The sequence below is a fragment of the Maylandia zebra genome, linkage group LG12 (genome assembly GCF_041146795.1).
Source record: "Maylandia zebra isolate NMK-2024a linkage group LG12, Mzebra_GT3a, whole genome shotgun sequence".
Lineage (NCBI taxonomy): Eukaryota > Metazoa > Chordata > Actinopteri > Cichliformes > Cichlidae > Maylandia > Maylandia zebra.
In genome coordinates, this window is record NC_135178.1 from 38,738,609 (window position 1) to 38,882,787 (window position 144,179).

A 144,179-nucleotide genomic window follows, 5' to 3' on the forward strand; every position below is an offset into this window, starting at 1 on the left:
ACTAAATTATCTTAAATTATGGTACCTGCAGCCTCGGCCCTCCTGGGCTCTCTAAGCATAGTGTCTTACAGCTCAGTCGTCTGCAGCTCGTCCAAAACGTAGTCTCAGGCTGCGTTCACTCTGCAGGTCTTAATGCTCAAAACCGATTTTTTGATCAAATCCGATTGTTTTGTCTGCTCGTTCACACTACAAATAAAATGCTACAGCAAACGGTCAAAGTGGCTGCATGCGCAAAAGAAGACGTCACACACAGCGCGCTGTTTAGACCCAGAACAAACAGTGTTTGACTGATGGCCTTAATATAAAGACTTCGGACTTCACGTTTCCCAGTTTTTGCTTTAAGTTATTTTGTTATTTACATAATAATGTAAATAACCTAATAATGATCCTTGTTGCTGTTTTAGAGGAGCGGTGCTTCTAGCTGCAGATTTCTGTCAGAATCTGCAGATTATACAGAACAAATAAAATGTTCACGTTTCTCCAACACTGTCTTCCCAGCAGTTGTACTGGACGGACAGGAAGCGTTCGCGATGTCTTCTCCGGCGCTGATAATCGGCGTCTGTCTTGTGTCAGGGACGTAAAAGACGGATTTAATGCGACGTGACCGTCAAACAGCAGTCGCTTTCTAAAACATCAGATATGTGTCGGATTCAGGACCACATACGGAAGTGACCCAGGTCGGATTTGTGCCGTTCACACTGTCACACCGTGATCGGATATGAGTCGCAGAGGGTTGAAAAAGTCGGATTTCATGCGCTTTTGCCTGCAGTGTGAACGCAGCCCCAGAGTCTTTGCTGCAGTCTAGAGCAGACGTCTGCGTCTGTCTGTGTTTATTCTGTGGTTGAAACGGGCCCGAGCTCTGAGACGCTTCTATTGTTGTTTTATTCTACTCTGATTAGTTTAGCTGCCTGACGCGTTGAACAGGATCTGCTGTCGTCCTTTTTTTAAAGGGCTTAAAAAGACGAAAAACAGGAGAGACAAAAAAAGCACACGCAGTCAGCGTTCTAAACTCAGCCCCTCCTCCTTCGTTTCTGCTCGTTGCGGGTTCAGCGAGCTCTCGCAGCGCTTTGTTTTCAGTACGACCTTCAGTCAGGACTTCCTCTGTTGCACCTTCAACCAAACCTCACTTCCTCCTCTCGTTTTCCCTCTGCAGCTAAAATTAGCAGCTGCAACCAAAATGACACATTCAGCTGCTACAACACACACACACAGACACACAGACACACACACAGACACACAGACGCACACACAGACACACACACACACACACACACAGACAGACACACACACACACACACACACAGACAGACACACACACACACACAGACACACACAGACGCACACACACAGACACACACACACACACAGACACACACAGACGCACACACACAGACAGACACACACACACAGACACACACACAGACACACACAGACACACACAGACGCACACACACAGACACACACACTCAGCTGAGCTGCGTCCTTCCCACAGCCTCGTTCTCTCTGAATAATGGGAAACCTCGTCTCTGACGGGGACACGAGCGCCGGCTCTGCGTCTGAGTTTTTCGCGTAACTTCAGAGAGTGAAGCTCTTCGTGGTCAAACGGGACCTTCACTGAAACACTGAGCAGTAAAATCCATGTTGTGTTCGGCAGCCGTGATCCTGACAGGACCTCGGTGCTTGTTTCAGGACTCGATATCGTTTTGGTCACAGATTATGAAACTGCATCAGAGGAAGCATCAGTTCCTGATTAGAAACACTTGAGCAGTAGTTTGAGTGTGCTCTGTCACAGGGGATGGTTTCCACCCTCACAAGCTTCTCGGGGGTCCTTACCCACTCCCACTCTGTAGCCATCCTGTGTGTTTGCATTAGGATCTTCCAGCGGTTGCCCTCCCGAGTCCCGGGGCTCCCTGAGAGCAGTAAAACTGAGTTTCTGTCTTTTGGTGGTTCAGACTCAGGTCTTTAGACCTTAATATTAAGTAAAAATCCAGATGTTGCTTTAGGCGATGCTTCGTCCTGACGTGACAGATCAGCTGACCTGATGCTTCAAAGCACAGCTTCATATCAGGTCGCCAGTTTGACCAGTCAGCTGAAGGTTTTTCAGACCCCAGCCTGGTAAGAAAAGTGTGAGCCAGGATATTTGGTGGTGGTGTTTGTGGGGCAGCAGACGCACAGAGACAGACCTGAGTTCAGTCTTCAGGGTTTAATTTTAAAAGTGTTTGTTTGTCTTCTCGGGTTTGGCCTGCAGGAAGTCGCGTGATCAACGGTTTGCGCGGCGCCCTGACAGTTTCCACTGTCGCTCTGCAGCTCATTGTTAACACGCCGTGTGTAGTGGAAACTTGTGTGCGCGGGTTCCTGTTGCGGTGAGGCGTGTCGCAGGGTGTTGCATCGCTGCAGTGACCAGCGGCTGCAGGACGACCTCAGCTTTTATCTTCACAGGGCAAACTTCCTGTTTCTGTTCTTTCCAAACAGGAAGTAGCTGCCGTTTGGGCAGCGGCGAGCCTCGCACGTCTCAGCTCAGGACCCTGAAACAGCTCTTTATTTAGTGTTTTTAACTTTGCTTGTGGGTTTCTATTTGTCTTTGCAATCAGCCCCGTCTTCCCTTTTTCTTTTCGGGACACGTTGACGTGTATCCGTCCACAAACAGGAAGCTGATGTCAGACACAGTCTGTGGCCCGCAGGTCAGAGAAACCTGCAGCTGAACACAAATATGTTCGTGCTGCATCGTAACGACTCAACCTCAGAGTCTTTACTTTGTCTGATTGTGCTGCACGACTGCGAGTTAGCCGGCGTCTGGTGAAAGGGTTCAGTTCATGACCTGCTATTATGACTGTTGCTTCGTCAGAGGCGAGGACGTCGGTAAATATAAAGAGTGTTTCTCCATAAGCAGTGTGTACGGGAGCTGAGAGGGCGGAGCTCCGTTACTCTGTCCTGAACCACACAGCTGTGGACGAGCTGGTCCCAGCTGCTGTCCATGCTGGACAGTCACGCTTTGTCTGTCCACAGGACTCTGTTTCAGAAGGCTTTCTCACGCAGCCTGTCCAAACCACCGCACGTGCTCAGTCTGTACCTACATGAACTTTAACCTTTAACCTGTGAACCGAGGTCGTAGAGTCTCGGTTCACAGGTTAGTCCAGGATAAACAGGTGACTCACAGTAAAGACCAGTGTGTGACTGGTGCACAGTGGCTGTGGGTTCATGGTCACAGTTAGCTCAGAGATTCACTGAGTGAGCTCCACCTTCCTAGTGTCTGATATAAAGACAGCATCAGCAGTGTCAGTGTGGAGGATGGACTCAGCTAGGACAGCTCAGGAAACATCTGCTCACATCCGGATGGATCCAGGTGTGTACGTCCAGAGAGAGCAGCAGGTCAGCTGATCCTCAGAACGTCTCCTGGAGCTCTGATTGTTCTCCCCACACGGAGCCCCTGTAACCCCCGACCCCACACGCTGACCTGTTCAGGCTCAAAGGCCCCCTCACATTTTTATTGTCCTGCTTTTTCTGCTCAGCTTCCACAGAAATGATTCAACCTGAGAAATTTTTTATCAGAATTAATTTTTAGACTGAAGTTTGTGTTCCCATCTCCCAATATTATTGATTATCACATTCATATATCACAGGCTTCAGCTGGTAGAAGCTACTTTACTCTGAGTACTTTTCGGAGCTGGTACTTTATTACTTTGGCTGGAGTGAAGACGCTGTGCACTTCACTTTAGATGAAGCACAGTCATGAAGACGCGTGAGGAAGTGTTTCAGCTGCGTCTCTGTGAGAATCAGACAGGTTCATGTTTGTCTCTCAGACGACGCTGAAGGCCTGATGTTTCTGTGCTGATGGTTCATAAGGTCACGTTTCTCACAAAGACATCGTTAACACGAGGCCTGACCTCGCCGCTTCAGCGGTGGCTTGTTGCTCCGCCCATGAGCAGAAATAGAAATGCAATCAGAGGACAGCGCCGTCACTGGTTTTACACCTGCTGTTTCTATTTTTTCTCAGCTGGTTTCCACCTGAGCTGTCGATGAGGTTAACGGTTTCTTTTTAGCTGGTGGTGAATGAAGTGCTGAGGTAAACCAGCGGCCTGAACTGTGCCGACGTTTACACGCGGTAAAACCTCCACGCGCTGAAAGGGCTCCTTACTGTCCCGTCGTCCTCCGAGGCACAAAGAGACGTTGTTAACGTTCGACTCGTGATGGAGCGCCGAGCTGGAAGCTGCTCTGAGCAGCGTCTGTCAGCTGGTCTTTATCTGCGCTGCGCATGCTGGTGTGACTGTTGTGGCGTGTGTGTGCGGCCATGTGACCCGACCATGTGACCCGAGCGCTTTCTGAGATTCGAAACTACCAAAACTCTTTTCCTCATCCCAGCTAACGTCTCTCACTGCTAGCATGCCCGCTAAAGAGACCTGAATGAAGCTCTTGCTGTCTGTACGCCCCCTAGTGTCCAAACGTGCAGCTACAGAAGGAATAAATGGCTTCCACGTGTTAGTGCAGCTGCCCCTGACCGCGCTGCTGTTTCTCTTGGAAGCTTTTTAATCTCCACAGTCAGATTATCGCCGCAGAAAAGTCTAAATAATGTGTTTGGGTTCAGCGTGGGCACGGCTGACATAAGGACAATGAGGCAATTAAAGCACTTTTGCACAGTTTGGACATTTCCAACATTTGCTAGCTCATCCATCCACCCCAAGCTCCTCCTCACACCTCCACCGGCCCGGCTTCGTGTCCAGTCCAGTTGAATTCTTCCAGCTTTTCCTCACATTTCCAGTTGGAATAACTGACTAATCTGAGTGAACGACGGTCATTACAATGTCTCACTGTCTCACTGAGTCACAGTCCTTAAGCTGTCTCTGGGTTTCCAGCGTCTGTCCTGAGCGAGTCGCTCGTGTTCATGTGTTTCGTGTCTCTGCAGACGAGGTGATCTCAGGGTGAGTCGGTCAGAGACGCCGAGGTATCTGAGCCACATCTGGATCTATGAGCTCGAAATGCAGAGCACGAGGGCAGCTGCAAGTGTCGTTTCCCCCTGTCGAGCATATTTTTAGCTTCATAGCCGAGTGTGACACTTCCTGTTAGTCTCATCAGTAACACCGCTCTGCATCAGGGCGCCTTGCTTCAGTACAGCCTACTGTAAATAAAAGTTATGTTACGATCTTCAAACGCGCGGCAGTTTGGATCAACAACAGAAACAGGAAGTAACATTTTATAAGCCGGGAGTATAAATAGCACTTCACAGCTGCGGCAGTTTTACCACATTTGGAGCATTTTGTGTAACTCTGAGGTCGTAATGAACACCTCCTGTAGTTGCTACTGTTGTCCCACATCCTCCAACACCTGCAGCACATACACGAACACACATGAACACCCACACGTGTGTACGTGTGTCCTTGTGGGGACGTGCGTAGGTTTTCGACCATGTGAGGACCCACCGTTGGATCTTCGCCCTGTTTTACGGGTCAGGCGGGGTTTTCCGGTTTGATTGGATCAGGTGTTTGTTCTGGAGCAGTTTAACGAGCGCTGCTGCTGAAGTAGACCTGCGAGCGTGTGTGGTTTCCTCTGGGAGCATCAGCTGCAGGTCAACAGCTGAATGTAAAAGTTCTGCCGCCAGAGGCAGCGTCGTCGCTCAGATAAAAAGATCACATCTGCTTTTTAGTTCATGTTGTGAAAGATTCTTTCTTCATTTTCAATAATCTGCAGCTCAGCCACAAGAAACAAAAACAATCCGCTCATCATCGTTAAAAACACGCGTGTGTTTCATGCAGCCAAAGACGATTTATTATTTACTCACAACATCATTTCTATCGAGACGTGAAACCACGAGAAGCCGCAGCACGTTCGCAGAGTTGGGCCTCAGTGATAACAACATCCTCTCTGATCAGAGCCGCCCTCATCAATTAGTCCAGGATCAAAATAATCCTTCTTTGTCTGATACCTCATCCTCATTTCACTCTAATCTATAAGTAATCAATACTCAATGATCTCTGTGTTTCTGCAGACTAACTGAATAATAACTGTGTGTGTGCGTCAGTGCGTGACTTCAGGGTGTCCATTCGGAGGACGGAGGCGTCTGATCGCTGCAGGCTGAAGGGGGACGGCGTCCTGCGAGCTGGCATGGACGCTCTGCACCTGCTGGACAAGGGAGGGGACATCGTGTACACCTGGCCGTACAGATACCTGCGGCGCTTTGGGCGCGACAAGGTGTGACACACTTTCAGAATAAAACCAAGATTCTCAGCAGACTTCACAGCAGGATGTTTCTGGGCTGAAGTAAAGAGATTACGTGTGCTGGTTTGTTGTGACCGGACTCCTTTCCGGTTCTTTGCTGACACGGTCGCAGCTTCTCGGCTGCAGGAAACCGTCTGACACGTCCTGCTGTAAGATGTCATGACGCCGTGTTGGCTCGTCAGCCTGTGTGAGCGTCTCTGGCTTTCTGCTTTCTTTAGGCCACTTTCTCCTTCGAGGCGGGTCGGCGCTGCGACTCCGGCGAAGGGAACTTTGAGTTCGACACCAAACAGGGGAACGTCCTTTTCCAGGCCGTGGAAGCCGCCATCAACCTGCAGAAGGTCGCCCCTCCCCACAGACAGACCTCCGGGGGGGGCCAGGCGAGTCCAGACACCACCCAGAGCTTCAGCTTGCCCCCCCCACCGCACAGCCTGCCGCTGGCCCAGAGCAGGACGATGCCTCAGTCCCGCAGCCAGATGCCCCCGGCCGCTCAGGTGAGCCCACACCTCAGCTCCTGAACGTTCAGAGCTCGGGTACGACTGAGCCCGCTTAAAACGTCCCGCCTTCTCTCTGCAGGCAGCGGACGACGTGTACAGCATGGTGAGCGAGCCGCCGAACCTCCAGATGATTCATCACATCGACAAAGAGAGCTGCAACGCCTCACAGCAACAGCAGCAGCGCCCCCAGATGGTAAGAAATGGAACAGAGGCCAAACCAGTAAAATCAGAAAGAAGAGCGTCTGTAAGGAATCCGAGGGGCGAGTGTTTCATGGTTAAAGAACAAAGCAGCTGAAGCGAAACTGTGATTTCTTTGCTGACGATCGGATAAAGTCAAACGTCTTCACATCCTTTATTTAAGCAGCTGTAAACGAGAAAAGCTGAAATAATTAGGATGTGGCTCAACAACAACGCTTACCTGTGCTTACACCAGCTTATTAAAACATATCATGATAAGCTGGTGTGAGCACAGGTAAGCGTACCTGCCGGGAGCTTGCAGGGCCGTGAGCGACCCTTCACCGACCGTCCCCCTAACGCTCGTCACAGCCTCCCTCATACTCCATCTTTCCCCCACGCCTTGTCCTTCCTTTGAAGGCGGAGCCAGAAGCTCCCTTGCCCTGGGTCTTTTTAAGGGTTTCATCAGCCGCAGCCCGATGTCGTCCTCCCACAGGAAGGTCCGGCCTTCCGGCGTAGGGTTACCTGATGATCTCAGTGGGAGATCAGAGACAAGAGGGAGCGCATTGCACCGGTACTGCGCTGTGCTCCACCCCCCACCCCATCCCCGCCTCTGGGGCAATGGGAACCAGTTTACCTCTGCTCACACCAGAGCTGGTCCTGAATATGTTTTTAGTTCCTGAGGAAATGATGAGGTCGCAGTCGCTCCGAGGCAGTGGGAACAGGAACTGACTCCATTTATTAAATAATACAACAAACCGCTCTACTGATAAACATCCCAGGATATGACACAAAGAAATAGGAGGGGCCTCTTTTCAAACCGGCGAGCAGGCGGAGGGCCGTCGGTGTTTCACACAAGCCAATAATCTTTGGCGCTCGTGTGTTTTCTCAGTATTTGGTTGGACTGATGTATTTTTATTGTCCTTGGCGCCAAACCTCAGCTTTTGCCTTTGACTCGCTTACGATGACTCTCGACTCCTCAGTAAAGTCGAGGTTCAGAGTATCAGAGTTCATATGATTCAAATAGTTTCCACAGTCACACGTGTCGTCATTTTGTTCTACAAGCGGCTTGAAATATGTTCAGAGAAGAAGAACGAGGGCGGCTGCCAGCAGCTGCTCCATCAGCTGGAAGGTGGAGGCGCAGTGGTGTTTCTGCCAGGTGAGTGCCACAGCTGTGAGGAGTGCTCACGTGATGCTTCGATGTTCACATCGTGCTCCGTCCTGATTGTCTGTCAGAACTTGTTTGCTCGAGCTTCTTATTTGACACCCTTAGCTGATGACCAATGACATCATTCAATCGCGACGCCGTTCAGTCACTGTTTGATTCAATGATGATGAAAGCGAACACGTGATACTGACCCACTTCCTGTCCTGTTCTCAGTGTCGTCTCGAGCCTCCGGTGGATAAAACTCTGACCGGAGTGAAGAGTTTGAACCTGGACTCTCGCCTCCCCGCCCCTCGAAAGAATCAGGTCAAGATGATCTCCAGCTGCCCCCTGCCCAACGCCAGCCCCGACTCCAGCCCTAATCTGAACACTGGCCCCGCCCCCGGCTCGGTCCCCAACCCCCGCCTCAGCCCCAAGCCGAGCGCCAAGCCGGAGCAGACGTACTCGCAGATCACCATGTCGACCGAGAGAGGCACCAAGAGGGAGAAGAGGAGCGCCAACGTGGCAGCGCCCTGCACCGGCAGCGAGGCAGACTACTCGCTGCCCTTCGACACCATCGCCAAGAACGTCATGACCGACATCCTGAACTCTCACCGTACAGACAGCGGCCATGCGGGCGCCGACCCGCTGTACGACAGCATTGACGAGATGAAGATCAGGAACGTCTTCACGAGCGACGGTGACACCGTCAAGACGTTGGACCACATCTATGACGAGCCCGAAGGCTTCGCTGCCGCCGCCGCCAAAGGACAGAAATCCACCCTCTCCACCTCGGTGTACGACGACCCCGAGGAGATGAGAGGAGATGCCTGGAGGATTATGGGTACAGCTGCTGACCCCAAAGGTCACGAGTACCCGTATAACCCCCGAGTCGATGACTACGCCGTGCCCAAACAAGCCCAGAGGGCATTTCCCAAATCACAAAGCAGCAACGAAGAAGCAGAAGAAGAAGCAGAAGAAGAAGCAGAAGAAGAAGCGGACGAGGAGAGTGAGGAGCCTGGATTAAGGGAGGAGCTTAGAGAGCAGCGCCAGGATTCGCCGTACAACAACGTGATGGTGAAAATGGCGTAGAAGAGAACCGAGCACCGAAGTTAGTTTTAAAGAATTATTTATAAGTTGTAACTTTGAGTTTGGTTGATCGATGTCTCCTTAAGGCACTTTGTAAAGTTTAACTGAGCTCAGTGGCAGCGAGAGCTAACGGGCGCTGTCGGCGCCACCTGCTGGTTCTTACTCGCTTTCTTCAGTTTTATTGCTTTTACCTTGAATGTGGGCGCAGCTGTGATGATGTTACTGGAAACGTGTCGCATGTTCATGTGTTGCAACACGTGCAGCTGTGTTACTGTGAGGACAATAAAGTCAAACTGTAGGGTCCGTGTCATGACTCAGACTTTCATCCTGACTTCACACATTTACACGCAACGCACAACTAAGTAAAATGATACAAAACTGTGGCATTTGGTAAATATAATAATGAACGTAAATTCACTGTGTCATTGAGTAACTTTTTTAGCAGCGTCCTCCTGAAATGTGCCAACAACATTGAGAGTAACGTCCTCCTCTCTGTCCCTTAATGCCCTTTGGTTGCTATGGTAACGCCTAAACATTTCTTTCAAAATAAAGGGATGTCCAAATTCATGTGCTGCATCCTCTTTTTTTTTTTTTTATTTGAACAATTGAACAACAAGTACACATAAAAAGCCAGTTGTAGAAAGGCTATAAGAAATGTCACAGCTATCTTCTCCAAGTCAGGTGTACAAATACGAGCAGGAAAGCAAAAAATATACTTTAGGAGAAAACACACGATTAAAAGAAGGAAGAGGTGCTCGAGATATAAAACAACATATAAATCAAGTGAAACTGCACGCTCGACACAGCTCGTGTTTTACATGCTTTGGAGTCATTGCTGTTATTTAGATTCTCTAGATAATTGGAGAACAAGGCTTTAAAAACAAAGATGTTTGGACGCTGCTGTGAAAATTTATTACAATGAATGTCAAATTTGGCAGAAATAATCAGAAGATTGATAATATATCTTTTTTGGATTTATTTTGTCGGTATGTGAGAGGCCAAAGAGAATATGTTGAAACTTCAGGTTACACGAGGGATCAATTTTGGTGTTTATAAAATTATTTAGATCAATCCAGAGTACACGTGTATGCGTGCATTCCCAAAATACCTGACATACTGTTTCCTCTGCAAACCGTACAAAGAGTATCAATATTTTTCTTACATTTAACCAGATCTGTCTTTACCAGACAACCTCTCTGGATACTGGATAACGTCTCTGACCTTAGTAGTGATGATAAATGTCCTTGATAGAATCCAAGTGTTTTTCAGTCTATGTCATTGTAAATATTGTCCCAGTAAAATACAGCTGCAGGTCTGGAAACAACATCTCTTTGAATGATTTGTCTAATACATTGATTTGTGGCTTTATCACTCAATAAAGGACAGATGTTACCGATGTACATGCTAGCAGGAGTTAGTTAATACAGTTTCTGCCTTTAGGAGCAGAAACCAACAACCTTCCCACCTCACCCGGTATCGCATCAAAAACGACAGCATGTTCTCTTGGAGCGACAGGAAAATCATAAACAGACAAAAAGTCCTTATAAGAAAATAATTGACCATTAGCGTTCAGTAACTGACTCACAACTAAAATATTTCTATCAACCATCTCTGAATATATAATGATTTGTTCTTAAATGTCATATCCTGATTGTTCCAAATGAGATATTTATGGGAGAAAAGTTGTGAGAGCGTATGATTAACCAAGATGAGCAGAGCTGACTGTGAGAGTTTAAATTAGAGATATTGTAATTGCATCGTAGCAGAAAGTGCATTCACTCCTCCAAGTGAGTTAAAGATGTGTTTGGTAATAAAATTCCAAATTGAACTGGGATTTTTAAAAAGTTTGATCCATTTGATTTTAAAAGACGCATTTAGGGAAGTGAAATCTAAAGAATTTAGGCACCAGAACACAAACTGTTTATCATTACATTTGTTTCTCTTTTTCCAAATGAAGTTTAATAATATTTTATCAGTTTTTCTGCATAATTCTCTGGAAACATGAAGCGCCACAGCTGCATAAGTAAGTCTGGAGAGGCTTCAGCTTTGGCTGCCAAGGATCTCCCAGTGATGTGTCACAGTGTGCCGAGGCAAACTGCGTGGAGTGTGAGTGGACCCGGGTGCAGACACTAAAACTCAAACTTAACTGATGAGAGGAAGAGTAAAACTAAACACGATGAACACAGGAACACCAGACCTCTTCAAAATAAAACAGGAAACGTAAGACACAGACATGAAACACATGAAGGGCAAAGGAGACTTAACATGGGTGGAAGACACAAGGGGAATCTAATGACAAAGAACTATAACAACCTAGGCATGATAAAAATGAACTTAGAAAACCTGAAGGGCTTAAACATAAAGTAAAACTCAAAAGACCCAGGATCGGGACACTTTGAAGTCAAAGATTAAACCTTTGTTGTATTGCAGTTATGAGAGGGTCGAAATTTTCAGATAATCTGTCTTTTTGAATGATAATACCAAGATATTTAACCTTATCTTTAACAGGAGCACCTGATATAATAGGATCTGTGCAGAATGTGACAGGGAGACGTTCACATTTTGGAATGTTGAGCTTAAGAGAAGCTACTGAGGAATTATTGACGACTTTGAGAGCTTCATCAAAGTGTTGTGTCATCTCTCAGCTGAGTAATAGATAATGCTCTGCCAGCAACAGAGACCCAGTACACTGCTGTTTTTAACATGAATAGAGAGTAACTGCATAGGAAGAAGGAAAAGATCTGCAGCAATCGGGCAACCTCGACGGTTGATATCAGATCTTTTCCTTGTACCATACGAGAGTTTGAGCTGTTTGCATCTGCTTACAAAGTTTGAATGGATTTTTTAAACATATTTCCAAAACCAAAAATATCAAGTGCTCTGAACATGGAGTCGAAAGCTTTATAAAAATCCAAAAAAAAACCTATTATCTGTGATCTGAACGATCCAAAATATCAATTACCACACAGCAAAATCTCCAGTGTTAAATTAACACTTTGACAGTGTTATATGTTTAAAAGTAACCTAGTCAGTTTTGAAGATTAACAAAGACTAACACTGAGCAGTGCTGATTTTCTAACACTGGAAAATAACTCAAAATGTTAGAAATATTCCAGTGTTAGAAAATCAGCACTGCTCAGTGTTAGTCTTTGTTAATCTTTAAAACTGACTAGGTTACTTTTAAACATATAACACTGTCAAAAGTGTAAATTTAACACTCAGAGGTGTGGACCCATATAGACACTCTCCAGTGTTAATTTAACACTGTTAATTTAACACTGGAGATTTTGCTGTGCAGGCTCATGCTGTTAGTTATGTTTCTGCCAGTCATTAAACCAGCCTGTGCTTCATCAATGGTATCATTAAGTGCACATTTTAATTTTGTAGCCAAACACATTATTTTATAATCGTTATTCAGCAGTGAAATAGGTCCAATCTTCTATCAAAAGGGCGTCTTTTTGAGGTTTAGGAATCAAAGTAATTAGTCCCTGAGGAAGGAACTTTTCATTATCAATGCTTTCAGTATATTCTTTATGTAAAAGCGTGAGAAAATAATTTGTAACATTCAGAAGTCCACCCGTCCCTCCCTGGACTCTTATTAAGTTTCATTTTATTAATGGCACCTTCAATGTCTAGAGTTGTGATGGGAGCATCACACATGGTTTTATTATTGTCACTAATTGTTTTAACCTCAGGAATGATGGAGTTTTTCCATGGCTTCTGTAGACAATTAGATTTATATAAAGTTTTATAAAAAGTTCACAAGTCTTGGAAATCTCTTGAGGGTCTTGTGACCCATCTGAACACAGTTTAGTCAAGCTGCCGAGAGTTTTGTTCTGCGTCTTCAAGCCGCTTCCTTCTCGCCCGCACAAAGCCACCTTTTGCCTTGTAAATATTTATATTATCTCATTTTAATTGTAGAATTTGATGTCTGTTCCTGTTATCTTCAGATAAATTATCAGGTAATCTCGACAAAGTGATATTTTTAACTATTTCAGCTGAATTCAAATTTCATGACCTCCCAATTTTTACAAAAAGCATTTTCAACACATGCCTTGTCCCAATACTCATTGTTTTAATTTCTTTTACCAAAGAGTCCTTTGGTAGAAGAGAATTATTTAATTTCCAATATGAATTCACTCTTACACGGTTTACTGGCATACAAACATATCTCCAAAAAAATAGTTTTATGATCTGTCAAGGGCAACATTTTTGATGTAGAAACATATTCGGATAAAGGATCAGAAATTAACCAACAATCAGCACGAGACTGTAATGAACCTGATCTATTTTTCCATGAAAATTCCTTAATCGTTGGATTTTTGAATCTCCAGATATCAGTTAGGTCTCTTTCATTTATAAAATTTAACATATAATTACTACTATCCTGACTTTTACTTGGCCGTCTATCTATCATGTTATCAAGTGAATGATTCCAGTCTCCTAATATAATCTTTAGATGAGCAAATTTACTTATTAAAGACTCAATTATTTCATTTACTACAAGAGTGAAGGTTCTCAGTCATCCAGGTCATCGTAGTCTAAGGAGCTTGGAAAGAAAAGTGTCTGGACTTCTGTAAGTTACTTGAAGACGTTTCACCTCTCATCTGAGAAGCTTCTTCAGTTCTAAGGTCAAATGGTGGCGAGTCCCAGATATAAACCTAGTGGGAGTTTCCCCCCACAGAGGGACAAAAGGACCCCTGATGATCCTCTAATCACATGAGCCAAGGTGTGAAACTGGGTGTGGGTCCCAATCAGCCAGAGTTTCGGGTGAGCTCATTGGGAAACCTGGCCCCACCCTGTCATGTGATGTCCTGAGGTCAGATGGCCCAGGATGTAGCCGGTGTATCAGAGAAACTCAAGAGAGTTTTCTCCAAGCACGACATCCCAGCGTACTTCAGACCCAGCAACACGCTCAGACACAAACTGGTTCACCCCAAAGACAAAACTCCCTGAGATAAAGTTAATAGTAACCTTCAGGTCACTAGCACTCTTCTCGATGTTAGCTCCTTGCTCTTCGATAGCCATCTTAATGCTTTCTGCCGTGTCGGTTTCCATCACTCTTTTCTTACCAGAAGGTTTTGACGGGGAGGAAACAGGATAAGAGCTCTCTCATTTGAGCCCAGGTTTTTTGCCATCACGTACAGCTAGAAGTGTGCACCTTAGAGTCCGCTTTGCTGTTTTTAAAGGAGTTTTAAGACAGAGCGAGTTCTGTAGCAGACCGTTCACAAGGCCGCCATCTTGGCCCTCCTGGGCTGCATCCTCCTGAGGCCGCATTTGTAGACTGATTACGTCACAGCAACGCAACGAAGGCTGTCCCAATAGACTCCTCCGAATATGGCCGACAAATGCGTCCTCCTTTTCCCCGAATTTGAAGGATGGGTCGGGTGTGTCCTTCGTGGCCCACCATATCCCAGAATTCATAGCGCGGCCCAGCCAAACTCCAGTTTCCAACAATGGCGGCAGCTAGTTAGTTTTAAAATTACTCTTATTAATCTTTCTTAAACTTAAACTTAAGATATTTTCAGGCGTGAAAGTAGCTGCGTAAACTTCAAATATCTGCTCAGTTTATCAAAACACCGCATATTTGTAAGAGTGCACCAACGTTTTCTGAGACGTCTGTTACCCACCAGCTCGATAGCTGACCGGGGCGAGAACGGCACAACTCCCGGCACATCATGTTCAAACACCGTTTTTCAGTGTTTTGTTTGTTCCTGAGTAAATCGGTTTGGCTGAGATTAAAGTTATTAGATTAGATAAAACTTTATTAATCGGGTGGGTTCCTCCTTGGTTTTCACACGGCTGATTAAGCAGAAGTGTGAGATGGTCGAGAGTTTCCTCCAGTGTCCTGTTATATTTTAGACAGCAAGGAGCAGACGGCGAGTTTATTAAACTCCACGAGACAGCGGTGACGCTAATCTGAAGGCTGGACCGTCCCATTTCACAGCCGTTTACTTCCAGCCTGCCCGACCCTCTGAGGACCCGGCCCACGTAGACCGCGAAGGCCGGATCCTCAGGAGGATGCAGCCCATGAATTTGGACACAGCTTGAGACGCACAACTACAACACGGGAAAGACCCAAGGAAACTGAGTTTCCTAGCTGTCATAGAGCGAGGGGCGGGGCACACCCTGGACAGGTTGCCAGTGTGTCGCAGGGCCAACAGACAGACAACCATTCACACCTATGGGCAATTTGGATTGATCAGTGAACGTGTCCCCACTAACTGCATGTCTTTGGACGGTGGGAGGAAGCCAGAGTACCCAGAGACAACCCACGCAAACACGGGGAGAACATGCAAACTTCACACAGAAAGAGCCGGCCTGATGGAGGAACTGGACTCAGGACCTTCTTGCTGTGAGGCAACAGTGCTAACCACCGTGCCACCGTGCTGCCAAGACTAAAACCAGCAGAGTGAAATCAGACAGTCGTACTTTTACACAGTGAAAAATAATATTTACACTCTAGATGTAAGAAGCAGCTGCAAGAATGTACAACACAGAAATATAGAATTTATCCAGCAGGGGGCAGCACAACACCTGTTTTATTATCCTTTATGTAGGCTTCAATGAGTGTGTGAATAGAATAGAATAGAATAGAATAGAATAGGCCTTTATTGTCACTGTACATGCACAGTACATGTATAGGTGTTCCACACTGACTGTGACAGAGTAAAGAACAAAGTGCTTGGAAGGACTGAGCGATGAGGGCGGGGCTCCGATCGGTGGGCGGGGTCCGAGGGGTCACCTGTGATGGTTTACCTGAGACAGGAGGATCTGACGATGTCGTCCAGGGGTGGCAGAGGGCAGCTGGGCGGTGTTCATGACCCTCTGTGCAGCTGATTGTTTATGAAATCAAAGTTATCAAATAAAATATTCAAATTATTATATTTTAAAAAAGATAAAAATTTAGATGAAATGAAAAGTGTCATAATATGGATTATAAGATACAAATGATAAAAATAAGGTGTCGAAATTATTAATCACACGCTGTCAGATTTATAGGATGATCAGATTCAACATTTTACACACTGATTTACAACAGAGATGCAAAGATTTAATCCAGACTCACCAAATGACATCAGTGTTTCCACATCTGGAGAACAGGCTCGTGTTGATGACATCATCTGTGAGAAAGCATCACAGCATCGTGTTTCTGATCTGTGGATTCGTCTCACAATCATAGTGGACGAGACGTCAGAGAAGTGACTCCGGCCTCAGTCCATGAAACCTCCAAACTTCTCCTTCATCATAAAAGATTCACTCTGTGGGGACGACCTCGAGTCCCCACAGAGTGTTTGAACAGATTTATGTCCCCACAATGTCAGTAATACAGACACACACACACACACAGACACACACCCCCGGGCCATAGACCATAGCAGGCCATAGAGGAGTCCCAGCATGCATCTCTCTGTTCGCCTTGCAATTCAGCTGGAGTGTGTGTGTGTGTGTGTGTGTGTGTGTGTGTGTGTGTGTGTGTGTGTGTGTGTGTGCTCGGTGGCCTGGAAGCTGAGGGGATGCCTCCTCACGAACACCAGAGAGCAAAATGAAACATGGAGGTCGCTCGTGTCTGACTTCATGTTTGCAGCTGAGATCAGACTCCAAGGACCTGCCAGTGACATCACACAAAGAGGCGGAGCTGAAAGAAAGCGGCCTCTGCACACAGAGGCGACCATGTTGTTATGTGGGGACCTCCCTGCTCAGATGGCGGTGCGGGGGCCGTCCACGTGTTTCACGGTGAAATCGTAGTTTTAGTGCCTGAGCAGCAGAGTTCAAGCGGGGGAGGGGTTTATATCACCCTTCCTCAGAGGAAGGGTGATATAAACCCCTGCTGAGTAGGTAATAAACGGCACGTGGCGGTAGGGTCCCCCGCCTGATGGAAACCTTAAAACCAAGGGGCGTGCAAAAGAGGCCGCCCATGGCTCCTCGCTCCAGCGCTCACAGCCGTGACCCTCGCAGTGGGAAGGAAACTGAGTGGGTGCTGATTCTGAGGAGGTCAGGTTGGACTTACCTGAGTGAGCTACCTTTAGCTTCCCCTGCAGTTACTGCCCAACAATACAGCTCTCTGATTGGATGATCTGTCAAATTAATTTTGGCTGCTGCAGCAGGTGGACTGAGATCATGTGGTGAACACACCTGATGACATCACGGCGTGTTAATTACAGTGTTATGCAGTGGGTAGGTGGGGGACTGGAGCGGGGAGGGGGTAATGAGAGGTTCAAAATGCATGTTTCTGTGGCAACCACATGAAGGATGTGTAGCTGCATCTGTGTTGCCGTGGTAACTATCACGGCAGCGATGCAAAGCCGATTTAAAAAGAGAAAGAACCAGAGAAGAAGAGCAGAGCGCTGGGTTCTTCTTCTGCTGCTGCTCTGCGAGCGCTCACACAGCCCTCAGCGTGCGGTCAGCACACTTCACTGCACATTCACAGTTTAGGAAGACGTTCTATAAACCGAACCTCTGAGTTCATCTAATGTCCACATGAGGGCAGCCTCCGGCGGGCGGAAGTTCCTGCTGGACTAACTACGCTCCTATCACCTGCTGGAGTCATTGCTTGGAAACGAGCACCATCCTAAACCTTCAACGGTCCAATCAGCACGCAATAAAATCATGTGAAGGTTGTCAGAGTCGTTTTTAGTTATTGTTTTAGGACAGTGGTTCCCAAACTCTTTTTGCTAGGCCACCCTTTGTTTTACAAGAAAATCTACGCAGCTGTTTCTAAGTGTTTGGACACGTAAACGATGTTTCAAATCACTGAAAACTGAGGTTTTTAAACTCCTTTTTTGCGTTTACGTGGACGAGGAATACAGAGTTGGTCACGCAGCGTCAAAGCTATGTGGCTTTTTTCACGTCACGCTGTGGCCACGTTATTGCTTACATGGGATGAACTGCAGAATGATAGAGACGAAATGCTGTTAATCTGACTGTCTGCAGGTTTTACACACAGTTACTGTCCCTCCATTTACAAAGGCAGAGGCGTCACGGTGTCATTATTTTACATGTATTTGTTTTTTCCTGTGTAATAATTTTCAACATTGCATCAATACATTATTCAAAAAATGCCTCTCTGTGCAAAATGTGTCCAAAAACATAAACAGCTGTGAGATCCTGTTAGTCTGTGACAGAGGGAACAAACCGTGGCAGGATCAGCCTGATGTTATTTGCATCCTGCTGTAACTTTACTGTATAAAGAGCAAACATCTCCAACATGTCAGGAGCAGTTAGTCATTACAACAAGTGGTTGTGAACTAAAAATCAAGAATGTGGGATCCTGTTTGTCCGTGATTTAAACAGCCCAGCGCTGCTCCCGATGCAGGGAAACCCAATCCTGCAGGGAGACCTACCTCCGCACCTGTGCAGGTGAAGCCAAAGGGCAGATTTGCTTCACCAGGTTTTCTAGTCTTTGGTTTAGAATGAAGTTGGTTTGGAAACATATTCAGCGATGCTTCATCTCCTGCTTTGCGTTTGTGTGGGAGCCCCGTCAGAAACTTGTCCATGTACCAGTGTCCAAGCGCTCTTTTTTCTTTCTTTTTTTAAAAATTCATCCCGCCCCCCGCCCCACACTTTGGGAACCTCTGTTTTACAAGCAGGTGGAAGTCAGGAGGCTGAGCACACAGCGCCCCCTGTTGTTGTCCTGACTGTGTCCATCCTTTATATCCAGTCTGTGTAAATATGAAGCCTCCTGCTCACAGATGGTCATTGACTATGTTGATGACAGCCGTGATTTTGGATCCTCCATCATCACATCGTGTCCTCCTCACGCTCAGCATGGAGCAGCTCCATCTGTTGATGAAGGTCATGTGATGCAGATCCTCCCAGCAGCCAATAAACAGGTGACACGTCACGCTGGTCGTTAGATTTAGTGTCGGTGTCATGCTGAACATTTTCAATAAATCACTGAAAAACGGACAGACGGACGTGAACGCGACGGGATTTCCGACGCTCGTGCCCGTGCTCCTGTGGCTGTCGTTCCCTCTCCTCCGCTTGTGAACGCGCGGGAAGCTGGGAGCGAGCGTCAGTGATCCAAGGACAGAGCAGAGGGGCTCGTGAGCATCAGGTCACCTGGAATTCCGCGAGCGTACCGAAACGGAGGAGACCCGGACCCGGAGCAACAGCACCGAGCCCGGGAGAACCGGGCTGCCCGTGACGGTCCGACCCGGACCCCAGCGATCTCGGTGTCACGGGGCTCCAGCGGCTCTCTGTCATAAACAGCAGCAGACTCAGACCCACGGACACACCGAACCGGGCCCACGGAAACACGGGAGGACAAAACAGAAATCAACAGGAGGCCGAGTAACGGATCCAGAACCGCAGGACCGGATCAGTGAGTGTTTATTGTGCTGTAAATGTGCTGTATGAATGACCGCGGGCAGAACCACGTGACTGTTTTTACACTTTATTGATTCGTTTGGGTTTTTACAAAAAATAAAAATAAAAAACAAGATCAGAGGGAGTAACTGCAGAGTAACTGAGTATTTTTGTTTGAGTACGGCTCTGAGCAAAGCAAGTGTCCTGCAACGTGACACAAACTGGACCTGGACTCAGAGCTGGTCTCAGAGCTGGTCTCAGAGCTGGACTCAGAGCTGGTCTCAGACTGGACTCAGACTGGACTCAGAGCTGGTCTCAGACTGGACTCAGAGCTGGACTCAGAGCTGGTCTCAGAGCTGGTCTCAGAGCTGGACTCAGAGCTGGACTCAGACTGGACTCAGAGCTGGACTCAGAGCTGGTCTCAGACTGGACTCAGAGCTGGACTCAGAGCTGGACTCAGACTGGACAGACTGGACTCAGAGCTGGTCTCAGAGCTGGTCTCAGACTGGTCTCAGAGCTGGTTGCAGACTGGACGCAGAGCTGGACTCAGAGCTGGTCTCAGACTGGACTCAGAGCTGGTCTCAGACTAGATCAGTCTGGTCTCAGACTGGACTCAGACCAGACTCAGAGCTGGTCGCAGACTGGACGCAGAGCTGGACGCAGAGCTGGTCTCACACTGGACTCAGACTGGACTCAGAGCTGGACTCAGACTAGATCAGTCTGGTCTCAGACTGGACTCAGACTGGACTCAGACTAGATCAGTCTGGTCTCAGACTGGACTCAGACCAGACTCAGAGCTGGTCGCAGACTGGACGCAGAGCTGGACGCAGAGCTGGTCTCACACTGGACTCAGACTGGACTCAGACTGGACTCAGACTAGATCAGTCTGGTCTCAGACTGGACTCAGACCAGACTCAGAGCTGGTCGCAGACTGGACGCAGAGCTGGACGCAGAGCTGGTCTCACACTGGACTCAGACTGGACTCAGAGCTGGACTCAGACTAGATCAGTCTGGTCTCAGACTGGACTCAGACTGGACTCAGACTAGATCAGTCTGGTCTCAGACTGGACTCAGACCAGACTCAGAGCTGGTCGCAGACTGGACGCAGAGCTGGACGCAGAGCTGGTCTCACACTGGACTCAGACTGGACTCAGACTAGATCAGTCTGGTCTCAGACTGGACTCAGACCAGACTCAGAGCTGGTCGCAGACTGGACGCAGAGCTGGACGCAGAGCTGGTCTCAGACTGGACTCAGACAACACTAAGACTGGAATCAGACTAGATCAGTCTGGTCTCAGACTGGACTCAGAGCTGGTCTAAGACTGGACTCAGAGCTGATCTAAGACCGGACTCAGACTGGACTCAGAGCTGGTCTAAGACTGGACTCAGACTGGACTCAGACTGGACTCAGACTAGATCAGTCTGGACTCAGACTGGACTCAGACCAGACTCAGAGCTGGTCTCAGACTGGACTCAGAGCTGGTCTCAGACTGGACTCAGAGCTGGACGCAGAGCTGGTCTCACACTGGACTCAGACTGGACTCAGAGCTGGACTCAGACTAGATCAGTCTGGTCTCAGACTGGACTCAGACTAGATCAGTCTGGTCTCAGACTGGACTCAGACCAGACTCAGAGCTGGTCGCAGACTGGACGCAGAGCTGGACGCAGAGCTGGTCTCACACTGGACTCAGACTGGACTCAGACTGGACTCAGACTAGATCAGTCTGGTCTCAGACTGGACTCAGACCAGACTCAGAGCTGGTCGCAGACTGGACGCAGAGCTGGACGCAGAGCTGGTCTCACACTGGACTCAGACTGGACTCAGAGCTGGACTCAGACTAGATCAGTCTGGTCTCAGACTGGACTCAGACTGGACTCAGACTAGATCAGTCTGGTCTCAGACTGGACTCAGACCAGACTCAGAGCTGGTCGCAGACTGGACGCAGAGCTGGACGCAGAGCTGGTCTCACACTGGACTCAGACTGGACTCAGACTAGATCAGTCTGGTCTCAGACTGGACTCAGAGCTGGTCTAAGACCGGACTCAGACTGGACTCAGAGCTGGTCTAAGACTGGACTCAGAGCAGGTCGGGTAGATTTTGGGGGTTTTCTGGGTGTTTTGTTTGTCTGTGCTCTGAGGCATGTTCCTGTATTTCTTGTGTGTCTTTGTGTTTCACTTCCTGCTGTCAGATTTGTCCCCCCTGAGCTTTGTTCTTCAGTTTTGCGTCTCTGACACGTTTGTGTCTTCTTGTCTCATGTTGTGTTTTTGTGCTCGTTTGGTGTGTGCACTTTGTCTCCCTGCAGCTGTTGTGGTTCTGGATGCCTTCATCTTGTGTCTCTTGAGGTTTTTTTGTTACATTTTTGGTCTTGTTCGGAGGTTTTGCAGCTTTGCAGTCGTCATTTTGTGTTTGGCTCTCAGTCGTTGTGGTTCGCGGTCTGTCCGTCTCCAGGTTTAGTCGTCTCTGCATGTCTCATTTTCTTCATGGAGCCATTTTGTGTCTCTGCAGGTGTGTTTGGCACTTCTGTTTGTTTCAGCTTCATTTCTCTGTGTTTGTGTGAGTCTGCTGTGAGATTTTTCCCGTTTTTACAGCCGTCTGCTCCGCCTGTCACTATTCCCGAGTGTCTCCACAGAAATGTGACTGAACACGAGCACTTCACGCAGACTCCTGGTCTGGAACACCAATGATAAACTTCCACCTGCATCGCTTTTTGAATCCTCCCCACAGAAGCTCAAAGTGCGCACACCTCCGTCTCAGCTGACCTCCACCACACGTTCCTACTTTTCTTCACTTTAGCTTCTTTATCGAAGGATTCAGACTCTTTGATTCGTCCACGGTCGCCTCAGACTTGTCCTCCAGTGTCAGACTTCCTGATTATAAAACATAAATTCAAATGAAAAGATCAAATTCTTATTGTCTGTTTAAACTGTAAACAAATTACAAAAAAAACACGAGATAAAAATCTGGAAATGTAAAAGCAGTCTCCAGATCATGGAGTAAAAACTGTAAATTCTGACATTAAAATCCAAAATATATAACAAAACAAATCTTTATTATCATACTGCACTGATGGAAGTCACGCACTGACGGCGGCCTTCACCACGCCCACGTTTGTTTTAATGACCCCTTATAAACCGTTGAATGATGACATCAGCGCCGGGATAAGAAGGGTTCAGGTGACATCATCAGGTCACGAGACAAATCTTCTGTATCTTCCTTCATGTTGTTTCACATGCTTTTGATTTTGAATGTTCACATCGAGCGTCTGACCTGACGCAGAGCTGCTAACATCAAATCAATTTCATTTTGTTTGAAAATTAAAATTAAAAAATCTTTTTGCGATTACCAAGAAAAAAAAGACGATGGAAGCCTTAAAAAAAAATCCAGATTATGAGATTAAGTCGGGGTTACGACATCATTTAAACGCCAGTCTGGACGTCTGCGTCCCCTCAGGCGTATCTGAGGACCCCACGGTGGGACTAAATCGTCCCTTTAGTAATGCACTTCCTCTCCCCTCCCCTCAGTGGAGCTGCGCGGCGTGCTGCTCCTGGCCGTGCTGCAGTGCTGCTCGGTGGCGCTGTGCGGCTGCGAGCCGCGGCTGGTGAATGTGGGCGCCGTGCTGAGTCAGAAGCGATACGAGCAGGTGTTCAAGGAGGCGGTGAGTCAGGCCAACGCTCTGTACGGGAAGGACAAGTTCAAGATGAACGCCATCTCCGTCACGCACAAGGCCAACGCCATCCAGATGGCACTCTCTGTCTGCGAGGACCTCATCTCCAACCAGGTGAGCACCTGCTGTCACATGACCCCTCAAACCTGACTCAGAAATGTCTTATCCCCGCCCCGCCCTGAGCCTGGTTCTGTCGGAGTTGGTCACATGATCGCTGAGGTCGTAAACGGCCTAAACTGCTGCAACTTTCATGGTGAAACGAAACTCTTCCTGTTTACCTTTCACAGTAAAAGCCCCGACAGAACTATGGGAGGTTTGAATGTGAAAATCTGTCTCCTCTGTTAACCTAACCTCAGTGATCAAACATGATCTCAGATGACATGATTTATTCTGATTTCACTGCAGGATGACTTTTATTTTGACAGGTTTACTGGTGGGGTGGTTGGGGGTCATGACCCTGTCCTGCAACAACAGCAGCAGCTTCACAGAAGTCATCTCGTAACGAAGCGAAATGCTGATTTTGGTCTAAATGAAATGAAAATGAATGTAATTAGTTGTCAGATAAAATAATCATTACCCATGAAATGTATTTAGATCATTGAATTCTCGTGTTATTAGCTCACATCATTACATTGTTCTCATATTTTTATGTCATTTATAAAAAGAGAGTCCAAAACAACACGAGCGCCGACACGTCTGAATGAGTTAATTACAGGAACATTAAAAATCAAAACGTCAGAGCGTCCTCAGCTGGATTAGAACAGGATAAAACTCGTTTCATGGCTGCAGAGGTGACGTACAGGACGCTGTATGCTGGTCAAATTCTGATTGGTTGATAAGCGAGCTGAACAGGTAAGGGAGTTCACCTGGACTGAGAGAAGCAAGAAAAACAGACGAACAACAGAACAAGCAGAGCTGCTCACACTGCCCCCATCTGGCAGCAGACGCTCACTGCAGGTTCACTGGGTGCACCTGGACACGCGGCCACGCAGAACGAACTACACCTGGATTCAAACTCAGGACCTTCTTCCTGTGCGGCCACAGAGCGCACCACAGTGTAAACACTACATGTTGCTAGGCAACCGTTTCAGATGAATGTCTACGGGGCCAAAATGGCGTCCTGGGTAAAATCGCTGCACGATGTATATGTTGTGAAATTTGAGGCGATGGAGTTAAAATCCCACAAGATCAAAACAGCGCGCTCGGTTTTCTGATCGTGTATCAATAAAGTTGTCACATTTGTAGCAGCTGTTTCCATCTAGTTTCAGGATGATCTCAGTCGTGTTTGGTTAAACTCTGTTCGTCAGGCCATCTTCAGACTTCAGCCGTGGCAGATTTATTTATGTCACGCTGATTCTTTCAGTATGTGCAGAGACATGTGGGGGTGGGTGTGCTCGTGTTTCATAATTATAATCAGAGTGAGAGTAAAACTGAGAGCAACAGCAGAATAACAATCACTGCACTCATGTTAAGCTGACTGGGCTCGTACGTTTTTAATATTTGGGAACATAATGTCATCTGTTGCCACCAGGAGGACATCTGTACAGGGGCAGAGAAAACAAAGCTGTTAATAAGAAAACTGCTCAGTTAATCCATCGGTGAAATGATTCAACATGGCAGTCGTAATGTGAACGTTTCCCTATTTTAGGAAAGAAAATCTTCGCTTTGTACATGGACACAAATCAGCTGAAACGAGAGAAGTCTGTTTCCCAAATTACTGTAAAACGTGTCGTATTTTCTCATTTTTACACAAACATGATTCAGTCTTCTGTCCTGTTTGTGGACCTGAAGACTGACTCAGTCTGATTTAGTGACTTTTTTAGGAGAAGTAATCTCAGACCTCTATGCAGACGTAAGATTTATGTAAACCATCTGAAGGCCTCACTGCCCGACTGCACAAGATTAAAACTTGAATAGCTTTGAGCTGTATGCCAAGAGTGAACGAGACATCGATTCACTGATCCACACCACCAGGATATACAGCAATGACATTGGAATGTCGTTCGGGCTGGAGAAGTGTAGTCGGATGATAACAAAGAGAGGGAAGGTAGTCAGAACTGAGGGGATTGAACTACCAGAAGGCAACATTGCAGACATAGAGGACAGTTACAAGTACCTGGGGATCCCACAGGCGAATGGGAACCATGAAGAGGCCGCTAGAAAAGCTGCAACCACCAAGTACCTGCAGAGGGTCAGGCAGGTCCCAAGTCCAGCACCCTGAGGCTGTACGCTAAGCGGAAGGAAGGGGGCCGGGGACTGGTGAGTGTCAGCACCACAGTCCAGGATGAGACAACGAACATCCAAGAATACATTGGGAAGATGGCCCCAACTGACCGAGTGCTCAGTGAATACCTCAGGCAGCAGAAACCCAAGAAAGAGGAGGGAGACGAGGAACCATCATGGAAGGACAGGCCCCTGCACGGTATGTACCACCGGCAGATAGAGGAGGTGGCTGATATCCAGAAATCCTACCAGTGGCTGGACAAAGCTGGACTGAAAGACAGCACAGAGGCACTAATCATGGCAGCACAAGAACAAGCTCTGAGTACAAGATCCATAGAGGCTGGGGTCTATCACACCAGGCAAGACCCCAGGTGCAGGCTGTGTAAAGATGCCCCAGAGACAATCCAGCACATAACAGCAGGGTGCAAGATGCTAGCAGGCAAGGCATACATGGAACTCCATAACCAAGTGGCCGGCATAGTGTACAGGAACATCTGTGCCGAGTATAACCTGGAAGTCCCGAGGTCAAAATGGGAGATGCCCCCAAGGGTGGTGGAGAATGACCGAGCTAAGATCCTGTGGGACTTCCAGGACCCGAGCTTGGAGGATTGACCGCCTGCAGGGGCGAGCGGGGATTTATACTTACAGTGCTGTTGAAGCGATTTTCCCCTTTCCAATTACTTTTTTAAAGGTTTGTCACACTTTAATGTTTCACATCATTAATTGGAGATTATGTATGGGAATTTCAGGAGCGGGACCACGCCTCCAAACATGCTCCTTCCGGTCCTCATCTGTACAGGTTCCCCCAGTCCTGCAAGCTGTCATTCTCGTTTACGTGCTCCTCCCCTTTTCAATTCTGTAACTTCTTCACTTCTGTTCAGTACGTGGGGATCTGCTGGGCCCGGGAGCCATCGCCAGGCCCCCTCAAAGCCTTCCCCAAACCGCAGCTCAGCTCATGCCCAAGCATCACCTTTACCTACTAAAACGCTGTCAAACATAAAATGAGGACGTGGGTCCAGCGAGTGAAACAAATGTAAATATTGGACAAAGCGACCCACAGTGAGAGCCTTTAACCACACACTGTCACAGAACAGTGGAGAACCTTCCCACGAGTGGCCGGCCGACCAAAATTACCCCAAGAGTGCAGCGACGACCAAGAGGTCACATGTAGGTTTGGATTTTTTGTGTTTACTTGTGCTAATCTTTGTCTAATATTTAAATTTGTTTAATGATCTGAAACGTTGAAATGTGTCAAACATGGAAAAACACAGGAAGAGGGCAAACACCTCCTCGCTGTACGATGGAAGCAGTGCGTAACAGAGTAGCCATCCATCTCAGAACGAAAGCATAGAAACAAGCAGTGTTTTTGTGCCTTTAAAAAGATATTACAATGATTTCAAACAGATGCAATCAAATCAAATCCTGTCAGATTGTCAGCAAACAGCTGCTCTTTGAGTGCATCAGAAATATTTATGTGTTTTTATGTGCAACCATCAGAGAAAAGACTATTCATCCAACACGGGCTCTGTAACCTGTTTCCTTTGTGGAGAAATGAGGCCAACATGGCGTCGATGTGTCAGAGGGAGCGATGGACGTCAGATTACCGTCCTCTCTCTCTCTGTCTGCAGGAACGCAGATGTAATCCGTCCAGAGAGATGCAGGGATTACAGCGCAGGCCTGTAACTGTGTTTGCTGCAAGCTGCTTGGTTCGGCTGAGCAGCTGCTGGTGGTTTCATGTGGTCACAGGTCCTGTTTGTGCTGCTGACAGGGAAAAGAAAACGTGCTTTCACTGCGGTTAGTTTATTAAAAACATGATACGATGATGCATCCATCATATCAGGATGAACAGAAGCTGTTAACAGGTAGAGTCTGCCTGTGGAAATGATATCCAGCTCAGTCTGAGGTCACGAGGCGAACGTCGGCTTCATACTTGTAAAAGCCGCAGCTTCCTCCGAGCTCAGAGGAGACGGGAGTCCACGTCTCACACTCCTTCTGTCTGTGCCTGATGTCCAGACCAGAAAACATTTGTTCCTTCCTGTTGCCCTTCACACTAAGAGCCTCAGATGGTCTTGCACTCTTGCAGTGGAAGAAGCAACTGAATAAAACAGGACACTATTGAAGTAACGTGCACCAACACAAACTCTTTGATCTGCTGACAGTAGCGGCGGTCTGAGTACAGCGGACTCATCTTCCTGTTCAGGAAACAGTTTGAGATAATCTGACCTTTTGCCACGGAGCGTGCTGGAAGCAGGCATCAGGGCTGTGGTCATGACAGGATGGACGTGGTCAGCAGCAACACTCGGGAGTTCAGATGATGCTCAGCTGGTCCTGAAAATCTGCCTCACGACGTCACACCAGCCTGAACACCAGTGAAGGGTAAAGGCGGGATGCCGTCGGAGAATCGTCAGACCAGGAAATGTTTTTTCGTCTTCTGTCGTCCGGTTTTTGTGAATGCGCCCGTCTGCTGTTCAGAGATGCTCGTATGCAACCTTTGGTTATGAGTTGAAAGCAGTCTGTCTCTGACCTCTGACCTCTGATGTCAGCAGGGCATTTTCTCCCAGAGAACTGCTGCCGACTGCGTGTGTTTGTTCTTTTTATTTTATTTGTTTGTCTGTAAACTCTGGAGATGTTTTCGTTTCTGACACACTGAGACGACCGACTGTGCAGTCGCATCGCGTACTTACTGATGCTTAGTTTGAACCTCTGCAGGTCGTCTTGAATGCGCTGAGTTGCTGCCATGTGATTGGCTGGTTAGATGTTTAGGTTAGCAGGCAGTTGAACAAAGGGGCCAATGAGTGTACAGTATGAATGACTCGTCTTACATGAATGAATTATTAAGAAGATGAATTAGATACACAGAATTATTAATGACACTATCAGAATGAACATAATGTTTTATTCATTTAGTTGGTTTTATTTATTGTAGCAATCACACTAAACATCGTTACTGGCATCTGTGTTTTAAAAGATCTTTTGATTATTAACATAAATGACAACGTTCAGGATAACGCTGCTTTCACTGTGAACACTGTACAAAGACACTACATGCGTTTAATTGTAATACAACACCTGTAGGGGAAAAAAGAGCTTTAAACTGCAAAAGTGACAAGAAGTCTGAGCACTTTCACACATGCAGAGCACAATAATGCCCGGACTGGGCAGCCGCAGGTGCCACCAGCAATCAGTCTGGGCAAGCAAGGCAGGCAGTGCTGGTCCAGTGAAGTCCAAAAGTAGACCTCGCTCTCCTTAACGTTCAAACGACATTCAGCCCTCCAGCGTTGTTTGTATCCAGTCTGTTGATGGTTACATAAGTGGTCACAGCGGGCTGCTGTCTCTGGAAGCACGAATAACTCTGGAAGCTGTGGTTCCTGTCATTTTGATGTGTCCGTGTCAAGCTGAGACCAGAAGCATTTTCTGGTTGTTAAATCTGTTTGATGAGAGACTGATGGGAGACCAGCATCACTGACAAGCTGCTGCTGCTTTCACTGATCTGAGATCATTTACCTGTGCACTGTGTGGACACACAGCTAGCATTAGCAAGGATTAAGCATTTTAACGGGGAAGACCTTCCTGACCGACCACCTCGGCTTTTTCCTTGATGGGGGGCGGGTTCTGCTGAACAGAATTTAAATGTTTAGTCTAAAGTTTGATAACATGACCCTTTCAAGTACTACACAAGTCACACAAGTGTACTAACAGAAGTATCTGAACCGAGACACATCCAGTGTTTACTTCATTTTCTTCAGGTCCGATTTTAAATACAATCGAGCTGCTCGGTGATTCACCACAAAGTTATTCTGCTAGAGCGTCGGCAGGCGTAGTGACGTAAGAGTTTCAGCTCACGCTCTCTGATTTCTGTCTAAAGCTGCAAACACTCGGCAGGACATAAAAGTTTCTCTGCAGATCGCTGAGGTTTCTCTGAAGCTGGTGAAATGGAACCATTTCTCAAACTGGGATCCAGGAAGGATGATTTTACTCGTCATAAACACCGACCAGTCTGAACCTTCACAACACGGGCGGAGTTGGTTTATACCAGTGAAACCAGCATTTTATATTATTTGACTGATTTCAAACTGCAGACAAAACTTTTATCATTTTTTTAAATGTTACTCAGCAGCCTGGGATGACTTTGATCTCACTGATCCAAACACATGTGCAGGTTTTACTACAGGACGCAGTGCAAACACGAGTGTAACGGCCTACAGTCATCCTGCTGTTGGACACAAACCTGTCAGCAAAGCTGCTGTGAGCAGATTCCTCGTTCTCTACATCTAACTGCAAAGATTGAACTGAAGGAAAAATTGCCTTCATCATTTACACAAATATGAAGAATAAACTCATCAAATGTAATTTTAAGAATCTTTTCATCTGTATCATTAACATCTTATGTGTGAGGCAGAAATGTGTGCACTGAACTGTAACCTGAGTTAGTATCAAAGGTCTTACGGCCGATTTGAACGTTTTACGCTTTGTTACATGTGAACGTCCTGGATCGTTTGGCTCGTAGGATTCACTCTGCTTGTTCCCAGCAGTTACTCTGCAGCGTTTGCTGTTTGCATCGTGGAAAAATCCTGCGTCTGCATCACAGGGCCAGTCATTAGACACAAAGGACTGATTAACATGAAACATTTCTCTGTCTCACTGAAAACAAGGGAAAACCCACCGAATAACTGAGAAATCATAAAAAGTTCCAGCTAATGTGACAGATGTGCTACAGATGTGCTACGTGTCTCCAGAAACCACAGCTCACTGCTGCTTTTCTGCAGACCTCTAACATCAAATAGTAATTCTAGAAAAATCCATCAAACCCGCCGGCGCTACTTTCTACTCGACCTTTCTGTGTGGTACACGGACATCTGAACTGAGATGTGTTTGTCTTACTCTGTAGGTGTACGCCATTCTGGTCAGCCATCCTCCACAGTCCAACGACCACCTGACTCCAACGCCCGTCTCCTACACCGCCGGTTTCTACCGAATCCCCGTGGTCGGCCTGACGACACGCATGTCCATCTACTCTGATAAGGTTAGCTCGGTCGGTCTGTTACAGCAGAGCGCTGACGGTCTGAGCTGCAACGCTCACATGAGGATCTGATCCTGGTTCTTTACACAGCTGTTTGCATCCATCACTGTTTTATTCGTCAGAGCCTTTCATCTTGGTTCTGAATTTTCTCCACTGGAGTGAAAATCAGGAAAGTTCACTTTTATGCAGATGACATCCAGGTGTCCCAATCAGAAAACACACAGAACGAGTGAAAAATCACAAAAGGTGTCACGTCTGCAGAGGTGAACGGCGTGGAATCAGGTGAATGTGGACCCAGAATACAGACAAGGATGGAGGTGGATGATAACAAAAAGCGAGCCTTTATTTGGCTGAATAAGAGTTCAAACAAAAGCAAAGGAAGACAGGATAAAGACATGCTGTGGGAGAGAGACAGAGGTTAATAACAGATATGATTCAGTGCAGAGAGGTCTGTTAATACATAGTGAGTGAGGTAGAAACACCCAGTGCATCATGGGAATCCCCAGCAGCCTACATCTATTGCAGCATAACTAAGGGAGGATTCAGGGTCACCTGGTCCAGCCCTAACTATATGCTTTAGCAAAAAGGAAAGTTTGAAGCCTAATCTTGAAAGTAGAGATAGTGTCTGTCTCCTGAATCCAAACTGGAAGCTGGTTCCACAGAAGAGGGGCCTGAAAACTGAAGGCTCTGCCTCCCATTCTACTTTTAAATACTCTAGGAACAACAAGTAGGCCTGCAGAGCGAGAGCGAAGTGCTCTAATAGGGTGATATGGTACTACAAGGTCATTAAGATAAGATGGGGCCTGATTATTTAAAACCTTGTATGTGTCATAGCTGTGTGCAGGAAGGAAGGACCCAAAATGCAGGACTCACTGAGGCAAAGGTGAACTCAAAGGTCTTAATGCTCAATTCCAATTTCTTGATGAAATCCGATTGTTTTGTCTGCTTGTTCACACTACAAATAAAATGCGACAGCAAACGCACGTATTTTACATATTTGTTTAATATGTGCGTTGAAGGACATGTCCTGGTAAAAAATGACTCCAAGGTTCCTCACAGTGTTACTGGAGGCCAAGGTAATGCCATCCAGAGTAAGAATCTGCTTAGATACCATATTTCTAGGCTTTTCAGCGCCGAGTACAATAACCTCAGTTTGATCTGAATTAAGAAGCAGAAAGTTAGCGGCCATCCAGGTCTTTATGTCTTTAAGACCTTCCTGCAGTTTAACTAATTGGTGTGTGTTATCTGGCTTCATGGACAGATAGAGCTGGGTGTCATCTGCATAGCAGTGTAAATGTATGCTATGTCTTCTAATGATGCTGCCTAAGGGAAGCATGTATAATGTAAAGAGAATTGGTCCTAGCACTGAACCCTGTGGAACTCCATAATTAACCTCAGTGTGTGAAGAGGACTCTCCATTTACATGCACAAACTGGAGTCTATTAGATAGATATGATACAAACCACTGCAGTGCAGTACCTGTAATACCTACAGCATGTTCTAATCGCTCTAATAGGATATTATGGTCGACAGTATCGAACGCTGCACTGAGGTCTAGCAGGACAAGCACAGAGATGAGTCCACTGTCAGAGGCCATAAGAAGATCATTTGTAACCTTCACTAAAGCTGTTTCTGTGCTGTGATGAGCTCTGAAACCTGACTGAAACTCTTCAAATAAACCTCTGCAGATGATCTGTTAGCTGTTTGACAACTACTCTTTCAAGGATGTTTGATATAAAGGAAGGTTGGAGATTGGCCTATAATTAGCTAAGACTGCTGGGTCTAGAGATGCTTGTAGAGTAAAGGTTTAACTACAGCCAGCTTGAAGGCCTGTGGTACATAGCCGATCATTAGAGATAGGTTGATCATATTTAAGATCGAAGCATTAATTAATGGCAGGACTTCCTACCATAGGATATCCCAGTGCTCCCAGTGAACAGCGCTCTGGTTCCTCACCAGGTTTTATACACATGAAATATTCACACATTTTTCAGGTGGAGGCAGCTGCAGTAAGCCAGACTACATCTGTTTTGTTCTTTGTGTCCTTTCACTCAGCAGTACAGTGTTTGATAAACGTGTTAAGGAAGTATTGGCTAATCTTTTTATAGCAGCTGTTATGTTTCTGCAGACGATCATATTATCGCTTTTCTGGCTTTTGGTTCTGTAGAGCTTCTTCCTGATCTCTGGTTCGTTATGATGTCAACTCATCATACATGTGAAGGATGGATGTTTCTGGATAAAATCAAAGTAGAGTAAGAACCTGTTGGGTTAACCTCCTCCACCTCCTCTCGTGCAGAGCATCCACCTGTCGTTCCTGAGGACGGTGCCTCCATACTCCCACCAGGCACAGGTGTGGTTCGACCTGATGAGGGAGTTCAGGTGGAATCACATCATCCTGATCGTGAGCGACGACCACGAGGGCCGAGCCGCCCAGAAGAGACTGGAGACCCTGCTGGAGGAGCGTGAGACCAAGGTCAGCAAGGACACGCCCACATATGAGCTCATAGACACGGACATGCAGTCTCAATGTGCTGCACATCACGTGTGTGTGTGTGTGTGTGTGGGCGCACGTTATTCAGATGCAGGTTTGTGTAGTTTAGCTGCATGATAAATAATGAGCTGCTGTGTGAGAGGCCTTCATCCCTCCATCATCGCTCTGTAATTTCTCCAGGATTGCTACTTCATCGCTCCCTCATCCTTCCTTCATCCTTCCTTCGTCCCTCCTTCATCTCTCCTTCATCCTTCCTTCATCTGTCCTTCATTGTCCTTCATTAGCTTTAATATTCTTTCTGCCAGATGCTTCACAGCAGCTTCTCTTTCATCCTTTTTCTTTATTTTCTATTGTGTTCTTTTTCTTTTCTTATCTCCACCAAGAGGTTTTACAGGTTTTCTGTTTACATGGATCATAAAGAACCAGATGAGGCAGAATGATCGATCTCTGCTTTTATTTTCAGTAGCTGACCTGTGTGTAGCTGAAGCTGCTCACTGCCCCGGGTTTTTATGTTCTCAATAAACACCTGATGCCACACGTGATCCAAACCAGGATAAGAATCACAAACATGATCAAACATGACCTCCATGTGTGAAATGCAGATCCAGGAGGTTTTACTGACTAGACTGGACTGTGCTGGACTGGACTGGACTGTGCTGGACTGGACTGTGCTGGACTGGACTGGACTTTGCTGGACTGGACTGTGCTGGACTGGGCTGCAATAATAGCAATAATATAGATATGTGAGTATATTACAGAAATGGGTCTATTATGGTATGTTATAATGTACACGGTATGAAGTATGTTGTGAATATTCTATAACTATAAGTATGTACAGGCTGTAGTGAGTACAAGCTATGTACAGGATATAAATATGAAAAACTATACAGAATATGAAATAAATAACTTTACAGGAATCTGAGTGTTACGTCCCCACATAAAAGTCTAGGCGATGAGGGTGGGGGACAGTAACAGTTAGATCCAGGTGGAATGAAAAGAACGCCAGGCAGAGGTATTTAATATAAAATAGATCTTTATTGTAGGCAAACACCTCAATAATCATATAAATGGCAACAACAAAAGGAGACAGCACCGCTGCTTTAATGAGAAATCAGGGAGATCAACCCAAAGTGGTAATGACCACTTCAACAAAGAAAGCAACAATAAGAGAGACTGAGGAGGAGCTTCTTCCCGCAGGCGATACGGTCTCTCAATCACACCACCACACAGTACTGACCCACACATACAGTTCTTACACACACACTGGACTTTCTGGACTTTGTTTTTGCACAACACTGGTCACTATATTCTTCATTTCCGGTTAATACTTGTACAGCTGCTGTTATTGTGTATATATTTATTTATATTTCTTCATACATTCTTATATAGTTCTATATTGTGTATTTTGTTGTACAGTTATTTTATTTTCAACTTTAATTTATATATTTTATCTTATTCTTCCCAGTTAAATTTACCCTTCATTCTAATTTGTGTTGTACAGTTATTTCATTTTTAACCTTAATTTATATTTTATTCCTTCCTAGTTAAATTTACCCTTTTTAATTTTTCATATTTATTTCCTTTCTTATTCATAGCCTTTTCCTTTTTTGTTCTCTTTAGGTCACGAGCAGTTGTCCAAGCATTTCACTACATATCGTACTGTGTATGACTGTGTACGTGACAAATAAAATTTGAATTTGAATTTGAATTTGAATTTAAGGCTTCAACAGAAAGAGACAGCAACGCTGCTAGCAAACAATATCCAGGCAGGCCACACAAACTAATGAAGGCCGCCGTCACTCATGGGCAATCACTGCTCAGTTAAGCACTACTCACAAAGAGCCACACGCAGCAGGCTGTTCCACACCTAAGCCAGTAGCACACTCTGACCAGCACAGAGGAAATCCACCAGAAACCTCTCCCTCCTCTTCCACACTGCTCTTCTCCAGCTTATATCACCCCTAAGGGTAATTGGTTGTAACGAGAGCAGATGAGCAGCAGGTGTGACCTAAGGAGAAGGCAGGGGCAGAGAGAGACAAGGGGAGGGGCCAGAACGAAGGAGGAGGAGAGGGAGAAGACAACACCACGCCCACACATTCCCACAGCCTCCCAGGATGTAACACTGAGATATACAGCTATACAGAAATGGGAACTATGCAAGTTGTAAACAGTTGTAGGGTTAAAGATTATCAAATGTACAGAATGATTATTTACACAGAGCTATACAGTAGTGCAGTTAAGATAAGTGAGGGTGTAGATAGTTTCTACAGAGGCTATATAAAGTGCTAGTGGTTGTGAGTGGTGGTTCAGTCCATGTTATTATTGTGTGTTTGAGGGTACAGTTGTCCATTGTGGGTGTGTGTATGTTCAGTCCATGAGTTTAACGTGGGTCAGATGTCAGGAGGCAGAGTTCAGGAGTCTGACAGCTGTGGGGAAGAAGCTGTTCTGGTACCTGGTGGTCTTAGTCCGGAGGCTCCTGTGGCGCCTCCCAGAGGGCAGGAGGGTGAAGAGTCCATGTGATGGGTGACTGGGGTCTCTGATGATTTTCCCAGCCCTTTTCAGACACCGCTTCCTGTAGATGTCTTTTATGGCAGGAAGTGGTGCTCCGGCGATGCGCTGGGCAATTTTCACGACCCTCTGCAACGCCTTCCGGTCCGAGGCAGAGCAGTTCCCGTACCAGACTGTTATACAGTTGGTCAGGATGCTCTCGATGGTGCAGCGATAGAAGTTCACCAGGATGTCTGAGGACAGGTGGTTCTTCCTCAGAGTCCTCAAGAAGAAGAGGCGCTGGTGAGCCTTCTTGACCAGCTTGGAGCAGTTGGTCGTCCAGGTGAGATCCTCGGAGATGTGGACTCCCAGGAACTTGAAGCTGCTCACACGCTCCACAGCCGTCCCCTTAATGTGGATGGGTGGATGCGGGTCAGCATTCCTCCTGTAGTCCACGATGAGCTCCTTGGTCTTCTCGGTGTTGAGCAGCAGGTTGTTTGTGTCGCACCACTCAGCCAGACGATCCACCTCCTCCCTGTAGGCGGCCTCATCGTTGTCACTGATGAGGCCAATCACCGTGGTGTCATCTGCAAACTTAATGATGGTGTTGGAACCATCAGCAGGTCTGCAGTCGTGGGTGAAGAGGGAGTAGAGGAAAGGGCTCATCACACAGCCTTGTGGTACACCGGTGTTCATTGTGATGGTAGATGAGCAGCGGTTATCCAGCCGGACATGTTGGGGGCGGTTGGTCAGGAAGTCCAGTAACCATTTGCAGATGAGGGAACTGATGCCCAGGTCTGTCAGTTTCCTGATGAGTTGTGAGGGGTGGATTGTATTGAATGCTGAACTGAAGTCTATAAACAGCATTCTGGCGTAGGTGTTGTTGTCGTCCAGGTGTGAGAGGACAGAGTGCAGCGTGATGGAGACTGCATCCTCTGTGCTCCTGTTCCGGCGGTATGCGAATTGGTGGGGGTCCAGGGTGGGGGGGAGACAGGATTTGAAGTGTGCTAGGACCAGCTGCTCTAAGCACTTAGTGATGATGGGGGTGAGGGCTACTGGGCGGTAGTCATTGAGGCTAGATGGGTTGGAGTTTTTGGGTATCGGGACGATGGAGGTGGATTTGAAGCAGGCCGGTACCACAGCGTGGGCCAAGGACAGGTTGAATATGTCTGTGAGCACTCCTGCAAGCTCCCCAGAGCATGCTCTGAGAACACGCCCGGGGATGCCATCAGGGCCTGCAGCCTTGTGGACATTGATCCTGCTCAGCACCGCTCCTACATCGGTGGGGGAGAGAGTCAGAGGTTGGTGGTCTGGCGTCATGTCTGCTTTGGTTGTGGTTGTGGGGTTCCCTCGCTCAAAACGAGCATAAAAGTTGTTGAGCTCGTTGAGGAAGGAGACATCAGAGGATGCGGGGGAGGGTTTGGTGGTCCTGTAGTCTGTGATGGTCTGGAGTCCTTGCCACATGCGTCGGGGGTTGGAGTTGGAGAAGTGTTCTTCTACCTTCTTTTTGTAATGGTGTTTGGCTTTTTTGATGCCCTTCTTTAGATTAGCCCTGGCTGTGCTGCAGGCGTGTGCATCTCCTGACCTAAAGGCGGTGTTGCGGGCCTTCAGGAGGAGACGAACATCCCGGTTCATCCAAGGCTTCTGGTTGGGGTACATGGTGATCCGTTTCTGTGGTTTTGGAGATGTAATCCAGTACAGATGAGGCGTACTGGTCCAGGTCTGTGTGGGTGAACGTATTCCAGTCTGTGTTTTTAAATCTGTCCTGGAGCACTGCGTCTGTCCCCTCTGGCCACACTTTAATTGTCCTCACAGCAGGTTTCACACGTTTGCTGGACTGGACTGGACTGTGCTGAACTGGACTGTGCTGGACTGGACTGTACTGGACTGTGCTGGACTGGACTGGACTGGACTGTGCTGGACTGTGCTAGACCTGTTGGTCTGGACTGAACTCTAGACTGGTCATAATTTTAGACCTGCTGATCTTGACTCTTGGTCTCGACTTGCTGACCACAGTTCTGGACCTGCCCGTCTCGACCTTCGATTTTCTGTCTTGACCCCGGATGTGCTGGTCCTGACTCTGAACTTATTGCTCTTGAGTCAGGACTTGTTGGTCTTGACTGTGGACCCAGCAATCATGATTCTGGACCTGCTAGTCTGGATTTAGGACTGAATGGTCTTGACTCTGGACCTCCTGGCCATAATTCAAGCCCTGCTGGTCTTGACTGAGGACCAGCAGGTCTGATGTGCTGCAGCTCCTGAATGTCTCATGGTTTTCCATCACTGTGTATTGTTAGAAGATGAATGTTTTATTGTTGGAATACTTTTCTGTCTTGGTGGAGGTTTTTGGTGCTTTTTGTTTTACTTTCTACTTTTTCGTTTCTTCTATTTTTCAATCTTGAGTTGACTTTGAGTTCATTTTTTCCTCTCCTCCTCTTCCTGTCGCTCTCTCTCTTCCTGTCTGTCCGTTCACATCATCCTTTCAGTTGCTCCTCCGTCTGGTTTCTCATCGCCTCGGCTCTGACGGAGTCGGAGTCATGCAAACACATCTCAGCTGCTTCTGTGGCAGCTGTCGACCTGACTGACTGTCAAAGCGACTCTCTCTGTGCGACTGACATGCAGCAGAGCTTCGACACGAGGGAAACCGCAAGAGTTCAGGCCAACCAGCACGTAAACTGGTTTCCCTGTTTGATGAGCTTCTGCTGTAAACATCACGACACCACAGTTAAAGGATTCAGTAAACACGCATCGCCAAATTTAAAATACATGTGCAGGATTTAATAAGTACAGAAACTTCAATTCAAGTCAATTTTATTTACACAGCAGTCGCCTCAAGGCGCTTTATGTTGTAAGGCAGACCCTACGATAATAAAACGATGCTTGTAACCTCCTTAGCTTCCCTGTGGTGTGGACACCAGCGCTGAGAGGTGGTCCAGCTGCTCGTTCATGAGAAGGCCTCAGAATTAGGAGCATGGAGGTCAACGCGGGGTCACGGGAACATGGAGTCAGCTGCCACAGAGGAGCATAAGAAACTGTTCTCCACCCAGTTAACGACGGCTAACCAGTTTGTTCAAGTCAGAGGAAAGAATCGGCAAAACGGACATCAGTAGGTTTTTTATTGTGAGGCTTCAACCTTAATCCAGCTCAGAAGTTATTAAGCTGTTTCAACATTTTTATATGCTTATGATGTAAAACGCCTGATTAGTGATGTCGAGCGAGGTCGACGCTGTTTTTAATGAGTCCTCAGGTGAGTGAGAGCGCGAGTCTGCGTTTTGTTCACTGACAAAACCACTTTGTCTAATACAGTGGGGCAAAAAAGTATTTAGTCAGCCACCGATTGTGCAAGTTCCCCCACTTAAAATGATGACAGAGGTCAGTAATTTGCACCAGAGGTGCACTTCAACTGTGAGAGACAGAATGTGAAAAAAAAATCCATGAATCCACATGGTAGGATTTGTAAAGAATTTATTCGTAAATCAGGGTGGAAAATAAGTATTTGGTCACCTCAAACAAGGAAAATCTCTGGCTCTCACAGACCTGTAACGTCTTCTGTAAGAAGCTTTTCTGTCCCCCACTCGTTACCTGTATGAATGGCACCTGTTTGAACTCATCATCTGTATAAAAGACACCTGTCCACAGCCTCAAACAGTCAGACTCCAAACTCCGCCATGGCCAAGACCAAAGAGCTTTCGAAGGACACCAGGAAAAGTATTGTAGACCTGCACCAGACTGGGAAGAGTGAATCTACAATAGGCAAGCAGCTTGGTGTGAAAAAATCAACTGTGGGAGCAATCATCAGAAAATGGAAGACATACAAGACCACTGATAATCTCCCTCGATCTGGGGCTCCACGCAAGATCTCATCCCGTGGGGTCAAAATGATCATGAGAACGGTGAGCAAAGATCCCAGAACCACACGGGGGGACCTGGTGAATGACCTGCAGAGAGTTGGGACCAAAGTAACAAAGGTCACCATCAGTAACACACTACAACGGCAGGGAATCAAATCCCGCAGTGCCAGACGTGTTCCGCTGCTGAAGCCAGTGCATGTCCAGGCCCGTCTGAAGTTTGCCAGAGAGCACATGGATGATACAGCAGAGGATTGGGAGAATGTCATGTGGTCAGATGAAACCAAAGTAGAACTTTTTGGTATAAACTCAACTCGTCGTGTTTGGAGGAAGAAGAATACTGAGTTGCATCCCAAGAACACCATACCTACTGTGAAGCATGGGGGTGGAAACATCATGCTATGGGGCTGTTTTTCTGCCAAGGGGACAGGACGACTGATCCGTGTTAAGGACAGAATGAATGGGGCCATGTATCGTGAGATTTTGAGCCAAAACCTCCTTCCATCAGTGAGAACTTTGAAGATGAAACGAGGCTGGGTCTTCCAACATGACAATGATCCAAAACACACCGCCCGGGCAACAAAGGAGTGGCTCCGTAAGAAGCATTTGAAAGTCCTGGAGTGGCCTAGCCAGTCTCCAGACCTCAACCCCATAGAAAATCTGTGGCGGGAGTTGAAAGTCCGTGTTGCTCGGCGACAGCCCCAAAACATCACTGCTCTCGAGAAGATCTGCATGGAGGAATGGGCCAAAATACCAGCTACTGTGTGTGCAAACCTGGTAAAGACCTATAGTAAACGTTTGACCTCTGTTATTGCCAACAAAGGTTATGTTACAAAGTATTGAGTTGTATTTTTGTTATTGACCAAATACTTATTTTCCACCCTGATTTACCAATAAATTCTTTACAAATCCTACCATGTGGATTCATGGATTTTTTTTTCACATTCTGTCTCTCACAGTTGAAGTGTACCTCTGGTGCAAATTACTGACCTCTGTCATCATTTTAGGTGGGGGAACTTGCACAATCGGTGGCTGACTAAATACTTTTTTGCCCCACTGTATTAGACAAAGTGGTTTTGCGGGCGGGTAGAGAGAGTCAGTAAACCATCCTTCTGCTGGTTGCGATGAATCGTCCCGCTGTGGTGCTGTGATGTTTACAGCAACTCGAAAGCAGCAAATGAAGATGGAGGCAGGAAGTAAGAAGCAGTAAAAGAAAAGGAGGATTTGTTTGTTAATGACAAAGCAGCAACGGCTCTGGGTCGGCATGTTTATATTTCTCAAAGCGTGAACACTTCATATTTTTCTACGGTTCAAAATAAGAAATGCAGAAAGAGACAGAAGAAATCCTCCAGAGTGCAGATGAGACTTTAGAAAAGTTTCAATGTGACTTTGTGTCTCTCAGTTTGAGTCAAACACCTTCATGAATATTGGAGGAGAGACTTTTTTAAGTGGGAGATGCATGAATATTACAGCACATTAGCTAAAGTCGGTGAACCGAGCGGCGGCGGCTGTCATGTGTTGTTCCTGCTTTAAATATCCGGCTTTAACAAAGCATGTAATACCCACCAGCACCAACAACCTGCTGTACGCCACACACATTTCAAAATAAAAGCCTGTAGCCAAGCACTTTAATTTGAAGTATATACATTCTTCCTACGTTGCACCAGATTACTTCTAATTAGGCGATTTGGTAAACATTAAGCTGCAGCCAAACTTACACATGTTTCCATGTGAGATACTGACAGACGACATAATACGATAAAAAAGAAAATAATCAACGAGCTCACATTAAACCCAGCACTGTTGTCGGAGGGAAGAGACGATGGATCGTATTTGGTTCAGGACGTCAAGTTTTCTCTTCTTATCATTGTTGATGAAAGTAGGTGAACATGAAGAATCCAAGAAAAAACTGTTTAAACAGCCTGTTTGACCTGATTGGTTAATGACACGCAGGCTTTCAATGGAAACCAGGAAGAATCGCTTCCCTAACCTACAGATCCCGGACATGTGACCAAGAGGGAGTGACACACACGCGCACACACACACCATCCAACAAATCAGTGCGTTGTCATTGATCATGTTGTGTCTGATAGTGTTTGATGGTGAAGCCAGTGAACAGCAGTGATCTCCGACACGTCCTCGGTCAGAGGGAACTCGAACTGACAGGTGGACACCAGCTGTGGCTCACAGCACGCTGACAGCCCACACTCACTATCCTGTTGTTAAAAGTGATGACGTGTGAACAAACTACTCTGCGTTTATTAAGGCTGTAGTGTTTTTAACATATCTTGTTCTATTTAATCTCAACAAGCCCCTAAAAACAGTCAGTGATCACTGTGTCGCTAGCAATCACGTAGCACATCATTATATAGCAGCTAGCCCAACTTCATTAACTCTACAAACGTCACTGATGTTTAGTTTCCTGTCTTCATTTATGTTGAAGTGACAGCAGAGCTGTACGTTTGAATTCTCTGAAATCTCTCAGAACATGCTATATCATGTTTCGGTGGAAGCTAGCGAGCTAACTTCCTGCTAACTTCTAACTGAATTGAATAAATCCTGTTTTCATGGATGCCTGTATGTTAAACTTAATTGTTACACCTGGTAAAGCAGCAACGCTGATCGTTTTATTAAAGATGAAGGAATTTAGACAGTTTTTAACTCAGTGATGCTGCAGTGTTCGTTTGACTTTGGGACCTGAAGCAGAGTTTGGACCTGGAAACAGCTGATGGCATCAGACTAAAAGACCGGATAGGCTTAAAGTGAAAATGTGATTCACACATATCTGTTTATAGCTGAGTGCTGATATTATTCAAATATGTTAGTTTGTGCAGAAATATTTATTACATTTCATTTCTTTATTAATTTCACACATGGTTCAACAGTGTTTCGTTTCCTACATACAGAACCTCCTTCCCATTAATATGACACAGCACCCGTGGGTGAAAAGGAGCAGCAAGAAGAATAAACTCTTGTTAGCGCCTGCCCCCTATCTGCAATCCAATTATTCTTACAAGAAGGCGCCAACAACCCCTAAAAAACCCTCTAACATGTATTTTTATGTAACAATGCAAAACTAAACAACAAATCAGTATAATCACAATATGCAGCATTAAATGGCAATGAAATGTTTTCCTTCCACATTTAGCCCAAATTACTTTCATGTTCTTCATATTGATTTATCCTGTTAAGTATGTAACACTTTTAAAACGGTGCATCTTGAGATTATCTTCAAGAGATTCTTAGACCTTTAACTGTCGGACACATTTGCCTTTGTGTGGTTTTAGCAAACTGATGCTTAAAGTCAAACTTCCTTCTACTGTCCCCACTTCCTGAACACAATACAAACAAACTTTGTAACTTAAGAGGTAATGTGTTATTTCTTGCCTTGCACATGAATAATAATGTCTGTAATTTCACTAAGTCTTCAAATTTCAACAATTTCGATTTTATAAACAGATTATTTGTTTGTTCTCTATATTTAACATTATGAACCATTCGTACCACTTTCTTCTGTAACAAGTATAGAGCATTTATTTTAGTCGCATATGAATTCCCCCACACCTCAGCACAATAACTGAGATAGGGGGAAATTAGTGCGAAATATAAAATACGCATTGCCTTATCTAGTATATCTCTGACATTACCCAGAAATATTTTTAACCATCTTTTTTCTAACATGTTCAATATGAGATTTCCATTTTAATTTATCGTCCAATACTACCCCCAAAAACACAAACAGTAGCAGAAACACGCTGGCCGTTATGGGGAGGAGTCTAAATGTCGTGTTTCTGATATCTTTTGGCTGCCTACAACATGTTTGTCCCAGAGCAGCCACCGTAGCTAGGATTATGCACTGGATTAGAAGGATTAGAAACAGAACTCAGCTGACTGCTACTGACGTCTAGTGGTGAGGTTTTCCACACTGTACTTTTAATCTTGGAAAAGATTTTCCGTACGTGGGATCTGATCCTCTGTCTTATCTTTGGAGCGCCTTTACTCTGTGACATTGAAACTTTCGTTGCTTTGTATTTTGGAGGTTGGGTTGTATTTTGCAGTTGTGGGTCTGAAGCTGTGATTCTCCGTGCAGCGGACTGGGCTCAGGTGTAAAACAGTAACAAACCTGGACGTGTCATTAGGTGTGTGCAGGTCGGTTGAAGCGCTCTCAGAGCGAGGCTGTGCTGTTCGGGGACTTTGCGCACGGATGTAAATTTAATGAGATTAACATTTGGAGCGGATCGAGTCGAGGACTAATGGGACGCGCCGCCGCCACAGCGGATTAACATCACAGGAAGTTTGCAGAGAGGGAAGTCTGAGTGTGGATAAAATGAGACCGAGCTGGGTTTGTGGTGAGGTTCAGGCTTAGCTCTTCATCCTGAGGAGCCGAAGCGACGAGTGCTTGATCACGGCTGAGCTGTGAAGTTCGACAGGCTTCTGAGTCAAAGCGTCTCTTTGTTCTCTAAAAATAAAGCGTCTGCGTTCACGCCTGCAGGCAGGCTTCAGGAGCGATTTTACACGTCAGACTAAATATAGCGAGCCGGTCACGGCTCCGCAACAGCCGTTATAATTAGCACCTGTTCTTTAATCACAGCTCAAAATCACAGCCTTCATGCATGAGCCTCCGCTGTCTATGTTCTACTGAAAGCACTAACGATGATGTCATTACTGATATCAGGGAGGAAGCGTCTACGGGTCATTCTAGGACTGCAGGACAGTTTAACGTACAGGAACAGATGCTTTATTACATCCCGATCTTTGTTCAGAAAAAACAACATGAAACATGATGAAACGGAGAAAGTCATCGCTTAATTAAAAGTACACAGCAGCGGGGTTCAGGAAATGAGAATTGGACTCATTTTCAAACCTCTGTATGTCTGAAACCATGCAGTGCAGGCATTCTGCTCCTCAGCAGGCTTCCAGAAACTGGCCAATCAGGAACAAATGTGCTTTTTAGGAGCAGGGGGTTTGAAGAGGTTAAGGGGAAACAGCTGATTAATACGTGTTTATACCTTTAGATAAAACCAGAAGGTTATAGTTTATCTCAGGGTGAGTGGTTTCCTCTTCATTCAGGGAGTTTTGGGCGATAATGGCCATCCTACGGTTGATATCCTGACATCACTGCTTAGAAAACAAATCACTCCATTTCATTTTGTTAAAACTTACACCTTCAGCACAGCAGTGCTTAGAAACCTCATCCAGATGTTACTGGTTAACACGTGCCGCTGTTGTCCACACACCAGGGGGCGCTGCACGCTGAGGTTATTATTAAAAAGAAGAAAAGTCCGAACTGGACGCAGGTCGACAGACCGCTGGGCAGACTGCGATGTGTTTGCGTCCGACTCCTGCAGAAGAAATCAATCATTTATTGGATGCTTTGCTACCCCCCCCCCCCCCCCCCCTCCCATTTTTCTGACTGTCTATAATCTTCTTCTGTGTCTGCATATTTTCTCTGTGCACATTACCCATCAGACTAAAAACAGGAACTATGAAAACCTCGACCAACAGAACTTTGACTTCAGGAGAACACCCAAGGTATAAACTTGCATGGTCAAATGATGCACGCCGCCCAACCAATCTCTGAGCTCGCCCAGTAGTAGCCAAACACCAGTCAGCCCCGCCCGCCCAGAATCCAACCCGGCTCCAGAGATAGACTCTTATCCTGGTGGCACGTCTTTTCTCCACCATCTCTTTTCTTTCTTTTGATTTTTCATGATTCCTGCACATCGGGAATGGGTTTACACTCGCAGGAGAGACGCCCTTCCTCTTCCTCCCCCCTCCTCATCCCCCTCCCCGAGTTTTTCCTTGTGAAGGGTTGCATGTGGCCAGGCTGACGCGTGGCTCTGTCTGCAGATTATCGAGGAACACCGCACACCAGGATCCTCTCACTCCTCTTTTCTTTTTCTTTTTGGAAATGAATCACTTCTCCTCCCCGCCTCCCCTCCTCTTCCTCCCCTCCTCCCCCCCCTCCACTTGAATCTTTTTTTTTTTTTTTTTTAGTTTGCAGTTGCATCAGTGCGCTCTAACATGCACGTTCCCGATTGGTTGGTTGGTTGGAGTCTTGAAAGCGCCTCAGCTTGCATGTGCCACCACACCACGCACAACTTTTTGCCCCTCCTTCTTTGTATTCCAGCTTCGACTTTGAGTTTTCTTTAGTTCAGCAGATCTTGAACACTTTTTGTCTCCATTTTTTGCTCCCGTCCCTCCTCCCCTCCTCCTCCTCCGGTGGTAGCGTGGGTGAGAGGAAGCATGGTCAAGGTTGGGGTTGTGGGTGGTTGGGGAGGGGTTGTGGATGTGGAGCTAACGATGGCTGTCCTGCGATGTGTTCTGTGGTGTTTTGTTCTGCCGTGTTTCTCACTGTCCCTCGGTGTTACCGTCCGTCCACTGTGTCCATCTGGTGGTCCTCCAGGCTGAGAAGGTGCTGCTGTTCAGCCAGGACACCAACATTACCGCCCTGCTGCTGGAGGCGAAAGACCTGGAGGCCCGAGTCATCATCCTCTCTGCCAGGTTTGTGTGGTTTCCATGATGGTTTCTGATTGGATGATGTTGTGGTTTCCACAGTTAGGCTGTATCAGGGTTAGGACACTGGTCACAGTTTAAGTTGTTCTTGCCATGACTTTGCAGGAACTTTGTGACTAAGCCATCAGCAAGTGTTGGACTGAATCTGTGTATCCCCAACAGGTAAAAGTAGCACCTGCAAATGTTGTGTAAAAAGATCCATGTAAACGCGAGTAGGACGTACAAGGTCTAAAGATTAGCCCTTAGTCTGATACAACGACAATCAGCCTCTATCGTCTGATGAAAGTCAGACTCTTCTGCACAAAACACCAGCAGCGATTCCAAAACTGAACAAGGCCAAAGTCTGAAGGCCACGGCCCAAGCTTCAGCTCATCGTGAGGTGCTAAGATAAGATAAGATAAGATAAGATAACTCTTTATTGTCATTGCACAGTCATACATAGTACAGTAGTACAATGAAATTGGAAAACTGTCCTACGTCGGCACTACATATAACACAACACGACACGATACGACACATCACAACGCAACACAAACAACACAACACAGTATATTAACTTAGTAATAAAAAAAGAAGAAGAAGTGTCAGGTCAGCTGTTAGCATTGATCAGGGCTGTTGTCCTGTTGTAAAAACTGTCCTTGAGTCTGGTTGTTCGGGACCTCAGCAGCCTGAACCTCCTGCCAGACGGCAGCAGCTTAAACACCCGGTGTCCTGGGTAGTTGTTGGTTATGGACCTGACGTTGGAGAGGAAAATACTCAGAGGCGGTAGCTTAAATGGCTGTTTCTTTAGCCGTGCTAGTGGGCCCGCCCTGCAGCCACGCTTTTGCCTCCTTTGTTTAATAATAATAATAATAATAATAATACATTTTATTTAAAAATAGCGCCTTTCAAAGCACCCAAGGACACTGTACAACAGATAAAAACACAAAAACTGGAAAACGTTTACGTTTCCTCTTTGTCTTGCCGCTGGGAAGAACCAACCACGGAGACCCTGGAGCTCTTATTATGTCCTCGGGAATGCTGTGAAAGTGGTGGTCAGTCGATGTACTGAGCTGCAGTGTTTCTGGTGCTGTGGTGCAGAAAAACTGACTGCACTGAGGTGAAATCAGCCAAACCTTCATCAGGTCTTTAAAGAGACGTTTGGAGCTCGAACAGAAGAAGTCAGACTGTGCGTCCACAGGCGTGTTTGATATGTTGCTTTCCAGAGTGTTGCCAGGTGATTGATGACTGGTTCTTTGACCTGTTTGTGTCAGCCACAGGTGAGTGCTTACCTGCTGTGTGTTTGTGTGTTTGCAGTGAAGACGAAGCTGCGCTCGTGTACAAAGCCGCCCGGCAGCTCAACATGACCGGCTCCGGTTACGTCTGGCTGGTTGGAGAGCGGGAGATGACCGGCAAAGCTCTGAGTGAAGCTCCAGACGGTACGTCCGTCTCTCACCTGCTCTTCCTCCTTTCTTCCTCTCTGTCTGTCTGCAGCTCTTCTTCCATCCAACTGACAGCAAAGCTCGAACAGAAGGAAAATTCACAAGAAAGCAGTCACCTGTCACCTGCAGAGAGGAAATAGATCAAACTGCTCTTTCTTTGTTCCTGTCATCATCAGTCGGACATATTTAACCAAATACCAAATGCTGCTTCAGTTCACGAAAAATCAGACCTCTGACAGTTAAACACGGTCCAACTTCTCAATAAAAGTTCACTACACCCACTACACCATCATATAGGATCAGGATCAGATCACATCATCAGTTAACAACTAGATCCTTCCATCCATTTTCTTCTGCTTGTCTGGGATCACGGGGCAAGGTGTTCTTGGGCCAGCCCAGAGATGGAGTCTCTCCAGTGGGCCTCCTCCCCGTGGGTAATGCCCATGTGAACGGAGGCATCCTTGTTAGATACCCGAACCACCTCAGCTGCCTCCTTTCAATGTGGAGGAACATTGGCTCTACTCTGAGCCCCCCTCGAACGATGGCACTCCTCACCCTGTCTGTAAGGGGGAGGCCTGCCATTCGAGCTCATTCGACAATCGACAGTTTTGCTTTTACAGCCAACTCATGAACAAGACCCGAGGTGCTTGGGGCAGTAACTCGCCTCTTACTCCACCCTTTTCCAGCTGAGGACAATGGCCTCAGACTTGGAGGCAATGATTCTCATTCCCACAGTTTGACACTCGGCTGTGAATCCACCACCTGATGACCCAACAGAACCACATCATCTGTAAAAAGCAGAGACGAGATTCTGAGACCTCCAAAGTAAAATCTTTCAGCCACTTGGTTACGCAATTCAATTTTAAATTCAAGTAAATTTTATTCATACAGCGATAGACCCTACAATAATACATACCGAGAAACAACACCTCGAAATTCGAAAGACCTCTAAAAACCAAACACCCCATACTCCTGAAGCGCTGTTCCCACAGGACACTCTAAGGGACGTGTCCTTCTCCAGGTCCAAGTGTCTAATCGATTGACGCTTCCATAATCAACATATCATCATCAACATCAGCAGCATCCCGGTCCTCTTCATCGTCCATAAAGGCTGTCCCGAGGTCCTGCAGTGGGGACGCTCACATCGTCGACGGCTGCTCTGATGTTGGGCAGCGGTTGCGAGGGTGTTGGGCTGCTGAAAGATGAAACCAAACAGAGAGGTTCTACGTAGCTTTAAGAGCTCGGCCGGGTTTGAGTTCAGAGACAGGAAACATCTCCTCAGAAAGCAGCCAGAACGACAGGCACTGCCTGAGACTCGGTTGGAGATGTTCGGAGACAGAAGAGGCTCGGGGAACTTTGACAGCGTTCCGTTAGAGGAGCGTTAGAGCGCTTTGAGGCTTGTGTCCTCTAACGTCACGTCCTCTAGTGTAAAAGTGTCGGTCCACAGAGCGGTGCAGGCAGGTCGGGAGTCAGCGAGCTCTCAGCGTCATCATTCGATCCGATGTTAAAACGGTTGGATGGAAGCACAGCTCTCTCTCTCTGTGTCTGGCACTGTTTCTAGTAGGTCTCAGATGAAGGAAGCTACTCTTCATCAGTCTGTTAGCTTCTCAGTGTCCTGGTGTGTTTTCTCTCTCTCTGGTTTCTTCGGAGTGCCGGTTGAATGTTTAAACATGGCGAGCGTGGAGGCGTGTTTAAAGGTTCTTAACCGCTCCCTCCTCTCCGGGCTCATTGTAACTGTGTGGCTTTAAATGTGTCTAACATCTTTTTGTTTGTTTCATTTCTATAGTGTGTGTCGTCCGCCCGCCCGCCCGTCTGCCCATTCTCACAGTAACAATAACATGCTGCTAAACAGGGGTGGGAGGGGCGGGCTTAATGATTCAGGTGTGGGGGGGGGGGGGGGGGTAATAAACTGCTAATGTTGCTGCGGTAACCGTGACGTGTGTCCAATCAAACACTGGTAAGATGCCGCCCTTGCTTCCTGTTACCTGCTTGATGCTTTGCCCTTTGCAAGTGGCCAATAGAGGCCACGCCCATGGCAACGTGGAGCCAGGGGCGGGGTTTATTCAGCTAATTACTCAGTCAGCCAGTTCACACGTTTATCTTCGTACTTCAAAAGTATGCGGACGCCCTTTTAACGCACAGAATGGATGTAAAAGAGCAGGAACTCATCGGGAAGAGGTCAGGCGATTGCAGGTTTTATTGCACACAATAGAAAAGATGAAGCTATTCACTGTCATAGCACAGAGGTCAACAGGTCAACTTGACATGAATTTAACATTTCAATGATTATATTAATGAAAATCTGATAAATGAATAAATCAGAGTTGCTGAATGTTGGAAAGAAAAAGCCGAGGATACGTTCTCCTGTCTCTGCTGCTCGTTTCGTTCATTTATTTGAATTAGCATTTGTCATTATTAGTCGGCTAAGTTAAAGTAAATAAAATGAAGCTGTTAGATCCATTGTGTGGTATTATCAGTATAATCAGGGAATGAAAATCTGACAGCTCGAACTAGACGATGAAGTGAAAGGAACAAGCAGATGAAGGCCAGCAGACAGGTGCTCGTGTTCTAATATTGCTCTGAGTTCACCTAATGAACATTAAATAAGTGCACATGTTGGAGTTTTGTCCCTGACATGATGCTGTAGTTAACGTGGCGTCCTGGTCCTGGTCGTGGCGTTCCCCTCTGGCTGCTGGGTAATCGGCTCCCCGCTCTGTTGCCATGGCTTTTTGTTTCTACAGACATCCTCACCGGCCGGCCCCTGCACTCTTAAGAGACGATGCGTGGCTTTTCTGGACATCGCGTCCTCCGAGTCGCTGATGTGTCAGAAAAACGATCCATCCTTGCCTTGAAAGTGCAGCGAAACCGCACTCTGAAACGATCCACAGTGGGTTTGTCTCTGCTGCACGAGGGTGGGGGTTTCTTTTCTGGGTGGACCGTTTCAGCTCAGCAGAGATGCTAGATCGTTTCTGCTTTCCACCAGAAACAGTCAGAGGTCATATCTCTGAAACAAACAGCTTGAAGCTTTTTAGCCTTAATGAGAAAACTAAATGTTGCAGCAGCCTGACTTCCTCTTAGTAGAAAATCTCAGATCTGCAATATTTTCCTTTCACGTTATTACTTGAGGAGGAGATTTTCCTGAAACAATATCGTATAATTTGTGTGACAGAAGCATGAGTGGAAATGCTCGAGCTGTAAAACAGTGTTAGTGGTTTTAGCCCCAAACAGCAGCCGTGTCCATGTTAGCGTACAGGCTCAGTCACGGATCAAACTTGGCCGCTGCAGCGAGCCTGGGCTAGATAAAACACAAATCAGCTGCATGTAACAGCGAGGTAGATTATAACCTTCATCCTAAACTCTTCTGTGGGTGGGGCCTACACAGGATTGGGCAGAATAATGTGATCAGCTGTAACTCAAATCTCAGCGCATCCGTAATACCAGCGAGAGCATCTGCAGGCCTGCTTTATATCAGATGGTACAGGTGTTTGCATTATTGTGTCCACCCTCCTGAAACGATCCCCTGAAAAGAAACGTGTGGAGCAGCACTGCGACGTTCTGGATTTTGTTGGTGTTTTTCTTCACGGGCTCCTGTTGCACTATGAGGGAAATGTTTGTGCAGCTGCATCGGTCTGCAGGCAGCGGCGGCACAGGCACACTTCCCCTTTAGCTTTGTTTATGGAAGAGAGGCGGACGTGTCGGGCTTCCTAATTGTGTTGCTGCCGTCAGTGCTCGTTATCATTAGAAACAGCTTCATCGGCTCAGCTCCAGCTCTGCTTTTATGTTGCACTAGAGCAGCCGCTGGCCCTCAGGTCATCATCTATCTGCAATAAGTTGTCTGTTTAAGGCTCGTGTGCTAAAAAACGTTCTCTTTTTTTGATTGGCCAGCTTCAGGAAGTCTACCAAGGTCCCTCAAGTATGCATCGTACTTAGAGGACGTGTTTATAATAAGTGAGAATATATACAGACCTGAAGCAGAGTAGTCTCAGGAATAACACAGATTATGTTCTCACACATTTGGCTCATTATTTGAAACTTGTTTCACATGAAAAGTTGAAATTATGATGTATTAGCTTTCCTGCCAAATGTTTTGAAATTTCAGCTAATTGTTAGCATAGCATTTCAAAAAAATAACAGTTTGTTAATGTTAGCGTAATGTAAGTTCCCAACAATATTAGTTAGCAATTCCATTTTAGCCAAAGGTTTTTAGTAAGGCATTATAAAAAAAGTTTAGTAACTAACTTGATGGTTAGCTATAGTTCATTTGCGAGATGCTAACACTGTCCGTTAGCGTTTACTTATGGTTCATTTGTGAGATGCTAACACTGTTCGTTAGCTATTACCAGTAGATTTTGGGGGATGCTAGCACTGTTAGCCACCCGTTTTGGCCCAGCTTGGAGACAGATGCAGACACTTTACGCAGCATGACGAGTTTGCGCTGAAGGAAAACACCACACACTCTTCATGACGTCTCAGTGAGGCTTTTCTGCTGAGACAAACGCTGTGATTGTCAGAGTGAACTCCCAGCATGCAGTTTGGTCGTGATGAACACTGACCTGACGCCTGAAGCCCCGAGTGTGTGTTTGAATTACACTGATGCACTGTGTAATTACATCAGCTGAATGAAAGTGTGTGCGAGTGTTTAATTAACATGTGTGTGTGAATGAGGGCAGCTTTGAGTCTGCAGCCTGTTTAACTTCCTGCTGTGTGTGCGTGTGTGTGGGCACAGGCCTGCTGGGCCTCCAGCTGATTAACGGTAAGAACGAGTCGGCGCACATCGCGGACGCCGTGGCCGTGGTGGCGCAGTCTCTGCAGGAGCTGTTTGAGAAGGAGAACATCACTGAACCTCCACGGGGCTGCGTGGGAAACACCAACATCTGGAGGACCGGGCCACTCTTTAAACGGTTAGTACCACCCACGGCTGCAGGTCAAAGATTCTGTGGTTGGTCATTAGGAGGCATGGTGCACTACACTTAGGAGATGTGCTTGTTTTTCTCGTGGGTCTCTCGCTGCCGTTCCTCCACCTTGTTTGATGCAAATGCTACGTGACGCTGTGCGTGTCCCACTTTAGCCCGTTTAGGTTGGATTATCTCAGAGCGGACTGCTGAACACAAAAGTGAGAATAAGAGGGAGGCGCTGATCTGATCTGGATTCATCTTCAAGTCTGACATAACTGGGATAATAAGTGTCTCCTCCTCTCTGTGTGACCCAATCAGTCGCTCTGAATCAGGATTGTTTATGTTGCAGCTGATGTGACCTGGTGTCGCCTCAACTTAACATACAGAGGTGGGTCGAGTATCCAAAAATTGTACTCAAGTAAGAGTAGCATTACTTTAAAATATTATTACTCAAGTAAAAGTGAAAAGTAGTCGTCAAAAAAGTTACTCGAGTAAGAGTAAAAAAGTACTTGGTGAAAAGACTACTCAAGTAGCGAGTAACTGTTTGAAATGTCAGATTTATTTTATAAATAAATGCTATCAGAAAAACAAAAATAAATAAATATACAAATCTTAGTATTTTCAACAGGAATATATGTAAAAACATCAAAATAAGGCACAATGATTCTAATTTCCAGGTTTCAGTTTTTCACAACATAAAGCTTTTTTCACCAATACCTGCAGTAAATAATATAAATATATAAACAGTGCAAACAATTTCCACTGACTAGATATGCTGTGAACTTTATATTCATTGTTGCTCCAAATGGCACAGCAGCCTCAGAGACAACAGAACGAGGCAGCTTCAACATATGTTCATACAAGGCAGCTCAGTTTACCATAAGTTGTATGGGTGTGCATCTGTTTCTGCATATTCAGCAAAAATGTGCCCTTTCTTCACTCAGTGAGGTGATGGTTCAGCTTCAGCAGCAGTTTGCTCTCAAGGTTCTTTCTGTGAAGCTGTGACTGTTCAGCAGTGAACAGGAGTCCTGCGTGACTGAGAAGTCCTTCACAAGCTCCAGATGCAGGAAGAGCTGTATTGACTTTGATCGACAGCTTCTTGATGTGAGGAACACCATGCAACAGATCCACACCTCTGATCTCTGGTCATTATAGTGCTGTATACACTGCCAAGCTGCAGATGTTTGGCAAGAAGATTCAATCACACTGGAGATGTTTTTACTAACTCTAGTAGAAAAACAAAATCCTGTCATTCATGTCCCGCACAAACAGTTTGCAATGAATTCCAGATTAAGTTTAAAATAAGAATGCGTGTAAGGCTGAGCAGTGCTCGCCAACAGATCCTCCTGTTTGGCTGTTACTCTGGGGAAAGACGAGAAAGACGGTGATGGAAGCGTGACTGGAGCTGCGATGTAGCCTATATAATATTTATAATGTACGAACGTGATAATTCTGTATATTGTAATAACGTGATAGTATATTATTAGAACAATATACTTTTCTATTTTTCTTTTGCCTGGGTGGCAGCTTTTCAATGTGACCTCACAAAATTATCCCGACTACAACAACCATGAAAAGAGTTGGATGGACTTTGCTGCTCAATCACAGCTGTCTGGTCAATGTTTTTCATTAGTAATTTAGCAAAGTTGATGGTGTGTGTGTGTGTGTGTTTGTAAGACAGAGAGGGAGAGCGAGGGACAGATTTTGTATGATAAGCTTCATGTTATGGACGCACAGTTTGATCACTCAGGTCGCATCAGAGCATCAGGCCGTATAGTGTGAGACCTGCATCGTGACCTATGAACTTCTAACCTCTGCGATTTAATTGTACAGTTTGAGCAGGAGCTGAATAACGTGACTGAAAAAAATCGCAGTGTCTGCCCAGCTTAATGCAGACTGTTTAAATTAAACAAGCTGCTGTTTCACATAATAAACCCTGTCAACCGCAGTGTTGCTTCTGTTTTAACAGTTAAAGCAGTAGAGACGAGCTGTTTACATGTGCGTGAAACTCTAGCGCCAGGCTAGCTGTTAGCTTATAGCTCGCGCTAGCTAACCAGCGAGCAGTTAACAGGACAGCTGAAGCTGCACAAAACACACAAACTTGTCTCTCTACAATGTAGCGCCGAAAACATGACTCGCAGCTCGAGCTCGACACATAAGACTGACATCTAGCTAACCACAGCTAAAAGATATTTAGAGAAAACTTACCGTTTCCTCAGGTTACACAGCTGAGTTGTTTCACGCTGAAAAGTTGTTGTTTTGGCTCTCACTGAAGACACTGAAGACAGAGCTGTTCATTTGTGCTGCTTTTAAGCGAAACATTCTTTGTATGTGAGGAAAATGCTGTTTATCCTCTTCAGCTCTAGCGTAGACTCTGCCATGTTTTCATGTTTCTTCTTTCCGTGTGTCCGCTACGTTGAAACGCTTGGGCCGCTCTGCCCGCCACGGTTTCAAACTGGTCATGTGACTGCATGGCCACATCTGATTGGTAAAAAAGTTACCGGAAACTCCACTGGCGGCATGTTATCTAATGTGTTAAACCAGCGGTCCCAAATCCCCGGGCCTCGGATCGGTACCGGTCCGTGAGTCGTTTGGTACCGGGCCGTGAGAGTTGAGGCTCAGGTGTGAAATGTATAGTTTTCAAAGTTTTTATCGGTTTTCAGCGTTAGTTAGTTAACGATAAAAACGATAACACGGTTTTCCTGGGTCTTTTCACGTGTGTTATGTGATAGGTTTGTAGCTTGAACCTATTCGCTGGAACGTTGAAGACAATATAATCACACAGCAAGCAAGACACGAAGTAGGCAAAGTTCTTCATGTTTCTCGTGCACGGGAGAGAACCGGACAGACGCCGTTCCTTCGCTTGACCCCAGTTGCTCTCGTTCGTTCTCCCGTAACACTGTTGTTTTATTGAGGCTACATGAATATGCATAGGTTCATTAACATATGATGTCTACATACACACAAAGAGTACCGTGTGTGTGTGTGTGTGTGTGTGTGTGTTACTGCTGATCAAAGGGTCCTATAACATGAAAGCACAAAAGCAAACATCCTTGGTCAGGAAGAGGGTAGCCTCCCCCTCACCCTAGATGGTTCACCCTAGATAACACGGTGAGGAAGTCCAGCATTTAAAGCACTTAGACTAGAACAGACGTAGCTACGTTAATCCTACCATAAAACAATAAGACAAGGTACGACCTCTCTCGTGCTCCCAGAGTGCTCTCTAATGCACACAAAGTTTGCAGACTATCACTACACAATTGATTATACACCTCTAAGCATATATGGTTAAATATTTCTAAGCATAAATGACAATCAACAATACAAAACCTAACATTATGAATAAATTTTCTTTTTTCGGTACCAGTACTAGTTTTATTTAGTTGTATTTATCCACGACACCTTAAAGGCCGGTCCATGAAAATATTGTTGGGCATAAACCGGTCCGTGGCGCAAAAAAGGTTGGAGACCGCTGTGTTAAACTAATTATTTTTTAAAAAGTAACGAGTCGAATTTTGCAAATGTAGCAGAGTAAAAGTACCGTTTCTTCTTCATAAATGTACTCAAGTAAAAGTAAAAAGTATCGTGCAAAAAGGTACTTTAAAAGTACTTTTTTTCAAAAACTTACTCAAGTAAATGTAACGGAGTAAATGTAACTCGTTACTACCCACCTCTGCTTACATACCTGATTTGTTTACGCATCAACACGATGATGTCACCACCAAACGTGAAAATAAAGGTGCACTGATTGGCTCCGCAGGGTGCTGATGTCATCAAAGTACCCCGACGGCCTGACAGGACGTATCGAGTTTAACGACGACGGCGACCGGCGCTTCGCCACCTACAGCATCCTGAACTACCAGCAGAAACCAGGTCGCCTCGTCCAGGTTGGAGTCTTTAACGGAACACAGGTAGAGTACACCTGCTACACCTGCTGCACCAGCTGCTACACCTGTCTTTACAGCTGCTAACACATCTGCTGCACCTGTGTATACACCGTCAGTGTCACTGACGTCATACGTCACAGCAGCTCTCATTACCATCCAGTCAAACTTCCCCTTTGCTCTTGCTGCTCTCCTGTCACAATCACCCCTGACACTCGTCTCCACCTACTCCACCCTGCCTCCACTCTCTTCTTTACCTGTCTGTGAAGGGTTGACCACTACCTCTGCTCCCTATATGTCCACCTGTCCACCTGTCTCCCTCACCCTCACACCTCCACCCATCAAGCCTCTCACTGCAGATCACAGTGTCATCTGCAAACATCATAGTCCACAGAGACTCCTCCTGCCAAGCTCATCCATCAGCCTCTGTCCCCATACACCACCCTCACCGACGTCTCTCTGTCCCCATACACCACCCTCACCGACGTCTCTTTGTCCCCATACACCAACCTCACCGACGTCTCTCTGTCCCCATACACCACCCTCACCGACGTCTCTCTGTCCCCATACACCACCCTCACCGACGTCTCTCTGTCCCCATACACCACCCTCACCGACGTCTCTCTGTCCCCATACACCACCCTCACCGACGTCTCTCTGTCCCCATACACCACCCTCACCGACGTCTCTCGGTGAGGGTGGTGATACTCAAAATATCACACAAATAAACAGTGTTTAGTTCCAAATAAAGATCCAAGGAGGAGGAATAAGCCTGTGACAGTATAAATCTCGCATGAATCAGTGAGTGCTGCAGCTACAGTCGCTGCAGTAGTTCACTATTGATTAAATGAGATGAATGTTTAGTTCGGTGACAGGTAGGACGCCAGTCAGAGCCGAGCTGCTGAGAGAAACATGGTGTAGCGAGCGAGCATCCAGGCCTCCTGCCTCTTTAAATATGAATGCATAGATGCAGTATTGATGCTGTCATTTAGTCAGCCTGTCACAGTGAGACCTGCGTGCAACAACATCACAACCTGAGTGCTCACCGTGTGTTTCTGTGTGCCCTTCAGGTTGTGATGAACCCTCAGAGGAAAATCATTTGGCCTGGAGGAGAGACGGAGAAGCCAGTCGGATACCAGATGTCGACCAGACTGAAGGTAAAACCGCAGCTCGACGCGTCTGTTCGGTTCATCGTCTCAGAAATGTGATGCCGCTCCCTTTGCAACTTTTTATGTTGGACGTTTTTGAAGACATGAGCTCTGCAGATAATGATGAGTTGTGGTTTGTTGTTGTGTTCTTCATGAATCAGGTCAGATGTTAAGCCAAGCCACAGCATGAAAAATGCCTTTTTAATCTGTTACATTTCATTTTCTGTCCTGTGAATGTTTACATTTTCTATTGATGTAAAATGTGGAGTAGGCCAAGGCTCTGTATTTGGTCCTCTGTATTTCCATTGTATATATACATGTGGGCTGTATGACTAACAACCTACACGGATATTTCAGGGTTGTATTTAAGTTTGGAGTTTGAAAAGGTTATCTAAAGACCTGGGCACACATTGAGGTGTGCCTCAGTTAACATATCACTTCCTATGCCAATAAAACTTCAAACAACCTGTCAGTCAGATTTCAAACTGCACCACTGTTATGGAGCATGATCACAGCTACGTCGTCAAACATTTATTTCTTGTAGGCGCTTAGAAAATGAGGGTATTCCTGTTCCATCAGAAAAAATATTTGGTTTCTAAATAACATATTTAGAAAACAAATATTATTGATAGAAATTTAAAATAAATCACTCCTCTTATAGAAACGTATTACAAATAAAGTCTGGGTTTAACCAAAGATTTCAAAAGAAACTATGGCAAGTTTTCAGGAAACACTAGAATTAAACACAGAATAGTATCAGAGGAAGCACAAGTTGCAGGGCACAGTTAAACCTTTTATAGATGTGTTTTTGCAACATGACTAAGACCTGTCGAATGTCTACATTCAAATATGTAAAACTGAATGAGCTTTGTGGACCTTTAAGCCGTCACAACTGAGGTTTGTACAAACGATGAACTACGGCTTGGATGGGTGGGCTGTAATAACATTTATGCCACGATGACGAGCGTCAGCGTCTCCCAGATCGTTTGGATCAGTCCACGTCTCTGAGTGTTCGCTGTTTGTGTGCTCAGATCGTGACGATTCATCAGGAGCCATTTGTTTACGTGAAGCCAACGAAAAGCGACGGGACGTGTAAAGAGGAGTACACCGTCAATGGAGTCCTGATCAAGAAGGTGATCTGTACTGGACCCAACGGGACCATACCAGGTACGCTAACACGCCATCCTCCCAGACCTGATTTGTCCCGTTTTCTGTGCGTGTGTTTGTGCACCGTATATATAAAGTTGAATGATTGAAATGAGGCTGTGTTTATGTGTCCAGGTCAGCCCATCGTCCCGCAGTGTTGCTATGGTTTCTGCATCGACCTGCTCATCAAGCTGGCCATGAGTATGAACTTCACCTATGAGGTTCACCTGGTGGCTGATGGGAAGTTTGGCACGCAGGAGCGAGTAAGTGTCACATGACTGCTGTTCTGGTTTTGGAGATGACGAACGTCCTCCTGTTTGGACGTGTTGTCCTTCTGCTTTACATGAAAGACTGTATATCAAAGATGGACAACTTAATTGTTTAGTGTTTCCGTCTTTTTGGAGCTCGATGTGACGATGACGGGGGGTCTGACAGAGAGACTGAGCACACTGCACATTCATAGACTCAGTGTGTAGCCCCGCCCTCGATGCTTCCTCCTCCTTCCTCACTCTGAGTACATCATCTCCAAATTGAACATTCAGACCTGAGAGCAGCGACTTCGGCTCACTGAGCTCAGATCAGCCGAGCAGGAAGCTCCTTGTCTCACAGACTTGTATTCATAACCAGAAGAGGCGCCCCCTGCTGGCCACCTCCAGGATATAAAAACACATTAAAAATAACATTTTAAACAAAAAGGCTACATCCATCTTTTACATACAGTCTGTGAGTGTACCTGTACACCTGTTTGAATATTTGTGTGTGTCACATCAGCCTGAATAACTTCCAGGGGAAAGTTCAGCTCTCTGCTGTAATCAGAGTATCCTGATCCTGTAATCCTGTGAGGGATGACGGTCAGGCTCTTTGCAGCTGACTGTGCTCCGTCCCTCAGGTGGATCTGAGGCGTGGAGCTCAGGTGAGCAGACTGACGATGATGAAGGCGATGAAGGACGTGTGATCTGTGCCAGCACGTTTGCAGGTCGGAGGTTACATTAGATACTGAAACACATTAAAACACATTTCCATCCAGCTGCAGGCTGATGTTCGCAGGAGCGACGTCACGCACCAAAACAGCTTAGTTACAAACAGCTGTTCTGTTTACGTGGCAACAGTAACATGGCTGCTGAGGTGAGCTGTCCCAGCAGGCTGTGATTTAGCAGGTGTAGGTGATGGTCAGCTGACAGCATAAGCTCCACCCTCTCATCCAAATATGGTCCCTTCTGGAAACTAAAAAACAACATGGCGACAGCGGAGGCTCTGGCCATCTTTCATATACAGTCTGTGGAGTAGTAGTGGCGCGTTGAGGAGAATTTCTGTGTGTGGATGTTGTTCTTGGCTCTGATTGGCTGTGTCATCAGTGAGCTGGAGTAATGTGATTACAGTTCATTCTCAAAAGTAAACGGACGGTCTCTGCTTACGTGTGGTTATCTGCGGCCTGATGATGTCATCGCCATCTCGCTCTCTCTGACCTGCTTACCGATTCATCCCCATCGGCAGCTCGTCGCCCAGGCTTGTTGCCATGGCGACCACCGCTCCGTCCCTGACTCCGACCTTGCCGGAGACGAGAGACATTTATTCATCTCTCTCTCTGCTGCTCGCTCTCCTTCATCGCCTCCTCTGTGCTCTGGATCCCCCCCTTCCTCCCCCCCTCCTCTTCCTCCTCTCTCGTCTCTTCACAGATTATTCACGCCTGAAATCTGCTTTATGTTCCACGTATACCCAGCTCCTGAAGGATGATGTTTCCTGTTTAGTCGATCACATGAAAGCATCTTGTTCTCCTTCATGTTTTATTCAATCTGAGCTCAGCCTTTAAAAATGCAGCCGCTTCAGACAAATCTGATCCTCCTTTATTATTTAAAGCCAGAAACTTCAAACCTGCCAATCAGGGATTCGCTGTGCTCCTCCCAGCAGATTGGCTCATCAGTAATCAATAATGTGATCAGGCTGGAGCTGCTGAGCACACCTCACAGTGTTTGTTGCAGCTGATGTGGGTTTGCAGATATTTAACCCTTTAACCTGCTGCAGTGAGGTCATGAATGAACGATGTAAAAGGAACTCAAACCTTCATTAACAGAGCTCCGCCCTCCCTCCCTCCCGCAGGTGAACAACAGCAACAAGAAGGAGTGGAACGGGATGATGGGGGAGCTGCTGGGAGGCCTTGCCGACATGATCGTCGCCCCGCTCACCATCAACAACGAGCGCGCTCAGTACATCGAGTTCTCCAAACCCTTCAAATACCAGGGGCTCACCATCCTCGTCAAGAAGGTGAGCGAGCGAGGAAGTGCAAACCACGATGAAGGTTCATGATGTGACGCTGTCACGACACAACAAAGCGGTGATGCTCAGCCTGAGCCAGCGTGAGAGCAGCAGAGAACCGAGGTTACGTTTCGTCACAGGGAAACGGCGATGTTGTGCAGTCCATGTTAGTTAAACAGTTCCGGTGTTCATGCACACGAGCTTGTGGTGCTGTCCCTACGGCATCCCTCACCCAGGCTCAACTGACCAATCACATGACTGTGATGTCATAGCCCAGGAGAGATAGCGAAAAAGACACAAATGCCTTTGTCTTCTAGAAGAAATCGTAAGCGATTAATTCAGGCAAAGCTATTATCGCGTTAGGTTTGCGGTTAGCCACGTTTCACTTTGCTGGTGATGCTTTTAAATAGTGTTAGCTAACTTCTTGGCTAATGCTAACTGAATGATCCGACAATGTGATTGGCAAGTTGTGATGTAAGCGACACCGACATGGAGATAACAGAGCACGTCACTTTCACAGGCTCTTGGGAGCCCCTGCTAGTGTGGGGGGGTCATCAGCCGCTCAGCCTGCAGACACCTGGGGCCAGGTGAAGATGGAGGACGAGGGACAAACTGTTGTCAGCAAAGTTCGTGTTGAGGAGTCGTACTCGCTCCCGTCTCCGGACTTGTTGGGCATGTGGCTGAAAGCTCAGTGCTGATTGTTACTGTGAGAGAAGCTGAAGTGAAGTGAGTGATGATTGGCTGAAGTGAGGAGGTGCTGCATGGACATTTGTGAAAGCAGAGCTGTAGGCCCCGCCCATCAGCGTGCGAACTACCCAGGTTTCTCGTTCTCACGCTGCGAGCCAAGCCAGACAAAACTTTAATTAGTTCATTCATTAAAAATAATCTTCATCAGTAAGAGAGCAGCTCAAAGAGTCTGGAACAGATTAAGACACATGAACATTAAAGGTAATGGTGACCAATCAGGAAGGAGCTGGCTTTAAGGAGGCGGAGCTAAAAGAGTTCAAACAGCTGATAAAAGATTCCTGCTCCAAACTGTCTCAGATAATGTTGGAAATAAAACTAATGACGTGTGTGTGTGTTCACAGGAAATCCCTCGCAGCACTCTGGACTCGTTCATGCAGCCGTTCCAGAGCACGCTGTGGCTGTTAGTCGGTCTGTCGGTCCATGTGGTGGCAGTGATGCTTTACCTACTAGACCGGTTCAGGTAAACCAACACCACGCCTCAGACCACGCCCCCGCCCTCCAAGGAGTCACTCAGCTGTAGACTCATGTTTTAAAACAGCAGCAGAAATCCCAAACTCCACAAAACGAGTTATTAGCTCATCCACGTGTTCGGTCGCACGTTCAAGCCCCTGGTCACAGGGGTGAGACGGTAAAAATGGCGTATTGGCTTTCAACAAAAACAGCCATTCCTAATGAGCGCTCCATTTGGTCTGTTACCGCACGTGAAACGTACATACACGGGACGGGTGTAGGCGGGGTTACATTACGACGGTGGGCGGGGCTTGAGAGCAGCCGTACAGAAGAATGACAACGAGGGTTTTTTTCCCAGTCTGTGCCCAGGGAGACACTTAAAGTCCTATCCTGATTTTGACCTTTGACAAAATCAGGATAGGACTTTTACCTGTGATGTAGCTGTGAAGTCTAACACAGCTGTGTGTGTGCAGCCCGTTCGGAAGGTTCAAAGTGAACAGCGAAGAAGAAGAGGAAGACGCCCTCACCCTGTCCTCGGCCATGTGGTTCTCGTGGGGAGTGCTGCTGAACTCTGGGATAGGAGAAGGTAAGAGGATGCTGAAGGTAAAGCCGGTGGCGAGACGCTGCTACCTGCTGACGGCACTGCTTCCTGTCTGCTCTGCGTGCAGGAGCTCCCAGGAGTTTCTCGGCCAGGATTCTGGGTATGGTGTGGGCAGGGTTCGCCATGATCATCGTAGCTTCATACACTGCCAACCTGGCAGCCTTCCTGGTGCTGGACCGGCCTGAGGAGCGCATCACTGGCATCAACGACCCCAGGGTGAGGATGCACTACGTCATCTTCACAGGAAGAGGTGGTAGTTAAAAGGATGCTATCTGTGTCTGATGCAGCATTCAGGGTCCTTATAAAGAGTCTGTAAAGCTAAAGCCTTCAGTCTCCTGAGACATGACACAAGTGGGTTCATACCTGTTGGTAAAAACTGGGCCTTTTAAAAAGCTTCAAAAGCAGGTGGCTCACACTCGATCGTCTGTCCAGGCGTCTGTGCCGTCCCTTATCACAGCCCGTCATTTGTTCCTTTTAAACCAGGAAAGTCTACAAAGACCAAACCTGGAAACCGCCCAGCTCTTTGTCTGTGAGAGGACGGTTTCCTGCAACGAGCTTCACCTGGACTGAAATCAAAGATCCAAATGTGTGAAATGATCTCTGAAGTCAGTCTGAGTGCACAGAGCCAGCTGGGGCTGGATATTCTGTTAGGACGATGAGATAAACCTTTATTGGTCCCACACGTGGGAAATGTGTCAGAGAGTGGACACAGAGCTGCGAAAATACAGAAAAATATAGAATAAAAACACTCAGAGCAGCGAAAATGTTTAACTGTCTAAAGAAGTGACAGTATACATGCACACACACACACAGGTACACACACACACACACACACAGGTACACACACACACACACACACACACACACACACACACACACACACACACGCAGGTACACACACACACACACACTCACACACACACACACACACACGCAGGTACACACACACACACTCACACACACACACACGCAGGTACACACACACACACACACACACACATGCAGGTACACACACACACGCAGGTACACACACACACACACAGGCACACACACACACGCAGGTACACACACACACACACACACACAGACACACACACACACACAGGTACACACACACACACAGGTACACACACACACACACGCAGGTACACACACACACACAGGTACACACACACACACAGGTACACACACACACACACACACACTCACACGCAGGTACACACACACACACACACACAGGTACACACACACACACGCAGGTACACACACACACACACACACAGGTACACACACACACACAGGTACACACACACACACACACACACACACACAGGTACACACACACACACGCAGGTACACACACACACGCAGGTACACACACACACACACAGGTACACACACACACACGCAGGTACACACACACACACACACACACACACACACACACAGGTACACACACACACACACACACACACACAGGTACACACACACACACACACACACACGCAGGTACACACACACACACGCAGGTACACACACACACACACAGGTACACACACACACACTCACACGCAGGTACACACACACACACACACACACACACACACACACACACGCAGGTACACACACGCAGGTACACACACACACACACACACACGCAGGTACACACACGCAGGTACACACACACACACACACACACACAGGTACACACACACACACGCAGGTACACACACACACACACACACACAGGTACACACACACACACACACACACACACACGCAGGTACACACACACACACACACACAGGTACACACACACACACACACACACACACACACACACACACAGGTACACACACACACACACAGGTACACACACACAGGTACACACACACACACACACACACACACACACACACACACACACAGGTACACACACACACACACAGGTACACACACACAGGTACACACACACAGGTACACACACACACACACACACACACACACACACACACAGGTACACACACACACACACAGGTACACACACACAGGTACACACACACACACACGCAGGTACACACACACACACAGGTACACACACACACACACAGGTACACACACACAGGTACACACACACACACACACACACACACACACACACACAGGTACACACACACAGGTACACAGTTTGAGTTCCTGCTTTGCTTCACCTGGATCGAAGGTGAACCTGACCATCGCACATTTGAGCTCCAAGTGTCTGTCAGGCTGTCTCCTCCCACCAGCTCATGTCCTTGAGGACTCAGGGTTTGTTCGGGCAGTCGTGTCCTGACTGACTCATGCAGGAGTCGGTGTGTCATGCTCGAGCCTCCTCCAGCTGTGCGACTGCGGATGTTTTTCCTGGTTTTGTTCATAAATGTGTTAAACGTCTGGGTTCTCCTCGTCTTGAGTGAACCAACCCTGCTCACGCAGGTGCGACCCTCACAGGTGTTAGGAGAGCGTGGTTTCAGAGATAATGTGTGACGCTGTGCCGTGTGCTGCCGCTTTCAGCTGCGTAACCCATCAGATAAGTTCATCTACGCCACAGTGAAGCAGAGCTCGGTGGATATCTACTTCAGAAGGCAGGTGGAGCTCAGCACCATGTACCGGCACATGGAGAAGCACAACTACGAGAGCGCCGCCGAGGCCATCCAAGCTGTGCGAGACAAGTAAGCAGCTCAGAGTCAGCACACCTGTCGTGAACGCACCTGTTGTACTGTGGAGATTGCCTCTGTCAACACGTTCGCCCTCCTCCCGCAGTAAGCTTCACGCCTTCATCTGGGACAGCGCCGTGCTGGAGTTTGAGGCGTCGCAGAAGTGCGATCTGGTGACGACAGGAGAGCTGTTCTTCCGCTCCGGATTCGGGATCGGAATGAGGAAGGACAGCCCGTGGAAACAGAACGTGTCTCTGGCTATTCTCAGGTACGAAAACCTTCAGGTACTCACCTGCAGCCCATCCTGGGTGTGTTTTAGCGAACAGGAAAACTTTGAGAAGCTGAAAGATGTTTCTGTTGTGTCACAGCGATTCTTTTCTCTGATCACCAAAGACACATTCTGATTGGCTGCGATTACAGTCAGAGTTAGAGAGTCATCACCGATGATGGCCAAGAGGATTTCTACTCCGCCGACACACTCCTGAAACAACCAGCGGGAGGGTGTTGGTGGAGTATGTGCTTACAGCTTTCGTGTTTCCTCCACCTCGTAATGTCGAACCATTTTCCCAAAACCTTGATTCTGTTCATCTGGACATTTTCAGTGGGAGAAACGTCTCTTTAGGAGCCTTCCCCTCTGACAGATGTCCAGCTGGGATATCCACATTTACTCAGGGCCTTCTTCATGTGATGTTCTTCTGCTTCTCTGGCCACTGTGACTGTGGGGATGTTGGCTCTGTGCTGTAGGGTCATCAATGATGATGAAACTGACCTCAGCACATTGTTAGTCAGTGCTGCTAGTGTCAGTCCTTGTACAAAGTGTGCATCTCTGGCCTTAAGTACTCTTAATTGATGATTAGAGTCAGTACAAAAAGGCGGGCGAGATGGCAGGACACGCCCACACGAGACCAATCTCACAGGAGGCCCCGCCAGGGCCGTGAAAACATAAAAAGTGAGTGACCTGGGGTGTGGAGGATGTCACACAGACACATATTTCCACATTAAAAACACCTGAGCACAAACCAACATCTGAGCAATCAAATACGTGTCCGCTCACGCTTCATTGACTCTCCACAGTTCTCATGAGAACGGCTTCATGGAGGATCTCGACAAGACGTGGGTTCGATACCAGGAGTGCGACTCCAGGAGCAACGCCCCGGCCACCCTCACTTTCGAGAACATGGCGGGTAGGACTCAGTGCTGCCTCTGCTGCATGAACTGCGCCCCTGAGGCTGTGCCGTTTAGCAGATGTTACCTGTGAAGCGTTTCACGCCGTCTCTCGTCACTTGTGCCCCTCAGGTGTGTTCATGCTGGTTGCTGGAGGCATCGTGGCTGGGATCTTCCTCATCTTCATCGAGATCGCCTACAAACGGCACAAAGACGCCCGCAGGAAACAGATGCAGCTCGCCTTTGCTGCCGTCAATGTGTGGAGGAAGAACCTGCAGGTCCGTCCCTCTACTTTACTCTACTCTACTTTACTTTACGCCCTGACCTCTGCTGAAGCTCTGTGTGGCGTTATGGCACTCAGCCCACCTGTCTGTGGCTCTGCGGTAAACAGTATTCAGTATGTGTGATCCTCACAGCGAGGTCATTATAGCCAGCAGCAGGACTGAGATCAGGATCAGGCCTTTGTTTTTACATCTGTTAGGAAACATCTGTCATCTTTGCTGTTTAATAGGAGAAGCATGAGTTTTGTGCTCAGGATGAAGGGTTGTGTTAATTAAACTGACTGCTGATCATCAAGAGCGTGCTCACTGATGCTTGGTTAGCTTTCAGTGGCTCCGTGAAGCTCGGGTCGTTTTCTGATTCACCGGTGAGTGATTTATTCTGTAACTGTGACCAACAAGTGAAAAATGCCCAACCTACAGCCCAGAGCCCCCAGAACAGAAAATGTGTCATTTTCTCTTTTGTGAGGTTAGTCAGAGGTTAGTCAGAGATTAGTCTGAGGTTAGCCTGAGGTTAGTCAGAGTTTAGTCTGAGGTTAGTCTGAGGTTAGCCTGAGGTTAGCCTGAGGTTAGTCAGAGATTAGTCTGAGGTTAGCCTGAGGTTAGTCTGAGGTTAGCCTGAGATTAGTCTGAGGTTAGCCTGAGATTAGTCAGAGGTTAGTCAGAGGTTAGTCAGAGATTAGTCTGAGATTAGTCTGAGGTTAGCCTGAGGTTAGTCAGAGTTTAGTCTGAGGTTAGTCTGAGGTTAGTCTGAGATTAGCCTGAGGTTAGCCTGAGGTTAGTCTGAGATTGGTCAGAGGTTAGCCAGAGGTTAGTCATAGGTTAGTCTGAGGTTAGTCAGAGGTTAGCCTGAGATTGGTCAGAGGTTAGCCTGGGGTTAGTCATAGGTTAGCCTGGGGTTAGTCAGAGGTTAGCCTGGGGTTAGTCAGAGGTTAGCCTGAGATTGGTCAGAGGTTAGTCTGGGGTTAGTCATAGGTTAGTCAGAGGTTAGTCTGAGATTGGTCAGAGGTTAGCCTGGGGTTAGTCAGAGGTTAGTCTGGGGTTAGTCAGAGGTTAGTCTGAGATTAGTCTGAGATTAGTCAGAGGTTAGTCTGGGGTTAGTCAGAGGTTAGTCTGAGATTAGTCTGAGATTAGTCAGAGGTTAGTCTGGGGTTAGTCAGAGGTTAGTCTGAGATTAGTCTGAGATTAGTCAGAGGTTAGTCAGAGGTTAGCCAGAGGTTAGTCAGAGGTTAGTCTGAGATTGGTCAGAGGTTAGTCTGGGGTTAGTCTGAGGTTAGCCTGAGGTTAGTCAGAGGTTAGTCAGAGGTTAGCCAGAGGTTAGTCAGAGGTTAGTCTGAGATTGGTCAGAGGTTAGTCTGGGGTTAGTCTGAGGTTAGCCTGAGGTTAGCCAGAGGTTAGCCAGAGGTTAGTCTGAGGTTAGCCAGAGGTTAGCCTGAGGTTAGTCTAAGGTTAGCCAGAGGTTAGTCTGAGGTTAGTCTGAGGTTAGTCTGGGGTTAGTCTGAGGTTAGCCTGAGGTTAGTCTGGGGTTAGTCTGAGGTTAGTCTGGGGTTATTCAGCCCACTAATGAGTCACAGAAATGAGGAAAGCTTGGTCGACTCCGTGGTTTTATTCCTGGACTCTCACAGAGCAGCTTCGCATGATTCACGGTTCATAATAATCCTTCTTTATCTGACGCCACCCTGCAGCTCGTCTTCTGTCTGAGACAAGCCGTTCTAGCTCCTCCCCCTTTAAGTCAACTTTCCCCCGATTGGCTGCCCATTCTAAATACAACGTGCAGGAAGTGGGTGTAGAAAACCACCACTATGACATAATCAAAATATGAACTTTGACCTGCTGCTTTCTGTAGTGATGAGTTTGTGGACTGTGTGAGGTCAGCAGCTGTTTTCACAAACAAGTAAAAACAGGCTACGTCCACACGTTTTGGCCTCCCGTCCTCACTGAGACACTGAAAAATGCAGCGTTTTGAAAACGCATACATTTCAAAATGGAGCTGTCCCGTCACAGTGTGGACAGTGAAAACGGAGACTTTCTAAAATGATGACGCATTTTAGTCATGTGATGCAGTCATGTGACCTATTAAACTGAGATAGCGGAGGGCGTTACACAGCAGTTGTTTTGTTTGACAGCCCTATTAAAGATCAACATCAGCCTGTACATGCTCCTGAGAGCTTTTCTTCAAATTCTTTAATTCTCACTCGCTTTTGCAACTTTGTACTTTTGTGTTACTTGCAGCAACGACTCCACCTCATTGTGAGTCCATTTAAAAAACTCGGTGCTTTTCCTCCACATTTTGCCGACGTGTCAACGAGCCGGAACGTAAATAAACGGCAGACAGAAATGAGGCAGGTCGAATCTTCTTGCGTTTCACGCATGTGCAGGACTGGAACGGAAGCGTTTTTGGCCGTTTCAATGTGGACGTACAACTCTGTGAACGCTAGTGTGGACGCGGAGCATTTTCAGACAAAAACGCCGTTTTCAAATCTATCCGGGCCGGTGTGGACGTAGCCTGAATGTAATTTTCTGCCCTTCTTCAGCTGCTGCATGTGTGACGTGCACGTCAGTGGAAGAATGAAAACACAGCTGTGTCTGTGTGTAGATCCACACATCGTCATAGTCAGAGTTATGATAAGGTAAAACAGGAAGCTCCATTAACACTGCCTCAGCGAGGATGCCTTCGCTCCACCTGGGTTTCTGATTAATTTCCTTCCAAGCTTTAACGACTTCCTGCTGTTGATTGACCGATGGGTGATCAGATCAGCACCGCGGGGACTCACACACACAACTACTGCAGTCACTGCAGGATGGACTGCAGCACATCCGGTACAAACATGCACAGTTGGTTTAATGTAGTTCGTCTGGCGGTGGTGTGGAAATGCTCCCGACAACCTCTGTCTCCTCGATTACACGCTGTTAAAATGGCTGCTGTAGTTAAGCTTTAAATGAAACTTAATGGTTCTGTGAGGGCGATCGAAGGGCGGCGGGAATCTACAGATATGGCTGTGCACAGTGCACCTGTAGTCACATGACCTGAGCTGTAATACAGCTGGTTCATTCACGGTTTCTTTGGGTTTTCTGGGAGCGCTGCAAAGCCTCACACAGCAAACAGACCAATTAAAAAACACAGACAGGCTGAGTTGGTTCTGACTCGTTCATTCCTCTGACACTTCACCTGAGAGAGGAACTTGGGTGATATGGTACTACAAGGTCATTAAGATAAGATGGGGCCTGATTATTTAAGACCTTGTATGTGAGGAGCAGGATTTTGAATTCTGGATTTAACAGGAAGCCAAAACAGGAGAAATCTGCTCTCTCTTTCTAGTCCCTGTCAGGACTCTTGCTGCAGCATTTTGGATCAGCTGAAGGCTTTTCAGGGAGTTTTTAGGACTTCCTGATAATAATGAATTACAGTCGTCCAGCCTGGAAGTAATAAATGCATGAACTAGTTTTTCAGCGTCACTCTGAGACAGGATATTTCCATGTGTGATATTTCTAATTTCACACATGGAGAATGGATTAAGTGAATCAGGAATCAGATTACTGTAAAGGCTCTAGTAATATGTTGGAGAGCCAAAACATGTACAGTGTAAGTCACAGTGATAATAACGTGGTGTGCTATTGGATTAAGTAATCCAAAGTATTCAGAATACTTTACTCTCATTGAGTAACGTAACGGAATACGTTACAGAATACATTTTGGGGCATGTAATCTGTAATCTGTAGTGGAGTACATTTTAAAAGTAACCTTCCCAACACTGACAGTTAGTCCTGGAATGGCAATGATGCAGCCCAGGCTTTGATATCATAATAATAATGCTGTCCTCCTCACGATTCATTCATTTTGGCCTCCTCTAAGCTGCTTTATTTTTTCTGTAGCTAACAAATTAAAATGATCTCATAAATATATCCTTCATCACACTGAAGACTGAACACTGGATCCACATTTGCACGATCAGAAAACAGGAGAAATCTGCTCCCTCTCTCCTTTGTTCCAGATGTTTTCTTGCCAGCAGCTGTGCTCAGCTGTCACATGAATAATCCTCGCTGCCGTGCCGGGATTAGCACTTCAAACAGCAGCCGCTGCAGGCTAGCAGTTAGCTGAGGATGATTAGCATTTCACACAGCTGTGACTGAAGGCCCAGAGTTAGCACAGGTGTTAGCAGCTGGAGGAGCTCGGAAACACAATCATCTGTATTTTCCACAGATTCCTTAAACCTGTTGTGGTTTTGAGTATTTGCTAACATGTAATAGGTGATTATTCACGTCACATGAGCCCAAGCTTCAAATAATGATGGATCACTGTCTACAGGTTTACTTACCGAGTCCATTGCTGCACAGCTCACAAGCTGCTGCCCTTCAGCAGGCTTCCAGAAAACAACCAATTAGAAGAGAGCAGACTTCAAGGGGGCAGGACGTTCAGACAGCTAGCCTCAGACAGATCAGTCTGATAGGTCCCCGTCCAGCAAACCTGCTAACACTCGTGTCTCCAAGTAACGATCGACTGACGGGCTCTCGTTTCCCCCAGGACACTCCTGTAACGTGTGTGAGACTCAAACTTGATTCTGAATACTTGGAACACTCACATCTGTAAGGTGACCTGTATGGGGGGGGCTTCTTAAATAGCTGTTTGTCCAAAGTTGCTGATCATGCCGATGGCGGCCATGTCTTTGGGTGGGTCACGTAGACGTCCTCTCGACACTATTAGAAGACGTGGTGGAAGACATGAGGACAGATGGTCAGAAGGAGGAAGTAAAACCAAAATAAGACACAGAGATACCAAAGTAAAGAACATTCAGGGGAAATCTACCAGACAGACACAGATACAATAATCTCACCAAAGCTGAACTTTATTGATCCGTGAGAACGCTGTGAAACGGTGACATCTGTACAGTGTGGTCACAGTTATATTTGGGGGATCCAGACACACGTCACCTGCAGAAAGACGTCACTCTTTAATGAAAACACTGTGAACATTTGAGTTCTTGTAGGATGAAACTCAGTGCGAGCATCTCTTTGCTTTATGTGGTTTGTAGCTCCAAGACTCGCTGCTGTTTCATTTTCATGCACGTCTTCGTAAAGTCAGCAGAGTCCAGGCAGGAAGTGTGTTCATCGCATCCTTAATGGCTGTTACTCAACGACTGAAAACCTGTAATGATGGTGTTTTTTTATTTTTCATGTGCTGTTACTGACTGCTGCTCCGATCCAAGTCTTCCACTGTTCTGTCACTGGGCCCAGAAACATCTCACTGGGACCAGTCTGCCCAGTTTAACCAGTCTGACACCCAGTTTGGGCCTTTGGCTGAACCTGTGTGTCAGATTAGTGTTGGCTTTTTGGTTTCTCTGTTTTGAACGTGTTTCTGAGAGTCCAAACGAGAGCTGGGTGTGAAATTCAAACAGATTTTCAGCTTCTGTTTTTCTTTTTATCAACAAACCTGCAACACAACATGTAACTGACTTCGTACCATTAACGTTTCGCTGCCAAACACTGGTCAGCTGTGGTTTCTCTGCTTCAGGCTTCCCAGTACATCTGAGAAATGTTGACACTGAAAGAAGAAGCTGAAATGTGTGCAGAGGTACATGTCAGGTTATACTGGACCAGAGTCGGTCAAGCTACTTGAAAAAAGTAATGTGATTACAGTAAAATGTCACAGCCCATCTCTGCAGTGGACTTATTAATATTTCAGGTGTTGCTTTGATATTTGCAGTAGCATAAAAATTCGTTTCTCTTAGTTAAGTTAGATTTTTCATTTTGGTGGGCGCTGAGTTTGGTAACAATAACCCCGCCCCCACCTATGACATCACGGGTTCTCGATTGTGCGGTTTCAGCTTTGACCCGTGTTTACGTCCTCGTACGGTTTGTTGGCACTAAAAAGAACAGAGCAAGAACGTCTCGCCACTGATGCCCAGCTCTCACCTGAACTGTCACTGTGGTGGGTCAAAGGTCAAACTTATATCTTCATACGATGTTAGAGGTCAGACACCATGTGATCATCAGCCATGTGCCGCCGCCCCTCCCCCGTTCTGTTTTCTGTTCCCCGCCCTCCCCAGGAGAGATGGCATTATAACAGCAGAGTGTTGGTATAATGATCCCACGTGTTCGCGGCTTCATTCGGGCCTCATACGCCATCTTTGTTCCCCCTGCCTCACCCCCCTCCCCTGCCCCGTACCCCTCCCCCACGATGTTTCCTTTGCTTTGAGGTTGATTTCCTGTCGTGTTCCTGTGTTTGAGCCTCACGTTGGTGTCTCCCTGCTGCTGTGTGTTTGTGTGGGCAGTAAAACAGGACAGCGCTGCTCCGTTTTACTGAAGCATCACTTCATCTGAAGCTGTAGGGACTTCAGGCTCTGGGTTCTGTGCAGCGCTCTGAGGCAGTTTTTGTAGAAATCAAAGTGAACTGAATGAGAGCTTCACTGCGGCACCGAGAACAGCCCCACTGACACACCACATAACAGGGATACAGCCGTCAGCCGCAGCATTAGAAGCACCCAATCGCCTCCATCCTCTGAGCCAGGACGCTGCACGCAGGCGTGAATTAATTCACCAATAACACGCACACAAATACTCAGTGGTGGGCGGGGTGTTTAACCATAAAACCCATCTCATACTTGCAGCTGCCAGTCCCTGGCTCGGGGAGGCTCAGGGAGGCTCGGGGAGGCTCAGGGAGGCACGGGGAGACCCGGGTGACCGGCGTACCTCAGGAGACCTACCCAACACACACAGGGAGAGAGATAAAGAGCTGAAGACACAGTCAGACCAATCAAAACTTGAACATGGAAATTGTCGTGGGTATATCACAGTGAGCTGGTTGTTCTAATAGTTGACGCCAAAATAAAAGGTGGAGGTGACTCTGGGTGGATGTGAGATGAGCCACTGTGGATCAGATCTCCTTGTCATGTTCCTCAAACTGCTGATGCAGCGTTGGTTTCCAGTGTGTCCTGACGATGGGAAATAAAACACTCTTCATCAGACTGGACACTCTTCTTCTGGCGCTCCACGGTCCAGCTCTGACTCTTCTGACCACCAGGCCGTTCAATGGCACCTGGACTTCTTTTTACCCTACAGATGAGGTGGTGACTCACAGCTCTGATGGTCAGCCACCTATAACTAAGTCAGAAGATGCTTTTCCAGTCAGTGGAAGCCTTACTGGAACCTTGAGGTGGTTCACTTGATGACAGGGTGGCCAACGACCACCTCAGGTGATCACCAGGTAAATAGGAACAGCTGATAAGAGTTGAAGCCTCTGGGATGACTAAAACAACGAGGTCAGATTGTGTTTCAGGTCACCAAGCACCTTTCTGTTTCTGAAGTCTCCAGTACACCTGTAGAGACAAACCAGTGAGTTCCTATCAAAGGTAGAGAGCAGCTACAGCCGAGTGTCTCCTCCTCAGGAAATGACATTTCAAACATGTAGGCAGGCAGTGACCCGTCACACAGCTCACTGTACGAGTGTTCGATGTTGGAAAGAAGTCAGAGCGCTGCGATGCTTTTTTCTGCAGGAGCTCTTCTGTGGGATCTGGTCTCAGTGGGCCTCAGGCACCCACGACCTGTCCCTGACTCGACCACAGTTCATCCTTTAGATCACCTTCACTGGTTATGCAGAAATCATCTTTCAGGGTTCAGAGAGGAAAATCACAGAAGTAAAACAAACAGAGCTCAACAGAAGGCCAATGGCCGTGCTCCTGAAAACCTCACGGGCAGTAATGAGACCAACACCCTGAACAGCAGGAGGCGCTCTCGCTCTGTGCTTGTGTTGAGCCACAGTCATGATGATGATGAAGGTTCAGACACAAAGGTTCACTTTAACAACCTTCACCTGCTTCCTGTTAAATCCACCAGCTGACCTTCGATTAGACGACACGCCGCTAATCAAGAAACAGCAACGAGACACATAAATACTGAAGGAACGATAGTCCCGCCTCCGCCTGCAGCTGCTCTCCTCATCACGCCACTTTAGCTTCAAACTTTCCATCGACTCGACTTCCTGCTAAATTATTACTCAGGTGAACTGTTAGTGGTTCTAATGTTGTGGCTGATCAGTGTGTCTGACACACACACACAAACAGACACACACACACTCTCTACCTGACAGCACACACTCAGGTGTGTCCTCATGCAGCTAGTCGAGTGTCTCTGCTGCGTGTTAACGTGTGTGTGCACCTATCGTATGATTTATTTTAGGATAGGAAAAGTGGTAGAGCAGAGCCCGAGCCCAAACTGAAAACCTCTTTTAGGTCCATCACCTCGACCTCCGACCTCAAACGCCGTAGGGCCTCCGGGGATGCCACGGTAAGGAGATGAAGACCACCAACCCTCCTCCCTCCTGTCCTCCACGTGTCTTCTGCTTCACTCCATCTTTTATCTGTTTGTCTTTCTTTTCTCTGCTCTCGCTCGTCTGTAATCGCCTCCTGTTTGTCTTCGGTTCGTCACGTGTGTCTCTCGCCCTCTCGTCTCATCTCCAGCTCCATCATCTCCTTGCTGACTCATCATGGCCGCCCGTCTGTTGGTCAGCCATCATTGCTTTCCCACCTCAATCAGCTCATCTGTCCCACTGAGACAGACAAAAGGCGACAGACTGAAGACAGAAAGAAACGTCCGGTTCGGTCCGCCCAGGCAGGTCAGGGTCCGCTTGTTGGGTTTTCACACGGTTCACATCGTCCTCTTGCAAAGGAGAAGTGAAGAGGGTCAGATTGTGTGGTCTTTCTTCTCCCGTCTTTGTCCTGTCTTTTGTCCTGTCTTTTGATCTGTCCTTTGTCATGTCCTTTGTCATGTCCTTTGCCCTGTCCTTTGTCCTGTCCTTTGTCCTGTCCTTTGTCCTGTCCTTTGTCATGTCCTTTGTCATGTCCTTTGTCCTGTCCTTTGTCCTGTCCTTCGTCATGTCTTTGTCTTGTCCTTTGTCCTGTCATTCATCCTGTCATTCGTCCTGTCCTTTGTCCTGTCCTTTGTCCTGTCCTTCGTCATGTCTTTGTCATGTCCTTTGTCCTGTCCTTTGTCATGTCCTTTGTCCTGTCCTTTGTCATGACCTTTGTCATGTGCTTTGTCCTGTCCTTTGTCATGTCCTTTGTCCTGTCCTTTGTCATGACCTTTGTCATGTGCTTTGTCCTGTCCTTTGTCCTGTCCTTCGTCATGTCTTTGTCATGTCCTTTGTCCTGTCCTTTGTCCTGTCCTTCGTCATGTCTTTGTCATGTCCTTTGTCATGTCCTTTGTCCTGTCATTCATCCTGTCATTTGTCCTGTCCTTTGTCCTGTCCTTCGTCATGTCTTTGTCATGTCCTTTGTCATGTCCTTTGTCCTGTCCTTTGTCATGTCCTTTGTCCTGTCCTTTGTCATGACCTTTGTCCTGTCCTTTGTCATGTCCTTTGTCATGTCCATTGTCCTGTCCTTTGTCCTGTCTCTCTCTGATTGGTTGTTTCCTCTCCTTCCTGTCCTGTCATCTCTCTGTCCCTTCATTTCCAAATGTCCCCACACACTTTGTCTCCCGGCCTCTCGCCCTCACAGGTTGCCCAGCAGAGACTCGTCCGTCTCCTCTAACTCCTGTCTGTTTCAGCGTCTGGTCGGCTGCTCGGGTCTTCCTGACCGTCTCTTGTTCCCACAGGACTCAGCTGTTAACGATCTATAAATGACCTCAGTGCTGTTACTGTGGCAGCTTCAGATCTGAGCGAAGCTGCAGGATTTCTGAGGTCTGTTTTTCTGCAGCGTTGGTGAAACTCTCCTCCTCAGTCGGACGATCTGAAATGTGCCAAACTTTGTGATGTGTCTTAAAATCTGCAGCGTTCTGGCACATTTTGCATCCCTCCTCCCTCCAGATAAGCAGTGGTTTGATGTAAAGGGAGTCAAAATAGTGCCAAAGCGTGTCATCTCAGGGATTTAAGGAGCTGCTGCACGTTAAACTGTTTCAGTGAGGAGAGCTCATTGAAATGCTTTAATGTTCATCAGCAGCAGAAGAACCAGCTGCTGATCACACCCAGCCAGCTGAAGCGGGTGTTGGAGCAGAGCTGACTCATTTCTCTTGTGATCATCTCTCTTTATTTTCTATATGAGTGTTTTTCTCTCTCAGTGGATTTGAATGGTGTCCAGACTACATGCTGTACTACACACACACACTGCCTCTGTCCTCCTCTGCAAGCACGACCGACTGTAGGCTGAAAACACACCCGCACTCTAAACCAGACCCCCAGCTTTGCCCCGCCTCGCTGCGGGCAAACTCCATCAGTCGTCACATTAGCAGTGGTGGAAAGTAACTAAGTACTTTTACTCAGAGTACAGCATTGATTGTGGTCTACATTGGATGGCTCCCTCAGTGGTTTCTGATGTTTACATGGAGCTAACCCGCTCACGATTCACACTCAAAAACAATCCTGTCTACAACAAGCCAGTTTACTGTCTCTTTAAGTCTCTCGTCTCTAAAAGCCAGCTTTCATCTGATTGGTTAAACTTTGGAAGCCACTTCCTACTCAGTGCTTTGGAGATAAAAAGGTGAAAAAAGCTCCACAAGCTTATTTTGTCAAAAAACACTGACATTCACACGAAAATGTTTATGTTGCCATAAAAAACGCTAGCATGAAAACAATTCATGTTAGCATAAAAAACAACAACATTAGCATGATCAAAACTGTGCATTAAGAACAGCTTTGATCTTCTTCATCAATTCTAGTTTTTTTTTTTTTGTAAACAGCACAATAGCTAAAAACTACGTAACATTCTGCATTTTGTTCACATTTTTAAAGTTGTGGCTACAAATGAATGAAGAGCGTGCTGGGCTCTTAGCATGCTAGCATTAGTATGCTTATATTATAACTTATTGATAATGCAGCACTGTGCAAAAGTCTTGTGCCACTGATCATGTCTTTATATTTTAGTGTCAAACAGTTAAACCTATTGTGATTTTTAAACTGGTCTCCAGCCACAGAGCTCCAGTCTTTCCAGAGAACTGTTAGTGGAAAACTAATCTTAGCATGGTGTGCAGTGTGACAGAAGACACAGTGTCAGGCCTACACAAACAATCTACATATTTGGTGGATATAAATAAAATAAAATTGTTAGAATCACACAAACAGTGTTTCTGTGCTACCTACTGCTAGCATAAAAACACTGATGTTAGCATGAAGAATAAGCTGCTGTGTTTTTGCGCTTTCTGCTGACAATCCCATAAAATCAGCTGAACTGGAGACATACAGTGGGGCAAAAAAGTATTTAGTCAGCCACCGATTGTGCAAGTTCCCCCACTTAAAATGATGACAGAGGTCAGTAATTTGCACCAGAGGTACACTTCAACTGTGAGAGACAGAATGTGAAAAAAAAATCCATGAATCCACATGGTAGGATTTGTAAAGAATTTATTGGTAAATCAGGGTGGAAAATAAGTATTTGGTCACCTCAAACAAGGAAAATCTCTGGCTCTCACAGACCTGTAACGTCTTCTGTAAGAAGCTTTTCTGTCCCCCACTCGTTACCTGTATGAATGGCACCTGTTTGAACTCATCATCTGTATAAAAGACACCTGTCCACAGCCTCAAACAGTCAGACTCCAAACTCCGCCATGGCCAAGACCAAAGAGCTTTGGAAGGACACCAGGAAAAGTATTGTAGACCTGCACCAGACTGGGAAGAGTGAATCTACAATAGGCAAGCAGCTTGGTGTGAAAAAATCAACTGTGGGAGCAATCATCAGAAAATGGAAGACATACAAGACCACTGATAATCTCCCTCGATCTGGGGCTCCACGCAAGATCTCATCCCGTGGGGTCAAAATGATCATGAGAACGGTGAGCAAAGATCCCAGAACCACACGGGGGGACCTGGTGAATGACCTGCAGAGAGCTGGGACCAAAGTAACAAAGGTCACCATCAGTAACACACTACAACGGCAGGGAATCAAATCCCGCAGTGCCAGACGTGTTCCGCTGCTGAAGCCAGTGCATGTCCAGGCCCGTCTGAAGTTTGCCAGAGAGCACATGGATGATACAGCAGAGGATTGGGAGAATGTCATGTGGTCAGATGAAACCAAAGTAGAACTTTTTGGTATAAACTCAACTCGTCGTGTTTGGAGGAAGAAGAATACCGAGTTGCATCCCAAGAACACCATACCTACTGTGAAGCATGGGGGTGGAAACATCATGCTATGGGGCTGTTTTTCTGCCAAGGGGACAGGACGACTGATCCGTGTTAAGGACAGAATGAATGGGGCCATGTATCGTGAGATTTTGAGCCAAAACCTCCTTCCATCAGTGAGAACTTTGAAGATGAAACGAGGCTGGGTCTTCCAACATGACAATGATCCAAAACACACCGCCCGGGCAACAAAGGAGTGGCTCCGTAAGAAGCATTTGAAAGTCCTGGAGTGGCCTAGCCAGTCTCCAGACCTCAACCCCATAGAAAATCTGTGGCGGGAGTTGAAAGTCCGTGTTGCTCGGCGACAGCCCCAAAACATCACTGCTCTCGAGAAGATCTGCATGGAGGAATGGGCCAAAATACCAGCTACTGTGTGTGCAAACCTGGTAAAGACCTATAGTAAACGTTTGACCTCTGTTATTGCCAACAAAGGTTATGTTACAAAGTATTGAGTTGTATTTTTGTTATTGACCAAATACTTATTTTCCACCCTGATTTACGAATAAATTCTTTACAAATCCTACCATGTGGATTCATGGATTTTTTTTTCACATTCTGTCTCTCACAGTTGAAGTGTACCTCTGGTGCAAATTACTGACCTGTGTCATCATTTTAGGTGGGGGAACTTGCACAATCGGTGGCTGACTAAATACTTTTTTGCCCCACTGTAACATTTAGATGAACAGAACCAACTTTCTATGATGATTAAACAGGCGTCGACATGTTCTAGTGACAGTGTGACATTTAAAAAATATCACCATTTTTCTTTATATGTGATGGTAATTATTATTGTGAGTCAGAACAGTTAAGATTACATTAAGCAGAAAAAATTTAGGTTAAAATCATATAAGAAAATGTAAAAACATCAATAATAACATAATAAATAAACTAGCATTAGCATAAAATCAGTGACCCTCAAATGTTGTCAGTAACAATCTATGCTAGAATAAAAAATGAATGTTAGGATTAAAATCCCTGCAGGAAAACTGATTTCACAGTATAAATTTATATATTATACATAATTGAAAAATATGTGCATTAAAACTTAATTTAGCATCAGAAACTAATGTTAGAAAAATTGTCTTATGAAGTGAGACAGAGTGGTGAGGTCCACAGTGAACGTCTGTGGGAGTGTGATCATCGTTTCGTCCATACTGAGAACAGCACTCGTTCGTGAGTCCAACTGTGCTCACACAGAAGACAGACAGCCTGCTGTACACAGCACTGCACTGCATGGCTTGGATCATTTCTCTGTCTTAGAGAAACTCACGTGTGTTTTGCAGGCCTGTGTCAACAACGCTCTCAGGCTGACAAACAATCAGGTTTCCTAAAGAAACCAACGCACACTGTTGGGAATCGAACCGACAGCCTGGCCTGTGCTGCTGCTTCTGTTCACACATGAAAGTTTGATGCTGCCCGTGGCAGAGCTTCAGCCCGGCTCACACGATGGAAGACGATGTTTAATTCATGTCCAGCAGCCTGAAACCTTTAAGGGACGGTCCTTTAAACACGTCCCAAAATATCACGGTGAACTTTGTAGACGAGTGAAAAGTGATGTAGGATTCAAATGTCCAGCCCTGCACTGATGCCAGGATATTAATCTGTTTAAAGGAGGTAATTCTTAACGTAACAATCCTGTGTGTCTGCAGTGAAGTCTGACAGGCTCGCTGTGGTGCAAATGTGCAAATCCATCTTTTTAACAAAGGAGACCTGTTAGCATCTTCACGCTAACAGCTGCTTGTGTGCAGGTAACGCCTGAGTAAAACACCTGAACGCTTCCTCCACTGCTAATAAGTCCTTCAGATGAAAACAGGAATGTAGGCAGGACCCATGAGAGGGTACAGCTCAGGATCAGCCAGTGTGTGATGCTGCTGTTTATAACCTGTGTGTTTGCTCTCTCTGTAGCCGTACCCGACCGACATCACCGGCCAGCTCAACCTATCAGATCCCTCCGTCAGCACCGTGGTCTGAGAGAGCGAGCGAGCTTCACTGCTGCTGCTGAGCCACACAGACACACACTGACCCTCTGGATACACAAACACACACACACACACACAGATGGACAGGAAGGACGATGTAATGACAGCAGGGCTTTTGGACGGTATCCCATAGTGACACACACACACACACGCTTACCTTTATTCCTTATGGAGTGGGGACTGAAAAACTGATCTGGAACCTTAATGCTGACACTGAACACTTTAAAGCATGTCCCCACAATGCAGAAATGTCCCCACACTGTAGAAATGTCCCCATGCTGTAGAAATGTCCCCATAATGCAGAAATGTCCCCACACTGTAGAAATATCCCCACACTGTAGAAATGTCCCCATAATGCAGAAATGTCCCCACACTGTAGAAATGTCCCCATAATGCAGAAATGTCCCCACACTGTAGAAATGTCCCCATAATGCAGAATTGTCCTTATAATACAGAAATGTCCCCACACTGTAGAAATGTCCCCATAATGCAGAAATGTCCCCATAATGCAGAAATGTCCCCACAATGCAGAAATGTCCCCATAATGCAGAAATGTCCCCATAATGTAGAATTGTCCTTATAATACAGAAATGTCCCCATAATGCAGAATTGTCCCCATACTGTAGAAATGTCCCCACACTGTAGAAATGTTCCCACACTGTAGAAATGTCCCCATAATGTAGAATTGTCCTTATAATACAGAAATGTCCCCATAATGCAGAATTGTCCTTATAATACAGAAATGTCCCCATAATGCAGAATTGTCCTTATAATACAGAAATGTCCCCGCTGTAGAAATGTTCCCACACTGTAGAAATGTCCCCATAAAATCAAATCAAATCAAATCACTTTTATTGTCACATCACATGTGCAGGCACACTGGCACAGCACATGCGAGTGAAATTCTTGTGTGCGAGCCCCACAAGCAACAGAGATGTGCAAACACAACAACACAAACGAGCAAAATACAAGAATGGCCAACCTGAAACTAATAAATATATGTACAATATATAATAGTGTATGCATTTCTGGATGTGTATACTAAATATTTTCCTACGTGTGTGTGTGTGTGTGTGTGTGTGTGTGTGTGTGTGTGTGTACACATTTTACAAATTAAATAGTAAAAAAAAAAATAATAATAATAATAATAATAAAATATATAAAATATACAGAGTTGAGACATGTGCAAAACAAGTGGCATTTATATACAGTGTGGAGTGCATAATGTTGAAGTTCCAGTAGTGAAGCTGAGGTGTCTATGACGTGTTCAGCAGTCTGATGGCCTGGTGGAAGAAGCTGTCTCTCAGTCTGCTGGTTCGGGACCGGATGCTGCAGAACCTCCTTCCTGATGGAAGTAGTCTGAACAGTTTATGGCTGGGGTGACTGGAGTCCTTGATGATCCTCCCCGCTTTCCTCAGGCACCGCTTCCTGTAGATGTCTTGGAGGGAGGGAAGCTCACCTCCAATTATCCGTTCAGAGCACCGCACTACTCGCGGTGTAATGTAATGTAGAATTGTCCTTATAATACAGAAATGTCCCCATAATGCAGAAATGTCCCCGCTGTAGAAATGCCCCCACTGTAGAAATGTTCCCACACTGTAGAAATGTCCCCATAATGCAGAATTGTCCTTATAATACACAAATGTCCCCATAATGCAGAATTTTCCCTATAATACAGAAATGTCCCCATAATGCAGAAATGTCCTTATAATACAGAAATGTCCCCATAATGCAGAAATGTCCTTATAATACAGAAATGTCCCCATAATGCAGAAATGTCCTTATAATACACAAATGTCCCCATAATGCAGAATTTTCCCTATAATACAGAAATGTCCCCATAATGCAGAAATGTCCTTATAATACAGAAATGTCCCCATAATGCAGAAATGTCCTTATAATACAGAAATGTCCCCATAATGCAGAAATGTCCTTATAATACACAAATGTCCCCATAATGCAGAATTTTCCCTATAATACAGAAATGTCCCCATAATGCAGAAATGTCCTTATAATACAGAAATGTCCCCATAATGCAGAAATGTCCTTATAATACAGAAATGTCCCCATAATACAGAAATGTCCTCATAATGCAGAAATGTCCCCACACTGCAGAAATGTCCCCATAATGCAGAAATGTCCTTATAATGCAGAAATGTCCCCATAATGCAGAAATGTCCCCATAATGCAGAAATGTCCCCACAAAATTTGCCTAAATCACAGGACCCCACAAAAATATCAACAGAAGCATTTACAAACATTAAGCAGCACACACACATTTTTACAAACACACACACCATCTGTCACACTAACTCCCACCACACAAAGCAAACACACACACTGTACAAACACACACACACTGTACAAACACACACTTGCCTTCCTCTGCTTGTAGCTGTCTGCCTCCTCCCACCAGAGGGTCTTTTATTTTGAAAGAACTGTTTGGGACTGGTTTCCTTCGGGTGGATGTCTGTGGTGTTGTACAATTTGTTCTGTTGATCGCACTGAATTATCAAAAGTATGACTGGTTGTGGAACTGGTCATAACTGGCGACGCCGTTCTTCTTGATCTGAGTCCATGAGCCTAAATTGGGATCGATCTCCAGGATCACCTGTGTCCCCGATTACTGATTACAGTTTGGCCGGTGGGAGGAGCCTCTGGGACAGGAGGTGGTTCCTTTACACAGAGTCACAGATGTCGCCCGGATCACCGAACCAGAGTGTGGGGTCATCCCACTGAGGTTTTTGGGTGATGTCCTTTCACAGCGACGCATGACCTGTTAGCAGGAAGCTCCGCCATTTTGGTTCAGCGATCCAGAAAGTTTGTTTCTCTGTGTTCAGGAAAATTTGGTAAAACTTTATTTGAACCTTAAACCCGCTTCTGCACTGTGCAGCTGTGAGTGGACATGGGGACATTTCAGTCTATTATTGGCATTAATGTCACCATGTCTTCGTAATGCAGAGTGTCCCCACAGTGCCTGACTGTCTTCATAAAGGAAAAACGTCCCCATAATACAGAGATGTCCTCGTGCACGTAAAAGGGATGCTTTCTGCCCCAAAAGCTCCTCCCACCGCCCCTGACAGTCCCAGTGCATGCTGGGAGATGTAGTCACTGCCCCTCCTCCACTGTGTCCCCACTGATGATGTCAGTCTCCGCCTACCTCCACAGCCCTTTAGCTCCACCCTGATGTCCCGTGGAAAGCTGCTAACTCCACACAGAGCCAGCTGGAGTTAGGAGGTTTCCACGTTTTTGGTGTTAAGGACAGCAGCCGGCCGAGCGCGTCACCGAGAACACGCCCTCTGAGAAACGACCTGCAGACCGAGCGAGGTCAACCCGTCTGTCAGCACCAAGACGTCAACCAGAAAGTCCATGAAAAACTAACAGCGAAGTTATAATAGTTTTAATTTATTTACAAGCTCAGTTCACAGATCAGTGACAGATGCATGGCTGTGCTGTGTGACGCGTTCACGCACTAACACACATTAATACCTTTGTATTTATGTATATTTATCAGACACACGTCTGTATGTCGGTGTCTCAAACACATCACATCTGTACGGGCAGATGTTGTTTTTATATGAAGGTTTTTACAGTTTTGAATATGTTTTAAAACATTTAGAAAATCCACAAACGCTCACATCAGTGAGAAACGTGTTTGTTCTTTTTACGGAATAAAGTTCAATCATTTCATTCAGAAACGCCCTCATAAGGCAGGGCACGTTATTAATAATGACTTTTACTTTGGCACAGTTTACGATCCTTCCTGTGCACTTCACAATAAGAGTACTGCTTTGTTCCAGAAACGAAAGCTGAATAAAATGATATGTGATAAAGTGTCGATGTCGTCATGTGAGCGTCAGGTTCCTCTCTCAGTGTTGAGCTGCACGTTTCCGATTCTCCTCACACTGACGTGTATTCGTGCCGGCGTGACCTGTGCAGGTCTGATCAGGTTTGTGACGAGTTGGGCTTCACGCCGTCGTTCTCGGTGACGCTCGGCTTCACACCAGGCGAGCTGCACCAATCGCTTCACAGCTGGAGCACATCTGCAGATTCAGCCTGGTGATGGGAGTCTAACGCTGATCCGCAGACTCATTCACGCTCCTATTTTGTTTAAACTGAGGAACACGAGAGTAAACTCCAGAAGCAAAACAAAAGTGGTTTCAATGTGACGCCGTTTAAATATCCAGGCATCACAGAAATATGGAGGCACTTCATGTTGATTTGTTGAAACTGACTGTGGGGAGGAAGAACTCCCTCTGAACAGGAAACAGGTAACACGGGAAACAAAGGAAGACGTTTATGTTAAAAAAAAAAAGAAAGTCAAGAACAAAATATCTGAAAGTTTTCCTCAGCTGTTTTTAAGAAACTGTCTTTTACTTTGAAGTGGTTTGGCACTTTCAAAATAAAAGACTTCTTAAACGTATTTATCGGTAGTTTAATTTAGAAACGTTGATGAGTGTTGGTGCAGCTCACCCTAAACTGTGTCACATGACACGTGACGTGCTGTGATGTCACAGTCTGTATTTATTTTTGCTGTTTACTTTGTTTCTGATGTAAACACACTGTACAGATGATGATGATGATGATGAAGGTCTCACCTGTAAGCTGATTGACTGTGGCTCGCTAGAAGAAGTTTTATTTTTGTGTTCACATTTTACTTCCTGTATCATAAAAACTGAAACTGTAGAAGAAGTTTCCCTCTGTCTGTGCACCGTTGACCTTTGACCTCCAGCCCGTTAGTGTTTGGTTGTTTTTTGACACATGTAGCCGCTCGACTCAAGTCGAGTTTCAGCGATTCCACTGCAGACATTTTACTCTAATCCACTTCCTGTGTCAGACAGGAAGTGGGGTGTTGCTGTAGAGCTTGGTGTGTGATTTGTTTCAGATTTTAGCGGCGCCGTGTCATCACGTGAACACTTTTGAATCCGTGTTTGTGTAACTGAGCTTAACCTGCCCGTCGTCTCTGCCGACGACACTTTCAGTAATAAACTAATATTTATTTGAAACGCGTCCGAGTTTTTCTGCTTGTGACATCATTTGTGGCGGTCCTGTGAAAACCACGTGTCTCCACTGTGACCAGTTCTTAAACACGGCCAGAAGTAAGCGGACAGTTGGGTGAGCGGCTTCCTAGTCTGATCCCTCGTTAGACCAGGGGCCCGTTCTTCGTACCTCGCTTACTACATCCAAGATCAAATCATCGCACTAACTTTGAGCTCACTATCCCGGTTCCCCGAACACACCTGCTGTTGACGATCAGTACAGCTGGATGAAGTAATGTGAGATCACTGGGTGGCTTAACAGGGGCTACGCATCGATAGTAGAAACATTGATCGGCAACCCTCTGATTGGTCGGCGAAAATGTCGAAGGTGCGCGCTCGGTATTTTTCGGCAGCAGAGCAAGAACTCTTGATTGAGGGATTTCAGGAGTTTCAGAGTTTAATTAAAACGCAAGGGAACACTGCAAAGGCTGCAAAAGCAAGGAGAGAGGGCTGGCAGGAAGTTGCTGACAAATTAAACTCGTAAGTAATTTAATAATAACAATAATAATGGATTGGATTTATATAGTGCTTTTCAAGGCACCCAAAGCGCTTTACAATGCCACTATTCATTCACTCTCACATTCACACACTGGTGGAGGCAGCTACAGGTGTAGCCACAGCTGCCCTGGGACAGACTGACAGAAGCCAGGCTGCCATATCGCGCCATCGACCCCTCTGGCCAACACCAGTAGGCGGTAGGGTAGATTTATCATATTATATTATATTATATTATATTATATTACATTATATCCTCTTTCACATTAGAGCCACAACAGGACCCACTAGAACATGGGAACAAGTAAAAGTGAAATATAAGAATATTCTACAGAATGGTAATATTTATCACTTATATTGCTTTTCGTCTCTAGGAAAGAGAGCCTGAAATAATCTGTTTGTTTGTTTATAACAGCAACCAAGAAAAGGGCAGAGGAAAAAAAGACAGGTGGTGGTCCTGCACCCCCTCATCAACAAGTTGGTTAAGTGAATAATACCCTCACGGGAAAATCGATATCTCTCAATGAGCACACTGTCGCGCTGAGCTAAAGGATCCTGTCTATCCCGCAATATACGCTGAATCCTGAGGACTCTCCTTATCAATCTTGCACCTTCTGCAATGGGCTGCTCGCGTATACGGACAGGACATGGCTGAGACAGGCTTCCCAAATCCACCTTCGCTTTTATAGAATCATCAGAATCATCAGAAACTTTATTGTCATTGTCACGAGAACAACGAAATTAAGAATGGTCCCCGATCATTGCATCATCCCTAGCAATATCAAAATATAAATAAAACAATAAAATTCAATAAATAAAATAGATAGAATACTTAAAATACTAATAAGATATAACAGTAAAACATTCACATACATTCCCACACACATGCTTCAGACCGTGCATAGATTAACACAAGAGTGGCGTGATGGACATTTTTTTGTAGTATTCAGATGTGTTATTGCAGTTGGATAACAGCTGTGTTTGAGTCTATTAGTCCTTGCTCTGATTGCCCTGTACCGTCTGCCTGAGGGCAGCAGTTCGAACAGGGAGTGGCCAGGATGTGAGGTGTCTTTTATGATGTTTTGGGCCTTTTTAAAACAGTGGGCATTGTGTAGAACTTCCAGTGTGGGGAGAGGGCAGCCAGTGATCTTTTGGGCGGTGTTAATGATCCCTTGGAGTGCTTTCCTCTGAGCCCCTGTGCAGCTAGTGTACCAGATGCATATGCAGTAAGTTAGAACACTCTCAATGGTGGCTCTGTAGAAGGACACCAGCAGTCTCTGTGTGATGTTATTCCTCCTGAGAAGGAAGTACAGTCTCTGTTGGGCCTTTTTCAGCAGCTCGGAGGTGTTCACACTCCAGGAAAGGTTCTCCTCTATATTGACTCCCAGGAAGCGGAAGCTTGCCACCCTTTCTACACAGTCCCCATTTATGAATAGTGGTTGGATCTCTGCCTTTTTCCTTCTGAAGTCTATTATGAGTTCTTTGGTTTTTGAAGTGTTGAGGAGGAGGTTATTGGCCTTACACCATGACGTCAGCTGCTCCACCTCGTCTCTGTACGTAGACTCGTCTCCCTTGGAAATGAGCCCCACCACTGTGGTGTCATCTGCAAATTTCACAAAGATGTTGCTGTGGTGGCGAGGAGTGCAGTCGTGTGTGTAGAGAGAGTAGAGCAGTGGACTGAGCACACAGCCCTGGGGTGAGCCAGTGCTGAGACTCAGGGCTGAGGATGTGTGATGGCCAACTCTGACTCTCTGTCTACGGCCCGAGAGGAAGCTATTGATCCACATGCAGGTGCTGTATGGAAGCCCCAGGTCTTGTAGCTTGGCCACCAGTTTGTGTGGAAGGATGGTGTTAAAAGCTGAGCAGTAATCCACGAAGAGCATCCGCACATAGCTACCATGCTCTTCCAGGTGAGTTAATGCAGCAGGAGTGCTGTGGCTACAGCGTCTTCCGTGGATCGGTTTGCTCTGTAGGCAAACTGGTGTGGATCCAGGCTGCGGGGCAGGGCTGCTGTGATGTGTCTGCGGACCAGCTTCTCAAAGCATTTCATTACCACTGGGGTGAGTGCCACCGGTCTGTAGTCATTCAGGCCAGTGATGTGGGGCTTTACACGAAGTGATTTACTATTACTACTCTGAAATATGAATTACATCTGTAATAATCACATACATGTAATAGAATGTTAATAGTACATTTCCCTTTTTTAGGAAATGACCTGTATGTATCTGTGTGACATCAATACAAGGATCAAATACTGCATTATCTTTAGTTACATTGATAATATTTATTTATGGTAAAACAGTGGTGGAATATCGCTGTTGCTTTCGTATACATGAAGCGGACATACCTGCGTGGCTGCGATCTAATCCTGTTTACATAAAGTAAGCCTGCTCCCGAGCAGGTTTACGCTTACGGATCTGTTGCTATGACAGCAAGTCCCGGATGAGCTTCGGGGAACCGAACGATCCAAGATCACGCGAAATCGTCAACAATCAAATCCAGCTAACTTACTTAGCGAGGTACGAAGAACGGACCCCTGGAGACAAGAGGCAGGCCCTCATTAGGCTGAACCACCAGAATAAACCAATCAGAAAGCAGAAACTGGGAGTGTCCAAACCAGCTGCTCACTGTTAAAACGAACAAACACATAAAGTCATGAAAGACGATGACAGAATGATTCACCACATCGAGCCGAGTCAGGAGCACCGAAGGTCGACAGCCAGGACACGCCGTCACGGATGGAAACAGCAAGCTGCGAACTCCGGGTGCGCCCAGGAAGGTCGAACGTTGTCACATCTAACGAAAGTGCACACGTGTGAAAACACGTTTGACAGGTGAAGCTGGGTGGACGTTTAACGATGGCGAGAAAAGAGCGGAAAGCAGAGCATCCGTCTAACACAGCGGAGGCAGCGTTATGGCGTGGGCACAGGGGAGCCGCTCTGGTGTTTCCCGAGGACGTGAGCGGACGTGCTCTCTGGGGGCCGAGCCAAAACAACCCAGGATGTGAGATTTTCTCAAAGCTCGTCAGCTGATCTCAGGCCAGCGGAGCAGTTTTGGCCGCAGCGTGCGGTCCTCACCGAGTCTTACCTTCGTGTAAACACGTCTGAGTGTTCACGTGCAACAACAGGTAAACCCTCCAATCAAAGCTCAAAGTTTGGTTGTATTGCAGGGGTTGGGAGTGATTGGTGGGGAGCGTGACAGGTTATAGTGGGAGTGTTAGGAGGGGCTTTGTGGTTTGATATGGGGCTGGTTTTGAGGCGGTACTGTTAAGTTTTGCTGTGATTGGCTGCTGAGGAGAGGGTTTGTTGGTATTTGGGTCATCTGTTATTTACTGGCATAGTTTCAGAAGTATTTAGGGGGGGTCAGCGGGTTGGGGGGTGGGGCTGGGGGGGCGTACAGGTGAGTGGTTATTGAGCCTGCTCAGAGACGTTGATGCCGCTCTGCATCACTGCACAGCTTTCACTGGAAGTGCAGGACAGAGTAAAGCTCAAAGCACCAACAGGCTGGAGCCACAGAGGATTGTGGGTACTGTAGTCTTGCAGGTCAACGTTTGTGTCGTAATGAAGAAGCATACAGGGGATTGGAGGGCAGTGAAAGGCAGCAGCTGTGTTCTTTATCGTGGGGGGGGGGGCGTTGGGGGGTATTTCCTGGGGCAGTTTCTGTGTGTGGCTGCAGCTCGAGGCTCTGCAGCCGTTTTCGGTGCGCGGTCTTATTGTTGACTCTCAGTCTGAAGGTCACGGCGTGATGCCGCCGGTCAGTGCACTGAAACTCAGCTGACCACCTCCGACCGGCCGCTGTGATTGGCTGAGCCGGCCATGTTACACAGTTACACAGAGGAAGAGGCTGCAGGTGTTTGGGCTTCGCCGCAGACGCAGAAGGAAAGGAGCAGACAGGTGAGTGTTTCTGAGCTGAACGCTCACCCTCAGCTGTTTACAGAGCCTTTCTCTGCCTGCTCAGTCAGCTGGAAACCTCGTATGTGCAGGAAAAACCAGCAGCTCCGTGCATGAAAACTCAGACCAGACCGGGCCTCAGACAGGGACTGGTTAGGGACCAGACCGGGCCTCAGACAGGGACTGGTTAGGGACCAGACCGGGCCTCAGACAGGGACTGGTTAGGGACCAGGCCTTGGGCCGCAGACAGGGACTGGTTAGGGACCAGGCCTTGGGCCGCAGACGGGGCTTCAGAGCGTTCTGTTTTAATGAATGTGGAGTAAAAGCGACAGACGCAGCGTGGGGTGGAGGGTCTGTGTATTTCCCGTGCTTCTCCTCTCGGTGGTCGTCACAGTAACCCTGAAGCCCTTTGGCTGTTGCCATGGTAACCCTGTGTTATTTCTGGAGCCTGTAATGAAGCGGAGGAGTGAGGAAGACGAGGAGGCTGAATTCCTCCTCCCCCTCGATGCTCCGTGGAGCTTCCAGATTTTCCTCTTTGAGGGATTTTGATGTTCTTCTTGTGGAGTTCCTGAAGGCTCCTTCCTGGTTTCCCGTCACTTCAGGCTCTTCTTCAACGGGAACGTAAACTCGAATCCAAACCTCACTGAACACGGTCAGAGCGAGACCGTGCATGATGCGACCCAGTCCACACACTTCCTGCTGAGGCTGCTGGTTTCTCCGAGCAGCCGGTGAGACGTTCAGTGTCACTCAGTTCGCTTTAATTTCGTTCACAAACATCTGGAAACATCTGCAGGTATCGCTGGGCTCGTCACACCTCAGCAGCTCCGAGCCTTCCTCTGCTGAGACGTGTGCTGACATTTAAAGAGCTCGTGTTTGAGTCAAACTGTCGGCCATGATAGCGAGTCGGAGAGGTCAGAGCGTCAGGGGCACACCTGAGCCCGGGCCTGATGCTCTCTGCACGCTTTTACTTTTTAAAATGTGATCAGAGTAACCTGCTTCCTGTCCCCCCCCCTCCCCTCAGATCTACTATGTGACCTTTAGTGGGCCCCCCCCCCCTCAGGTTGGAGCGTTACGGAGCTTCTGGTTTTTACCAATGTTTCTGTTTCTGATTCTCAGCTGAGCTCCACCTGACCTCTGACCTCTCCAGGACCATGCTGTCACCTGTCAGCTCATCTCAGTCTGACCCATCGGGACTCAAACGTCTCTGTTTGTGGCTCCATCGCTGCTCCTCCCCTCCTCTCCCTCTCCCCGTCAGCTGCGGCGACTCCTGCCCTCCGTCAGCATCGCGCCGTCTCCCCCTGCTGGTGGCCCTGCTGCTCTGCGGCCTGCTGCTGATGGTGCTGCTGCTGCTGTGGAACTACCACTGTGTGTTCATCTCACACCTCTGCTCCCCCCTGGGGGAGGAAGGGGGGGAGATGGGCTCGTGAATTCTGACCGGTCTGGTCCAGTCCTGCTGTGCCAAGTCAGCACTGTGTCATTGATGATGATGATGATGATGACGGCTCGGGACGGTTTTCAGTTTTAATAAAAATGTAACAATCAAAATAAAAAATCTTAAACGTGCTGACGTCAAAGGTTCCTTCTCTGAATCTCGCAAACCGCCTTTTCTGTTCATATGAAGGGGCGTGGCCTTTACACGATGGAACATGATGAATGGTGTAGCAGCCACCAGGGGGCGATCCAAATACGTCTCCCATTCATGAGCGGTGTTTTTACTGATGTGCATCTGAAGCCAGCGCGTACTTCCTGTTTCTGTGGCGGGCGTTCATGTTAAAAACGTTAGTAATGATGAGGTCGTCAGATCACTGTGCACTGCATAGAAGGGGGATTCAAAGTTCCTGTTCAGGATGGGCAGCCAATCAGAATAACGTTGCTCTGAATGAGGGAGGAGCTAAAAAACTTGCTTTAGCAGCTGCTGCATGAAGAGAAGTAAAAACTCCTCCATGCTGGTTTTCAGGACTGATCACGTCCCGCAGGTGAAACACGCACACCTGCTCAGGTAAAGACCAGGCTCACACACTCACACACACTCTGGCTCTGTCCCAATTCAGAGTCTGCACGCTTGACTATATATATATATATATATATGCATATATATATATGCATATATATATATGCATATATATATATGCATATATATATATGCATATATATATATCTCATAATAATCTGACAATACTATAATATTGGCCATATTATATTTACATCACGACAGTGAGATGACTTTAGTCTCATGAGCAACATTAGCTAATTGTCATTTACTAGCTAATCTTAAATGAGTGTTCAGCACAGACATGAAGCCCAACAATCATGTTTACAGTCCTGTGGTCTCAGCCTCAGATACTCAACTAATCAAAGTGATGTCATGACAAAAATGAATGACCAACAAAACATTTTTCTCCTTCATTTCTGTCACACAATAATAATAATAATGGATTGGATTTATATAGGGCTTTTCCATAGATACATTTCAGTTTACCAGTCATGAGGCTCCAAATTATACCAGGAGTGGGGTATAGGGCTTTTCAAGGCACCCAAAGCGCTTTACAATACCACTATTCATTCACTCTCACATTCACACACTGGTGGAGGCAGCTACGGTTGTAGCCACAGCTGCCCTGGGGCAGACTGACAGAAGCCAGGCTGCCATATCGCGCCATCGGCCCCTCTGGCCAACACCAGTAGACGGTAGGGTAAAGTGTCTTGCCCAAGGACACAACGACCAGGAAAGAGAGCCCGGGGATCGAACCGGCAACCTTCCGGTTACAGATACGCTTCCCAACCCCCTGAGCCACGGTCGCCCACAAAGCTGTATGTAACGTGTCTCTCGGTTAGTATCATGGTTGCTAGGCAACCTGAACAGCGGGGCGAAGGCTAGACCGTCCCATTTCACAAGCCTCTCACTTCCGTACTTCTCGTACTTATAGTACGCACCGTACGTAGTACGCGTAGTGCGCGTACTTCAAGCGTGCAGACCCTGAATTGGGACACAGGCACAGTGCGAGAGCACGAGAGTGTAAAAAAAGCCTGCAGACACGTCATTTTAAACCCTCCATTACGGTTCTATTCCTGTCTGCCAGCAGGGCGCCACGCCCAAAACCTGCACCACCGCCGCTGCTTTATTTCCTGAGTCGCTTTGGTGCTGCTGAGGAGACAAACCAACACGTTTACTCAGGAACTGCTGCTGAATGACACCTGAATCACATTCACCCCCACTGCGACCTCTGAGGCCCCAGCAGGTCCCGGGGTTCTCCTGAACCTCCTGGAGGACCCTGGGAGCCTCCACTCTGTAAAGCCCAGCTTCAGCCTCAGGATGAGTTTAACAGCTGCCTTCGTTTTTGCTGTTTGTGGGGGAAGCCGGCAGGCTGCTCAGCTGCTCAGAGACTGTCAGGTCAGACACCGAGACAGGAAGTCAGAGTACTGGACTTTCAGAATAAAAGTTGGAACGTGTTCATTCTTGCAGACTGAACCTTACCTGCTCTGAGGAAGTGCAGGTCAGGTATGAAGTTTTCATTTTGTTGTCATTTCATTTTGGAGATTTTTCAGTTACACATGCATTCAAATTTTTTCCACGTGATCAGACCAAAGGCAGCTTTTTACTTGTACCGAATTTCCCAGAGGAACCCACCCGAGGGATTAATAAAGTTCTATCTTCTATCTTATCTTGTACAGAAACCTCAGGTTTGTGAAGCTCAAAATCTCAGGTGAATCCAAAGGTGACCCTTTCTGTACAGGAGCATCACACAGACTGATTAAAACTCTGGTATAATTCCTAAAGAAAGTCCTTTTGAAACGCATCTTTGCACCAAACCATGGAAGTCAATAAAAGGAATAGCATCTTCAATATACACTATTATTAATGAAAAATTACCTGACTACAACAAAACGGCTCTGAAAAGAAAATGGGAGGCAGATCTGGGCTATGTTTATGAAGAGGTAGAATGGTACCATCTAATGGAACAGGCACAGACCATGTTAATTTCCACAAATCATAGACAAATGCAATTTAATATATTCCACAGGACATATTATACACCTTACAGATTACATAAAATTGATATTAATTACTCTCCCAAATGTTTGAGATGTAAGGTGATAGATGGTGATCTCCTTCATATGATGTGGAATTGCCCAGTAATAGAGGAGTTCTGGAGACGGATCACTGAAATAATTTCAAGGGTAATTGGGATCCAAGTCGAAATGGACCCAAAACTATGGATTTTAGGTGACATAGATTCTATAAACGTGGATTACCACAAGAAATATTTTATTTTACTTGCAAGTACTGCAGTTAAAAAATGTATTCTGACACATTGGAAATCTGAAAATTCTCCAACACTGAGATATTGGATTAATGAGTTAGCATCCTACTGTACACCTGAGAAGATATCGCATAGTGTAAAAGGGAAATACGGAACCTTTAAAAAAATTTGGGGACCATTTCTTTCAGTATTACCGTCTTTGGACTTGAGAGAATATAGAGATGATGTAAATTCCTCTGGGTTTACCCTGAATTGATCTTCGGTTAGGCCCTTCTGATCAGAGTTCTTGAATGTTGTGCTGATTCTTGTGTATAGACGGGTGTAAATATGGGCTGTTTGGATACACGAATGTGATGAAGTTGAGAGCCATACAGGGGTAAAGGGGTGGGGGGATGGTGGGAGGGGTTCACACGTTATGTTTTTCTTTTTTTTTTTTTCTTTTTTTTTTTTAAATTTTTGTAATTACCAATACTGTTACTATTATAATTATTATTTATTATTATTATTATTAATACGCCCGTATTTTCTGTGTTCGGTCCTCAGATGGGTGAGGCAATGTTAGAAAGATAAAGATACTAGAGTGTGTTCCTGAGAATTTTTTTTTTTTTTTTTTTGGTCATAATGACCAGTCAAGCTTTGGCTAGTTGATGATACTTTGTCCCATAACTGTAAACGTCTTTTATTGTTTGTTTCTGTTTGTTTGTTGTTCATTTTCAATTTAAAAAATGAAAATAAAAAGTTAAAAAAAAACAAAAACAAAAAACTCTGGTATAGCCTCCTCAAACAGTGTCCTCATGGCAGCCATGTTATTGGTCACATGATGTCAGTAAAGATGCTCCAGAAGCATAAACACAGTCCAGAGGTCCAGCTTAGGTGAAGCGAGCAGCTACAGCCACCTGTGTCACCATCCACCTGTCAGTCAAAGAGGCCACGCCCCCTAATAATGGAAGCTTTAAAATGATCTTAGAGACCCAACAGTTTGTGTATCCGGCTGTAAACATGTTTATTTCTGCTTTAAAGTTTTAACATGGAACTCACTCACTGCTGCCTCTGCTGGACGTCAGAGGAACTGCAGGGTGGTGATGAGTGGGCATGAGTGGGTGGAGCCTCAGATCCCTGCTCTGAGCTCAGAGTGCTGGATTTTAGTTTAAATAGATTTTTCTTGGTGCCAAATCCCAAATTTAGTGGCCTGAATCCAGTCACCCCAGCCATAAACTGTTCAGACTGCTTCCATCAGGAAGGAGGTTCTGCAGCATCCGGTCCCGTACCAGCAGACTGAGAGACAGCTTCTTCCATCAGGCCATCAGACTGCTGAACACGTCATAGACACCTCAGCTTCACTACTGGAACTTTAACATTATGCACTCCATACTGTACAGTAATGCCACTGTTTTGCACATATTCAACTCTGTATATTTTATTTTATATATTTTATTTATTGTTTACTCTATTTAATTTGTAAAATATGTGTATATACACACACACACACACACACACACACACACACACACACACACACACACACACACACGTAGAAAAATATTTAGTATACACATCCAGAAATGCATATACTATTATATATTGTACATATATTTATTAGTTTCAGATGTAGCCATTCTTGTATTTTGCTTGTTTACATTATTGTATTTTGCACAACTCTGTTGCTTGTGAAGCTCGCACACAAGAATTTCACTCACATGTGCTGTACCAATGTACCTGCAACATGTGATGTGACAATAAAAGTGATTTGATTTGATTTGAATATGAAGAGTCTGAGCTGCTGTTCTCTCTGTAACGATGTTTTACTTTGAAAGGTCAAACCGGAACCTATCTGTTGTTTGCGTCCATTGTGACACACGTGACAGCGGCGTCTGGCGCGTGTGTGCAGTGAAGCAGCGCGAGCAGCTCAGCTGTTCAAACCTGCCACAGACAGAAAGCCCGTCAGCAGCCCGGGACGCTGAACGACACTACCGGGACTGAACCAGAGACTCTACCGAGACTCTGACCGGAGGCTGTCGGTGTCTGACGCGGGGGATGCCGGTGTGAGCCCGGGCTCTGTTGTGTCTCTGTTCCCGGTCAGAGTCCCGCCGGTACCGGCGGATGAAGATGCGGACTCTGGTGCTGCTCTGTCTCTGGCTGAGCCTCCGCCCGTGCAGAGCGCCGCCGGGGCTCTGCGGGCCGTGCCAGCCGGACCGGTGCTCGCTGCCCGGCGGCTGCCGGGCCGGGCTGGTGCCGGACTCCTGCGGCTGCTGCCTGGAGTGCGGGAACCTAGAGGGCCAGCCCTGCGACCCCGGGAACCGGAGCGTGTTCTACGGGCTGTGTGGGAGCGGACTGCGGTGTGAGGCGGGAGGAGGAGGAGGAGAGGATGAAGAGGAGGAGTGCGTGTGTGAGGAGCAGGAGCCGGTGTGCGGCTCTGACGGGAGAACATACATGAACATGTGTCAGCTGAGGGAGGCCGTCTACTCCACACCCGAGCTCCACACCGCGGGGAGGGGCCCCTGCAGGACAGGTAGGAACACCTGAGGCAGGACAGGTGGGAGCCGCAGGGCAGGTAACCACCTGCTGTTCCACTGCTCACCTCATTCATTCATATTTTTAAAGGTACATATGTTGGGAGAGCTCACATGTGATGATAATGGTGATGATTCCTTTACTTTTACCTGCAGGTAAATTTGCTTTATAGGGGAATGACATCGTTTGGCTTCCTTTCACAAAACAGCACACATATTTAAACCGGACACACACATATTCTGAGGCAAGAAGCTGAAATTGACCCCGTAGAGGATGGAGCCATTATTAAGAAGTGATAAAGCATCGTCTGTACCTGTTTAGAGTACAGGCAGGTAAACAGGGCTGTGACTCACCTGTCAGACCACCAGTGAGTTTGCTCTGTGACAGAAGTGTGACCGAACCACGCAACAAAGTTCAAATAGTTCGGTCAGTGTGGAAATGAGCAGGTTTTCTGACGCAGTAAATGCGCTGTGACCCTTTCTGCAGACTGATTTGCAATTCTCATCGCAGTTCAGTTTTCATTGATCATGGTCCTGAAATATTTATACGATTGCGCTTGCTCTATTGATGATGATGATGAGTTCCTCAGTTCACCCAGTCTCTGTGGTTTAGCCCTCGGAGTAAAGAGGAGGAGCCCAGGCCGAGCTGGTTTAGCTGTTTTGATGTGTTGAGCTCCACAAGCTGAGCGCCATTTTATCTGCATTAGAGTTCAGAGGTCAGGCGTGCACGGCTTCAGTTAAAAATGGAAACGAAGAGCAGACGTCAGATATCGAGCAAAGGGGCGAACTCACGTTTCATCCAGGAAACGGTCGCCTCACACTGAGCGCCTACGGGACCCCAGAGGGCCCAAAAACACGAGCACACACACCTGAAATCAGCACAGAGTAAAACTGCAGGTCAGAGGTCATCTCATCTCTGTATGTGAGCTCTCTGAGGTCATCAGTCAGCTGATCGCTCCTCACATGTAATGACTGACACACACAGTCTGAGATTTCTGCTCCGCCCAGCCTAACCTCTCTCTCACCTGTGGCAGTGCCGGTCATTAAGGTGCCTCCTCACAGTCAGGTGAACGGGACGGGCAGCAGTCTCATCTTTCTCTGTGAAGTGTTTGCGTTTCCGATGGCGTTGGTCGAGTGGACGAAGGAGGGACGAGACGTCGTCCTGCCCGGAGACGACCCGCACATCTCCGTCCAGGTACACGTGCGCCTGAGCCTGCAGCCCCGCCCCTCTGGGACAGATTTCAGTACCTGTCTGATTGTCTCTCTCGCAGTCTCGAGGCGGTCCTCTGAAGTTCGAGCTCTCCAGCTGGCTGCAGATTGAGGGGGCGGAGACGGGGGACTCTGGGACCTATCGCTGCACAGCTCGTAACAACCTGGGGACGGCCTCGGCCTCGGCTGTACTGGGAGTGCTGGGAGCAGGTGAGACAGGCGTTTGAAATGGGAGAAACAGAAACTAAAAGACTCGGGTTTGTCTCACTGACGTGTCTCTGTCTCCACCTGTCTGCGGCTCTGTCAGAGGAGCTGTCGTCCTACCTGGCTAACAGTGACAGGAAGCAGCCGATGGACATCGCAGACTATGACCAGGACATCTACTGAGCTTCATGATGTCACCTCCTCTGTACAGGCGTCTCTGATTTTCTTCTTCTCTGTATATGCGAACATTACTCTGACATCACACGGGGCAGTGACATGGACACTTGGCGTGCTGGGCGTTCGAGCCTGCGTCTCCTGTCAGATCTGTTGTGTGAAACTTTTTTTAAAATTATGAATAAAGGTTTACAAACTGACCTCTGGCCTCTAACAGACCTTCACATTTTCACTCATAGCACTGAGGTTATAGACAGTTTTTCCTCCTTCCAGTGCATGTCTGGGCAAGCAGGGCGGGCAGTGCTTGCCCAGTTAACTCTAAAAAGGGGCATTTCAGTTTGGGCTAGTACCATTTTGGGTTCTTGCAACCTCAAATGAATTTATTTGGGCAAGAGAGGGAGTTATCAACTCCTGCTAGCTAGCTTGGTTAGAAGCTAGCTAGCAGGCTATTAGTTAGAAGGCATCTAACTAATTAATGCCGTAATCGGCCTTAAAATGCAGCCTTTAAGGCTGCAGACCCTGAATTGGGATACAGCCCATGTTTTCTACAGTCACTGGTGTGGATTGACTCACTACTGCCTCTGCTGGATGCTAGAGGAACTGCAGGCTTTGGTGCTTCATGTTTCAGTCCTGAAGGCTAACGGTGCTGAGGAGCCTGAATGGAACGTGGAGGCTTCAGAGCAGCTGGAGCACGGCCTGGCTTTGCTTCTGGCTGATCGTTTCACCACATGTTGCTTCAGTTTCCTGTGAATGTCAGACAGATGCATGGAGAGGATTTCATTCCAGCTGCTGTCTCAGAGGAACTCCGACTTCCAAGAATCTAAATCTGGTTCAGTCCGGCCTGTTTCAGGAGGTCCTGCAGCCCGAGCCCAACACAACACGTTTAAAAAGCTCAGCACTTTGTTTTTGAAACGTGGTTTTAGTGTCAGGGTTACAGTTAGGTTATGGTTAGAGTAAGCAGCTAGGGAAGGCATTATGTCAGTTAGATGTCCCCACTAAGATATGAAAACAACTGTGTGTGTGTGTGTGTGTGTGTGCTGCTATAAAGACATCAGCTGCTTTGCTTATTGGCATCATCACGTCACTCATATCAAAATAATGATGACAGGGAGGCACGACCTCCAGGAGTCTTGCATTTGTCCAGGATCAGAACCTCAGCTGTACATCCGTCAGCGCTGGGATGATTACTGTGAGACGTTACAGCAGCTGAGCCCAACGTGACACAGCAGAAAGATGAAATATAACGACTGCTGCTCTCTGTCAGAAACATTACCGTTCACACTCAGACGCTTTTATTCCGCCATAAATCTCTGAGAGATCATCTCAGGAAGTGCTTCCTGTCTGCGACACACTGCGGCTCTTCTCCAGGAAATTCCAGCAGATTTACCACAAGCTGCAAATAACTACCAGACTTCCAGACCAGCCAATCAGAGGCCACGAAACACAGCTGAAGAAACAACACTCTACTTCATTTATTGTTTTACTCACTGCTACATGCAAATATACGCAGCCTAGGCACAGATTCTATTTTGTTTTATTTTAGGGGTGATGCACATTGATCACCAATGTAATCCAAAACTGTTGTAAAATACACAAAAGCTATAAAAAAAACATTTCACTTTTTATTAATTAAATTTATTTTTATTATGCACAATATTTACAATAAATTAAAAATTAAACAATAACTAAAAACACAAACTGCATTTTTGCTCTTTATGCAGTTTACTTACTGTTTCTTGCTGTTAGCTGAATTTATTGGATAAATCTGCAGCCCATCTGTTATTTCTGAAATGTTTTTGGTGACTGGGAAGAAACAGAAACACAGAAAAAAGAATTCTGAAAAGCCGACTGTAGCAGAAAACAGCACAAATATAAACGTGCACAGATGATTCCGTGTACCTCTGAACCCTGTATGTCTGTGAAGGTTCTCAGTCATCCAGGTCATCGTAGTCAAAGGAGCTGCAAAGAAAAGCGTCTGGACTTCTTTAAGTTGCTTGAAGACGTTTCACCTCTCATCCGAGAAGCTACTTCAGTTCGAAGGTCAAATGGTGGAGAGTCCCAGATATAAACCTAGTGGGAGTGACCCCCCACAGAGGGACAAAAGGACCCCCTGATGATCCTCTAATCGCCTGAGCCAAGGTGGGAAACTGGGTGTGGGTCCCAATCAGCCAGAGTTTCAGGTAAGCTCATTGTGAAACCTGGCCCCACCTTATCATGCGAATTCCTGAGGTCAGATGGCCCAGGATCTGAACCCTGTAGTTCCTCAGCTGGCCGCATGTCTTCCTCCGCGCCGGCAGGGGGCGACAGAAGACACAAGTATCATCGTCAGTATGTGTTTACTTGTAACTGAGCTAGCTTTAGCATCTGCTGAACATTAAGGTGAGCTAAAGTAACCTGGAGTTCAATTTAAACGTGTAAACTCTGATTATTAAACTAGTTCGTGTCTTTAAACAGGACGATAGAGGAAAAAGTTTAAAGTCAGACTGTGTTTGTTTGGAGACGTTAGTTTAGCTTGTTAGCCTAATAGCTAGTAGTGGGATGTCTCTGTTGAAAATGTGCTAATTTATTGTTTGTTTCGTTGCTGATTGAGTAAAGTTTCAGATAAGAAATTTATAAAGACATATTACGAGTCTCTAAAAGCCCGGTTTTAATTCGGCTTACACACCAAATAGCAGACCTGATTCTCCGCGGCTTTACGCTTCGAGGTTTGTAATGAGCTCCGTGACAGAAGTGAAGCCTGTAACGTTAAAGACTTGGAAATGACAAAAGTCTCCTCCCTCTGCTTGTCCTGGAACTGCGGTTTGATTTAGTGCCAGATTTCTGTTTAATGTGCTGATTTAAAGCTGGTTTGTTTATCGGCTGATTCCCAGAATTCATATTAAAATCATTCAGACACGTTATGAATCTGTAAGAAAACTGCTTTACATTCATATATGACGGACGTCAGAGGAGAAACTTCATCTTTGCAGGTACAGCTGCTGAGAGGTCAGAGGTCAGCACGCCTTCATCATGGTCAAACAGCCACAGAGGACAGACAGGTGAGTTACCTGTGTCAGGTGTTGTTTCTCTGACTTGAACCTGACACACATGTCAGGTCTTTCAGAGCAGGCGTGACGGTTCAGACGTCTGTCGTGGATTTGAATGTGTGATAAACTTATAGAAGGTGTTAGATTATAATATTATTTTATGCCATGTTATACCCCTAATTAAAGATTGTGAATTATTATGTAGTTTTAGTTTGCATTATTCTCCTGAATTAGAAGAAGCTGATAACTATTGCATTAGTTAAACTGATTTGCATTACATTAAACTGCTGACTTGTTGTGAATGAATGATATTGTTTTATGATGCATTATACTGCTGAGTTATAAGAAATCTAATTTGTCTGAGTAGAAGAGAACATACTGGAGTTTTCTGCCCCATTTCAGCAGGAGCAGATAAACAGGGAGCCAAGGTCGTAGCTTAGGCGCTGTGTGAGAGAAAGCATGTGAATGTTTAGGCTTTGTATGATAAGGTGGAGGCACCAGAGGTTATAAAAGTTTGAGCAATGCTCCACCATTTTGAGATTTTGAGGCTGTCTGCATCAGTGTCCATCTCCCACGTGTGTGATCATTAAATCATCGTTTGACTCAACCCGACCGGACCAGTGTTGTTATTGTGGTTTTTCTCTTGTCTCCATCCCCAATATTTTGAACCTTAACAAAGGTGAAATGCATTGTGGGTGCTGCTGATAAACGCTGCTTCACATGTTGGTCTCCACCTGCAGGTGTTTTATACCCACTGCAGGAAGTGCATTGGCGAGGGTTCGATTCCCTGTCTGTGCTGCTCAGAGGAGGCCGCCTCCACCCCAGCAGGTACCCAAAACAGACTCTGCCTCCCCGTCCCCGCTGCAGCCCCAGCTCCTGCTGGTTTAATGCCTTGTGTTTGTCCAGGCGTCAGAAACAGGAAGTACTGAGAGCTGGCCACGCTGCAGCTCCACCGCCACAGAAGAAGAGAGGGGTGCTGATGGGCCGAGCCAGCCTGGAGGCGTGGGGTTGGAGGGAGGATCAGAAGAATCGGATTCAAAGCGAGCAAGGTTGGGAGGTCGTCTGCTAGGAACAAACGACGTCACTGTCTGACATCTGAGGAACTCGACTCACTCGGTGTGTTTTTGATGTTTTTCACAGGATGGAGGACGACGCTGCTCCGCCCAGCAGAGTCCCCGGGTCATGTGCTCCAGCGGCAGGTGTGTCTCTGTGGCATCCTTCAGGCTGATTTTCAGTCCTGTGCTGCGGATTGATAAAGCTTCCCTCTCTGTGTCACCAGATGTTCCTCCTCCCGGCCAGCAGGGGGCAGCAGAGGACAGCGAGGACAGCAGAGTGGCCGAGGTAAAGAACCATGCGATGCTCCATCTGCAGTCGGAACCACAGAGTAACGGAGACACACCTGACTGTCAGGTAACCTACCGTGATGTGTTTATAGCTGCAGGGCGTGGGGTCACTGAAGGTCACCATCCAGCAGAGCAGCGAGAGCCGAGAGTTTGGACAGACGGACAGGACGGCCGAGAGACAGACGGGCGGACTCCACTGTCACGTCTGTGACCTCACGTGTCGCTCTCTCCTGGTAAGAAACCCTCGGCTCTTCTTCTTCTTCCTCTGCCTCGTTCAGTCTTACCTGAGTCAGGTGTCCTCAGCACACTCAGGACTAGGGCTGGGTGTCGTCACTGATTTCTAGAATCGATTCGATTAAATTCGATTTGAATCTGGGAAATTTTGACAGTCAGAAATATTATAATTCAGATCGGTACATTTACATATTTTTGTATCAATAAAAAGGAAGCTGACACACGCAAGACTTTATCACAGGTGTGAGCGTCACAGTGAGGCCTTTGTGTCAAAGTAGCTGAAGATAAAACACAGAAAAACATGAAGGTTTTCCTGTTCTGGATTTTATAAAAATGTTCTGCAGTACATCAAAAATGAAAGAAAACCATGAATCAACATATGAACATCACCTCTGAAGTTACAGCGGTTTTATTAGAGACACGGCGTTTTACATTTTGCATAATTTTAGAAAGTTTAAATTTGTTCAGTATTGAACGGCAGAAATGAGGTTTTCTTTTCAGAAGTATGTAAACGAAAAAACAAAACAGCGACCGACAGCCTGTAAACAACAGTAGACTGGTGCGTAACAAGCAAGCGAATAATGCAGGAAACAGAGAGCGAGAGAGCTGTGCATGAAGTGAGATTTTATCCTGGTTCGGTCAGTGTTGTTTGGAGAGAGATAAACTAACAGCTTTAGAATCGGTGCAAAAAGGGCGTGAACACAAAGCGCCGACCCGCTGAAACATCAGCATCAGCGAGCTGTCGGCATTCAGCCCCGACCGTGTCCGTGCCGTCGGTCAGAAAGTAATAATAATAATAATAATAATAATGGATACTTTATTGATCCCCATGGGGAAATTACTTGTTTTTCTCTGCATTTGACCCATTCACTCAGTGAAGCAGTGGGCAGCCCACTAAGCAGGCGCCCGGGGAGCAGTGTGTAGGGACGGTACCTTGCTCAGGGGTACCTCAGGGTAGCCGTTAAGTGGATTCGAACCGCCGACCTTCCGATCATGGGGCGACCACTTTACCTACTGAGCTATCCCTGCCCCCAAAGTCACATCTCGCTGACTCTGATCCGCGGCTCCGCGCTGTGTGTTCACGTCTCCGTGCAGAATCGTGTTCCTGCTCTCATTTACTGTTTTAGCTGTTTGGTGGTTGTTGAAATTTTGTGAGGTTTCACCTGAGGTTCTGGCGTTTCGGGCAAAATAAATTTATGTTAAAAAATCGATTCAGGATTTTAATGAATGGATTATAAAAACCCACCCCTACTCAGGACATCCACAGCTTTCTCCACAGCAAGTCTTTGCTAACATCTGGAAACATTTGCTGTTGCCTCTGCCCAGTTAGCGCATGCACCTGCTTCCTGTTTTAAAGTCAGAGTCACTGACAGCAGCGAGCGGCTGTGAACGCTCCGAGGCTCATCGATCGACTAGCAGCCGATTTAAAACAACGGATGACCCGACAAACATGGCCGACGCAGCAGCATCATCTTCAAAGCCGCCACGAACTGCAGACAAAACGGGTGTTTTCTAAGGAACGCGCTCCTGCGACCCTTTCCTATTGGTGGAAAAATGTACCATGTTGACCAATTAAAAAATGATATAGCAACATGTGACATTAGGTCGTTTAGGAAGAGGGAGGAGTTTTTGGAGTACGACGGCGAGAGAGAGAGAGCGAGATAAAAAGAGAGTTTTGAGATGTGAAAGATTAGCGACGTTTAGCGTGTTTGGAGTACAGTCAGCATGTGGTTAGCGTGTAGTTTTGTTGTGTGAGAGAACACTGAGGCGACTGCTGAACGTTACAGTTCTGCCAAAAAGCCACCAAAGGCAGGCGGCAGCGTAAAGACTGTCTGCAGGTGGGAAACAGGAGCAGGGATGCACCCGAGCTCTGCATGATGATTTTGCAAAATGAAAAACTGTAAATTCAGACACGCGAGGTAAACAGAAGGGGAAACAGTAGTGAAGAGCAGCCAGTTACACCTGGACCACACAGGTCAGAGCGCGGTTCGTGCCCCTCCCTCAGTGCTTTGATGATGAATAATGCGATGCCACTGCTGCACGTCCTGGAACAGGTGAGCTTGGCTCTGCAGCCGTCGCTGTGAGTCCTGACCAATCAGGTGGCTTCATCCAGACACACCTGTAATAACTTGAGCTCTGTGACGAACAGCTGACCAGACACAACGTCACCAACCTCAGTCTGCACATCTGCACCAGCTGTGGATGTCAGGTCATGTGACAGGTGGACGTGCACAGGTGTCTACAGGTGTGCTCTGTTTATTTCCAGCTGTTTCAGGAGCACATGGCAGGACCTGAACACGTGAAGAAGCTGCAGGAGATCACACACTGCATCCACCTCAACACACACACACCGCAGGACAGGTGAACACACACACACACAGATCAGGGGCTCTGATTTGTTTAGTTTGAAAACCTTCAGGTGTGTCACTCTGCCAGCAGGGGGCGCCGCCGTGAGTCGCAGCGCTGGTGTGACACCTGTCAGACTCACTTCAGCGGTGATGTCATCATTCATCGGCGGACCAAACGACACAAGGTGAGAGTGAGACGTGATGATGACGTATCAGCGCAGACACGCCTCCTTACCCAACAGAGATCAGAGTAGAATAGAATAGAATAGCCCTTTACTGTCAGTGTACTTGCCAACTGTGCAGATTAAAATGTCAATAGAAGACTGTGTGTGTGTGTGTGTGTGTGTGTGTGTGTGTGTTCGTTCCAGATGTGCAAGCAGCTTTGCCGGCCCTTCTGTCCGGTGTGCGGACGTCACTTCAGGACGCCCAGGAAGTTTGTGGAGCACATGAAGTCATCGGAACATAAACAGCAGGTGAGTGAGGGCGTCGGCAGTCAGGTGACAGCAGGAAGCCAATGGCTGTGGCTGTCAGGTGGTCAGTGTCGCAGACGCTGGTGGTGACGTGTATCCTGAGTCTGTGTTCACTAAAAACTTCAGTGAAACAAAGCGAAGCAACGACTGTCCGCGTGACCGTCAACGGCGGGATCCACTCTGTGGGGCGCTGCTCAGCAGGATGTCCCGCCCCTCTGTGGGACAGCTGATGTTTCCTGTTTCCTCCCAGGTGCTCCTGGAGGAGGCTCAGGAGGAGGAGCTCATCACTGTGGATGCTGTCGGCTGCTTCGAGGAGGAGGGGGAGGAAGAGGAGGAGGGGGCGGTGGTGGAGGAAGAAGTGGATGTAGCTGACGAGGAAGAGGATGCAGCAACAAAGGAAAAGGTAAAATCAGGACGTCCTGTGGCGTCGAGTGAAATCACGATTCAGGAGTGACGACTTTAAACTGTTTCAGGTGGCTGAGGAAGAGGAGGACAAGCGGCGAGCAGAGTATGACCCCAGCACGGCGTGCGGTACGTCCCGGAGGTCGAAACCAGCTGATGGAGCTTTGTCGCCCCCCGGTGGACGATCTGTAGAGAGAAAATCCAGAAGGCGTAGATCAGTGTGTCTGTGGATTTTGTCTCGTGTCTCTGCGACAAACAGGAAGTGACGCTTTACTCTCTGTCCCCACAGGAAGCAGTTTTGTGGTTCCTGTTTGTGGCTTCATGTGTCGACTCTGCAAAAAGTTTTTCTACAGTGAAGCTGCAGCTCGACACGCACACTGCAGGACACGCACACACTACCTCCACTTGCAGGTACATATCTGCTTTATATTTAATGACTAACTTCATGTATGTAACAGGTGTGTCAGCGAAGAGTGCGCAGCATAAATATGTGGACAGTCACAGGTGAGCTAATGTCCCTGCAGCAGCACAGACGCACCTGTGCAGCAGGTACAGCCCAGAGTGAAAGCTCAGAGCTGCTGCAGTCGAGCTAAAGACCACACAGGAGGAGGGAACCTGACAGGTGACCTCATCTCACCTGTACCTGCAGGTTTCACTCTAATACTAACACACACACACACACACACACACACACACACACACAACCCCGTTCAGCTATTTTAGTGAGGACCTTCCTTGACATGCTTTCCCTAGCCCCATATTAAAAATGAATGCCTGACCCTAGCCTAGCTGTAACCCTGACACTAAAACCACATTTGGAGCCTCAAAAATGCTTCAAATTTGTGAGGACCAGGTTGTGTGTCCTCACAAGTGACTATTGGTTCTCACAAGTATGGTAAATGCAGATTTCGGTCCTCGCAAAGATAGCTAGACAGGAAGACACACACACACACACACACACAGGTAACCCAGCTGCCTGTTGTTTGTTGTTTTAGAGACACCGTGCTCAGAGGAGGAGGCGGCGAGGACAGAGGGACAAGGACCGATCTGCTCCACCCTGACCGCCTCACCGTGTCCCACAATGCATTGCTGCATCCAGGTGGAGCTCTGATCACCTTTCTTTTGTTTGACTGGTGGCTGCTGCAGGAGCTGCAGGTCACAGGTGGACTGCTGTCCATGTGTGTTCTGTTTGCAGTGAGAGAAACGTTTCACAGCTGCAGGTTTCCACCTGACACCTGCACAATGACTGACAGCCGTCAGTTTCATCGTTGTTAATATGCAAACATTAATAAATCATGTTTTCATAACCGGCTTTGTTTCTCGTGGTGTGTGATGTCATAAAACGGTTATTAACACTTCTGTTTCGTTAAATAAATTATTACCATTATGAGAGAATGAAACGATCACACTGTTATTCATCCTGCAGAGTTATCAGTGTTTATGTCATTCAGCGCCCCCTGGTGGCTCAGCCGTGCATCATGTTCATTGTGTTTCTACATCCCCACAGCCCACGTGAAAGAACAAGAACCACCGACGTGTTCGGGTCACATCTGAGCTGGGTTAAACTTTCATGTTCCGATGTTCTGGGAATCCATCCTACCCGTTGTTTCTACGCATGCGCACAACACGAAATTCAGTGGCAAATCATCCTACCTTTGTTAATAAGAGCTAGAAACATACTCTGATGGGCAAAGTTAAGTGGCAAACCGTCATACCTACTTACATTTGCGCTGACAGCACAAATGTGCATAAACTACTTAGGTAGGACGTTTTGTCAGAACACCGGTCCACGTGGCATGCTGTACCCAGCCCGGCCGCAGGGGGCGCCCTACCTGCTCAGGGCGGAGGATTGTGGGTCGGAGGAGGCAGCAGCGGGGCATCTTCATCATCACTGCGGACCGGACCGGGACGTGAGCTGGCAGCTGCTTTTCCGCACTGAAGTGCCTTACCGTCGGAGCCAGAGATGGGACACGGAGACCTCATGAGCCAGGCGGAGGATGTGGCGGACCAGGTAAGCTCGCGCACCCGGAGCGGCGACACGCTGAGCTGGGACTCGGTCCGGTTATCGCAAACATCTGGTTGTTGAAAGCTCGGTGATTTCTGCTGCAAAACAAGTTTAGTCAGCTCGAAAAGCAGAGGCCAGCTGCTCCCCGGAACAGCTTCGTTGCTTTAAAATGAACTTTCATGAAGTTTGAAGCAAAGCAGCAGATTTCGTCATCGGGAGGCTGGAACAGGAAAGACCGTGGTGCAGATTCATTCTCACTAAAACACCAAAAATGCGATCTTTATTGAGTTGTTCTGTTGGCCGAAATGAAGAACGACTTTACACGATGGATGATCGTGTTCAGGTGTTTTCTACAAACCAACGGTGTCTGTGGAGACTCGAGGAAAGTTGAAACGTGACAGATTTTAAATCGAGTCTGGTGAAACGTTCGCAGCTTGTAGGAAAACGGAAATAATGATGGGTGACTTTCCTCTGAGATGATGTTCGACCTCAGGAGAGCTCTGATCGCTCCAGGGCTGCTTTACACATTAACATTTAAATGTTTTATAAAAATGTACGTTTGAGAGTAAAGTAACGAATTCGTGGTTCAGCTGGGTCTCACGCGGAGGCGAGGCCGGGGTCCTGACGTGCCCGAGCGGTATAGTTTCTTCTCACAGCCGTGAATCACTGCTGACGAACCGGGAACGGTTCAATGAAAACACCTGTTACCGGAGTCTGGTTCGATCAATGCGCAGCTGACCGGAAGTTCTGAAAGTAACCCTCCGCCACGGAGCGACACAGAAAGTGTTGCTGCAGCAGCAGGTAGCTCACGTCCTCCACGCAGCCGTGAAACACACACGATGATCATCATCTTCTTGGTTAATCCACATTTAAACAACCGTGTTAGAGTCAAGTTAAAGTATTTTAAAAGTAATAATAAATATGTGGGCGTGTCTACCTGAAGCTGTGGCTCATGAATCAGCAGCTGATGTGTTTTTAATCTAAGGAAACATTGTGCTGATTTTTAGCTTCAGCCTGTTAGTACAGTGACCTCGCAGCATGATGTCCGGCTGTAAACATGTTTACTTCTGTTGCAAAGTTTGAACATGGGAGTCTGTGGGGACCAACTCACTGCTGCCTCTGCTGGATGTCAGAGGAACTGCAGCTCTTGGTGCCTCTTTGTATTTTAAACCCCGCATGTACAAAAACGCAGTCGGTGCTACATTAATAAAGTGACTAACAGTGTGCTGATCACCCCGCTGCTTTAGTTCCTGCGGGTGACCAAACACTACCTCCCCCACGTGGCCCGCCTCTGCCTGGTCAGCACCTTCCTCGAGGACGGCATCAGGATGTGGCTCCAGTGGAGCGAGCAGAGCGAGTATATCGACTCCACCTGGAGCTGTGGCCTCTTCATCGCCAACCTCTTCGTCCTCATCAACCTGCTGGGACAGCTGGGTAACACTCACACACACACACACGTTTTCATCTAATTGACAAAATGCTCATCCTAACCATCACTGAACGCCCAGCCTAACTGTAACCCTGACACCTTCTTGTGGGGACGGGCGTTTCACACCTCGTTGTACACATATGAGGCCCTTTTCCATTAACCTGGTTCTCATTACTGTCTGGTACTACCTAACCTGCGTGGCTGTCGTCATAGCAACGTGTCTGAGCGTCCTGCAGCATAATTAGTATGCAAGGCGAACGCTACAGCAAAGGTGGACGTGGAGGCGACGGTGTACCTGCTGCTCGATCTGCAGCTCTTCGTCACACTGACGCTACTGACCAGCCAATCTGTGCCATGCAGTCTGATGATGTCACACTTTAATACCTGCTCAGATCGCTGGGAACCCCGGCCGAGCACCTGCTAAAGCACCTGGTACCAGGTACTAGGATCTAATGAAAACCGTGGTGATCCGAGCAGGTCCGAATGCAGACGGGGCTCCGAGGACTCGCACACTGGTGACAGTTAGGGACAGAGGTCCCCTGCCTGTACATTTATACGTATGTGTGTGTAATGATCTCTGCGAGCACCTGGGTTGTTGCACCAGTCTCTGATTGATTGATTGATTATTGGTGATTTAGAGCTCTCAGTTGTTCCACATTAAACATGTAACACGTGTGTGTCTGCAGGCTGCTGCGTGTTGATCCTCAGCAGGAACTTTGTTCAGCACGCCTGCGGCGCTCTGTTTGGGATCATCGCTCTGCAGGTACACACACACACACACACACACACACACACACACACGTGTTTCATGTTTAGTATTGCAGGTTTTTGACGTGATGGTCAGCGAGCTTCAGTCGGTTTTCACTGCGCCGTCACGCCTTCAGACTCCCAAACAGGAAGTTGCTGTGGTCTTAAATGATAAATCAGAGTAAACGTTTCCTGTTTGAAACATAAACGTTTTGTTCTTTGTCTCTGAAAGAAGAGCCACAGCTGACCGTGTGTGTGTGCGGGGGGGTGTGTACTGTAGACACGTTGAAAGCGCTGTGATTTCCGGGTAAAGTGGAGCGCACAGGAAGAGGTGACGATGTTTCCGAAGGAGAAAAGGAAGAAACGTGGACGATCCAGGTGGCGGGAGCAGGCAGCGGCCGGGACGATTCCCGGTTTGATCCAAATTCAAATTCAAATTCAAATTTTATTTGTCACGTACACAGTCATACACAGTACGATATGTAGTGAAATGCTTGGACAACTGCTCGTGACCTAAAGAGAACAAAAAAGGAAAAGGCTATGAATAAGATAGGAAATAAATATGAAAAATTAAAAAGGTAAATTTAACTAGGAAGGAATAAAATATAAATTAAGGTTAAAAATGAAATAACTGTACAACACAAATTAGAATGAAGGGTAAATTTAACTGGGAAGAATAAGATAAAATATATAAATTAAAGTTGAAAATAAAATAACTGTACAACAAAATACACAATATAGAACTATATAAGAATGTATGAAGGAATCTAAATATAAATAAATATATACACAATAACAGCAGCTGTACAAGTATTAACCAGAAATGAAGAATATAGTGACCAGTGTTGTGCAAAACCAAAGTCCAGAAAGTCCAGTGTGTGTGTAAGAACCATATGTGTGGGTCAGTACTGTGTGGTGGTGTGATTGAGAGACCGTATCGCCTGCGGGAAGAAGCTCCTCCTCAGTCTCTCTGTGTTGGTCTTCAGGGAGCGGAATCGCTTTCCTGACCTCAGCAGAGAGAACAGTCTGTTGTTGGGATGGCTGAGGTCCTTCACCATCTTCCTGGCCTTGGTCCAGCACCGCCTGCTGTAGATTGAGTGCAGGTCAGGGAGCTCGGAGCGGATGGTGCGCTCAGCTGACCGCACAACCCTCTGTAGAGCTCGTCTGTCCTGCATGGTGCTGTTCCCGAACCAGGTTAAGATGTTTCCCGCCAGGATGCTCTCTATGGTGCAGGAGTAAAAGTTCCTGAGCACCTTGGAGGGCAGTTGGAAGTCTCTCAAGCGTCTGAGGTGGTAGAGACGCTGTCGGGCCTTTTTCACCACGGTGTTGATGTGACAGGACCATGACAGGTCCTGCGTGATGTGAACTCCGAGGTATTTGAAGCTGTCCACTCTCTCCACTGGGCACTCGTTGATGACGGGGGTCTGGTAGTTCCTCTCCTGCTTAGTGCTGAAGTCCACTATCAGCTCCTTTGTCTTACTGACGTTTAGAAGGAGGTTGTTCCTCTGGCACCAGTTCTCCAGATTCCTAATCTCCTTCAGGTAGGCCGTCTCGTTGTTATCAGAGATCAGGCCCACCACGACGGTGTCGTCAGCAAACTTGATGATGGTGGTGGAGCTGGTAGTGGCCACACAGTCATATGTGTACAAAGAGTACAGCAGGGGGCTCAGAACACACCCCTGGGGGGCTCCAGTGCTGAGAGTGGTGGAGGCTGAGACATGTCCGCCCATCCTTACTGCCTGTGGTCTGCCAGTTAGGAAGTTGGAGATCCACTGACACATAGATGAGCTGAGTCCCAGATGCTCCAGCTTGGTGGTGAGTGTGGAGGGAATTATGGTGTTAAATGCAGAGCTGTAGTCTATGAAGAGCATTTTAACATAATTCCCCCTTCTAGTGTCCAAGTGAGTGAGTGATGTGTGGAGGAGATGAGAGATGGCATCGTCTGTGGAACGATTTGGACGGTAAGCAAACTGTAGTGGGTCCAGTGTGTCTGGTAGTGAAGAAATGATGAAGTCTCTGACCAGGCGTTCAAAGCACTTCATCACTACTGAGGTGAGGGCTACAGGGCGATAGTCATTGAGAGAAGCAGGGTGGGGTTTCTTCGGGACAGGAACAATGATGGACTCTTTGAAGCATGTGGGGATCACCGACTGAGATAAAGAGATGTTGAATATCTCAGTGAACACAGGAGCTAGCTGGTATGCGCAGTCTCTGAGGATCCAGAGCGGAAGCTTTAGTCTGTGTTTCTGATGTCGCAGCGCCGGCTGAGCCGGAGCAGCAGCTCGCTGTGGTCAGGCGTGTTCAGCACTGGTGCGAGTTTGCAGCTGCGCATGCACTCGATGCCAAATGCAGTGCTGTGATTGGTCAGATCTGTTAAACTGAAAAAGTTAAGGTCGTGTTTCGTCCTGCCAACACGGTGCAGGTGAACTTTCATACAGGTGAGTCCCAGAATGTTACCTGTGAGTCTGATCATGTGACTCTGTGTGACCTGCAGATGGTGGCTTACAGCATCCTGTGGGACCTCAAGTTCCTCATGAGGTAAGTCGTCACGCCTTTCTGAAATAACTTTATCGACGTCGTGGACAGAAACGGCTCGTTCTGCACGTTTGCGTGACGCTGCAGGTTGGAGCTACAAAGACATGATCTGCTGTTCTTCATCCTCCTCGTCCTCCTCTGCAGGAACCTGGCGCTGGGCGGGGGCCTCCTCCTCCTCCTGGCAGAGTGCAGGGGGGAGGCGCGTAGCGTGTTCGCCGGAGTTCCTTCCCTCGGACATCAGAGCTCGCCGAAGCACCTCCTGCAGCTGGGAGGTCGCGTCCTCCTCGTCCTCATGTTCATGACGCTGCTGCACTTTGACCTCAGCCTGCTCAGCGTGAGTCAAACCCACACGTGTCCACACGTGTCCACACGTGTCCACACGTGTCCACACGTGTCCACACGTGTCCACACGTGTCCACACGTGTCCACGTAATTATTCAAACTCCTGGCAAGATTTGACAGAAGCTTACTTTTGTTCAACCAACAAGTTGTTTTTGACAGGAAATGACACGGGCGTCTGCCAAAAGAGAAGAAGACGAGGCACCAGAGGCGTCGCTTTTATTTACATTTGAGCAAAAAGTGTCCAGAATGACTCGCGCTCTTCACAAACTGTCACAGTCTCTGGGAAATCCACAGTCCTAAAATCACCGTCCGAACAGTCCAAGCCGATTCAGTGGGCAGCGGCTTGGTGGACAGTCTGGGATCGAACCACCGACCTTCTGGTTAGTGGCTGATCTGCTCTGCCACCTGAGCTACAGCCACCCTGGGGGTCGGGGGGAAGCTCATCACAGGAAACGCCACCACGAAAAACAGCATGAAGATCCTCCTCCTCATCATCAGGCAGCCGCAGACAGCTCAGCACTACAACGACCCAAAGCACAGCAAAGTAAACGGTTAGCAGACACAAACATTAACATTGAGCAGCTCCACCCACAGAGTCCAGCAGAGACTGTGGGCGGAGCTAGAGATCAGGGCGAGGGGACCCTCCGACCTGAAAGCTCACTGCTAAAGACAAATGAGCAAACGTGGAGACGTGCGATTATAGGACGCGTTCGTCTGCTGTAATAACTATTAAAGGTTTTTCTATTACTGAGACGAGTGAATGATTGTGGGCGGGGCATGTTTTGCTCCAATGAGAACAAAAGCAGAGAAGCGTGTTTGCGGCGGCGATGCCTCTGGTGCCTCGTCTCCACATCGTTTGGGAGACGAAAACTTGCAGGTTGAATAAAAGTAACTTTGGGGGTCTGAATAATTATGGGCGTGACCGTCGTCCTTGTGCTGACGGCGTGTTGTGTTCAGTTCCTGCAGAACGTGGTGGGGACGGCGCTCATGGTCCTGGTGGCGGTGGGCTTTAAGACGAAGCTGGCGGCGCTCACGCTGGTGGCGTGGCTGCTCTGCATCAACTTCACCATCAACGCCTTCTGGAGCGTGCCGTCCTACACGCCCATGCACGACTTCCTGAAGTACGACTTCTTCCAGACCACCTCGGTGATCGGCGGCCTGCTGCTGGTGGTGGCGCTCGGGCCCGGGGGCGTCTCCATGGACGAGAAGAAGAAGGAGTGGTGAGGAGGAGGAGCCGCGCCTCTGCCTCTTCTATTTTTATTTTTTTGCTCTCTGAGCGACCAATCAGAGCTCGTCTTTGTGTCACGTGATGTTTGTTGCACACTGGCTGTGATGTTTGACACTTAGAGTGATTTTAGAGGAGGCGAGGGAGCGCCTCCACCTCCATCCTGCTGCACCACCCAGTGACCGCCACCCGCCTCCCTGAGGCATCAGCTGCTGCGTTATCCAATCAGTGCTTTTGTAGGCGGTCTTTGCTGTTTTCAGCCTGTTCGATGTGACGATTCGGACACAACGACGTCACTCGTTAATGTTTTTGTAACGAGCTGGACAAACGACAAAAATGGAGGCAGAGTCATTTTGAGCAGCTCTGAGGCGACAAACACACCTGAGCAGGTGAGCGATCACAGCTTTAGTACGGAGCGGGGAGGCTGTAGCAACCCGTGGCGTCCTGCAGGAGGCGCTGCTTCCTCACAGTGTGTTTCGTCTCTGTACGACGTTCAGTGTTTGAGTCTGAGTCTTTTTCTATCGTGTTTTTGTAGGAGGAGTTTAATAAAGCGTGCAGCATTAAGTGTGTGTGTGTTTCAGTGTTTCCTGCAGCACCTGCTCATCTCCCACAGACTGTATAAAGAAGACGGACACAACCTCCGTGTTTTATTTGAAAATCAGCGAGAACAGGAAGTGAGCTCACGCTGGGACTAGGCGTGCTGGAAGCTGCGTCTGTGTGCTGGGCGTGTCCTCTCCTAGCTAATCGCAGCACACGGCGCCCTCTGCTCTGATGGACGAAGGACAATGAAGATGGGCCAGTCGGGCAGGTGGAAAAGAGGAAGACGTCAGGGGAGGTTCATGAACGGAGGAGGACGTGCGGAGGGTTGGAGGGACAGAGGAGCGGGTGGAGGTGTTTGTGTGATCGTCGCTGGCCCGAGTGTGACAGACACACCTGAGCGGGGACCTGCGCCGTGCTGCTCGTTCGTTCAGCTTCACTGCGAGGCGGCGCTCTGCCTGCAGACCTGAGTCACGTGGCACGCCACACGACACGTGGGCGGTGCTATCGACCATAAAGGCGCGTCCTGCGGTTCAGCCCGCATGTCCTCCTGCCGCGCCAACTTCCCAGGTCATCGAAGCGCCGTGGGACGGCCTCTCAGCTTAAACGTGCGGTTGTCGTGAGCAGGCTGTCAAACTAACGTGACCTCTGACCTGTTCGAGCACCATGACCTGTGATCTTTTCCATTATGTAAGCTGGATGCACACTGACCTGCTCTTCAGTCACCCGGGCGCACAGAAGTGCATTTAAAGTGAATCTTAACACCGTGTTTGTGTGGCGCACGTTTCCCAGGTTTCGTTTAGTTCAGCCTCCCGCCGCGTCCTCACGCAGTCCGATGTCTGGAAACCACAGCGTTGGTTTCAGTAATGACAGGAAGGCGTCCACAGTACAGCCACTCAGGGCCCTTTGATGCCTGACTTGTAAGAATCTGCAAAGTCAGCTTTTTCTGAACAGTCCTCATTTTGTAAAGCTGCAAAACTCTTAAGTGCCCTCTTGTGGAGAAGTGAGTTATAGCATGCGAGGCCCCAAAGGGCCGCTTTTTAAATCCGTCCTCACTTTGTCACAAAGTCAGACTCGTAGGTGCAGCGTGTCACCACTTTGGGCGGCTCCTCCAGTTTACATGGACTAATTACACTAAGTACACAGAAGCTTTCTGAACGCTTCGACTCATCCCGAGGTTACCGTCGGCCGTGACAGGAACACCTGCACGGCGCCCCCTGTGGGCCGTCAGCGCAGCGAGCCGTACCTGAGCCGAGCTCTCTTCACACTGATGTCTCTACAGTTTGTCCCACTGCTGAAACTGTGAGAGGAAAAGAAAGTGATAATGTTCATTCTGACTGTGTTGGTGGCTCATCATGAACCTCACACTCAGCACATTGGCCACATTCTCCAACAGGGTCATCAGTGTTTGGCAGGTCGAGTTAAGGATCGTCCTGCTCTCCTTCAGGAGTTGTTGCTCCTCTTCTGCTTTGGTTCAAAGGTTAATGAATGCGATGAAGAGGAGGATGGATGAAGCACAGCGTGCAGTGAGCCCACTGGTTCATCACACAGTGATCACATTTAAACCATTTCATACAGAAACATGAAATATGCATCTGACCTAATTAGCACTGGTGTCCTAACCAACGTTCCCTCTAATGTTTCACGTGTCTGAGCGAACACAAACTGAGCGCCCCAACAGCAGACGTGTGCAGTGTGGTCACGCCAGCATCCAAGTTACATGTTTATTAAAGTAATCAAATTACAGCATTTATGTTAGACTACTTTAAATTAACTGCTTTAGCCCACTTACAATGACAATTAAAAACAATCTTGTTCATGACCTGTAGCATGTTAACACTATTGGAAGGAAAAATAACTTGAACTCCAAGTTTGAAAACACAACTTTCTTTCTTTATTTTTCATAAAGCTCTGACTGTATTATGAGTCTGTGGTCTGGGAGAGAGTCTGTAACTCTGTCTGCAAATACAGTAAATAATGACCAATGTTGGGCAGTTAATTATATAGTTACTTCTTCAAAAAAGTAACTGAGTTATGCAAACAAAGCTTTTTGCAGCTGTTTACCTAAAAATGCAGCCAAAGCGTTTTTAAATAAACATTTCAAACTATTTACAGAACAATCAGCTGTTCTGCATCAACTCTGATGCCACACAAATTATTTGTGCCGCTCCAAAAAATAATTTCTGTCCACTATGAGACGAAGGAGAACAACAGCCTGATACCTGCAGGCCTGACAGCAGCAGATGTGTCACTGCTGTAACACCTGTAACACTCAGCAGTCGCCTCATTGTTCTGACACACAACAACAAAACTACACTACACACTGACTACACACTGACTACACACTAACTACACACTGACTACACACTGACTACACACTGACTACACAACACACTGACTACACACTAACTACACACTGACTACACACTGACTACACACTGACTACACGCTGACCACACACTGACTACACACTAACTACACACTGACTACACACTAACTACACACTAACTACACACTGACCACACACTGACTACACACTGACTACACACTGACTACACACTAACTACACACTAACTACACACTGACTACACACTGACTACACTACACGCTGACCACACACTGACTACACACTGACTACACACTGACTACACACTGACTACACTACACGCTGACTACACACTGACTACACACTGACTACACACTAACTACACACTGACTACACACTGACTACACACTAACTACACACTGACTACACACTGACTACACTACACGCTGACTACACACTGACTACACACTGACTACACACTAACTACACACTGACTACACACTGACTACACACTAACTACACACTGACCACACACTGACTACACGCTGACCACACACTGACTACACACTGACTACACACTGACTACACACTGACTACACACTAACTACACACTGACTACACACTAACTACACACTGACTACACACTGACTACACTACACGCTGACTACACACTAACTACACACTGACCACACACTGACTACACACTAACTACACACTGACTACACACTGACTACACACTAACTACACACTGACCACACACTCACTACACACTAACTACACACTGACTACACACTCACTACACACTAACTACACACTCACTACACACTGACTGCACACTGACTGCACACTGACTACACACTAACTACACACTGACTACACACTAACTACACACTAACTACACACTGACTGCACACTGACTACACACTAACTACACACTGACTACACACTAACTACACACTAACTGCACACTGACTACACACTAACTGCACACTGACTACACACTGACTACACACTGACTGCACACTGACTGCACACTGACTACACACAACAACACTACTGACTACACACTAACTACACACTGACTGCACACTGACTACACACAACAACACACTGACTGCACACTAACTACACACTGACTACACACTAACTACACACTAACTACACTACTGACTACACTACTGACTACACACTAACTACACACTGACTGCACACTGACTACACACTAACTGCACACTAACTGCACACTGACTACACACAACAACACACTGACTGCACACTAACTACACACTGACTGCACACTGACTACACACAACAACACACTGACTGCACACTAACTACACTACTGACTACACACTGACTGCACACTGACTACACACTAACTGCACACTAACTACACACTGACTACACACAACAACACTACTGACTACACACTAACTACACACTGACTGCACACTGACTACACACTGACTACACACTGACTGCACACTAACTACACACTAACTGCACACTGACTACACACTAACTGCACACTGACTACACACTGACTACACACTAACTGCACACTAACTGCACACTAACTGCACACTGACTACACACTGACTACACACTAACTACACACTGACTGCACACTGACTACACACAACAACACTACTGACTACACACTAACTACACACTGACTGCACACTGACTACACACTGACTACACACTGACTGCACACTAACTACACACTAACTGCACACTAACTGCACACTAACTGCACACTGACTACACACTGACTACACACTGACTGCACACTGACTACACACAACAACACTACTGACTACACTACACACTGACTACACACTAACTACACACTAACTGCACACTGACTACACACTAACTGCACACTGACTACACACTGACTACACACTGACTGCACACTGACTACACACTGACTACACACTAACTGCACACTGACTACACACTAACTACACACTGACTGCACACTAACTGCACACTGACTACACACAACAACACTACTGACTACACTACACACTGACTACACACTAACTACACACTAACTACACACTGACTACACACTGACTACACACTTAACTACACACTAACTACACACTGACTGCACACTGACTGCACACTGACTACACACAACAACACTACTGACTACACACTAACTACACACTGACTACACACTGACTACACACTGACTACACACTAACTACACACTGACTACACACTGACTACACACTGACTACACACTTAACTGCACACTAACTGCACACTGACTACACACTGACTACACACTAACTGCACACTGACTACACACAACAACACTACTGACTACACACTAACTACACACTGACTACACACTAACTACACACTGACTACACACTGACTACACACTAACTGCACACTGACTACACTACACACTAACTACACACTGACTACACTACACACTAACTGCACACTAACTGCACACTGACTGCACACTGACTGCACACTAACTGCACACTGACTACACTACACACTAACTGCACACTGACTACACTACACACTAACTGCACACTAACTGCACACTGACTGCACACTGACTGCACACTAACTGCACACTGACTACACACTAACTGCACACTGACTGCACACTGACTGCACACTGACTGCACACTAACTACACACTAACTGCACACTAACTGCACACTGACTGCACACTGACTGCACACTAACTGCACACTGACTACACACTAACTGCACACTAACTGCACACTGACTGCACACTAACTGCACACTGACTACACACTGACTACACTACACACTAACTACACACTGACTACACTACACACTAACTGCACACTAACTGCACACTGACTACACTACACACTAACTACACACTAACTACACACTGACTACACTACACACTAACTACACACTAACTGCACACTGACTACACTACACACTAACTACACACTGACTACACTACACACTAACTGCACACTAACTGCACACTGACTGCACACTGACTGCACACTAACTGCACACTGACTACACACTGACTACACACTGACTACACTACACACTGACTGCACACTAACTGCACACTAACTGCACACTGACTACACACTGACTACACTACACACTAACTGCACACTAACTGCACACTAACTGCACACTGACTACACACTGACTACACTACACACTAACTGCACACTAACTACACACTAACTGCACACTAACTGCACACTGACTGCACACTGACTGCACACTGACTACACACTGACTACACTACACACTAACTGCACACTAACTGCACACTAACTGCACACTGACTGCACACTAACTGCACACTGACTGCACACTAACTGCACACTGACTACACACTGACTACACTACACACTAACTGCACACTGACTGCACACTAACTACACACTGACTGCACACTAACTGCACACTGACTACACACTGACTACACACTAACTGCACACTAACTGCACACTAACTGCACACTAACTACACACTGACTGCACACTAACTGCACACTGACTACACACTAACTGCACACTAACTACACACTAACTACACACTGACTGCACACTAACTGCACACTAACTACACACTAACTGCACACTGACTACACACTGACTACACTACACACTAACTGCACACTAACTGCACACTAACTACACACTGACTACACACTAACTGCACACTAACTGCACACTAACTGCACACTAACTACACACTGACTGCACACTAACTGCACACTGACTACACACTGACTACACACTAACTGCACAAGATTTGTGCTAAACGTTGCAAATCTCTCACATCTCAAACACGCCATCACTGCTAAAACTTCCTCCAGTTTCTTAACAACTAAAGGCCATGTTTTGATTGGTCGACATGGTACATTTTTCCACCAATAGGAAAGGGCGGGGTTTATTGGTGTTGTCTTTGCTCACAGGCTTTCGAGCGTTTTCCTTATAAAACACCGTTTTTACCGTTTCTTCCTGCAGTAAATATAAACAACGACAGTATTCAGGAAGAAAACAAACATTGCAGATATTTTATCATAACTCTGGTTGTACGCGGCCGATCAACACAGTTTAAAAACTGGTGTAAAGTCCACACTTTTCCCGTCAGTTGTTCGTCTGTCCTGCTCACATCTCCAGTGGTTGTACACGTTGTCATTAACGTGGCTTCACTCATCAGCCGCTGTGCTAGATAAAACACCGGTGTCGGCACATATTTACTTTAATTTCAATTCAGGTTAAAAAAAATTGTGTGCACAACGCAGATTTTCTCTGCGCAGCGACGTGCCAACAGTGCGCAATTGCGCATGTGCGCAGCTTAGAGGGAACATTGGTCCTAACACCGTCCTGAGTTGGTCTGATCAGTCAGGATTGATTGCTTGCAGGTCTGTCGCTTTCACAGTCCAGTTGATCTTTTCCTTCTTTGGGGATAATAGAAATGACCACCTCTGTCCACCAGGGGGGGCTGTTGTACTCTGTCCACACACCCTGAGCGATGTCGGGGTTCAGAGATGCTGCAGGGTTTCCCACCTTCCTCCAATCACTTCTTTGATTTCTTCATGTGTGGTCTTACTAACTTACTACGTTTACTGTGCGTAGCCTTCCACAGGTGTGTTGTTCACCTGCTGTCTGACTCAGGATTCGTCGCTAATCGTTTGGTGGGATTTTGTATGTTATGAATATTTCTGTCTGTAGTTTAACGTGTATGATAAGAGCCATGAGGATTTCCCACCTCTGTCGTAGTCGCTGTGTTTAACTTTCACCTTTCACAGTAATTGAATGTTCAGTTTGGAGTTTTCTCGACTCGTTTTTGCCTCTAACAACAGCTTAATGCTTCCCAGAGGACTGGCGCGTCGCCTCCCTCTCATCCCGTCGTTGGGAATGTTTGATTTCCTCGACTGATCACGGGGGAATGGTCTGACCGAGTATTTCACATCTTTGTAGATCTTACTGAGAAATAAAAAGTCCAGAATAGACAAACTGGGCTGGTGGACAGTGAGCGTCACTCTGAACCTCTGAATTTGACTCCTCCCACACAACCATGGTTACCATCGTTACCACCAGGAGGAACGCGTTTAGCAGACTCACCTGAATACGTCAACATCACCTTCAACCAAAGCAAATCGACTCTCACCATCTCTGAATATATTCAAGGTCTAATGTCCAACGAATCAGAAGCAGCGACGTGTTTAAATCCAAAGTTTTATTTTCTGTGTTCAACATCATCCTGATGGAGTCTGCTCCGAACTTCATTACAGGTCACAGAGAGCAAGGAGGGGCCACACACACACACACACAGACACACACACAGACACAGACGTAGACACACACACAGACACACACACAGACACACACACACACACACACAGACACACACACAGACACAGACGTAGACACACACACAGACACACACACAGACACACACACACACAGACACACACACAGACACAGACGTAGACACACACACAGACACACACACAGACACAGACGTAGACACACACACAGACACACACACACAGACACACACAGACAGACACACACACACAGACAGACACGCACACACAGACACAGATGTACACACACACACAGACACACACACACAGACACACACAGACAGACAGACACACACACAGACAGACACACACAGACACACACAGACAGACAGACACACACACAGACAGACACACACACACAGACAGACACGCACACACAGACACACACACAGACACACACACAGACAGACACACACACAGACAGACACGCACACACAGACACACACACAGACAGACACACACACACAGACAGACACGCACACACAGACACACACACAGACACACACACAGACAGACACGCACACACAGACACACACACAGACAGACACACACACACAGACAGACACGCACACACAGACACACACACAGACACACACACAGACAGACACACACACAGACAGACACGCACACACAGACACACACACAGACAGACACACACACACAGACAGACACGCACACACAGACACACACACAGACACACACACAGACACACACACACACAGACAGACACGCACACACAGACACACACACAGACAGACACGCACACACAGACACACACACAGACACAGACATACACACTTGACAGCTACAGCTGCTTTTTGGAGAAATCAATAACTCATAATTGGTTGTGTATATTTTTGTAGTCTGTGTGTGGTGTTCAGGTGCTGCCCTTGGCTGCAGGTTATTAGAGGATCTGGACAAAGCACTGTGGTCACTGTGTGTCTGTGTGTTAAAGTGAAGGACGACACTGTAAAATAAGCTCGACTCACTTTGTTTGGACTTTTTCCTTCTGCTGATTTCTTCCAGAAACAGGATGAAAAACTGTTTCGTGCAGATTCTCAGAGCTCGATGTTTGTTTTCTTTAACCCTAAAAACTGTGTTCAACAGTGCTGGAGTGAGTGTAGGTGAGTGTAGGTGAGTGAGGCTGCGATGATGGATTTATGTTTCTTCAGCTTCATGTTCCATATCTGACGGACGTGTGCGTCCCTGTTTCCTCACACTGTGATAGCTGCTCGGCTCATTCATGTCTACAGTCGCAGTTTCTGCTGCGGCTGCTTTACCAGCTGATTTCTCTGCTCTTGCCAACTGTGGACTCATTCGCAGGTGTTTTGAAGTGGGCTGTTTTGCAGTGCAGGTGCTGCGCGGCCTCTCCCGCTTTAACTGAATATTGAACTGTTTTCATTCCTTCTGCTCCGAGTGGCCTTTTAAACAACCTCTGCTCGTCTGCAGAGCTGCTTGTCTCGCATCAGCACATAAAAAACTACATTACTGTCGTTCCACAGAAAACTGGCGCTCTCCCCAACGGCGTGGAGAAAAACTCATTAACGTTACAATCAGCTCTGATCAAGAAACCACAGAAACACTACAGCTGAGGGTGGCTGTCATGAACAGCCGAAGGGTGAAATCGGCCCAGAGCAGTGAATGAACCACTGTGAATGACATCACACACAGCTGGAGCTGAAGCTTCCAGTAAAACCAACCAGAACATCCAGTCCTCCAGTTTGGCTCGCACAGCTCAGACATAAATGTGTGCGGCGCTGCAGTGCCAGATGTCTGTCTGTAGATGGCGCTCCTGTAGTTCAGGACTGAACTCTTTAGTGTGAGAAAGGTTCCTGTTGTTTTTATTAACAGACACGTTTTTATTGAAATGTTGATGGAGGCGCAGCGCTGATGACACAAAGATCATCACCATCAGAAATAAGACGCATTATTAGGATTTTTAACACACTGTAAATCAAAGATGGCGATCATCAGAGCGACTGGTTTGGAGCCATCAGCTGTGAGACGTGCGCACATGGCACAAAAACCACGACGATCGTGTTCTGGCGGTGTCCGTCTGAGTCGTGTGATGACATCACAGCCAGCGCAGCAGCGTGTTTCCTGATCGGAGGGTGGACTCATGTCCCGATGCGGGTCCTCTCCTCGTCACTAAGCGTTTTCGCGCAGACTTGCAGGCTCGCTGTGAGACGCTTGCAGCCCTGCGTCTGAAGCTTCAACACTTTTTAGGATTTGCAGAATGATTTATTCTTCATCATCATCATCTTCACCTTTTGGGGTTCTGCCTCCACCTCCCAGCATGTCCTCCTCCGAGCTCTTCCTCTTCTCCTCCTGCTCCATCTTCATCCTCCCTCCTCTGCACGCGCTCAGACCATCTCAGCATCTCTGAGTCGAGCTATGGTCTGATTGGCTCATTTCATCTTATGTCTGTCACCTGTGGTCTCCACCCTCCTCCACCTGTCTGGCTGTCATTCACACGCCTGTGTCCTGTCCTGCGCTGGGACCTATTTCAGGGACAGCTCACCTGAGCAGGTGCTGTCACGGACTTTTTGGTGTGAAATGATGAAATCGTTTTCCAGGACAGCTGCCAGCCAATTATCTGCTGATCGTTCCAGGCCGGTCGATCGGTGGGACAGACGCCCGGCGTCACTCTGATAAAGTTTTAGTTTGAACATTGAGAATTCTTGTGATGGAGCGCAGAGAGGATGATGATGTTGGCGTGCGAGCGGCTCTGTTATTGATCCGTGAAGGCGTCTCATTGATTCTCAAGCAGGAGACGTGGCGATGATGAGATGTGACGGTCGATGCTCCCGCAGGCAGAACTAAGCGATGTCAGAGGTGCAGCAGGACGAGCTGCCGGGTTTAAAACCGACACCGGCTTCAGACTCGCACAGCGAGCTCAGATCAAACCGATCAGGTAACGCAGACAAGCTTTCACGCTTCTTTTAGTCTGTTTCTGGCTCGCTGGGTTTTAGTGGTCTGACTGCTCAGAGTCCAGCAGCATCTCAGGGAGTCTCTGGTGTTCTGGTTTTCCTTCTGGCCTCGCCTGTGGATCAGGAGCGTTCAGGACTCCCAGCTGTCTCAGAGGCCAGATTAAGAGTTGTTGCTTTCCTGTGGAAATACACGCACTGAACTGAGTGCGAGCACCATGACACGTCTCATTTTGCCACTACTGAAACTCTTCCGAATGTTTGTGTTGCTGGGATGTGGATTAGCCCACATCCAACTGATTTGAATTGAATTGTTTGTGGAAAAAGGAGGAGGAGCTTGTTTTCTGTGGTTGCTGTTTGTTTGATTTCTTTAAAAAGCTGTGGCGTGCACGTGTGTGTCCTGTAACTCGTGCTGCAGCTTCATGAAGACGAAAACTGCATTTATCCACCTGCTGCCGACACAAGGCCAGAGCGAGCTGAGAGCCTCGTCCATGCTTTTAATTCACTTTAATTTGCTTTATCTGCATTTGAATGTACCTGCAGCTAGGTGTGTGTGTGTGTGTGTGTTTGTTTGTTCCTACAGCCCGTCCAATTAAGAGGAAGTCATTAATAGTGACAAACAATGACGTACAAGGTCAAAGGAGCTGGCCTTGTGAAGCACACTGGTCCTTTTAGTGCACACACACACACACACACACATTCTTACATCTATGCTCTGCGGGGACTTTATTCCACGTACAGGTTTGAATTGACAAAATTATTTTTTAGGATTTATTTTTAGACTTTGTTTCCTTTCCTTACATTTGTCTCCTTAATTCCTTGATTCCTTCATGTCCCCGTTTTCATTTTGATCTCATTATAATGTTCCCTTTCCTAACTCACTTCCTTCCTTGTCTTTAAACATATTAGTCGACTTGGATTAAAGTGAGGACATACCAGCTAACATCACTTTTGGCCTGTTTGTCCATGAATCAAATGTTTGTCATGCTTTCTAAAGGAAAATCACTCTTAGGACTATTTTTGTCCTCCGTCCTTCTCAGCCTCTTTCCCCTCTTTTTCGTGTCTTTGTTTCCTTTCTTTCAGCCTTTCCTGCTTCCTTAATTCTTTCCTCCCCTCACCTGTTAGATAAATCTGTCGTGGCCTCGCTCTGTTTGATTCTTTAGCTTCATCTTTGTTTTAATTGCAGTATTTTTATTTAATATCAGATGCTGTGGATTAGATGTGGGCGACTTGTGTCTGTACATTAATGCTTTCTGCTTTATGAGGACTGCATGTCCCCACCATGTGAGTGGTGCAGCGCACATGCAGGCGGTGTTGTCCTTCAGAGTCACTTTACTTCATAATGGAGAGCAAACACTGCAGCTCTGCGTCTCTCTCTCTTTAATGGCAGACGCTGAACTTCGCTCTTTGTTTCTGCAACGATTTAAAAGCTTCCAGCTGAATCCAAACATCGACTAAAGCAGTCGCAGTTTGGAGGTTCCCCTCAGAGCAGCTCTGTGTGGGAGGTGCTTTCATTTGTTTGGTTCGCCTCACAGACGCGACCGACACAGATGAAGGTGCAACATCGTTTAGTGTTAAATGCAAAATGAGACAAAAACCACACGAATCACTCGCTGCTGTAACTGTTCAAACATGAAATCACGTTTGGTGTTCTGTCTGTATGAAGTCGGTCAGGTCGGACACTTTTCTGTTTTTCGGCTCAAACGTCTGATCCAGAACATCTGAAGGCTTTTAGAGCCGCCGCCAACACGTGGAAGTCGTGGCTGCGATTCTCTCTGCTGCTGAAGCTCTTTCCTGCAGAGTTTGGGAGATGCTGAAACCATCATTTCAGCTTCACGTCCACGTCACACACTACCACAGCTGGTTACGGTGTGATTTTGCCACACCAGTCAAACACTGCATCCAGGCTGAGTGAGTGAGGAAGATGATGGTGGTAGGACTTTAGCTTTATCACATATTCACCATTCTTACTTCCTGTATCGCTGCCTGGTTTGGTCACATGACTCTGAAGGTCTGATGGGACTTTTGGTCAAACTCAGGACGTTTGGCCATTTCTGACAAACGTGCTGAGAAAGGATCATTTTATAGTTAACTATTTGAACCATGAGCTTCACAGTGAGCTTGACTTGTTGGCCGTCGTTTTTAGACTGAGGAAGACCAAAAGACTGCAGCTTTCCTTTATCCTTACTGCAACTGTATCCTTAATGGCAAATAACAGTTGTGGCTTTTTATCATTGTTTGGTTTACTCTTATTTTTCTCCGTGCTGCTAATTTCCCCTCGTTGGACAATAAAGTATTGAATTGAAGTAATGGTGTTGCTGTGGAGGGTAGGCAGCACCAAGTTCCTGCACATCTCTCCTGGTCAGCAAAGCCCAACAGCGACTCTACTTCCTCTGCAAACTGAGGACAGCGAGAGCATCAACCTCCACTATGAGCAGCTTCTACAGAGGCACCGTGGAGAGCATCCTCCCAGCTGCATCACTGTGTGGTGTGGCTCCTGGGTGCTGCTGGAAACAGCTACGACGGGTAGTGAGAGCAGCAGAGAGGATCGTGGGTACCTCTGTTCCCTCCCTCCAGGACATCTACTGCACCCGTCTCACCTGAAAGCTCTCTGCATCACAGGTGACTCCACCCATCCGTCCAACAGCTTCTTCAGTTTGCTGCCATCAGGAAGGAGACTGAAGAGCCTCGAGGCCAGAACCAGCAGACTGAGAGACAGCTTCATCCATCAGGCTGTCAGGATGCTGAACTCTCTCTCACACCACCTCCAGACCTGCATCCACCTCTCCCCTCTTAGATCCGCTGTCTTTGCTTTCCTTCCTCATTTCTCACTTTTTCATATTTTTTCTTTTTATTTGTTCTTTCATGTCTCATTTGATTTTTCATCTGTTCTTTCTTTTCCATCTTTCCCTAACCTCCAGAAGTCCTCCCTGTTTCCTTCCTTCCTCACAGCTGCTCCTCTCTCCATCCGCGTTTTATTTCTGTCTAAAAGGCTTTGTTCTGCTACCTGTGTGTGTGTGTGTGTGTGTGTGTGTGTGTGTGTGTGTGTGTGTGTGTGTGTGTGTGTGTGTGTGTGCGCGCGCGTGCATGTGTGTAATTAACTGGTACTTTCTACCCACTGAGTGTCTAACAGCCTCATAATGTCAGTCTGTCAGTCAGAGAGGAGAAAAGGTGGAAATGGGAGGAGAGAGGAGCTAGGAGGCGACCTGAAGGAGAGAGAAGGATGAGGAGGAAACAGCAGATAACAACTGACGAGGCCTGCATCAGCTGGTATTTATAGGATTTTTTTTTTGGTCTGTAGATTCACACAGTGATCATTTCGCTCAGCTTCATGTCATGAAGGCGGTTTGTTGCTTCACTGCACAGTTCCTCTTATGTGATCGTGTCTCACTATCATTGCTATCTGCCAACAAAAACACTGAAATACTGAAAAACCTCTGAGAGGTTAGGAGAGACGGCATCCATCCCACTTTGGATGGAGCAGCTCTCATTTCTAGAAATATGGACAAATTTATTAAACCCCCCAAAATATGACTATCCAGAGTTGGGACCAGGAAGCAGAGTTGCAGTCTTACACGCCTCTCTGCAGCTTCTCTCCTCCTGCTACCCCCCAAAAACCATCTCCATAGAGACTGTGTCAGCTTCCAAAAAGACGAAAAACAAACTAAAAACCAGCAACAAACAACTTAAACATAAACAATCACAAAGAAAGAACAATACAGTATATACTAACAATATATAATACTAAGTGCAATAATCCTTTCTGTCATCGTTGTATTTTTACTCAGTTGTATATAGTATTTTTATTTGTATTCTATTTTTATCTTATTGTATATTTATTTTATTTTATTCTACTGTATATAGTATTTTATTTTATTCTATTCTGTACAGTTGTGTACTGTATTTATTCTTATTGTATTCTAATTTTTGCCTCATAACTTTTGCACTGTCCACTTCCTGCTGTGACAAAACAAATTTCCCACGTGTGGGACTAATAAAGGTTATCTTATCTTATCTTATCTTATCCACATCTGAACCAAAGAGTAAAACAGTGAAATGTGGATTATTAAATATTAGGTCTCTCTCCTCCAAGTCTCTGTTAGTACATGACTTAATAATTGATCAACAAATCGATTTACTCTGCCTTACAGAAACCTGGTTGCAGCAGGATGATTATGTTAGTTTAAATGAATCAACACCCCCGAGTCATTCTAACTACCAGAAACCTCGAAGCACAGGCCGAGGGGGAGGTGTGGCAGCAATTTTTTACACCAGCCTATTAATCAACCAAAGACCCAGACAGACTTTTAATTCATTTGAAAGCCTGATGCTTAGCCTCGTCCACCCCAGCTGTGAAACTCAGAAACTTGTTATCATCTATCGTCCACCTGTGTCACGATCTGGTTACAGGGACTCAAACGCAGAGCAGTTAGGTGTCTCCAAGGTGTAGTTTATTTACAGTGCCAGTTCAATATATGTACAGTGAAGGGATCCAAAACTCTGGGGAATCACAGGGTAGCTCTCTCACACTCGCTCACGTCTTCTTTGCTCACACTCACACACATTCACACGGCAGGGAGGTCGCAGGTCCGGGGGGGGGGGGGGGAGATCTGAGGCAGAAGAGAAGGAAATTCACCAACTAATCACAAATCACGAATTATGAAGCACAAGTCCACAGGAGCTGTGAGAACACTAACGTCAGTAGTACACTCATCCAGCGACAAGAGGATCTGTGTTCCAGCCTCAAATAGTGCTCCCGATGATGACAGGTGATTGTTGTCAGGTGTGTGTGTGGGCCAAGGGCGGGAGCCCACAGTGAGCTCCGCCCAGGCAGAGAGGGAGAGAACAGAAACAGCAAATGTAGCCTTGTGGGGCCGACCGGGCAGGCACGGAGACCATGACAACCTGGGCCTTACACAGAGTTTCTGTCTGATTTCTCAGACTTTTTATCTAATTTAGTTCTGAGCTCAGATAAAATAATTATTGTGGGTGATTTTAACATCCATGTAGATGCTAAAAATGACAGCCTCAACATGGCATTTAATCTGTTATTAGACTCAATTGGCTTCTCTCAAAATGTAAAAGAACCCACCCACCACTTTAATCACACTCTAGATCTTGTTTTAACATATGGCATAGAAACTGAAGATTTAACAGTTTCCTGAAAACCCTCTGCTGTCTGATCATTTCCTGATAACATTTACATTTACAATAATTGATTACACAGCGGTGGAGAGTAGACTCTATCACAGTAGATGTCTTTCTGAAAGCGCTGTAACTAAGTTTAAGAATATAATCCACCCACTGTTATCATCTTCAATGCCCTGTACCAACACAGAGCAGAGCAGCTATCTGAACGCTGCTCCAACAGAGGTCGATTATCTTGTTAATAATTTCACCTCCTCACTACGTACGACTCTGGATACTGTAGCTCCTGTGAAAACTAAGGTCTCTAATCAGAAATACCTGACTCCGTGGTATAATTCTCAAACACGTACCCTAAAGCAGATGACTCGTAATCTGGAGAGGAAATGGCGTGTCACAAATTTAGAGGATCATCATTTAGCCTGGAGAAATAGTTTGCTGCTTTATAAGAAAGCCCTCGACAAAGCCAGAACATCTTACTATTCATCACTGATTGAAGAAAACAAGAACAACCCCAGGTTTCTCTTCAGCACTGTAGCCAGACTGACAAAAAGTCAGAGCTCTTGTGAGCCAACCATTCCTTTAACGTTAACTAGTAATGACTTCATGAACTTCTTCACAAATAAAATTTTTATCATTAGAGAAAAAATTACCAATAATCATCCCACAGATGTAATATTATCTACAGCTACTCTTAGTACCATTGATGTTAAGTTAGACTCTTTTTCTCTAATTGATCTTTCTGAGTTAACTTCAATAATTACTTCCTCCAAACCATCAACGTGTCTTTTAGACCCCATTCCTACAAAACTGCTCAAAGAAGTCCTGCCAGTAATTAATTCTTCGATCTTAAATATGATCAGCCTATCTCTAATAATCAGCTATGTACCACAGGCCTTCAAGCTGGCTGTAGTTAAACCTTTACTCAAAAAGCATCTCTAGACCCAGCAGTCTTAGCTAATTATAGGCCAATCTCCAACCTTCCTTTCATATCAAACATCCTTGAAAGAGTAGTTGTCAAACAGCTAACAGATCATCTGCAGAGGTTTATTTGAAGAGTTTCAGTCAGGTTTCAGAGCTCATCACAGCACAGAAACAGCTTTAGTGAAGGTTACAAATGATCTTCTTATGGCCTCTGACAGTGGACTCATCTCTGTGCTTGTCCTGCTAGACCTCAGTGCAGCGTTCGATACTGTCGACCATAATATCCTATTAGAGCGATTAGAACATGCTGTAGGTATTACAGGTACTGCACTGCAGTGGTTTGTATCATATCTATCTAATAGACTCCAGTTTGTGCATGTAAATGGAGAGTCCTCTTCACACACTGAGGTTAATTATGGAGTTCCACAGGGTTCAGTGCTAGGACCAATTCTGTTTACATTATACATGCTTCCCTTAGGCAGCATCATTAGAAGACATAGCATACATTTACACTGCTATGCTGATGACACCCAGCTCTATCTGTCCATGAAGCCAGATAACACACACCAATGAGTTAAACTGCGGGAATGTCTTAAAGACATAAAGACCTGGATGGCCGCTAACTTTCTGCTTCTTAATCCAGATCAAACTGAGGTTATTGTACTCGGCCCTGAAAAGCTTAGAAATATGGTATCTAACCAGATTCTTCCTCTGGATGGCATTACCTTGGCCTCCAGTAACGCTGTGAGGAACCTTGGAGTCATTTTTGACCAGGACATGTCCTTCAATGCACATATTAAACAAATATGTAAGACTGCGTTCTTCCATTTGTGCAACATCTCTAAAGTTAGAAATATCCTGTCTCAGAGTGATGCTGAAAAACTAGTTCATGCATTTATTACTTCCAGGCTGGACGACTGTAATTCATTATTATCAGGAAGTCCTAAAAACTCGCTGAAAAGCCTTCAGCTGATCCAAAATGCTGCAGCAAGAGTCCTGACAGGGACTAGAAAGAGAGAGCAGATTTCTCCTGTTTTGGCTTCCTGTTAAATCCAGAATTCAAAATCCTGCTCCTCACATACAAGGTCTTAAATAATCAGGCCCCATCTTATCTTAATGACCTTGTAGTACCATATCACCCTATTAGAGCACTTCGCTCTCGCTCTGCAGGCCTACTTCTTGTTCCTAGAGTATTTAAAAGTAGAATGGGAGGCAGAGCCTTCAGTTTTCAGGCCCCTCTTCTGTGGAACCAGCTTCCAGTTTGGATTCAGGAGACAGACACTATCTCTACTTTCAAGATTAGGCTTCAAACTTTCCTTTTTGCTAAAGCATATAGTTAGGGCTGGACCAGGTGACCCTGAATCCTCCCTTAGTTATGCTGCAATAGGTGTAGGCTGCCGGGGGATTCCCATGATGCACTGGGTGTTTCTGCTTCACTCACTATGTGTTAACAGACCTCTCTGCACTAGGGCTTGTGACGTATTTCCGTTTCCAAATACTGCCACTTGGGCATTTCCGGTATGTTTGTTTATCTCTTGGTAGCTATGCTAATGTAACTTCAGAATGAGTATAAAAAGGAAAGTATTTAAAACAGAACATTTTCAAAAACAGGAGAAGAAATACTCTGAGCATTGCTGTGTCCCACTTTGTTCGGCTTCAGCCAAATTTAACGGTATACTAAGACAGTGGCTGGTAAACATACACCGGGATCATTTCACGATTACCTCTCAGGTCTGCAGCAGACACTTTGCCACTTATTGACCACTCCAGTGTTGGTCAAGTTACTTGAAAAAGTAATCAGTAACTAATTACTGATTACTTCCCAAAAAAAGTAATCCCGTTACTTTACTGATTACTTATTTTCAAAAGTAATTAATTACTTAGTTACTTAGTTACTTTTTAAAAACACGATTTACAACCTGAAGAGGTGATAAAGTGATAGATCTTTCAGCCCAATTCTACTTTTTCTGCATAATCCATCATACAAAATGTAATCAAATGGAAAAGTCTCTTTTTAAAACTTGTTTTATTAGTTTTAATCTTTTAACTTTATGCATCAAGCAAAAATTTAATTATCTGCAACATTCTCTGACTGGAAGAAATTAGTTTAACATTTAAACCTATTTTCTGCACATTCCAGCACATAAAATAAAATATTTTTTGTGTTTACACTCAGTCTTTCAAATAGATGCAAGTAAAACACAGCAGAAAATAAATAAAGTCAAAGACTCAGCGGTCCTGTTGCTCTATTTTCACCTGTAAAGCAGGAGTGGGGTAGGCGGAGGTTTACCCTGGTGCAGGTGTGCCGCGGTCAGTGGAAGAATCCGCGAGTGTCTCTGTGAGTTTCCCATCACGTCGTAGCTACTCGGTGCTTGTTGGAAGTTTAGGGGTTTTTTCGCTGTAAAAAGAAGTTTTCTTCCCACGCACAACGGACACTAATGTTTTTGTCACTTTTTATGGAATCAAACTCAAAGTAAGGTCAGTACTTCCACGCTTTAAACGCTGCACGCTCATACTCTCTCTGCACTCGATATATGATCCATTGTTGATCTGCACACAGCTGTTGTCACGAACGTCGCACTCGCTTACGTCACTGTCATGAGACACTCTCGCAAAAAAAATCCTGGTTTTAGTAACGCAGTAACGCAGCATTCCTAGGGGAAAGTAACGGTAATCTAATTACCGTTTTTGCAATAGTAATCCCTTACTTTACTCGTTACTTGAAAAAAGTAATCAGATTACAGTAACGCGTTACTGCCCATCTCTGCTTATTTCAGCATGGACAAATGTTCTTGCCACTGCACTGGGGCCTCAGTGCATCTGGCTTACACGTGCAGAAGTGCAAGCTTACCTCTCTGAGGAATTCAAAGATTTCTCAGACACGCAGATGATCCTTGACTGCACAGAGCTGAGGTGTCAGACACCATCCTCACCACTTCTCCAAAGTGAAATGTACTCTTCATACAAATCCCACTGCATGATGAAAGCCCTGGTTGGCATAGCTCCACATGGTCCAGTGACATTCATCTCTGATCTGTATGCTGGTCAGGTTAGTGACAAGGAGCTATTCAAACAATCAGGCATTGCTGAGAAGTTGAGTGAAGACATGGCAGTGATGGTAGATAAGGGCTTCCTAATCACTGATTGTTGTAAATGCAAAGTGTACTGCCCACCTTTTCTATCTAAGCAGAAGCAGATGCCAGCATACCAGGTTAAGGAGACGCAGGCCACAGCCAGACTCAGGGTGCATGTGGAGCGAGTCATTAGGAGGATAAAACCAGTGTTGGGACTAACGCGTTATTAAGTAACGCGTTACAGTAACTACGTTATTAATGTGTTAACGACCACGGTAACTAGTTATTATGCCAAAATCAGGAACGCGTTACTTGTTACTGGGATTTAGATAGGGTCGTTACTCGTTACTTCGTGTGGTGGCATCGCGGAGCTTCCACAGATTCAGTAACATTAGCAAGTGGTGGAGGCCAGCAGGTGGATGAAGGAAAGGGAGGCAGGAGGAGAGACCCGAGGTGGTGAACTGAACTTCAGGTAAGAAGTTATGACCTGCAGTCTCTCTGGGTCAGATATGAACCAAGTTTAGGTGGAGTTTATTTTCGTTATTCTGACTTTTTCCGTACTGCGTGCTAGCTAGCATGACGGAGTTTCTATACAGCTGGGTGGTGCTATGAAGTTAATGAAGTTGCACTTTATTTTGTTCATAAGTTATTAGAGTTGCCAACCGTCCCGTCTGGTATTCAGAGAAAATATTACGCGTTTCTTATTGAGGTGAAAAGGAACAGTTTGTCCCGTAATTCAGCTACAATGAAAAAGGCACAAAGCTGGAGTTATTCTGTGTTTACGCTGCACAGCTGCCTCTTCTTCTCTCATTCTCCCCTCTCCCGTTTCTACTTCAATCACGAAACTTCTTCAAACAGCAGCGGGGGGACAGCTTGCTCCGAGCCGCGACTGGAGCGCCAAAACAAAGGCTAACCCTGGCGGATAACGGTCCCCACACTCGGCTGTACTGACGGAACATGGCGGCGTACATTTGTGGAAGATAAAGGAGGAAACCGTCGCAATCTGATCACGAATCACGAAGAGAAAAAAGCACAAAAACACTTAAAAGGATTTTGTCTTTAAAGAGATGCTAAACAGCCCCAAAGTTATTGAAAATAACTACGCTACACACTTTCACATGAATAATGCACTCACATAAATGTACAAATGGTTAGTCCTCAATCATCCAGGTAAAGGTAAAGGTCTGTTTCTAAAGATGGCGCCTAGTATGGCAGCCTCGTCGCGAGCTCCCCCAAGCAACGGCTTTCTTCTGTGTTTAATTTTACTTTTCCTTTATTTTTTCACGAGCAGCACTTGTCTCCTTGTGTACGACCGACAAACCTTACTGGACATAAAAGACGGTCTTTCTTATAACTTTCCGGAGTTCAAGTTTTGCAACACGGACCCTCCGTTCGCAGACCCCCCATTCATCTCACCTGAGACGCCTTTGTTCTCTGTCCCTGGAGGCCGCAAACGCCGACGCAGAGGGAGAAGATCTGGCGTTCTGGTTCGACTGAGACGGCGCACTAACAGACCACCGTTACCCAGTTTATTACTGGCTAATATGCAGTCTCTGGAGAACAAGCTGTGCGAGCTTCGGGCACGGATCTCATTCCAGCGAGAGATGCGGGACTGCTGCGTGATCTGCCTCACAGAAACCTGGCTATCGGACAAGGTACCGGACTCCGCAATACAACTGCCGGGGTTCTCTGTGCACCGCGCGGACAGGTCACAGGATCTTACTGGGAAAAGCAGAGGCGGTGGTGTGTGTTTCATGATCAACAACAGCTGGTGTGATTATGCGAACGTGCACCCGGTCAAATCCTTCTGCTCACCGGACCTGGAGTACCTGATGATTAAGTGCCGGCCATTCTGGCTACCGAGGGAATTTACAGCAGTGATTATTACGGCTGTTTACATTCCCCCACAAGCCGACACTGACCGTGCACTCAGGGAACTGTACAGCGCGATCAGCAGCGAGGAAACCGCACACCCAGAGGCAGCGTTTATCACAGCCGGAGACTTTAATAAGGGAAACCTGAAGAAAGTCTCACCAAAACTCCATCAACACATCCTTTTTAACACACGTGGAAACCGGCTACTCGACCACTGCTACACCTCTTTCCGGGATGCGTACAAAGCCCTCCCCCGCGCCCCATTCGGCCAATCAAATCACTGCTCCATCCTGCTCCTGCCCGCCTACAGGCAGAAGCTGAAACAGGAAGCTCCAACCCGGAGGGCGGTGCACTGTTGGACGGACCAATTGGAGTCTGCGCTGCGGGACTGTTTTGATCACGTGGACTGGGAAATGTTTCACGTGGCCGCCAGAGACATTGATGAATACACAGACTCAGTCTGCGGATTTATCAGGGAATGCGTGGAAGATGTCGTCCCATCCAGAACAGTTAAATCCTTCCCAAATCAAAAACCCTGGATTAACGGAGATGTTCGCGCGGCACTGGCGGCACGGAGCACCGCCTTTGCCTCCGCGAACACATCGGACTACAAACACGCACATTACCAACTCCGGAAGACGATCAAAGCAGCCAAACGTGAGTACAGGGACAGGGTGGAGCAACAGTTTGACAACCCTCGGAGTATGTGACAGGGACTAAACACGATCGCAGACTTTAGAGGGAAAACCAGCACACCGCAGACCACGGCCTCTCTGTGTGAGGATCTAAACGTATTCTACGCTAGATTCGACACAGCGAACACCATGAGACCGGACAGTGTGCGCACCGCGGATGACGTCAGTGCGCACACTGTGTCTGAGGAGGATGTGCGGAAGTGCTTCAGGAAGGTGAACGCACGCAAAGCTACTGGTCCGGACGGGATTCCCGGCCGCGTCCTCAGGTCATGCGCGGCTCAGCTGGCTGGAGTGTTCACGCACATCTTCAACCTTTCCCTCTCTCTGTCTGTAGTCCCAGCCTGCTTCAAAATGGCCACCATCGTCCCTGCACCCAAATCCTCCACCATCTCCTCATTGAACGACTGGCGACCTGTAGCCCTGACCCCCATCATAAGCAAATGCTTCGAGAAGCTGGTCAGGGACTTCATCTGCTCTGCACTACCCGACTCACTGGACCCTCTACAGTTTGCATACCGCCACAACAGGTCCACTGATGATGCCATAGCCCTGACACTACACACTGCCCTGTCACACCTGGAGAAGAGAGACACGTATGTGAGGATGCTGTTTGTAGATTACAGCTCAGCATTCAATACCATCGTTCCCTCGAAGCTGGACAGGAAACTGCAGGATCTAGGACTGAGCAGCTCCCTCTGCAGCTGGATCCTTAGCTTCCTGTCTGACAGACGCCAGGTGGTCAGACTGGGCAGCATCACCTCATCCCCCATCACACTGAACACTGGTGCTCCACAGGGGTGTGTACTGAGCCCTCTCCTGTACTCACTCTACACCTACGACTGCACAGCCACTAACAGCTCCAACATCATTGTGAAGTTTGCGGACGACACTACAGTGGTGGGTCTTATCACCAACGGTGATGAGACGGCTTACAGGGAGGAGGTCAGCGCCCTGACCCACTGGTGTCAAGACAACCATCTCACCCTCAACGTCGCAAAGACAAAGGAGTTGATAGTGGACTTCCGGAGGTGCAGAGAAGTACACACCCCCATCACCATCAACGGCGCTGCTGTGGAGAGAGTGAGCAGCTTCCGGTTCCTTGGTGTACACCTGGCTGAGGATCTTACGTGGTCAGTACACACAAACAAAACAGTGAAGAAGGCGCAGCAGCGCCTCTTCTTTCTCAGGAGACTGAAAAGATTCGGCATGAGCCCCCGCATCCTCAGGACCTTCTATCACTGTGCCATTGAGAGCATCCTCACTGGATGCATCACCACCTGGTATGGCAACAGCACCGCCTACAACTGCAAAGCTCTCCAGCGAGTAGTGCGGTGCTCTGAACGGATAATTGGAGGTGAGCTTCCCTCCCTCCAAGACATCTACAGGAAGCGCTGCCTGAGGAAAGCGGGGAGGATCATCAAGGACTCCAGTCACCCCAGCCATCAACTGTTCAGACTGCTTCCATCAGGAAGGAGGTTCTGCAGCATCCGGTCCCGTACCAGCAGACTGAGAGACAGCTTTTTCCATCAGGCCATCAGACTGCTGAACACGTCATAGACACCTCAGCTTCACTACTGGAACTTCAACATTATGCACTCCACACTGTATATAAATGCCACTTGTTTTGCACATGTCTCACTCTGTATATTTTATATATTTTATTATTATTATTATTATTATTATTTTTTTTATTTATTTATTTTTTTTACTATTTAATTTGTAAAAATGTGTATACACACACACACACACACACACACACACACGTAGGAAAATATTTAGTATACACATCCAGAAATGCATACACTATTATATATTGTACATATATTTATTAGTTTCAGGTTGGCCATTCTTGTATTTTGCTCGTTTGTGTTGTTGTGTTTGCACATCTCTGTTGCTTGTGGGGCTCGCACACAAGAATTTCACTCGCATGTGCTGTGCCAGTGTGCCTGCACATGTGATGTGACAATAAAAGTGATTTGATTTGATTTGATTTGATCAATGATCAGCTGATCGTCTCTCTTGTTTGTTTATCGCTCACTTTGCGCCAGAAAGAGGAAACCAGCGGATGTCGCGCTAAACAACAGCAGCACGTTTAATCTTGATCAGCTGTTGTTAGAATTTATTTAATATTAATTTCTAGTATCAGCTGATGTTTGCTGGAGCCACAGCTGTAAAGCTGCTGGTCATGATGTCGGTTTGGATATGTGGTGAGAGGGAAACATGAAGATGAAACCAGGAGATGTCCTTACTGAATCATCAGAGCTGTGATGGAGAAACAGGTTTACCTTTTAGGTGACATGAATGAGTTGAAGTTATGAACTGTTTCTGAGAGACAAATAACACCAGGATCCTTTTTTAGGTAGCTGACAGCTGGTAACTGTGCAGGGGCGGGTCTAGCAAAGTGTTGCCAGGGGGCAGGTAGGGCATTAACAGGGAGAGGGGGGCACAAAGAAATACTTTTCTTTCTTATTCTCATTTAAAATGTCTCACTGTTATTAAATAATTATCTGAATCTTACAACAAACGATTGATAGATTGATGCATATATACCATCAGAACAGTGAACATCACTGTCACAACAGTGTTTGTTTTCATTCAAAGGCTTTATGATTTTTCCTATAATGGTGGGCCGGTCTCTAGTCAAAATGCCCGGGCCAATTTTCTGTCCCAGTCCAGCTCTGTATGCAGCTCATCTGCAGTCTGGTGTTACCTACATCTTCCTATTCAGAAGGCAGAATTTCCGAGTTCTGAGTACAATCGAAAGCACCACGACTGCAGTTTTTGTGTTGGATGTAAAAGGCGCACATGACGCTGTGACGTAGGCTAGAATCATGGCAGCAGTCAATGACGGTCCAGGCGTGGGGTTTCTCTCGTGGAAATATGCACGTTATCTTTTCCTTTCTATTGGTAGGTTGCACAGTGCACTGTGGCAAGTAAGCAAGCTAGAAGACTGGCAAAGTTATGGAAGCAACACATTAACAAGAGAATTCTGAGTAAAACCAAAGTTACTTTCCCTAGTAACTAGTTACTTTGAAAGTAACGAGTAACCTGAAGTAACTGAGTTACTTTTGATAGAAGAAACTAGTAATGTAACTAAGTTACTAATTTAAAGTAACTTACCCAACACTGCATAAAACACAAACTTTTTGATAGCATCATTAGCATGTCACATGTTTACAATATCAACCAGCTGTTTGCAGCATGTATGCTGTCAAATGACCAGAACACAGCATTAGTTTAAAAAATAGTGAGACAAGACGGAAACGACCTGCAGCTGAGGCCACTACAGTTGCATTTCTTCCTTCTCAGCTGACAACACTTGATTACTGTTTAATTATACTACTATCTTACTATTCAGATTCAGCAATTGTTTATCAAAATTATAAAGTAAATCACTGAATTGTTTTCATAAGTGACCCTGTGCTTTAACATCCAAAATATAATTAATCATTTTCTTCCCTCAGTTGAGTTACTGTCTAAATGTATATCAGTATGCTAGGCATGGAGTTTTAAATACCATGTAAATAAGTTCAAATTCAATGTTTCAATGTGTGTTTTTAAAAAATGAAATTGATGCCATTGCTTAAATAACAGTTTATTGATTTCACATAAAAGTAACAACAAAAGAATTCATGAAATACTTTGCAAATAAAACCTCAGTTATTTTGTTCCAGCCTGAAGGATCTGTTTTTCTTTTTGCTGTTTTCACTGTTCATTTTTTTCAAACACAGGTATCTTGGCATATATATGTAAAAAAAGAAATAGTCGGCCTTTTCTCTGATTGCATTGTGCACATCTGTATCCATGTATATTCTTTGCACTAGGTAGTCCTCTTGTGCCCACACAACAAAGTCACACCACTGCATCCCACTGATGAGCAGTTGTCCTTGCACTTGCCAGTAATATGCGTGGCTCTTTTTTAGTTTAGGGGCACCACATTCCATCTGCACATATTTGCAGTCAATAAAGTTTTGTACATTGGGACATTTGAATTCACGAAGCCAAACTGGGGGTATTCATTGGGGTCAAAAACAACACCATCAGGAGATGCAGCAAGCCAGGGGGCAATGGGGTGAATGACCAGACCGCAGGGTGAGTAGTTAACATTCATTAGCCTACTATACTCTGCTGCTATTGCAGGCTCCATCTCAGTTCCTCTCCTCATGTCTGCTGTCTGCCTTGTTCCCTTCAATATACGCTCTGCTAGTGACTCGGCCGAGCTCTGGCCTCTGACGTGACACACCTCCCGAAACCTAGAGGCAGTCACTCTGGGCCTGCGGAGCTGATGCCACTCAGACGAAGAGCTTTGCTCACGTGTAGCTTCCTCTATTTTGTGAGCCATTTCCAGAGTTACAGACAAGCTTTTCAGATGCAGAAGCTCTTCTTCTGAGCACACAAACACACAATCTGATGGCAAGATGTCATACCCCTCCAGAGGCAAGTGCGGTGTTGGTGGTGCATCGCGGTGTAGCGTGATGTACCGGGTTGTCAAAACCGGCTGCTGATATGACAGAACACTGCCCTCCTGCACCAGCCCAAAGCCACTTTCCACAGGGGGCTTGTCAGGTCTCATGTTCATTGTGGTCACAAGTGGCCTGTCCTCAATATTAAATTTTGCATATGCCTCCGTTATTCTGAACAAGCAGGGATCTGGTAACGGACCCACCATGCCTCTGTAGAAGCCACTCCTAAAGAAAACATCAATGACAATAATGTAAGGAAGAAGGTTATTATACTGAACAACAACTAAACTAAAAACTAAAAGGTGTAAAACAGTGGTGCATAAGTTAGAGACTGGGATGTATATGTACATGACTGAGTTAGCCGTCTTCAGAAAGTGTAATGTATGTAAATTAATACCTATTCTGACACATGTATGTATGAATAAATAGCAACGTGCATTTGTAACACATGAAACCAAATTTTAAAATCTAATTACCGTACTCCAGTCTGGGCCGTCCTGGTACCGGCTCAGTGAAGATCATGGAGTTGATGGGTCCTGGCCTCACACCCTAACAGAAGACGCATTTACTATGGATGGTGTTGCTGTTCATATGTAAACATGGACTAATTCAACAACTTTAACCTCATTTAAATTACCACTGTCCGTGGCTTGTGCCATTGCTGTTCAGATTCCGTGCAGCTATGCACAGGGGGGACAACCGGCACTCTGAGTTGTGAGTAGTGTGCTGTTTGGAAGAGCAGTGCCACTGTGTGATTGCACATAACAGCGCCTGCCACACAGGAGCACTGGCTATGTGTCAGTACCACCGGCGACGAATCCAGAAGCTTAATCTAAGAAGAAAGAACGAAAATTAAAAATGTAACAGGATTCTGGGAAGTAGCTAGCCGGTCGTCACGGCAAAGCTACGAGAGCGTCTCTCAGCATGGGCCCGAAAAAAGTTCTGTCAGCTGAGGAAGGAGACGATATTAAGAAGTCGCTGGAGTTTATGACAGAGGAGATTTCTACTGTCAAACTGCAGCAGAAAGCCATCCTGGACCTGGTCGAGGAAGTTAAGGCTCTCCGCATCCAGAACGCCGAGAAGGATCGGCGGCTGGCGTACCTGGAGAACAGAGTGGCGGATTTGGAGCAGTACACCCGGATGAACGATGTTATCATCACGGGGCTTCGCATCAAACCCCGGTCATACGCCCGGGCGGTCGCCACTGACAATGTAGGAGGGCCAGGAGAGGAAGATGTCAACTCCACGGAGCATCAAGTGGTTACCTTTCTACGGTCCAAAGGTGTGGAAGTGGATTATAACAACATTGAGGCTTGCCACCCTCTACCCCGAAAAAATGACAGTAACAAACCAGCCATCATTGTGAGATTTGCAAAACAAGGAAGGAAACTGAAAGGATCCGATGTCTTCATGAACGAACATCTGATAAAAAGAAATGCGGACATTGCCAGGAAAGCACGTTACTTGAAGAAACAGGGAAAAATTCAAAATACATGGACCACCAACTGCAAAGTATTCATTAAACTCAATGGAACACCGGAACAAGCCAAAGTGTTGGTCATCAGAAATATGGAGGAGCTGGACAAATACTGAGGTCAACTTACTCTGGAGGTATGAATACACATGTGACGTGACACACAACACAACACATGGCACAGTCCAAAAGAACTTCATCTGCATCCGGCAACAATATCAACATAACTCATTGGAATTCTCTTTATGATAATCTGGAACTGAGAACATTTCGATACACAGACCATAATGTTCTAGACTTAGAAAAGGATATAGACCCGGAAAATAATTTCTACTACAACATCAGCTGTAACTGCTGCTACTTCACTGATGAACAGTTTAAGCACACCATCAACACGGAAAATAAATTATCAATAATCCATTTTAATAGCAGAAGTCTGTATGCCAACTTCAACAATATAAAGGAATATCTAAATGAGTTGACAAATCCATTTGGAATTATTGCCATTTCTGAAACATGGATCAATGCGGAGAAAGGAATGGACTTTGGACTGGAGGGATATGAAGTGAACTTTGTAAATAGAAGGAACAAGAGTGGAGGGGGAGTAGCTGTGTATGTGGATAAAAAGCATAAAATGACCGACGAATTCCTAAACACTATGTACAGTTTGAGTTTACATCCTAAAATAACCAGGCCTAGCAGAATTACACCACATTGTGCCACCTTACTTGACAATATTTTCACTAACAATATGGAAAACAACATTGTGAGCGGAATATTAATTAATGACATCAGTGATCACCTACCAGTTTTTGCAGTTTATGACACTAATTATAAGAAAAATCAGCATGAAGAACAACTGAGATACAGACGTGTAAGGACAGAAGAAACGATGACTGCATTTAAGAACGATCTATTAAATCAGGACTGGGACAATGTGCACAAAGAAGCTGATATTGATATTACATATGGCATATTTTTAAGAATATTCATGGAGTTGTACGATAAAAACTGTCCAACAATAAAATACAACAGAAAGCACAAATATTCAGATAGACCATGGCTCACT

General features: G+C 46.5%; 5 protein-coding genes and 1 long non-coding RNA gene across 16 annotated transcripts in view; 5 read left to right on the plus strand and 1 right to left on the minus strand.

Annotated features, from left to right (window-relative positions):
* The window catches only part of dok2 (docking protein 2), a 25,166-nt gene extending 15,488 nt beyond the window's left edge, over positions 1–9,678 (plus strand). For both annotated transcript variants that reach the window (XM_076891261.1, XM_004571619.5), the window contains 4 exons: positions 6,014–6,183; positions 6,429–6,701; positions 6,784–6,897; positions 8,260–9,678. In XM_076891261.1, the coding sequence (XP_076747376.1) occupies positions 6,014–6,183; positions 6,429–6,701; positions 6,784–6,897; positions 8,260–9,114 (1,412 nt within the window). In that variant the 3' untranslated portion in view covers positions 9,115–9,678. The remainder of the gene's footprint in view (positions 1–6,013; positions 6,184–6,428; positions 6,702–6,783; positions 6,898–8,259) is intronic.
* Positions 9,679–18,968: 9,290 nt separating this feature from the next.
* On the plus strand, positions 18,969–91,412 carry grin1b (glutamate receptor, ionotropic, N-methyl D-aspartate 1b). Of its 8 annotated transcripts, XR_003024720.2 has the most exons (23): positions 18,969–19,435; positions 22,942–23,198; positions 30,196–30,330; positions 32,624–32,800; positions 44,623–44,685; positions 45,560–45,657; positions 46,966–47,087; positions 51,817–51,991; positions 55,746–55,896; positions 56,940–57,026; positions 58,049–58,184; positions 58,299–58,426; positions 60,261–60,425; positions 61,505–61,623; positions 62,087–62,199; positions 62,282–62,430; positions 64,762–64,919; positions 65,011–65,172; positions 65,979–66,088; positions 66,201–66,346; positions 74,519–74,626; positions 74,800–74,954; positions 80,352–85,431. XR_003024720.2 is itself a non-coding variant. In XM_023153637.3 (22 exons), coding segments are annotated over exons 1-22 (2,826 nt in total). In that variant the 5' UTR covers positions 18,970–19,434; the 3' UTR covers positions 80,418–85,431. The 8 variants fall into 8 exon arrangements, 4 of the variants coding, with proteins under 4 accessions (XP_023009405.2, XP_076747377.1, XP_014265646.2 ...); XR_003024721.2 differs by lacking the exon at positions 44,623–44,685 and having other exon boundaries at positions 18,970–19,435; XM_023153637.3 differs by lacking the exon at positions 74,800–74,954 and having other exon boundaries at positions 18,970–19,435.
* Positions 91,413–95,881: 4,469 nt separating this feature from the next.
* kazald3 (Kazal-type serine peptidase inhibitor domain 3) lies at positions 95,882–98,408 on the plus strand. The gene is made up of 4 exons (XM_024804409.2): positions 95,882–96,620; positions 97,656–97,816; positions 97,893–98,040; positions 98,138–98,408. The coding sequence occupies exons 1-4, from the start codon at positions 96,212–96,214 to the stop codon at positions 98,215–98,217; spliced, it is 798 nt and encodes a 265-aa protein (XP_024660177.2). The 5' UTR covers positions 95,882–96,211; the 3' UTR covers positions 98,218–98,408.
* Positions 98,409–100,457: 2,049 nt separating this feature from the next.
* Positions 100,458–107,343, plus strand: ciz1b (cdkn1a interacting zinc finger protein 1b). Of its 2 annotated transcripts, none has more exons than XM_012924803.4 (14): positions 100,458–100,587; positions 101,178–101,246; positions 101,975–102,062; positions 102,141–102,283; positions 102,375–102,433; positions 102,514–102,575; positions 102,670–102,810; positions 105,078–105,172; positions 105,251–105,344; positions 105,528–105,632; positions 105,880–106,032; positions 106,103–106,160; positions 106,321–106,442; positions 107,027–107,343. In XM_012924803.4, the coding sequence occupies exons 2-14, from the start codon at positions 101,218–101,220 to the stop codon at positions 107,090–107,092; spliced, it is 1,215 nt and encodes a 404-aa protein (XP_012780257.1). In that variant the 5' UTR covers positions 100,458–100,587; positions 101,178–101,217; the 3' UTR covers positions 107,093–107,343. The 2 variants fall into 2 exon arrangements, with proteins under 2 accessions (XP_012780257.1, XP_004571675.1); XM_004571618.6 differs by lacking the exon at positions 100,458–100,587 and adding an exon at positions 100,618–100,913.
* Positions 107,344–107,812: 469 nt separating this feature from the next.
* On the plus strand, positions 107,813–114,878 carry LOC101479701 (surfeit locus protein 4). 2 transcript variants are annotated; one of them, XM_004571615.5, is made up of 6 exons: positions 107,813–108,042; positions 109,284–109,470; positions 110,152–110,228; positions 112,707–112,750; positions 112,892–113,081; positions 114,047–114,878. In XM_004571615.5, exons 1-6 carry the CDS (start codon positions 107,995–107,997, stop codon positions 114,311–114,313), a joined length of 813 nt encoding a protein of 270 aa, XP_004571672.1. In that variant the 5' UTR covers positions 107,813–107,994; the 3' UTR covers positions 114,314–114,878. The 2 variants fall into 2 exon arrangements, with proteins under 2 accessions (XP_004571672.1, XP_076747380.1); XM_076891265.1 differs by having other exon boundaries at positions 110,152–110,222; positions 112,701–112,750.
* A 26,848-nt stretch (positions 114,879–141,726) lies between these two features.
* Positions 141,727–142,432, minus strand: LOC101473277 (uncharacterized). The gene is made up of 3 exons (XR_003024707.2): positions 142,274–142,432; positions 142,113–142,185; positions 141,727–141,861 (listed from the first exon to the last, which is right to left on the minus strand). It is a non-coding gene; the product is annotated as an uncharacterized LOC101473277 (long non-coding RNA).
* Positions 142,433–144,179: the final 1,747 nt, after the last annotated feature.

What these genes read in the sequence shown, in the direction of transcription:
- grin1b (XM_023153637.3), top strand. An exon ending in GTCATCATCCTCTCTGCCAG is followed by an intron (nt 45,658 to 46,965) that starts GTTTGTGTGGTT and finishes GTGTGTTTGCAG; the next exon opens with TGAAGACGAAGCTGCGCTCG. An exon ending in AGTTTGGCACGCAGGAGCGA is followed by an intron (nt 58,427 to 60,260) that starts GTAAGTGTCACA and finishes TCCCTCCCGCAG; the next exon opens with GTGAACAACAGCAACAAGAA.
- ciz1b (XM_012924803.4), top strand. Translation starts at nt 101,218, where the DNA reads ATGGTCAAACAGCCACAGAGGACAGACAG. An exon ending in GGCCGCCTCCACCCCAGCAG is followed by an intron (nt 102,063 to 102,140) that starts GTACCCAAAACA and finishes GTGTTTGTCCAG; the next exon opens with GCGTCAGAAACAGGAAGTAC. An exon ending in TCACGTGTCGCTCTCTCCTG is followed by an intron (nt 102,811 to 105,077) that starts GTAAGAAACCCT and finishes GTTTATTTCCAG; the next exon opens with CTGTTTCAGGAGCACATGGC.
- kazald3 (XM_024804409.2), top strand. Translation starts at nt 96,212, where the DNA reads ATGAAGATGCGGACTCTGGTGCTGCTCTGTCTCTGGCTGAGCCTCCGC. An exon ending in ACCCGCACATCTCCGTCCAG is followed by an intron (nt 97,817 to 97,892) that starts GTACACGTGCGC and finishes TCTCTCTCGCAG; the next exon opens with TCTCGAGGCGGTCCTCTGAA. An exon ending in ACTGGGAGTGCTGGGAGCAG is followed by an intron (nt 98,041 to 98,137) that starts GTGAGACAGGCG and finishes CGGCTCTGTCAG; the next exon opens with AGGAGCTGTCGTCCTACCTG.
- LOC101479701 (XM_004571615.5), top strand. Translation starts at nt 107,995, where the DNA reads ATGGGACACGGAGACCTCATGAGCCAGGCGGAGGATGTGGCGGACCAG. An exon ending in CAACCTGCTGGGACAGCTGG is followed by an intron (nt 109,471 to 110,151) that starts GTAACACTCACA and finishes GTGTGTCTGCAG; the next exon opens with GCTGCTGCGTGTTGATCCTC. An exon ending in TTGGGATCATCGCTCTGCAG is followed by an intron (nt 110,229 to 112,706) that starts GTACACACACAC and finishes TGTGACCTGCAG; the next exon opens with ATGGTGGCTTACAGCATCCT.